This window comes from Balaenoptera musculus, chromosome 3, assembly GCF_009873245.2.
Source record: "Balaenoptera musculus isolate JJ_BM4_2016_0621 chromosome 3, mBalMus1.pri.v3, whole genome shotgun sequence".
Classification (NCBI taxonomy): domain Eukaryota; kingdom Metazoa; phylum Chordata; class Mammalia; order Artiodactyla; family Balaenopteridae; genus Balaenoptera; species Balaenoptera musculus.
The window spans coordinates 102,328,204-102,472,382 of NC_045787.1; the positions used below are offsets into that span (position 1 = coordinate 102,328,204).

The following is a 144,179-nucleotide window of genomic DNA, read 5'->3' on the forward strand; positions in this document are numbered from 1 at the left end:
GAGTACAGAGTTATTTACAGAGAAAGAAGTCAGTACACCATCAAAATCTTATTTATGCATGCAGAATACTATATATAAATTAATGTTAATGGTAATTGTCAGTGGGTTGGGGGATTATAGTGCTTTTATCTCTTACACTTTTCTGTATTGTTGGAATTATTTACAATGAATTTGCATTATTTATTTATTATGAAAACGTAAATGCAATAGATGACATTTTCCATCATTGTTAAAGAAATCTGGGTATTAAATTAATGATGCCTTCAAAATAGGTCACAGCCATCACTTAATATTTTGCTTTGTTCATCCTCTTTTTTCAGTATTCTACCCAGTTCTCTAAGAATAATTGAGGAAAGAAGACCTACTAAAATAAGCATAATGCGATGAGGGGTTCAAGATGGTGGCAGAGGAAGATCTTGAATTCACCTCCTCCCACGGACACAGCAAATCTACAACTACATATGGAATAATTCTCTCTGAAAAAGACCTGAAAACTGGATGAACAGAGTCTCCACAACAAAGGGTAAAAGGACAGAGATGGGTAGGAGAAAGAGAGATATGGCCACACCAAGGAAAAAAATGACATCCCAGGTGTGGCGATCCACAATTGGGAACAATCACAAAGGTGTGGTTAATTTTCCTGAGGAGCAAGGGATTTGAGCTCCACATCAGGCACCCCAACTCATAGATCTTGCACAGGAGAGATGAGTCCCCCAAATACCTGGCTTTGAAAACCAACAGGGAACACATACAGGAAAACTATGGAACCACAGGGAACAAAAAAACCCACTCTTAAAGGGCTCATGTGCAAACTCACCTGACCTGAAAAGCAGCACAAAAACATCATATTGAAAGTGCATGGACCGTAGGTGAAGGGGATCCATTTACTAATCTTGAAACATCTGCTGGAGAGGCAGGAACCAGCAGGGATGCTCCTGGGCTCTGAGACACCAGAGGAAGTCATTTTTGTGATTGTAGGCTACCTTGCTAATACCAGCACTGGTGAGCAACATTTTGGAAATCTCCATCTAACCTATTAGTGCCAGGTGGTGAGCCCTGCTAAGAACCCTGTACATGCCTGCACCTCAGTTAGGCCTCACAACCTGCTGGGTGGTAACTCCACCCACCAGTGCCTGGCAGCCACTAAGGCCAGGTCTCACAGCTATTCTGGGGGCCAGTCCTGCCCATCAGAACCCAGCAGCTACCACACCCTCACCACAGCAGGAGGGCCCACACAGCCCACATAGGGGAGACCCCTTAAGTGCTTGGCTATGGTGGCCAGGTAGGATTGTGCTTTGGAGCCCCACAGGACATCTCTTATATAAGGGCACGTCTTCAAAAATGGGAAAAGTAGCTGATTTACCTAATACACAGAAACAAACACAAAATTAGGCAAGATGAGGAGACAGAGGAACTATGTTTCAATCAAAAGAACATGATAAAACTTCAGAAAAAGGAATAAACAAAACAGAGATAAGCAACCTACCTGATGAAGAGTTAAAAGTAATAGTCATAAAGGTGCTCACTGAACTCAGGAGAAGAATGGACGAACATAGTGAGAACTGTAACAAAGAAAATACCAAACAGAAGTTATAATTGAACTGAAAAACACACCAGAGGGGTTCAACAGCAGATTGGATGAGGAAGAAGAACAAATCAGTGAACTGGAAGACAGGGCAATGAAACTCACCCAGACAGAGCACCAAAAAGAAAAAAAAAAAAAAAAATTAAGAAAAGTGAATATAACTTAAGGGAATTTTGGGACAACATCAAGTGGAAAAACATTCATATCATAGGGATCCCAGAAGGAGAAGAGAGAGAGTAAGGGTCAGAAAAATTATTTGAAGAAATAGTGTCTGAAAACTTCCCTAATCTGAGGTATGAAACAGACAGTTAGGTCCAGGAAGCCCAGACAGAATAAGATGAACTCAAAGAGATACATACAAAGACACATCATAATGAAAATGGTAAAATTTAAGGATAAAGAGAGAATCCTAAAAGCAGCAAGAGAAAAACAACTTGTTACCTACCAGGGAAACCTCAGAAGGCTATCAACAGATTTTTCAGCAGAAAGCTTACAGGTTGGAAGGGAGGGCATGACATATTCAAAGCACTGAATGGAAAAAACTTCCAACCAAGAATTCTCTACCTAGCAAGGTTATCATTCAGAATTGAAGGAGAGATTAAGAGTTTTTCAGAAAAGCAAGAGCTAAAGCAGTTCACCGCCACTAAAGTAGCCCTACAAAGCTTTATCATTTTACTCCCCCATTCTGCATTTTATACTTTAGATGACACATTGTACATCTTTTTGTTTTATGAATCCCTTAACTAACTTATTGTAACTTTAGTTAATTTTACTACTTTTGTCTTTTAACCTTCATACTTGCTTTATAAGTGATTGATCCACTACCTTTATTATATATTTACGTTTTCCAGAAATATTTTTACTTTTGTATGTTTTCTTTTTATTTATCAGTGCCATTTCTTTTCAGCTTAAAGAAGTTCCTTTAACACATCTTTACCTTCTTCTCCTACCAGTTAAGATGTGTGCTTCATGAAGCTGGTTACATTTGTTCCCAAGCCTATTTAAGCAAGTTGTAATGGCTATTGTAATTAAAAAATTTATTTCAAATTTATGTAAACCAATAACATATGAGGTTGAGAAGAAACTTCTTATTTCAATGTAAACTAAGTTGAAAATACTTAACAGAGTTGCTATAGAGGAAATGCAGTGGATTAGGTATGGTAGAGACAACTATGAACATTGTGGGGAGGGGATCCTGATCCTAGGAATCTAGAAGTGATTTGCATGCATATTTCTCCATAAATATGTTTAAGTTTCTCCTACAGAAAAATTAGTGATGCATGTTGCATGTGATTTCAGAAAGAAAGCCAATGTTCAGGTCCCTGATCTCAGCTTTGTATCAGAACAAATGGCAAATGAGTGTTAAAATGTTTGAGATAAGCCTGTACTTTTTTTTTTTTTTTTTGGTGATTTCCTGTTTTTTTTTTTTAATTAATTAATTAATTAATTAATTAATTTTTTGGGCTGTGTTGGGTCTTCGTTTCTGTGCGAGGGCTTTCTCTAGTCATGGCAAGTGGGGGCCACTCTTCATCGCGGTGCGCGGGCCTCTCACTATCGCGGCCTGTCTTGTTGCGGAGCACAGGCTCCAGACACTCAGGCTCAGTAGTTGTGGCTCACGGGCCTAGTTGCTCCGCAGCACGTGGGATCTTCCCAGACCAGGGCTCGAACCCGTGTCCCCTGCATTAGCAGGCAGATTCTCAACCACTGCACCACCAGGGAAGCCAGGTGATTTCCTATTTTAACTGACATACTCAATAACACTGGTTCAACAAACAGTGCATCCAGAGAATAATGTGTTAAGTAAAAGGATTATAATTCATCTGTGACATGTTTTTGTTAATTTTTATCACAAACAATGACATTTTAAGCTTAACAAGTGCCTGACAGCAGCAAAGACTGTGAAGGTGTTGAGTGTAGAATTTGCTGACTCATGCTAAAACAGCTTCACTTCTCTCCTTACAACTTTCTCTCACTGAATTTTGTAAAGGCAGGTGTTTTTCATTTGACCTTATCAAGAAAATGGAAAACAAAAAATTATCATGAAATTTAATGAGAACATGTTTCTTTGTGTGGCTTACAAAGCAGTGGAAGTTGATTTCTCCCTTCTCAGCTCCTACCGTTCCTTGGTGTATCTGGGCTATTTTGCACACTGGGGACTATTTTTCCTAATGGTGTTTTCATTCTTTTGTCCAACTCCTTGTTTCAGTTTTCAGAGTTGGAGGCATCTGTGGTTCCAGATAAATCGTAATGCCACACTGCTGTCAGCTGCTCAGCACACCAAGCTCTCTGCTTTCTCAGGAGTTCCCAAATGTCGTTCCCTCTGCTGTTCCCTATGGCTTTTCCTCATAGCGTTCACCCAGTTAGCTCCCTGTTTTCATGAGTGTGCACATCAGTGGGGAAAAATATAATAATACATAAACCACAGACTTCTGGGGAGGGGAGAGGGGCTGGAAATTAATTTCAATCACCAATGGCCAGTGGTTTAGTCAATCATGCCTATATAATGAAGCCTCCAAACAAACGAACAAAAAACAAAAAAACAAAAAGAAAGTATCTGGAGAGCTTTCATGTTGGTGAACATGTGGCGATGTGGGGAGAGTGGCTGACTCAGAGAGGATGGAAACCCGGCACTCTTTCCCCATAAGTTGCCCTATGTGTCTCTTCCATTTGTTATATCTTTTTATATAAAACTCATAATCTAGTCAGTAAAATGTTTCTCTCCGTTCTATGAGCTGCTCTAGTGAATTAACCAAACCCAAAGGGGGGGGGGTGTTTGGAATCTCCAATCTATAACTGGTTGGTCAGAAGCACAGGTGACAACCTGGACTTGTGATTGGCACCTGAAATGGGGGGGAGGGGGGCAGTCTTGTAGGACTGAGCCCTTAACCTGTGGCATCTGACGCTATCTCCAGGCAGACAGTGTCACAATTGAGTTGAATTGTAGGACACCCAGCTGGTGTTCGAGAATTGCCTGATATGGGGAAAGACCCATACATCAGAACTGGTGACCAGAATGGTTAGCTATTAGCACAGATACCAGGAAAGCTTTCATTTCTGTTGATTTCTTCCCTGATAAGAACAAAATAAAAGGTTGCTCATAGTGCCATTTCCCATCATTGCCTCAGAATGTCCCAAGTTTCTCTTATAGTAAATTTTTTATGTGGGTTAGCTAAAAAATTTGAGAAATGAAACTAAGAACCCCTGCAGCTGCTTCCCGATTGGTCTCATCTGGTGTGCATTGCTGGGTCTGTGTGTGTCGTTACCCACCATCACTGGTTCATCAGCTACGTTTCCCTGAGGGTGGTTCAAGTCATAGCGTTGGTGATGTCACTCCCACCACCACTGCTGAGACTGGCCTGGTCCCAGTCAGTGATGCGTATGGTAGCAATTTGCATCATGCTGTGCTATCCAAAACTTTCTGAATGTGCACTTTCTATAGCGACTCAGTCAGAAAGTCCAGCAGCCCCATGCTTGTTGGCTCAGACCTCTCGCGCTAAAGTCTGATCACGCGGAGAGAAAGATGCGCTCACTGATGCAAAAATTCCTGATTATTATTGGCTCCACCTCTTTATTTGGAAGGGGGTTTGGTACATTGGCTAATAAGAAGGAGGAAAATAAAACTAAAAACCATGACTGTTCACATCCACCACAGACACAAAGCATTACCTGACATCCTGAATATTTATCAGAACTGTAAGGAAAGGGCAATGCAGATCAATTTCAGATTCAGGCCCCTCTCTGTCATTCTTAGTCCGGAAAAATTTCCAAAGGCTTTGACAAAATGGTAACCTTAATGAATTTCAGGAATATGACTTTATATGGCTTTCCCTTTCACAGTCTGAAAGGCTGAACCATGGGCTTACAAACAAACATCTTAGTAGTGTTATAAACTCTGTGGTTTGACTATAAAAATTGATGAAACTATGCTTTCAAAGTTACACGTGAAACCGGCCACATGACTTCATCTGATATATGGCCATGCTTAGTGTGAGTGTGACAGCTATGTTGGTGAAGATGATGGTGAATCCTTTAGGTATGTTGGGCAGGATTCAAATCATTAACTGGAATTGGATGAAATTTCAGAATTTTGAAGACAAAAAGAAGTACTGAGATGGAGGAAATTGAAGGCTCGCTAGAAATATTTGGGAGAAGCAGAATTTGCTGCCTTCCGGTTAATGATTTGAATCCTGCTCTGCATCCCTGAGGTCATCAGCCTCATCTTCATCAGCGTCATTATCATTGAATTTCTCTCAAGCTCACACTGCGAATGGCCGTATAGTAGGTGCTTTGGTGCCTTCTCCTGCCCTACATCCTGGCTTATTTAGAGCTTGTTAACGGTGTCATCTGGTTTTTAATTGGTCAGCTGTCAGAAACTTAGAAAACACTGAGTCATCTCCCTGAGCAAAATTGGTGCTTCTCGGCTTCAAACTTGAGTTTACTGTGAGAATAAGACAGAGGCACGTCCTAGTGGGAAGCAGTGGGGCTGGGACAAGTGAAAGGCCTCCCTCAGCCCACTTACAGCCCTTCATCTCATCAGGGTGATTAGCCTGTCGCTGTCCATATGGTGCCCGAGGCAAAGGGTTCGTGCTGCTGATGGTGACATCCCCTACAGCAGCGGCTGCAGCAATTACCTGGGAGTCACATTATATTTGCAGTTTGTTTGGATGGATGGAAGGGAGAGGCTGCAGGTCAACATCAAGTTTTTCTGGTCAGACTTGTCAAACACAGGAATAAAAATATGACCACAATGGTCATTTAAATACAAGCTATTATAGTCTCATATCTATTCACCCTTGAATATGTCCTTCTGTTTATGTTTCTGAGTTCTTACTCTATAGAACTCCTTCATGGGATTATATTTCACATGAGTCTTACTTTCCTCTAGGTGAAGCAGGTTTTCCTCAAGCATGATCAGAGACAGGGAAAGAGAAGGAAGGAATGATAAAGGGAATACAGTAAAAGGATTTCAGGATGATTTTTTAAAAATGAATTCAAATAATCAGAAAAGTAAAAATGAGAAGAAAAATTGGAAAAGTGTACTGAAAGCAGTGACATGCAAAGAAAATAAAAAGAACAGAATGATAGTAGCAAAACCTGAAGGTCTCAAAATATCATAGAAAGGGAAAGGGAGCAAAAGGCAATTACATGCACTGCATTATACCATATGATCCAGCAATTCCACTCCTTCATATGTGCCCAAGAGAACTGAAAACATGTCCACACAAATGCCTGTACACAACGTTCACCCTAAGCCGGAAATAACCCACATGTCCATTAACTGATGAATGGATAAACAAATGTGGTATATACATACAATGGAATGTTACTTGATGATAAAATGGAATGAAGTGCTGATATATGCAACAACATGCATGGATCTTGAAAACATTATGGTAAGCGAAAGAAGCTAGTCACATAATGTATTTGTTGTATTTTATACATATTGTATTTACATGAAATCAGAATAGGCAAATCAATAGAGACAGAGAATAGATTGGCAGATTAGAACTAGGGGGAGGAGGGAAAGGGGGAAGACTGTTAATGGGTATGGGATTTCTTTGTGGGGTGATAAAAATGTTCCCAAATTGGACAGCGGTGATGATTATACAACTCTGCGAAAATACTAATAACCACTGAATTTTACACTTGGAAATATTACATTTTATGTATGTAAATTATAAATTATATCTCAATAAAGCTGCTATTAAAAAAAAACTCACTGTATTATTTTTCTTCGATTCTCTAGGGTCTTCCATAGGGATGGACCCTAGCAGTATGTCTAAGGAATAGACAGGGGAAGGAAAAGAGGAAAAAAGAAAGAAGGGGGCTTAGAAGGACAAAAAGACACTGGAAGGAGGCAGATATAGAAGAGAAAGCAACAGTAGAGACTTTCAGTTGGGCTTGTTAAACTGCAAGGAACAGAGACCCACTCCAGTTAACTCAACAAAAGGTCCACTGGAAAAGAAACACGTGGAGAGACCTTGAAATGGCAAGCCTTAGGCACAAAGGCAGATCTTGCAAGCAACTCTGTCATCTTCCTCACGGGCTGCATGTTCTCTTTCTCACATGATGTTTCTCTTCTCTCTGTATCTTGTCCACTTTTTTCCCCTTATGTCCGACTTTCTCTGCCGTCTCATAATTTCAGCCAGCATGTTACTTTGACTTAAAGCCTTCTCTCCAAATGTGACTCTACCTTATAGCATTCTTAGTACAATCTTTGCCCTCTGCCTCACTGGGTATATGATTCAGTCTCTGTTTCCTGATTCTCATTTCCTAAGAGAGGAGTCGAACTAGTTTAGCTCATGTTTGTAATCCAAAAGCTGGATGATAGGTTACTGGTCAGTGAGCCAGTCTAGACAGACCCTCTTCAGATCATGGGCCTATCCCAAGAAAAATTAGCATTAGAGGGGAGCAAGGCAGTGGGGTTATCTGGTTCATGAGGGGCACAGTGGGTTGGAGGGAAGAGAGAGGCTGTTTGCCAAAGGACACTGTAGATGGGCAGTGGAAAACATTTCCAGTACTGTAGGAGAGGAGAGGTACACAGGAAACTGGAGATGGAACTCTTGTCAGCTGTCTCTCCCGAATGATAACTATTCTTAAGAAGTATCAAGTTCTTGCTCTGTTTATAACTCAGAGAAAGATATTCATTACCCATGTAAGTCCTTTAGTTGGGACCTCAACTCTATACTATTTGCTAGAAGAAAATTATAAAGAGGATGGATTCCATTTCTTCCCCCATTTTCTGAAGTTTCAAAATCTTCCTGCAAACATTCAAATAATTGAAAGGCAACAATTTAAAAGATCTTGGACTAGAATCAAGGCAACTAATACCCAATATTTGCTAAGTAAAATTTCTATTCTTTTTCTTACCTCACATATCATGGCCTAACTTACACAACTATTACACACAAAAACTGTACACTTTGCAACTCCACTTCTAGGTATACACCCAAAAGAATTGAAAGGTGCGGTTCAAACAGATATTTGCACATCAATGTTCATAGCAGCATTATTTATAATAGCCAATAGGTAGAAACCACCTGAATGTCCATTGACAGATGAATGGATAAAGAAAATGTGATATATACAGGTAATTGAATATTATTCAGCCTTAAAAAAAAGGAGCAAAATTCTGACACATGCTAAAATACAGATAAACCTTGAAAATATTATGCTAAGTGAAATAAACCAGATACACAAAGAACAAATATCATCTGATTCTACTTGCATAAGGTACCTAGAAAGGTAAATTAATAGACAGAAAGCAGAATGGAGGTTACCAGGGGCTGGGGTATATTAATCTGTTCAGACTGCTATAACAAAATACCATAGACTGGGTGGCTTATAAACAATAGAAATTCATTTCTCACAGTTCTGAAAACTGAAAGTTCAAGATTAGGGTGCTGGCGTGTTCAAGTGAGAGCCTCTTCTCTTCTGATCACAAATTTCTGGCTGTACACTCACACAGCAGGATGGGCTGGGGAGCTCTGTGAGGTCTCTTTTATAAGGGCACTAATCCCATTCATGAGGGCCCCTAAGCATCTCCCAAGGCCCCACCTACTAATACTATCACATGGGGCATTAGGATTTCAACATATGGATTTTGAGGGGACACAGACATTCAGAACATAGCACGGGTTGGGGGAATTGTTTAATGGCTATAGAGTTTCTGTTTAAGATAATGAAATAGTTCTGGAGGTGGATGTGGTAATGGTTACACAACATTGTAAATGTACTTAATGCCACTGGATTGTACAAATGGTTAAACTGGTAAATTTTTTTTTTTTTTTTTAGATTCCATATATATGTGTTAGCATACGGTATTTGTTTTTCTCTTTCTGACTTACTTCACTCTGTATGACAGTCTCTAGGTCCTTCCACCTCACTACAAATAACTCAGTTTTGTCCCGTTTTATGGCTGAGTAATATTCCATTGTATATACGTGCCACATCTTCTTTATCCATTCATCTGTTGATGGACACTTAGGTTGCTTCCATGTCCTGGCTATTGTAAAAAGAGCTGCAGTGAACATTGTGGTGCATGACTCTTTTTGAATTATGGTTTTCTCAGGGTATATGCCCAGTAGTGGGATTGCTGGGTCGTATGGTAGTTCTATTTTTATAAACTGGTAAATTTATGTTATGTGTACTTTACTACACGCACATACACACAAATCCAGGAAGAACAACAAAAACTGTATAATTTGTATGAGTGCTTCTTGGTGAAAATCATTTCTGTTTTCATAAAATCACTGGAAAGTTGTAGTCTCCACTAGATCTTCTTGCAGAGGTGTTGTTATAGAAATCAGAGCCGTGGTGCCCCATCCCGACCAGGATTTACTCTGCTGCATACTGAACGTGTGGGGTAAAGTTACACAGAGGCCTTTTTATACACATACAGTAACCCACTTCGGTCTGGTTAAGAGATCCAGCCCTACATGGCATCATGATAATTACATTATTGTTAAAACATCTCAACTGTTATATATAGTAACATGTTTCCTTTAGAAAAAACCATATTGCTTGTTCCACCTTTTCTTGTTTCTTTTGTTTTCCCATGTAATAAAGTTGGCTGGCTTATGTGAAACTGTTCAAGTTACAACTTTTAAGTTATTAAAACAAGGAGCCGTGAGTATCAGGCAGAAGGCAGGGATTTCTGCCCCTCGCCCACATTTTCTGCTATTACTTTCCTTTGAAAAACGAGGTATTCTTGGAACAAAATGAAATGTAACTCTCTTAGAGTTCTTTTTTAAGATATGGTTTCTGGTTTGTAACTAAAGATTTATGTTTATGGCCAAGAAATAGTAGTAGCTTAGAAATTTTAAATGATGGAATGATAGAGGTCGAACCTTTTCTGTACAAGGTTTGTCAACTACCCCTCCCATAAGTGCTGACCCACAGGTGCTTTTATAGTTGAGTACAGGGACATGTACCCTCTTTGAGGATTGTCAGATCAGCAAAAATCTAATGCTTCTGGGAGCAAAAGGCTTAAAGACTTAAAATTTGTTTTTAATTTTAACGGTGGTTATTTTTATTATCTTTGTGCATCCATTTTTGTTTTGCTGTTTTGTTCTTGTGTGAAATGAAGTTTTAGTAATCCAACACCTTTTTATCTTGCTCTTTCTTTCTCTCTGGCTCACTCCTCCTGCTTCCCTTTTCTTTCCATCATGCCCAAAGCCAGATAACACTTTCCTGCTGCGACATTTTTAAAGTCACCACACAGCTCTAGCAAATGAGGGCTGTCATAGTTTTTGGACGAGAAAATCTACTGCAGCTCACGCAGATCTAGGAGTTGATAGCGGTTAATTGACAGCCGGAAGGACCTGGTCTCCTGGCAGAGTTAGAGGGAGGGTGAGCACTGTGGGTTTCATTTGGGTAGAGATAAAACAGGTTTTTATTCAGTACTCACGGAGAGAGCATAATTAACCTTTTAGAAGTTTAAGGATGATCAAATTGTTATTCATTTTGCAAATGAGAAGAGAGAGCTTCCCTTCCTGCCAGCAAAATGCCAGTGCAGATTTCAAGGTCACTAGATGATCTCTTTGAGGAAAAAGAAAGCAGTAAACACACACACACACACACACACACACACACACACACACACACACACACACGCCACCCCTAAACCCACAGACTGAGAAATGTCACCATGAAAACATTCAGGAATGAAAAGGAACAACTGTTCTTTTCTATCAAGCTCCACAATAAAAATCGAAGATAATGTTTGCCGCACATTCACACAGGCCTATTGGATTATAGTGGCACTAACTCTGCCAGAGAAAACAGATATATGGCTCCAGCTGGTAACTCCTATGCTCTGGTATGTTCTGATGTTTTTTAGAGGATGGGGGAAGGGCTTTTTGAGGTCTAAGCATGTTTTAAAGATGGCATGCATAACATTGCTATCACATGAGAACTCTGTGGTGTAAATAATAAACTCTAGTGCTTCAAAAAATTCTAAAAAGGATTTAGCCAAGTCTCTGTGTGAAAAAAAAAGTGGTTTTCACTAGGTATCATGCTTTACAGATGACGATGCTTGTTATGTGAATGACCTTATTTTGCAGCTATGTGCTTTACCATATCACAAAAAACACTTCATTCACTGTTGCTTAGGAGAATATTCTGGCTATTCTCTCTCTTTTTTTTTTTAAAAACTATATTTTGTGATAATTTCAAACACACAGAAAAATTGCAATAATGGTACAAAGAACAAATAATAGTACAATGTGTACCCTTCATCCAGATTCAGGAGTTTTTAATATTTTTACCTCATTTACTTTAATATTCCCTCTCTCTCTCTATATATATATCTCTTTAGGTAGATAGAAAGATAGATATTAACTCTCTCTATATATATGCAGATAGATAGAAAGATATATATTTGCTGCAAAACAAATATGGGTTAAATGACACATAATACATATATATGTATGTAATGATTATATGATTTTTCTGAACCTTTTGAGAGTAAGTTGTAGACACAGTGTCTCTTTATCCCTAAATAGTTCAGTGTGTATTTCCTAAGAAGACGGATACTCATTCACATAATTATGGTACAATGATCAAAATGAGGAAGTTGAACATTGATACAATACCATTATCTAATCTACAGATCTTTATTCAAATTTTGCCAATGGTTCCAGTGATATCCTTTGGAGTAATTTTGTCCCTGGTTCAGAATCCAATTTAGGATCTTGCATTTTGTTTAGTTTTTATGACTTTTATTTTTCTCTAATTTGGTATGTGTCTTTAACCTTTCTTCGTCTTTATGATACTGTTTTGAAGAGTATAGGTCATTTATTTTGCTGAATATCACTCAGTTTGGGTTGATCTGATGTTCCATTACAATTAAATTCAGGATCTAACTATCTATCTATCCATATCTCTCCTTTTTTTAATTTTTAGTTTTTTTTGGTAAGCAATACAAGGTAAGTGATAAGTGGTACTGTATCCTTGTGTCCTTTTTTCATGACGCTGTTAATCTCACTATTGGTGATGTTAAGTTCGGTAGGGTGGCACCGGCCAGAGTTCTCCAGCTGCTATTTTTTCCTTTACAATTTATTAGCAAATTTCGGGGAAAATCTCCTTTTCTTTGTTGGTTTTGCTCTAAGATAAGCATAGTTGAACAAGCAGCTGCTAGAAGCTATTCTCACATATTTTAAGAGAAGGCTAGATAAGATTTCTTAAATAGTTTAGAAAACATGTTGACTAAACATATTTGGATTTTATTTTTCTCTTACTCTGTGGTGTACAGTCTCGCACGGAATCAATCAGTGCCTAAGCCTTAAACTCAAGGCTTATCATTTGTTGACAAAATAATCTAGGAACTCCCTGCCTGCCGTTTCTGTGAGGAAAGGTGACAGGGGTGTAAAGAACTATTAATGGGGAAGAGGCATGAGAGAAGAATGGGGAGAGCACATACATGCTAAAAGCACGATAATGACAGTTTACAAAGTCTTCTCACATAAATTAGATGTGCACAAATCCTCTTTAGCCCTTTCAAGATATACAGGTCCTAAGCCATTTGCTTCTCCCCTCACAGTTACTCCTACTTCCTGCCATTGTTTCCATTGCAGTGGAAACAGTGGCATCTTCCTGCAGGAAATAAGCTCAATTAAGCTGACACAAAGTTTGTTATCGGTTTCCTCAAATTGTCTTAGTCATACTCATTGTTGAGAGCATTCAAAAAAGTAAATATTATTATGTATATGTTGGAAGATGAAAAAGTATAGCCAAAAGAGGACACGCCTGGGTACGTGATTGACGTTGTCTGTAGATCAAACCCAGGGTTGGGGAGAAACAACTCGTCCTGGCACTGAGAGCTAAGAGAAGTTTCTCCAGCAGGCCTTCACAAAGAACGTGCTTTGTAGTGAAGTAAATAATGTCCTTGACAACATCCTTACAGGAAAGCAGCAAATGAGCTACAGGGTTGTTTCTTATGAGGCCTCTCAATGTGGCTGACTGCCTTATGCCGAAGCACAGGGGATAAAAAGAGATCAGTCAGCTGGTGACAATGCTCTGTGTGGTCTGGTTTATTCCAAGGTTAACTTGTAGAGTATCTAAAGCAGTATTTCCAAATGTCCTTTTTTTAAATCTCCCTCAGCCATGTCCTCAGATCTGTCAGATGGGAATTATAAAGCTTCCTCATTGATTGCAGTGAGGGTTGAATGAGGTAAACCAATGGGATCCAAGCAATGCAGAGCCAATGATGGCATGAGAAGAAATTAACAAATGGAAGTTATTAGCAGTTTTGTCTTTCAGGAAGCAAAAAGGAATGAATGGATAATCAAGGCCCCAAACAGGGAATGTCCACAATAACGTAGCTGGAAAATTTTAAAGCAGTTTTACCACTCCATGACGCATGCTGTTAGAAATGATCTTTGTAAGTCATCTAGTGAATGTCTGGTTTTATGTAATTTATCTTTCTAGGAGACAGGAAAAGCAGGATATAAAATATGTCCCTAGGTGGGCTTCCCTGGTGGCGCAGTGGTTGAGAATCTGCCTGCCAGTGCAGGGGACACGGGTTCGAGCCCTGGTCTGGGAAGACCCCACATGCCGCGGAGCAACTGGACCCGTGAGCCACAACTACTGAGCCTGCGCGTCTGGAGCCTGTGTTCCGCAACAAGAGAGGCCGCGACAGTGAGAGGCCCGCGCACCGCGATGAAGAGGGGCCCCCGCTTGCCGCAACTAGAGAAAGCCCTCGCACAGAAACGAAGACCCAACACAGCCAAAAATAAATAAATTAAAAAAAAAAAAATGTCCCTAGGTGACTTTGTAGATTTGCTAGGTGAGGTTGTTAGCTATAACCCAGTTACCTTTCAGCTTGGGTGCTGGAAAAGCACACAATTTCAGTGACTCTCAAAGTGTGGAATTCAAACCTGCAGCATCAGGACCATCTGGGAACTTGTTAGAAATGCAAGTTCTCAGCCTTATCCTAGATCTACTGAATCAGAAACTGCGGGGTGAGACCCAGCAATCTGTGTTTTAACAAGCCCTGAAGGTGACTCTGATGCTGGCTAAAGTTTGAGAATCACTGCTCGTGTGTCATAATTAAATAAGACGGCTAATCATCTATTAAGGCCTTTCCCAGGATATGACTGCCTCCTCAAAAACAAAAATCCCATTTTCATATAGAAGGATGCTTATTTTTCCTTCTCTATTGAGAAGGAGGAAGTAGAACATCCAGTTTATGGTTCAGGTGATATCATATTATGGTATATTACTAAGGTCAAAGTTAATATGAAAGGGGCTCAAACTACATTTGTCTCTAATTTATCCCAACGGAAAAGACTGAATTTGGCCAATACTGTACCTCCTGACTCTAATATTGGCTTAGCCTAAAACTGGTTTCTCTTCACAGAGTTAAAGGCTGTGGGACAATCAATAAATGTTACAAGTGATGCTATGAAAATTAAACCAGTACTACTAACTGGCTTTCTTCTGTTGCATGAGGCAAAGGATGCTGAAATATAGAGTACGTGCTCATAGGAGCAGAGAGGAGTTAGAGGATGAGCTTTGTATACTTTCTGGTGTTTGAGCTGTAACTGGGCTCCTTTCTCTTCTAATAAGAAAAACATACTGAAACGCAGTAACGAGTGTGATATTTTATAGGAAAATTCATAAATGTCATCTCATTTCCGTTTTTATTAATTGTTTGTCTGCAACTTTTGGTCCTTTACAAAGAGCAACAAATTTCCAGGGGCACCCGCATAACCAATACGACTCTTTACAACTATACTAGTGCATTAAACAGTATACAGGCAAAAATGGGTTCTGAGCAGTAATTCCAGACCTTACTCTGAGTGAACCAGGCTTATTAAGTTTTTTTTTAATACGCTGCTCAGTCTTGAACTGCACACTTAGGCTGCAGCTCTGGAGGTGATTTAGAATTCGGATTCCCAAGTAGAGTTAAGGGAGCAAAATGAACATTTTTCTCTCCTGCTCAGTAAATATTTAAAAGGAAGAGAAAGCTAACTAGAGAGAAAAAGAAAAGAAGGGAAAAAAGGGAGTGGGGAGATTTTCAATTTTCGTAATGGCCCCATCATTTGGTCACCCTGGGGAGAAGTGGCCTGGTTTCACCACTACCCTGAAAGCCTCAGCCAGACTGCCTGGTGTCGAGAACAAAAACGCAGATGGCAATGACCACAGAGACCGGGGTGGCTCATCAGGTACATGCTTTAAAGACAGATCTTTAGCCATAATCTCATGCGATATGGGAAAAGAAGTGGGGAACTCTGTAAATATAACTGCTTTTCAGTTTAGTCTAAATGTGCAATAGTAAATTTTAGAAAAAAACAGGTTACCTTTAGTTCTAAAATTGGCTCATTTGGCTAAATGTCATATCCCTGTCAAAAAGGAAGAATGAATGCGTTGATGTCTCCAAACTCATAGCAGGCTTCTAGGTTTTCCATTTTTAAAAACTTATTTAGTTTTTACAATGTGAAATTATAGACAGGGTGACATTTAAACCTTTGCTTTTCATAGCATTTCACACTACACCATTTTAAAAGACAGCTATTAACATTTACAAAATCTTTCAGAAACCAAATGTTCTAACATGCAGAATTCCAATTATACTGTGTAAGAGGGATATCAACCATTCTTCTACAAGAATACTTTGAAGTGTCTGGTATTAAACCAAGAGCTAAAATGTCAGTTGCGCATAGACAATAAATTAGGGTTTATAAAATCTTGTAAGATTTATTTAACATTACAATTTTGACCTTTAGGCTGTCCTCACCATAGCTTACTTAAGTTTCTTTCTCTCTCTCCCCCTGCCCCCCATTCCTGTAATTTTACTTGAATGTTAAACAAAGCTTGTGTGGCAAGCTATATAAAAGTGATATGATCCATTCATGCTCTGGATGAATGCTCCCCAAGCCTCCCCAGACCCTCCTGTTTGGGGTGATGGAATCCATGAGGCACTGCCCATTTCCCTACAGAGAGCACTTGTGGGGTTATCAGTGGAATGCTAACCCTCTTAGCAGCATGCCAACAGAGCACATCCTGTTCTGTTCCTGGAGCAGGAAGGTTGTCTACTTCTTTTAGGACCGACTTTGGAAGACAAGCCTGAAAATGTAAGAACCACTCTCACACCCCTTAACTACTTTGCGAGAGAGGTAAAAGAAGGTGGTATCCACATTTATTATGCTTACAATCTGGGGTGAGATTCGCTGAAATTCCCAGAAAAATGATCAAAAGAAAATCTGATCATTCCCACCGAGCTGAGGAAGAGTCAGGGCATTTCCCTTGAAGAATGGGATTCTGACCAGGTACCATCCCTTGGACATCTCGTGGGAGGCTCCTACAAACAAATCGTTCTCACCATTGGGCACTTTTCCCAGAAATGTGGGAAATGTGGAGGGGAGAGAGGAAATACGAGAATAGAGAAGCGAGTAGTCGATCATCTTGGTCTTCTCCAGCTGTTGGCAACATTGAGGAATGCTCCCTCTCTTCCACATGTTGGAAAGCAGCTAGAACCATTGTAGTTTTTAGGAATGTCTCTCAACCACTAAATAAATCTTAATAATATCAGCCAACTGTTGTACAGCGTTTCTATAGACCAGACTTCATTCTGAGCACTTTACATATTCACAACTCACAGAGACTCTAGGATTTACTGATGAGTAACCAAGACATGGCGAGCTCTAAGTAATTTGCTCAGGGTCAAACAGCTAGGAGATGGTCGAGCCATGATTTGCACCCAGGCAGTTTGGCTTTAAGGATGGCAAGGGTCTTTCTGAGAACCAACCTATTCAGCTGGGTTAAGAAAACTACACCAGCCTATTAATGCTCTTACATTTTTTACCAACAATCTGTGAAGTTACAAATGACCTGAAACAAGGCCGTAGACTTGAGCCTTTATAGGATTCATTTTGTCACCTGCTTTTGAAAGCAGCTTTGCGCTGGAGCCAAAAGCAACAAGCAGAATCTAATCGTGAGGAATTGCTTAAGTAAGTGGCTCTCGTCAGCCAACTACAAAGTCAGAAGCCTGTGAACAACTTGCAGCTGACGCATTAATGACACTTTTCATTGTGGCAGATATGACTTTTTTTCTATATTTTGTTAAACAACATATTGTGACATATTGCGCGAGCACATTTCTGAATGTTAGCTTCTGAGATAGATCTATGTAAAAAATAGATCAGTATTCATGAACCCATAGAAGGGTATCTTGCTCTACTAGACTGCATTTTATGATTGTAGTACAAATCAAATTCCATTCCAATGAAATATATTCAAAGATTTCTTACTTTCAGCCGATGGCCCACTTATTTTAAGTAATATTCCATACAACAAAATTCTAACATAACCATAGAATTGGGTCATTTTCTTGGAGTTCACTGAAAGGGATTTGGCATGCAGCTGTAAGATTGGCACTGTAAACAGCCATCCATTTATACTGATATCTATCTACAGTGGTTTTAACCCCTTATCCACTTCTACTGGATTTCTATGCACTTAGGTCATGGGTAACAAATACTTTACATCTGAATAGGCCAGCTCTGTCAACAAGAAATATTTGCCAATTTCCATTTCTTAAAAAGTAGATATCCATTTTTTTGTGGTAACTCCTGATAAAATGGAAGCAACTGGGATTCTTTTTCACCTGACATGATGTTGCTTTTTCTGCAAGAAGGGTTCTCTGGAAGGCAGAGATTGCACAAGGCCTTTGTTATTTTATTTGTACTTAACTTTCAAAATATTGGCCTTTGCACTTGGCAAGTGGCCCTTTTAAAGTAAATTCTATCATTTACTAGAAATTTACCTCTAGTGTTAAGCACCAACCTAGGATAATAGAAACAGTCATTTACCTACATTTGGAGCTTTGGTTTCAAGATTCCATTTACAAAAAAGAAATGAAGGCTGTTAAAATTGGTAATAAAAAGATTAAATTTTAGTCTTATATAAATAGGAACACAAGTTAAAGATTTTATTTACTTCATTAATGAGGAAACTAGTGAGCTGTTTGAATCAGTTCAAGGGAGAAATTTTTTTTAAGTTTACATTTTTAGATCAGAAATGTTGAAATAAACACGCAAATGGAGGCAAAACTGGCCTCTTCCATGTGGGGAAGAAAGTCAGTTGGACTTCCACTAGGCAGAATTTATACATCTGCAGACGAGAATTATTTTGCATTGCTATCAGTTGTCTACAAATTACAGAGTTGTAAAAGCTCAAAGACAATGAAAGACTAGAATCAGATAACCTGGAAAGGTGTGCTCTAAAGAATGCATTTTCCATTGAGGCACATTTTTTCCTTTACTAAAGTCTCTGTGAAAAACCAGGAAGGGAATCAGAAGCAGACTTATTTCTGTTGGCCTACCATCTGAGCAGTTAACAAATCTCCTAGTTCAGTCCCTCATTACTGCATTACTTCTCACCTGTATAGGTGCAAAGCTTCCTACCTGGCCTCCCCTTCCAGACTTTTCTTTCTCCAGTTTGTGCTACTTGCTGCTGACAGTTTGATCTTCTTAGAGCACTTCTGTGATTGCTACAATCCCCTTAAAACTTGTAAATGGTTCCCTGCTGCCTGCAGATAATATTGGAAAGTTCTAACCCGGTCCCCCAGGATTTAGCTCTCTATCAGTCAGGGTTCCAAGTTGTAAGTTACAGGAACTGACTCTGGTTGATTTAACCAAGAAAGGAATTTCTTAAAAAGGATACTGGGCAGCTCACAGAATTGCTTGGAGGGCTGGAGAACCAGGCTCAGAAGTTTATGCTGCCAGAGCTTATTCTCAAAATCATGCCAAGGAACTGTTCGGATGAAGACATCACTGCTGCCGCTACCAAAAGCTGGAAGAGGCAGTTCCCACCACTCATGTTGTTGCCATGGGCACTGGCTTCTGCTGCAGCCATCACCCTACTGCTGCCCCAAGCACGAAATTCTGCAGCTGTCACCAATGCCACCGTGGATTTTTTTCCTCTCCCTGCTACTTACATTACAAACTCCTATTCAAAAATCGGGGGGTGGGTGGACTTAGTCACAGGCCCATGCCCTAGCTGCAATGCAGGCTGGGAAAGAACAGCTGGCAATTGGCATCTTTAATGGTAGGTGGATCTGCCTCCTTCCTAGATTCAAAAATGGTGGATTCCATAAAGGAAACTGGGAATTCCTCAGAAGAAAAGGAGTGGGGGTTAGATTCCGGGTAAGGCAAATATTCACTACAGGCTCCCTCTGTCTTCCCATCTCATGTCCTGCTACTCACACTCCTATATCCTACACTCCAACAAAACCCAACAGCAAATCAACTAATTACTGTCTCATTTAGCAATATTGATGATACCTATATTCTCAGCACTGTGCTGGGTAATGAAAATAGAGAAATAGTGGTTACTTCAAGGAGATTATAATCTAGGCAGGGGCACATACAGGTAAGCAGGCAATGATAACCCTGTGCTGTGAGACAGGTAAACTCAAGATGCTTTGGGAATGTTCATGGCGGTGGGGGGGGGGGGGAATATTCTGGAGGGAAGAAATCATCACCTAGTGTAGTGGTGATTTCGTCCTTCAGTGTAGACTGAGTCAGAAACAGGTGGTCCTGCTGGTGCCTTTGTGCCTCTTCTGGTCCATCCATGAAACCATGGATGAAACCACCTGACTCTTCTATACCCCACAGCACTATTTAGGTCTGGCTACCAGCATGTTTACTAGGACCCTCAGCTTGTCCATCTTATAAGCTACCTTCAGAATTGCCAAGGGCATGTCCTGCAGAATGGAAGGAACTCAGCCCTATCCCTTTCTTGTCTCTCTGGTGGAGGGTGATCATTTTCCTACTCACAACCCTCTCCACTCTCTGTGCCTCTACTCTTCGACTGCACCTGTTCAGCTCAGTTTATTCAGAGAGAAGCTGCCCATATTCATCAGCCTGGTCGCCAAAGCTCTGCTCAGGCAGCCTGCAGACTGGCATTGGCCCGCCCCTGACCTCTGAAGTCCCTCGTGATGTTTGGTCTTTCTGCCTGCCTCTTGGCATACTTTGGTATTTTTGCCTACCTCTAGATTAGTGGATGACTTTCACTGATCCCAGCTGAGATAGTCTTAACACTTTCTTCGTCCAAGGAGCTGCTGTGATTTTAACTAATTTTTCGGAACATGATAAGAAAGGGGGTATGATATTTCAAGTTCTTGGAGCATGGTTTCAGAACACCTAAACTACATAGAGCGTCATGTGCCAGCTTGGCAGTTGGATGCCGGCCTGGAAAAACTGGTTCCCAGCTGACAGCAATGTCTTACTTCATTTTTTTCACCATTCCTGAACTTTGCTGCCAGTGAGAGATCCAAAAAAATGTCAGTGGGTTGTTTAAACTGAGTTATTGTGAAATTTGCGTTGTATGGCACGTAACACTGCTGCCCTGTGTTAGCCTTTTGAGTCTATCTCCCTTGTAGACCGTTGGTCCCCAGAGGACAGGGCCTCTGACTCGTTTTGGTAAGACTCAAAATCTCCATCAGACTGCCTTGAACTCCAGAAACAGATGTCAAATACATGAATAATTGAATAAATGGTCTTCCTACTAATAAAGAAGTTGGCAGCCTACGTTTCATGGGATGACTTGACCTACTTAATATTTTCAAACAACCTGCAGTGTCTTCAAAACCTGTAATTGGTCTGACTCATGTCCAAGGGCTAGAGTGAATGTCAGTTCTGGGCCCTGGCCCAGGGGTTTGCTGGCTTACTGTTTTTCTGAGCAGCCGAGGAGTGAAATGTGCTGGTGATGAGCAACGAGATTGCAAAGAGTACGTTGTATTCTATTCTTTCCCTTCTTTGCTTCATGACACTAGATGACCTCTTAGGAAATCAAAAAAGGAATGATTTCATAGCTGCTAGTCCTTGAAACTATGTCCTTTTTCTATAGATCTTTATGAAGGTATTGTTTCTCTGTTTGTCGGCCACCTAAATATTAAATATTTAGCGTCTTTCACATATTCAGGGGCCTACAGCAAGCGCATTAGACGCCATTAGCCCTCTGCTTGAACTACTTTGGAGAAAGGTACCAAGTTCTGCTGATTGAGTCTTGTGCTGTTGATTTGGGCACCTGACCCTTCTTTCCCCTCCCACCGCCTCCATCCCAGCTGAGGCTTTATGAGATCTCATCTGGACGTGCAGTATCCTTCCAGCTGTTCACCCTGCCGTTTACGCATTCTGCCATTTATCTACTGCATGAATTGAGATGTCACTAAGTACGTTGTGAGCGGCATAAAGTTCTGTTTATCTGTTCATACACTCCACTGCTCAAAAACCCTTCCATCTTGTTTACAGTATGAATGAAGCCCCTCAGAGATGTGCAGGGCCCCATCTGGGCAACTGTACTGGTGGTTGTGCTAGTCCGACTTTAAAATGGCCCCGGATGATCCCCATTTTCTGATATCCATAGCCCTGTGTAGTCCCACTCATATGGCAGGAGGGTTGGGCTGAGAGACCCATAGAATATGGTGGAAGTGATGGTAGTCGTTTCCAAGATCAGGTTACAAAAGGCACTAGAGCTTCTGATCCGGTCTTCCTCTCTTTCTGCCTATGTCTGTCATTACTTACTCTAGGGGAATCCAGCTCCCATGTGGCGAGGTCCCCACGGAGGCGGACCGAGGCCTCTGGCTGACAGCCATGTGAATTGAGAAGTGGAAACTCCAGCCCCAGACAAGCCTTAGGTGACTGCAGCCCAGACTCATAGACACCGTGATTGCAGCCTCATGAGAGACTCTGAGCCTGAATTACTCAGCTAAGCTGCACCAGGATTCCTGACCTACAGAAACTGTGATGTAACAATTATTTTTTGCCTGAAGCAGCTAAGTTTTGGGTAATTCGTTACGCAACAAAAGAGAACTAATACTAAATAGCCCTGATGCTCTTTTCCATCTGTCTTCTCCTTTCCCTTATATCCTTATATATGTTTTAAGCTCCCATCAAACTGAACAGGTCTTCTTTCCCCAAACAGAACCAGAGGATACAGACTTTTACATCCACACCTTCTCCTCAAGATGCTCTTCTATCCAAACTGCCCTTCCCTGCTGTCTCCACTTGCCAATGTCCTCCTCATGTTCGTTAAGGCCCAGTTCATGTCACATCTCTACCTTAAAGCCTGTCTGATCATGCCTATTGAATGGAGAGTACTCGTTCCTTCTAAGTCACAAAATTACTTTTGTTCCTCTCGTGTCATTTAGCTCTTGGTGTCTTTTATGTGTTCATCTGAATATGTCTTTCTTGCTGTATGAACTGAGTTACACAGAATAGGGATATATAAATATCTGTCAAATGAGAAGATTACTCTTAAAACCTGAGAACCAACCTGGTTTGGCTGGTTTAGTCATTTTCACTGCAATGACGTCTTCTCCCCTGTGCTAAGCATAGGAGACATTTAAGCTTCATGACAATGTCCAGGGAGGCTTTTTCCATCTATTTCAGAGAGACAGGTCTCTGGGAGATGAGGTTTTCAAAGGCAACATTGTTTCCTGGACAATAGTGGTTTCCACTGTTCTATGATTTCCACGGTCACCCTAAATGAGCAGGAGTTCTTGTAACTCTATATGTTTGATCCGCAGACATGCGTTTTCAAAAACACAGAGCTTTGATCCTGAGCTTTAAACTTAGGCTTCAATTTTTCAAACTACTTGAAAATCTAAATAAATGTCCTTATGCAGGCCCTTCTTCCAACCATTTCCTTACATCATTTATTAATAAGTAAGATGCTAATGCCGGAAAATGGTTACGCAAATGAGAAATGAATTTGCTTTGCTGCTGGCTCTAGCACTGCATTCTATGTGAAAACAATCACGTTCAATTCTTTGTCCCCTTCGGTTGTGAAACTAAGGTACATTTTTATTTTATGGCTCTGTGGGAAATAGGAGAACGATTGAAGCAAATGGGAAGCTGGTTCAAGAAAATGAAACAGAGAATAAAGATGGATAATGGTAAAGAGGTTTCCTCTGTGTTTACATCAGATATCCAAGGCTCAAAGGGCAAGATATACGAGGTCTGTTCTTATGTGGGAAATCTAGTTACCCAGACTTTTAGAGAAGTGAGTATAAGATGACTCTAGGCAATTTAAGGAATAAGGTTCAGAGAATGGATGGAGAATGGGAATAGCAAACTCTAATTAATATGTAAGGGAGAAAATGGGATCTTATGGTAGAAATTTAAAATTTTCCAATTGGTTTGTCACTTCAGTGAACCAAATTCCTTAAACTTAAAAAATAAAGAGGCTTAAGAGAATGAGAAGACAAGCCAGAGACTGGGAGAAAATATTTGCAGAAGATATATCTAATAAATGACTGTTATCCTCAAAATTCAAAAAACACTTAAAACTCCAAAATAAGAAAATGAACAACCCAATTAAAAAATGGGCAAAAGACCTGAACAAACACCTCACCAAACAAGATATACAGATGGCAAATAAACATATGAAAAGATGTTCAACATATGTCATCAGGAAATTGCAAATTAAAACAACAATGGGATCCACTACATACCTATTAGAATGGCCAAAATACAAAACACTGACAACAGCAAAGGTTGATGAGAATAGGGAGCAACAGGAACTTTCATTCTTTGCTGGTGGGAAAGCAAAATTGTACAGCTACTTTGAAAGATGGTGTCTTAGTCAATTTGGGCTGCTATAACAAAGTACCATAGACTGGATGGTTTATAAACAACAGAAATTTATTCCTCAGAGTTCTGGAGGCTGGAAGTCCAATATCAGGGCGCCAGCATGATTAGGTTCTGGTGAGAACCCTCTTCTGGGCTGCAAAATGCCGATTCTCATTATATCCTCACATAGCAAAGAGCAGAGAGGGGAAGCAAGCTGTCTCTTATACGGTTCTTATAAGAGCAATAATTCCATTCCTGAGAGTTCCATCTACATGACATCTAATCCTAAATACCTCCCAAAGGCCCTGCCAATGTCATCACATTAGGGAAGGGGGTACGGATAGGGTTTCAATGTATGAATTTTGGGAGGATACATTCAGTCCATAACAGAGTTTGGCAGTTTCTTACAAAACTAAACATACTCTTGCCACACAATCCAGTAATAATTCTGATGGGATTCAGTATATGCTACCTCAAAATACAGCATATTGAATATTTCAAGCAGAAGGAATTTGAGAAATGGCAAGTGTAGGAAGGACTTTCTGATCTTCCCCTGAGACAGGTCATAAAACCCTTCTATGAGAGGTGCCCTCCCTATACTGGGAAAAAAGGAGCATCCTTATCACTGAAGATGGAAGGACACAGAAGAATCTGAAGGAACAGGCCATGTAAATTTCCCCAGTTTACTATGCTTGCCTCATACTCTTTCTACGTACGACTTTCCATTCTTTCTCAAAACTAGCATACAAACACTCAAGTTTAACCATTTCTTTGGGGTCTTCATTTCCTTGTGAAAGTTCCTGTGCCACATACAGTTTTATCTTACATAAATGTGTAAGCTTTTCTCCTGTTAATCTGTCTTATAACACTTAATTTTAGGCCCAGCTAAGGACCCAAAGAGAGTTGAGAAAAACTTTCCTCCCCTAGAGCACTCCTTGGTATTTCCCCAAATGGATTAAAAAATTACGTCTACACAGAAACCTGCACACAGATGTTTAGGGCAGCTTTATTCAAAACTACCAAAGCTTGGAAGCAACCAAGACATCCTCCAGTAGGTGAATGGATAAATAAACCGTGGTACATTCAGACAATAGAATATTACTCACCGTTCAAAAGAAATAAGCTATCAAGCCATGAAAAGACATGGAAGAAACTTAAACGCATATTACTAAGTGAAAGAAGCCAATCTGAGAAGGTTACACACTGTATGAGTCTAACAATATGACATTCTGGAAAAGGCAAAATTATGGAGACAGTAAAAAGATCACTGGTTTCTAGGGATTAGGGGAGAGGGATAGATGAATAAGCAGAGCACAGAGGATTTTTAAGGCAGTGAAACTATTCTTTATGATACTGTAATTGTGGATATGTGTCAATACATTTGTTAAAACCCATGAATATAAAAAACCAAGGAGGAAAAGTAATGTAAACTATGGACTTTGGGTGCTAATAATGCGTCAGTGTAGGTTAACCAATTGTAACAAATGTACCACTTCGGTATGAGCTGTCAATAATGGGAGAGGTTGTGTATGTGGGTGCACAGGCAGTATATGGGAACCCTCTGTACTTTCCACTCAATTTTGCTATTAACCTAGGAGTGCTCCTAAAAACAGTGTGTTAAAAAAAAGAGACCAATAACTCACCAGAAAATGGCATGAAGAACTGAATTTATCATTAAGTTTAAAGTTATCTGAATTAAAAAAAAATTAACTTTATCCCTATAATTTGTATTTAAATTTATGATGTGATCTTGAGCACTGGATTATCTTCTTATATATTTTATATTTTTACATAACCTGATTCTATTAGTTATTTTCCAACAAGTTGTGTGACAATTGAATATTTATAAATACACTCCTGTTTTTCTTACATTTGTGAAACTACAACATTCCAAGCATTTTTATTTGCATTGTAAAATATCCCTTTATATCTCATGTAACAATTGAATATATGGTCATAAAAAGTTCAACAAGAGCAAAACACTAAAGGTGGTTAACCCTGTTGGGGGGAGAGGGAGACTTCAATATTTTGTTTTATAGTTTTCATATTGCTTGAGTTAAAAGAATGCATTACTTTTGTAATTTGTAAAACATGAATTACAAACATTTAAAGAATTTCAATGCTCTAATATGATGGTATTTTTAAGAGTCTTGTAGTCATTGAGTTTTCTTTTGGAATAGAATTTTCTTTGCGTGCTGTGTACTTTTATTGGTTTCCTTTGATTAGTCACTTTGATTATGACATAATTAATGGTCTAGCTGTAATTTTTCATTTCAATTTGATCTTTTCCTTCACTCTTCCACCCCCATCCCAATCAAAGGAAGCATCTCAGTAAATGAGTGCTCCATATTTTGGAGAGTTCAGGGCAAAAAATTTTGGAGTCATGCTTAACTCCTCTTCTTTCCTCTCACATCCAAAATCATGCCAGCCCAATCTTCAAAATCTCTTTCTCTCTTTCTATTTCTCTCTCAAATATCTCTGAACTCTTTTTACCACCTCTACTACTACCACTTTGATCCAAGTCGCCATTATTTTTGCCTTGATTATTGAAATAGCTTCTTAATCGGTCTCACTGTTGCTTCTCTTGCCCACCTATAACCTATTCTTTTTTTTATTTATTTATTTATTTATTTATTTATTTATTTATTTATTTATTTATGGCTGTGTTGGGTCTTCGTTTCTGTGCGAGGGCTTTCTCTAGTTGCGGCAAGTGGGGGCCACTCTTCGTCGCAGTGCGCGGGCCTCTCACTATCGCGGCCTCTCGTGTTGCGGAGCACAGGCTCCAGACGCGCAGGCTCAGTAGTTGTGGCTCACGGGCCCAGTCGCTCCGCGGCATGTGGGATCTTCCCGGACCAGGGCTCGAACCCGTGTCCCCTGCATTGGCAGGCAGATTCTCAACCACTGCGCCACCAGGGAAGCCCTATAACCTATTCTTAACATAGCAGATGGCATGACCCTTTTAAACAGAAATCATGTCCTGTCAGGTTTTTGTTCTGACCCCTCTAATGATTTCCCATCTCATCTAAAATAAAACACAAAGTCCTTATAGTGTTCTACGTACCATACAGAATCCTTCAACTCAGCTCATTAGAAAGGCCTTCAGTGGCCGCCGTTTACAAAATGGTATCTCACCATGACCTTGCCCTATCACTCTGTAACTTCATATTTTTCTTTATAGCACTTATCATCACCTGACATAGAATTACCCCTATTGGAAAGTAAGTACCAAGAAGGCAGGGATTTTATTTGTATAGTTTACTATTTTAAAAAACAGCTTTATTGAGATATAATTCACATGTTATATAATTCACCCACTTAAAGTGCACAATTCAATGGCTTTTAGTATATTCACAGAGCTGTGCACCCATCATTACAAATTTAGAACACTGTCGTTGCCCCTAAAAGAAATCCCATTTATCCTAGCCATCACCCCCATTCTTCCTGTTTCCTCCAGCCCAAGGCAACCACTCAACTGGCTGTATAAATTTGCCTATTCTGGACATTTCTTGTAAATGGAATCATACATGGTTCTTTGTGACTAGCTTCTTTGACTTAACACAGTGGTTTTTTAAAAAACAAATTTATTTATTTATTTATTTTTGGCTGCATTGGGTCTTCGTTGCTGCGCGCGGGCTTTCTGTAGTTGCAGCGAGCGGGAGCTACTCTTCGTTGTGGTGCGCGGGCTGCTCATTGCAGTGGCTTCTCTTTGTTGCAAAGCAGGGGTTCTAGGTGCATGGGTCTTCAGTAGTTGTGGCATGTGGGCTTAGTAGTTGTGGTGCACGGGCTTATTTGCTCCACGGCATGTGGGATCTTCCAGGACCAGGGCTCGAACCCATGTCCCCTGCATTGGCAGGCAGATTCTTAACCACTGCACCACCTGCGAAGTCCCTAACACAGTGTTTTTAAATTTCATCTATGTTACAGCATGTATCAGTACTTCATTTTTTTTTGTGTGTGCCAAATAATATTCCACTGTAAGGATAAACCACACTTTGTTTATTCATCAGTTGATGAACATTTGGGTTGTTTCCACTTTGGTTTTTTTTGCTATTATGAATAGTGCTGCTATGAACATTCATGTACCAGTTTTTGTGTGGACATTTTAAAAAATTCTTGTAGGTATATACCTAGGAGTAGAATTGTTAGATCATATGGCAACTTTATACTTAACCATTTGAGAAACTGCTAGACTGTTTTCCAAAGCAGTGGCAACATTTTACATGCCCAACAGCACTGTATGAGAGTTCTGGTTTCTTCTCATCCTTGCCAACATATTTTAAAAAATTCTCACCATCCTAATGAGTGTGAATGGTATATCATTGTGGTTTTGATTTGCATTTCTCTGATGGATAATCATGTCAAGTATTTTTTTCATGAGCTTATTGACCACTTGAATATCTTTTTTCAGAGAAATATCTATTCAGATCCCTTGCTCCTTTTAATTGGATTATTTGTCTTATTATTGAGCTGTAAGAGTTCCTTATATATTCTAGATATAAGCGCCTTATCAGAAATATGATTTGCAAATATCTTCTTCCATTTGGTGAACTGTCTTTACACTTTCTTAATGTTGTCATTTGAAACAAAATTTTTAATTTTGATGATGTCCAGATTATCTATTTTTTTCTTTTGTTACTTGTGCCTTGTTGTCATATCTAAGAAAATCATCAACTAATCCAAGGTCATGAAGGTTTACATCTATGCTTTCAACCAAGAGTTTCATAGTTTAGCCTTTATATTAGGTCTTTCATCTATTTGGGGTTAATTTCTGTATGTGGTGTGAACTATGAGGTAGGGGTCCAAATTCATTCTTTTGCATGTGGATATCCAGTTGTATTGGCACCATTTTTTGAAAAGACCATTCTTTCCCTAGTGAATTGTCTTGATACCTTGTTGAAAATCAGTTGACTAATTATGAGGGTTTATTTCTATATCTCAAGTCTGTTCCATTGGTCTACATGCTTATCCTTATGCCATTTCCATACTGTCTTGATAGCTGCAGGTTTGTAGTTAAGTTTGACATCAAGAAGTGTGAGTCTTCCAACTTTATTCTTTTTCAAGATTGTTTTGCTATTGTTTAGAGAGTACTGCAGAGCTGTTATTAAAATACCATCTTGGCTTGGTTAAGACCCCAAAATTGTTGCAAACCTTACTTTTGGTTTAGGATACAAATTAAAGGAAAAATAATGATTGAAATAGAGAATCAGTAATATTACCAGTATTACCTCTCAGGTAGAAATTCAATTAGAAGTGAATGAATCAACACTCATCTGCACCAGGAAGCACAGGATTTTAGATTTATGTCTCATCTAATGAGATGTATAATACAAGGAGATTGAAGAAATAGGTAGTGTGAATGTCTTGGCTATTATATATATTGGTCAATCCATTTCAAATTCTTTGGAACTCCTCATTTAACATCCCTTAAGAAGAAAAAATCTCCTTACTTAGCATCCTTAAAGAAAGAGGCAAGAGGTGGTGTAGTATATTGGTTAACAGGATCAACTCTAGGCTAATGTTTCCTGGGTTCAAGTCCTAACTCTGTTGCTTCTTAGCTCTATAAGTTTTGTGGCCCAGTTCATCCCCTTTAAGGATAAGTGATAATACCCATTCCATAGAGTTGTTTGTTTACTATATTTATAAAATGCCTTGAATAGTGCCTATATTTTTGCATGAAATGAGATAAATAAAATTCAATAAAAACTGTAAAGTAAATGCAAGTCATGCCATTACAAAATACTCAGTTTATCTAGTTTCCTTTACCTTTTGCATGATCTCCCTTCAATCTCAAACTGTTATCAATCAATAATCATGGTTTTTCCACTCCTACCCAGAAAAGTCCTATTTAGGTTGTTACGGAAAAATTGCCAGATGAATGGACATGTACTTACTCTGCAGGATACCTACTACGCGCAAGAAAAATGTGCTAACAACCCAGATTTAAGTGTGCTTCAGTTTGGTGCCATCTACTTTAAAAATAAGGGCTCTTTGCTTTTGTTTCAGTTTATAGACTCAGTGGTGAATCAGCTCATTTAATGAGCTATAGATGAGAGCAAGTACTCAGGGAACATCAAGTGCTAAAAGTTCGGAGGATTTGATTTTTTTTCAGTCCAGTAACCAAAAGCATTTGATCTTTTATTGACTGAATATGGTTGCTGTAAAAAAGAAATGAAATGTCCTAAGTATTCAGGGTTGAATAACTACAAACGCTTTCCATTTCCACTGTCCAAACACCCTTAACTTTATGCTGTGTATAATAATATATTAGCATGTTCAGGCTTTATTAAGAAAATAGACTTTTTTTCCTGACCGTATTAAAATGGTCTCTTTAAAATGTAGATTTCAAGGGAATGAAATTCTCTCCAGGCTGTAGTTCTTTGTATTAACAATTATTTTTCCAGATTAGTCTTCTGTTTTACCTAGGTAAAACAAGTCAAGGGAAAGTAACATAGACGGATGCTTCTTATTTGAAAGAGTAGGGAATGCAGTTTTCTTCCGAATTGTGATTTCCTTTGGTAAATGTGCTGTAACTAGATCCTGGGGGCTACTCGAAGTGCACTAAGGAACAACATACAGTTCGTTGGGCAAATCCTCCCAGGAGGCCCTGGAGACAATCCCACTGGGCTAGAATAACAGTTCCATTATTCAGCCCAGCAAGTCTATCACCCTACTTATTAGCATAGTTTGGAGGTTAAACAATGGTATCTCCTCCTACTTATTCATTATCAAATTACTTCACGATGTTTATTTAGACTACTATCACTGAATCAATGGCACCAGTTATAAAAACACGACTTTCTGAGAAGACTTCATTAAAGTGAACACTCCAACAGAAAAGGTCTTTGGGTAGGAACACGGGAAATGTGTTCCTTTGCACTCAATGAAAACAATTCCGATATGTTTCAACTATCTCAAAATTACTATGTGGGACATATCAGTTACTTTAATAAAAAAATAATACTTAGAATAATATCATTTAAATATTAATGTAATTAATGCCACATCACAGTTAATTGAAAATCACTAACACTTGTTAATAATAAATGGAAAAATATGCTTCACAGCCAATGCCAGCAAGCAAAATGCGTATTTTGCACATGGCCGTTTAGAAATACATAAGCAAACCAAGAGGTGTCAGTTTTTAGCGGGTAAGACTGAATTGGTCTCTTTTACATTTATATTTGAAAGCAACACTTATTTAATTTTTATAAAGTCTTTGTGATGAATCAGAGGAGGAAGGATGATCTGTGGGTTAAGTCTGGGGGTTTGGAACAGAGAACTCACTTTTCACTTTCAGTCACTGAAAAACTGATAAACTGGTTAATCTTTTACTAGGAAAATGTCCACTGATTAGGTAACTTGGAAACATGCTCGTATTTCCTAGGAGGAGGGTAGATCTGCCAGGTCAATTTACACGTTAAGTCTGGGAAGTGGAAACTGTTGATCCTGGATGTAGGTCTACCCAAAGCTATTTGGTGTCCAGCCCTCCTTCCTTCGCCCCCAGACATGGTTTCCCTAGAGGAAGCAGCCGTTGGGGCGGGTATGTGAGGGGGCGCCCTGCTCACCAGCACACACGGACAGTCCGCTGTCTCAGCACCATCTAATAATGAAGTGAGCACCTAGGCAAGCCCAGATCCTGAGCAAATTCTGTTTGAAAGGCAAGCAGCTGTGTAATCATTCACCTAGGCTTGGGAGGAAATGGCTTATTTTCCATCATTTTTTCAAAAGCAAACTTGAAGTTCTCGTTGTAATGTGACACCTTGCCTATCCTCAAAGTGGAGTGAGGAAAGGAAAATTTAATATAGGTGTCAGCTTTCCCCCTCTCCCCCTTACTAACAGTATGCTAAAATTTGGGAAGAGCTGAGGTCACCTTTTTTGGGTATTTTCATATTAGTTGGTTGTCAGTGCTAAACTGAATTACATTAAGTTCCATGAAGTTAAGGAAGATAAGAATTGTGTTAACTGCAGAATAAACCCACCAACCATTAGATTGTTTACAGTGAAAAGGACCCTCAGTTTTTTCATAGACCCTTGATATTTACAGCCTTCTAACCATCCACCTTCTCCAATTATAAATGTTAAGGCAATTTCAAAATCGGAAGGACTATAGTCAATCCGTGAATTTAGGAAGAGAAAAATTTCTTTACGTGCTTACTTTGCATTTCAAGTCTTCCAGAAAGAAGGCTCTGGCACATCTGAAAATATCTTGGGAGTTAGTTACACAAAGGTATGCAAGGCATCTCAGATTTATCTTCAGCATCTCTGCCATTTATTTAGAAGCTGCACACAAACAGAATTCCTCCTGTCCTGGGCAGCCCTTGCATCACACTAGGAATACATCAGCGTGCTTCTGTTTCTCATGCAGAAGGGAGCAACAGATATGGTCCAGTTATACTTTTATAGCCTCCAGTTTACATTTGAGCACTATGCCTTTTTAGGGCTGACTAGGAAATAAGATTGGATGAATCTGGGAACACAGCTTCACAATGTGCATAATCCTGACTGCAATGGAGGAAAATCAATGAGGGGAAGGAAGCATTGATCTCCTTGCAGAGTGCAAATGTAGTTGGCTCAGAAACACTCTGCCCAGGGATTTTGTTATTCAAGTCATTCCGTTGCACGTGTTTCAAACCAAGCTCTTATCATGCAGCAGCTCTCTGGATTCAGCTTAGCTCCAGTTATACGTGCATAAAACCCACGGCTTCTAGAAGGGAAGGGAACTCTGCATATCCACAGTTCAGCTTCTGTGTTTGCCCAAGGCTAAACGAAATAGCCTTCACTTCAGTGACATTTCACGATGTCACTCTGTCACTGGGTGGAGAAAACTCCTGCAGGAAGGTGAGAGTATGAATCACTTCAAGAAAATATTATCTTCAGCTATGATGAATTTGATGTGCGTCTGGGCTGCTTGGCCAATTTGTTTTCCTTTTTTTATTAAAGAAGTAAATGTGACCAAGAAATTACCTGGAGGGCCTACTAGAGATATGCATATGTGTGCAAATACACACAAAAATGAAACATATTATATAGCCACATGCAGTATGCATAAAAATATATATTGCAATATTTCATACTTGTTAGTGAAAATATTTTTACAACATAGTGCCTCCCAAGTGCAGGAAATAAATCAAGCCTCTTAAAAGTGATTGTAGTTGATTCATTTAGTGCTATCATAATATAGCATTTTCTTTAATGAAAATTTATATCATTTTTTTCCTGGACTCAGTGGAATAAATTTATACTGAAAGATGGAAGGGATTGATGTATTCACTATTAAACACACCCAATTCCTGACAATAAACAGGAGCTTGATCAAGTGAGGTACAGATGGACATAGCTTAAATGCACCTTTTCTGCTCTGAGCTTTTCCACATGAAAATTGTCATATAAACGTAGTAGAAACCAGTGGCTTTTGGCAATGAGACACAGCACTTTCAGATCAACCTTGTGCTGGTATCACAGTGAACTACCAACAGACTGATTCAGATTCAGATAATAAACTTATGTTTAAAGCAATTTGCAGTTGTGAACATCTGCAGTAAGAAAGAAAGGAAGTTAGCAGCTCTAGCTTAAGAGCATTTAAAAATGCAGACAGATGTAAAAAATAGTACTAGAGAAGGATGACCAATATAAAATCAGCAGGAAAAGAGAGCAGCTGAAAGACTCATATACATGCATGCCTTGTTTTACTGTGCATATTGCTTTTTTTTTTTTTTTAAACAAATTGAAGGTTTGTGGCAACCCTGCGTGGAGCAAGTCTATTGGTGCCATTTTTTCTAGTAGCATTCGCTCACTTTGTGTCTCTGTGTCACATATTGGTAATTCTATGTACATTGTTTTTTTTTTAGACATATTGCTATTGCACACTTAATAGACTACAGTGTAGTGTAAACATAATCTTCATATGCATTGGGAAAGCAAAAAATTTGTGTGACTTACTTCATTGTGATATTTGCTTTATTATTGTGGTCTGGAACCAAACCTACAATATCTCTGAGGTATGCCTGTGTGTATGTATGTATATATATATATATATAAATATATATATATATATAATTTTATAGTCGTAGAATATGAAGCAAGGACTCATGATAAACAAAGAGTGGGGGCCATAAATTAGGATTGAAGAGAAAAAAAATCCTTCCTGGTGTAGTCAAGGTAATCACAGAAAAGAATGTAGTTCAGGAGATAACAATCTTTTCAAGTTTTAATGATGAAATAAAAGGCTCTCCTGCCTAGGGGCGGGGGCAGGGATGGGGGAGGTTTGAAGTCGGGCTGGGTGGGAAGTGGGAGAAATGGGGTGAACCATCAGGACTGGGGTTTCATCTCAGTGTTTTGGAACATCAGCTTCATAAACACTGAGCTGTGGTCCACCATGGACGACCAACCGTGTGCTGCAGAGTACAGAAAACAAGCCAGGCAAGGAACCCGTGGTCCTGTGCTAATATTCTCCAGGACTACCAGTGTGAGAGGGAGGGTGACTTTTTATTGCCCTTGAAGTAAAAAGTGATGTTAAAATTGGATTCTTGCTCTTATGATAATCTAACTTGGAACATCAAACAAAACCTTAAGTACTGTATCAGTCAGGGTCCAATCAGGAGAGAGAATCCACCAAGAATCTCAACAGGGAAAGTTTAATATAAAAACTATTAATTTGGGGCTTCCCTGGTGGCGCAGTGGTTGAGAGTCTGCCTGCCAATGCAGGGGACACGGGTTTGGACCCTGGTCTGGGAAGATCCCACATGCCACAGAGCAACTGGGTCCGTGAGCCACAATTACTGAGCCTGCGCGTCTGGAGCTTGTGCTCCGCAACAGGAGAGGCCGCGATAGTGAGAGGCCCGCGCACCGCGATGAAGAGTGGCCCCCGCTCGCCGCAACTAGAGAAAGCCCTCGCACAGAGACGAAGACCCAACACAGCCAAAAATAAATAAATAAATAAATAAAATTAAAAAAACAAAACAAAACAAAAAAACTATTAATTTAAGAGGGGATTGGAGTAATGAAGTATTGGCTAGTAGGAAATAAAGAGAACTCTAAAGACTGTAGGAATGGCAGATAGAATAGCATGTAGTAATATATGATATGATATAATATAAAATATATAACAGAATATAATATAATATGTTACTACCCCTATGGCTGAGAGAGAAGAACCAAGGAAGAGGCCCCCAGAGCTCAGATCTATAACTTGTTGGAGAGGGCGTAGCCATGGCTCACTCACTGGATGGAAGAAAAGGTTGCTAGTGGAATTTTCTGGAAATCCACCCTCTCAGGGGCCAGGGAAAGCTGTTCATAGGAAAGTGTCTCACTGGAGTCACTCTAGTGCAGAACCACCTGAGGCAGGTGTCGGAGGAGGTTGTAAGGACCGTGCACTGGAGAATCCGTGGGCACGTCAGGAGTCAGGTGCTGGAAAAGCCAGCCGTGCTGCAGGAGCTGGGCACTGAGGGGGCAGTGTGCCCTGCAGGCACCGGACCTGAAGAATCCACCTGTGCTGCAGTTGCCAGATGCTGAGAAAACATCTGGAGAAAATGTCCACGCTCAGGAGCGTGAGGAGCAAAGACACCTGAACGAGGAGGAAAACCCTCCTCCTCCTGCAATGCCTCTCCAGTGCTCGCTACTGACCAAGCTTAATATCACGCCTGTCAGCAAAGGGAACCTAGTTAAAGGGCCCAGATCCATTTTCAAAGAGCAGGCAAAAAGGTTTAATTTGGAGCTGAGCAGCAACACATCACAACTGGCACAAGCATACATGTAGAATCATCATAATCTTTTAAGTTGAAAATTTGAACACGTTGAGAGTCTTTGTACAGTGAGACGATTCTTATACTGTGAGTTGTTTTTTGTTCTCTTTTACATCTTCATGAGATGACCACTCAGAGGAACAGCACAAAGGGTAGCTGTGTAGGCAGCACAAATCACCCAACTTACAAAAGTCTACATCAGTCCTCCTATATCATTAACATCGTATTTTGATTGCAGACAATAAAGAAATAGAGCATGATCGATGCTTCTTTTTAAAATTCTTGTATACTGCAGAGCTAAATACATAAATAAGTGACCTGGGCTCAAGCCAATTCTTTTTTCTTTTCATAACATTGCTGTTAAATGAATGTTCTTCATCTCTTTTCTGTTAGCCTCGTAGGATGGCGTATTAGTTTGCTAGGGCTGCCGTAACAAATACCAGAGATTTCTTTTCTTATAGTTCTGGAAGTTCTCAAGAAGTCTGAGATCAAGGCATCAGCAGGACTGGTTTCTTCTGAGGCTTTTCTCCTTGGCTTGTAGATGGTTGTCAGCTCCCTGTATCTTCACATGGTCTTCCCTCTGTGTGTTTCTGTGTCCAAATTTCTTCTTTTTATAGGGATACCAGTCATATTGGATTAAGGCCCACCCAATTCCCTCATTTTAACATAATCACCTCTTTAAAGACCCTATCTCCCAATACAGTTAGATTCTGAAATACTGGGGGTTAGAGGCTCAACATATGAGGTTTGGGAGGAACAGAATTCAGTCCATAACAGGTGGTTAACTGCGGGGGTCGTTAACTTCGAAAGCCTGGGTTCAAACTCCAGATCAGCCAGTTTGATACGTCAGTTGTGTAACATGGGGCAACTTATTCACCCACCTTGAATCTCAGTTTTCTCATCTACTTTGTAAAGCTGTTGTGAGAATTCAATTAAGTAATATAGGCAAAGTATTTAGAATAGATTCTGGAGTATACTATGAGCAAAAGATGTTAACTATTGGTAATGGCGATATTATTTTTATCTTCACTTATTTACTTGATTATAAACACACAATGGCTACTTCCCAGATGACATAATACCTTTGCTGGTAATATGATAAGGAGGCACACAAACTAATAATTACCAAGTTAAATCTGTGCTTTCCTCAGGACCTTTGCACTTGCTGTTCCTGGTGCCTGGGCCTCTGCTTTGCTGGCTTCTTCCAGCCTCTGCCCAGATGGTACCCACCCAGAGAGGCCTTCGTGGACACTCTGTGTAAAGTAAATGCTCACTCCTGCTCTGTGTCCATCCTATCGCCTTCTCTTCTTTTTATCATCGCCCTCTCTTTTTTTATCATCGCCCTGAGTGCAATCTCAGATTCTCATTTATTTTCCTATTTGTCCCCTGTCTCTCCCACCATAGTGTAAACCGTCTTAGACACTGCTACATCTCAACTTCCTAGTGTACTAAACCTGGCACACAGAGCCATTCAAAAATGTTGTTTACATGAATAAAATACAAAAAACTGTGTAACACCCTATTTTGAGGTAAGTATATGGTGAAAAAAAACACACGACCATGGGCTCAAGATCATAAATAAAAGATCTCAAAAAGGAGAAAGGGATATATTAAACACATTTTGAATACTTCTATTTTCCTAGTTCAGTGATACAATATTAATTGTTTTTATTGCTGGAAAACCTTTTGTTCCTTTCCAGGACACTAGCATTCGTGTTACTCTAACAATAAGTTGGTATCTTAAAATGTTAACTTTTAAATCTATGAATCGAGAGCTAGAAGTCTTTCAACAATCCTTGTCATCCACTGAAAATGATCTAAAAATGGGAGCACTTAATGAGCTGTCTTCTCCTTTCCTTCCCAACCCACTCCAGTGCATTTGTTCTGATCTTAGGGTTACCCTAGACTTCAAAGGGGGCTACGGTCAGCTCTGCAGGAAGGAGAAGAAAAGTCCCAATAAACACAAAGGCCATCAAGTCTGAATACACATTTCTTTGACTGAGTCCACAGTGCATGAGTATTGCGACAATGATTGGTTCTGGCTGAGGATTGTTTTGTCAGGCCTATATGGTTAGGTAGGCCATTTAAATAGTCATATTGTATTCTGGTAGCACAAAAGAGTTATAATCAACTCAAATATATTTTGCGTACGCACAAATGAGCCTCTGTATATCTTTTTGCATGAAAATTTGAATGCAATCCTTATTCAAAATTCTAGCTAAATTATTAGATGATTTGGATTAGGAAATATTACACTTACGGACCTTTGTCTGCCATGACCCTCTTGTCTGTTGTAGTTTTATTATCAATACTTTAACGACACTGATGGAAGTTTAAGCCTGTCTGAATTTGATGCCACATCTTCGTGGTGCTTTTCAAATATAAACTGAGATAATCTGAGTTTGTTAATATAGTTAGTGAAAACTTTGACTTTTAAAAATTAACTTTAAAGTGAATAAGGAAAAGACAAATTCTCTGCAGTCAGTATGCCAGTCCTGGTACAACGAAGTCTACAGTCTAGCATGAATCACTGCTGGGCATGGGTCAGAATGGGACCCAGAGGGATCAGGGGGCAGCCAACAAACAAGCTTATTTTCCCCTAAACAATAGGTGGCTAAGGATTTCACCATTTTACAAGTGAAATACTGACATTAACGCTAAAACCACGTACCATAGACTAAGATAAAAGTTGAGTCAACTACGTTTAGTTTATTTCACATTATGAAATTAATTCTTCCTAGCTCCTAAGTTTTGCTGCCCTTTAAAAGATATTTGTAAGGAACAACTTCATAGGCATATTAAGGGGACTTTATCTGAGTGAGTCGGACTCAGATGATTACTGCAATCATGATTCTGATGTCCAGAAACATCAGGTCAGTTCATTAGCTCCTGAATACTCAGCTTGGCAAAAAGTAGAGCCTTTGCGGCTGGTTACTCAGAAAGTATGGCGATTATTGATGTGGGTAGGGGGTAGCAGAACTAAAATGAGAACACTTGCTTTGCCTGTCTTAGAGAATAATGTCTAAATGTGAGGTGCCATACAGAAGCTTTTCTGCTATTATGCAATACACGTGTTCCTGAAAGACTTTCTTGTTCTGAAAAATTATGCATTGAAAATAATAGGGTTCTCTGGCTAAATAGGGTTGGGTCAGATCATTCAAACATATGCAACTTCGTAACCAGAGCACCAAGAACACAACAATAATCTTAAAATACTAACACAGTTAAAAAGATATTTCAAATTCCTACTAAATAAATATCTTAGCAAACACAGGATTTTATCTTTTGTTAAAAAAAGTAGACTACGTAAGAAAGAGGGTACAAAGAAGAGCCAAGGTTGCTAAATTACAGAGACAAGGAAAAATATACAAAGACTGAGGAAGAATCAAGCCCAAAGCACCTACATGAAGTTCAGAGTAAAGTGAGCCAAGAGGAAGACCATGCAGCAGGTGTGCACCACTGGGAGAGCCCTGCTTCTTGGTGGTTTGCCGCATTCAGTGCCTAATGCTTGGTGACATAAAACAGTCAGGTGAGGAACGGTTCTTCTGTGTGCCAAATCGACTGGGCTAAGGCGTGCCCAGATAGCTGGTAAAACATCATTTCTGGGTGTGTCTGTGAGGGTGTTTCTGGAAGAGACTAGCATCTGAATCAGTAGAGGAGAAGACAAGATGGCCCTCACCCATGTGGGTGGGCTCCGGACAATCAACTGAGGGCCTGGATAGAACACAATATCAGAGGAAGGGTGGATTCATTCTCTGCTTGAACTATCTATCTTCTCCTGCCCTCTGACATCCACACTCCTAGTTCACAGGGTTTTGAACTTGGACTGAATTACACCAGGGGCTTTCCTGGGTCTCCAGCTTGTACACGGCAAACTATGGGACTTCTCACCCTACATAATGACATGAGCCAATTCCTATAATAAATCTCTTCCTACAAAATATAAGTATAAATTAAACAGATATTTCCTATTGGTTCTGTTTCTCTAGAGAACCCTGACGAACACAATGCAGTGGGAAAAACTCACGTAAAAACTAATAGGACATCCTAGTTATGTTAGCATTGCTTTCTTACTTACAATTGCATATGAACTTGTGTCCTTCAGAGAGGCATGTGTGGTACCAGAATAGACTGTATTTCACTTTGAAGTGTGTGTACTTATTTCTATCATCATTTACTGATTTGGATCACTGCCTTTCAAACAAATTTTACTAAATTTAGTTAAAAACTCTGTATTTGTTTATTGGATATTGAGATCACTGTTATCCTGGTTTCCCTTCTTTTCTTGACTATGGTTTTCTTCTCAACTTCTCTGGTTTGTTCCAGGTGGGGTTTTCAGGTAAATTTTTTCTTCTTCCTTTCTTTTTTTGTTATTGCCCTTTTGTCTTATTCTTTGTTAATCATCCTTGTTCTTAAAGTACCTGTGTTTCGATGGTAAGATACCTCATATACATATTTGAAGCAAACAGTGCATAAACAAGCAGTAACACATATTTAAAGAAGTTGATACTACAGACACACCTCATGCAACATATCACCAATCCACTTTTCCACCAGCTTGTTCTCTCCTCTCTCACACAAGCATAATGCTCTCAGTCAAGCATATTACTGTCCCAGGACTGCTTCGACACATTACCACAACATGAGTGACAGTTTTATACTCTCACAGCTCAGGATCCCAGAAGTCCAAACTCAAGGTGTTCAGAGTGGGTTCCTTCTGGGGGCTTTGAGGGAGAATCCATTTCATTCCTCTCTCTTAGCTTCTGGTGGCTACCGGCAACCTTTGGCACTCCTTGGCCTGTAGACACATCACTGCAACCTCTGTCTCAGTCTTCAAGCTGACTTCTTTGTGCAAGTCTGTCTTCTCCCTTCCTCTCATAAGGATACCCGTCATTGGTTTTAGGAACCACACTAATCCAGGATAACCTCATCTTGAGATACTTAGCTAAAGTACATCTTCAAATAAGGCCACATTCACAGGTATCAGAGGACAAAACTTTTCAAGGGGCACCACTCAAACCACTACAGGCATAATCAGAGCTATTGTGGGTTCAGTTCCAGACCACAACGAAGTGAATATCAAAATAAAGCAAGTCACATGAATTTTTTTGTTTCCCAGTGCATATAAAAGTTATGTTTACACTATACTATAGTCTATTAAGTGTGCAGTAGCATTGTGTTGGAAAAAAAAACAATGTACGTACCTTAATTTAAAAATACTTTATTGCTAAAAATTGCTAACCATCATCTGAACTTTCAGTGAGTGGTGATTTTTTTTTGCTGGTGGAGGGTGTTGCCTTGAAGTTGCTGGCTGCTGACAAATCAGGGTGGTGGTTCCTGAAGGTTGGGGTGTGTGGCAATTTCTTAGAATAAGACAACAATGAAGTTTGCCACATTGATGAACTCCTCCTTTCATGAGTGATTTCTCTGCAGTATGCCATGGTCTTTGATAGTATTTTATCCGTGGTGGAACTTCTTTCAGAACTGGTGCCAATCCCCTCAAACCCTGCTGCTGCTTTATCAACTAAATTTATGTCATATTCTAAATCCTTTGTTGTTATTTCAACAATCTTCATAGTATCTTCACTGGAGTAGATTTCTCTCAAGAAACCACTTTCTTTGCTCATCCATAAGAAACAACTGCTCATCCATTAAAGTTTTCTCATGACATTGAAGCAATTCAGTCACATCTTCAGGCTCCACTTCTAATTCTAGTTCTCTTCCTATCTCCACCACATCTGCAGTGACTTCCTCCACTGAATTCTTTAACCCCTCAATGTCATCCACGAGGGTTGGAACCAACTTCTTCCAAACTCCTGCTAAGGTGGATATTTGGACCTCTTCCCATGAATCATGAATGTTCTTAATGGCATCCAGAATGGTAAATCTTTTCCATAAGGTTTTCAATTTACTTTGCCAGATTCATCAGAGGAATCACCATCTATGGCAGCTATAGACTTATGAAGCGTGTTTCTTAAAGAATAAGACTTGAAAGTGGAAATGACTCCTTGATCCACGGCCTGCAGAATGGATGCTGTGTCAGCAGGCATGGAAACAGCATGAATCTCGTACCTCTCCATGAGAGCTCCTTGGTGACCAGGTGTGTCATCAGTGAGCAGTAATAATTTGAAAGCCATCTTTTTCTGAGCAGTAGGTCTCAACAAGGGGCTTAAAATATCCAGTAAACCAACAGATGTACCGCCATCCAGGCTTTGTTGTCCCATTGAGAGAGCACAGGCTGAGAAGTTTTAGCTTAATTCTTAAGGGCCCTAGGATTTTCAGAGTGGTAAAGGAGCATTGGCTTGAACTTAAAGTCAACAACTGTGTTAGCCCCTAACAAGAGGGTCAGCCTGTCTTTTGAAGCTTTGAAGCCAGGCATCGACTTCTTCTCTCTAGCTATGAAAGTCCTAGATGACATCTTCTTCCCAGATAAGGCTATTTTGTCTACATTGAAACCCTGTTGTGTAGTGAAGGCACCTTCATCCATCATCTTAGCTAGATCTTCTGGATAACTTATTACAGCTTCTACATCAGCACTTGCTGCTTCACCTTGCATTTTGATGTTTTGGAGACAACTTCTTTCCTAAAACCTCATGAATCAACCTCTGCTAGCTTCCAACTTTTGTTCTACAGCTTCTCCTCCTCTCTCGGCCTTCACAGAATTGAAGAGAGTTAGGGTCTTGCTCTGGATTAGGTTTGACTTAAGGGAATGTTATGGCTGGTTTGATCTTCTATCCAGACGACTAAAAGTTTCTCCACCTCGGCAATAAAGCAATTTTGCTTTCTTAGCATTCATATATTCACTGGAGGAGCACTTTTAATTTCCTTCAAGAACTTATCCTTTGCAATCACAACTTGGTTAACTGGCTCAAGAGGCCTACCTTTCGGCCTATCTTGGCTTTCCACATGCCTTCCTCACTAAGCTTAATCATTTCTAGCTTTTGATTTAAAGTGAGAGACGTGCAACTCTTCCCCTCACTTGAGCACCTAGAGCTGATTGTAGTGTTATTAATTGGCCTAATTATAATATTGTTGTGTCTCAGGGAATAGGGAGGCCCAAGGAGAGGGAGAGAGACGGGAACAGCCGACAGTGGAGCAGTCAGAACACACGCAATGTTTATGGATTACATGAGCCGTCTTATACGGGCATGGTACATGGTGCCCCCAAACAATTACAAACGTAACATTTAAAATCACTGATCACAGATCATCATAGCAAACTTAGTAATAATGAAAAAGTTTGAAATATTGTGAAAATTACCAAAATGTGACAGAGACACAAAGTGAGCAAATGCTGTTGGAAAAATGGCCCCGACAGACTTGCTGTACGTGGGGTCGTCACAAACTTTCAATTTATAAGAAACACAGTATCTGTGAAGTGCAATAAAGTGAAGCACAAGAAAACAAGGTATGTCTGGATAGTACGGTTTAAGCAATTTTTGTTGTCTGTCATGGAATGATGATGATAGATTTTACTGAACTGTTGATAATCTCGTGTTAAATAATTGGCTTGGTTAGGACTGTGGACAGTGGCTGCGGGAGTTTTGCTCTGCTTGAAATTAACTTATTTTTATTGAATCTGTGACCTTGGCTGTGTTAGTTGAATACCCCATGAGAAAGTGCTTTGATTAGACAGGCAAGTTCAGGAAAAAATGACTCTAAAGGCCCAACAGTATTAATGTTGGCTCTCCCTCACAGGCAGTATAACTCTTAACAAGTCAATTGCTTTACAGCAACCAGAGTGTGAGATCATTCATAAATTATACAAATTCTCACCGTGGCAAAGTGAAATTTACCTGTAGGGAAAAATACAAATGTAAAAACGTTTCCTGTAGTCTAATTCTGTTTGTAGCAAGATAGAATGACTGCCCTCACCTTCTACCACTATTATACAACCCCACACCAACACACACACACGCAATACTTTGACTAAATACCCAAAGTGATTTCAAGCAACTCACAGAGTATAGACTCAGTAAGCAGTAATTAAGAGCAATGAATTTATTTCCTTTATTTCTTCCTTTTAGTACATTCTAGACTCTGTTTTTAACCTTTCGATATCGCTCACTTAATTAAGAAAAACGACCCCACACCACTCCTCAGCAAATATAAGGGGATCTTGGCATACAAGGCTATTGTTTTCCTTTTCACTGATCTTCCTCTCTAGAACCAAGGAACATGAATCGCAATTATTTTATCCACTGAGAAAGGAAAATTTAAATCAGTGCCTTTATGTATAGGGCTACATGAGGCTTTTAGATCACTAGATGAAACTAAATGCCTGACTTAAAAAATAAATGAGTTTACAGATACTACCAGAATTTTACTAGCGTTTCTGTTTATCTGTGGTTGAAAAAAAAATAATGCCAGGGCTTCTGGTGAAATATAGATGACCCTTCGTAGACCTGAGTCAATGTCAAATATCTTATTTTCTCTGGAGCTTCTTGTGTGGTCAACTGTAATTGCTATTCATAGACCCACAGGGCAGGCTTCCAGGTCCAAAATGTACACATTCTACAGTTTGACCCTTCAAGGTGCTGTAAAAACATAAAATACATTTCTTTGGAGAAAACTCTCTGCTACAGCATGGTCCCTTGAACTGTCCAATTTGATCTGCGATTCCTGCTGAGATATGCATTACATCATGGTCTATTTTCGGCTTGTTACATTAATCAAAACCTATGCCATTTATTAAACAGCTTCCTGCAGCTCAGGCATTTGAAATGCAGAGTGCCAGCAAGCAGCTGCCAAACACCATGAAGGAGAGAGGTGGGCTGGATTTAAGTAATGTACAAATTGAATTTCAAGTGACTGAGCAGCCTCTTTATCTCTTGGTGACACAACCAGGGACTGTAGCAGCGTTCTTAAGGAAATGAAACCCAGAGCCATGGTTCAATCATGGGGTGGTTACCAAGCCTCTGCCCAGCAGTCTTTCCGGAACTGCTGATGAATGTGACCTTTGCAAAAATGCACAAAGCCTTGATTTCTGCACGGTTAACCTTTACAAGCTGGAACCCCTCTGTGAAACCTACCCACAGCAGAGGGAAGCTTCAGAATCAAAACAGACACATACACATTTCATGAAAGAGCGACTACAAACACGCACATGCTCACACGTATTCTCAGAGGATGAAGACATTGAACCATTTTCAATTATTCTCTCAACTGTGTGTTTCCAAGCATTTACATTCCTCTTCCTTATGAGCAGGAAAGTACCAGGACTCGATGCAGTGTCAACTCTGTACTTAAATGCATTCGCTCCATTTTAGAACTGCCTTGACCGGAATTGGTGGTGGGAATGGAAATTATATGTGTTCAGGTTTGCCAAGAGTCACTGAGACCCTTTGTTCACCATTAAATAATGATCACGTGCACATGTTGAGGAGAAGGGGGTGGGTATTAAATGGACAGCCTCGATTTCCACTGTTGGTCTACCTAGGAAAACCATTTTGCTGTGATAGCATCTCACCATGTTGTTTATTCCAAACGTATTGGATATTCATTGTGAGGATGAGGAGCACAGAGCATTATGAGAGTGACTACGGCAATATTCTTAACCTGTTACAGAAATGAATCAGACTTCCTTTCTTTGGCTTCTTCCTGATTTTAATAGAACTTTGTTTTTAAACAAATCTATTTTTTCTCATTATTAATAAGTTGATTCAGATGACATTAATCATTAAGGAAAAGTAAGTTACACTAGCTTATCTAATCCTCTTTTAATGTCTAGTTCTAGTGGTAATATTTTTTATATCATACTTTTCTCTCAACTAAGCTCTTTACTACCTTATCATGTGATTTGCCTAGCAAGCCTATGAAGTAATTAGAATAGGGTAAGCTGTTATTATTGATGAGAAAACTAAAGTCCAAAGAGGTTAAAGAGCATGCCAAAGGTCAGCATGGCAAATCACTAGTAATCCTGGAACCTTAACCTCTCCTTTCTGTGATTTCTACGAACCATGAGGGCTATGGCAATAAGGATATGGGGAAACCAGTGACTTCAAAAGACACCTTGATTCATCTTTATAGGGTCTCAACCTGCAGCTTCCTGCCCACCGTATTCACTTTAGAATCCTTGTCAAAGTGCAGGAAACCCCTGATCCGCAAACACCCAGCTTAGAAATGACCCAGCCATGCAAACACCCGCTTTCTGGCTGGCTTTTTACTGTCAACTGATCAACCGTGGGGAAATAGTGGGGAGGGTGTAGGGCCAACTTCTAGAGACGTCGTTTAGAAGTGAAAAAAAAAAAAAAGTGGGAGGGAGGATACACTGTAAAAGAATAAAGAAAGAGCAGGTGACCTCCAAAGTCATTCATTCATTCACTCAGCCACCATGGGTCAGGCAGGAAAAATGCAAGTTAGTGAAATTCATGAACCCTTTTTAGTCCTTGTGCATTGCACTAAGTATAGAGAACACAGATCCAAGATCTGCCTACAAGTAACTCTAAGCAAAGAATGAGTGAGAAGAATGGTATTTGAAAAGTACAAAGCAAATTCGAACACAGAGGTTGGAAGGTTTATTTCTGGCTGAGGTAACCAGGGAAGGCTTTGTGTCCAATGATGGGGCTGTGATGGATGAGCTGGACTCAGTAAAACCCCAGTTCTCGGAAGTCACGCTAAGGTGTTATTACTCCCTTGAGTCCAATTTTCAACCCAAAAGGTTTTGTGGGGATTCTAGTTACTTTCATAAAATGTAAAATACATAAAGCAATGGACATTGTATAAGGCAAAGTCATACCAGTATGTGTTAGGCCCCTCTGTATACCAGGTGTATATTATCACTCATCTTTACAACTGTTTCCCAAGGTAGATATTCTAATATCATTTTACAGATGGAGAAACTGAGGCTCAGAAAGGCTAAGTCTCTTGCCATCACCAGTAAGTGGGAAATGAATGCAGTTATTTTCGAGCAAAGTGTCAAACACACAAATGGTCTTATAGTCCTAACGTGTGCAGATAACCTAGCCCTACTGGTTACTTATCTGGCTACAGTGTGCTGAATCTTCCACAAAAATATTTTGAGATGGTGAGCTACCGTCAGTGTACTTGACCCCTTTAAAGCTTTCACGTATAACGCAAACCTTTCCAAAATACATGTTCTTTTCTGTAAGACAATGTCCCTTTTATTTTGGCTAAGTATGGTTTCCCTCCTTCCCTGTTCAATACGGGGGCAACTGTCTCAAAGACATGATTTAGCTGAAGTTAAAAATAAGGGGGGAAAGGGTATAAGTAAATGTGAAGGCTGATCCTACTTGAACGAGAGGTGATTGTCCCAGGGAAAAGTAGGCGATTCTTTTTTTATTTTACGCTGTCAACTCTGGCCTATGTCTTTAGAGGCACCTAAGGCCTTAGTGTATTAACTGTTCAGACTTTTGATTTCAAAAGATTACTTCTTCCTAAAGGCTGACCCAGGGCTTGGCTGTGCTGCTTTAAATTCGGGTCTCTAAGAACTGAGCAACTTTCTTTGAGCCTTCAAAGTAAAGTCAAATGCTCCATCCTCAGCGGGAAAGTGACTTTAATTAATTCTGGACGACCTTTCCGTTGAAAAGCGAAACACTGCCCCGAGGCTTTTTAGAAAGGTTAGGTTGTACCTTTTCCCTCTTATTGTGATGAGTTTTGAGAAACACATGTGTGTTTCTCACACAAGTCTCCGCTTCCTGCATTCTTGTGGATGAACATGTTCTTTAATAAAGGAAAAACAAAATAAAACAAACAAACGAGCCCAAAAGGCCTGTTTGTAGCCAATTAACTTCTCAATTCTAGCTAGAACTAAACCACAGTATAAAATCTTCAGTAACAATAAAATATGACTAAAGACCTCATCAATTCTCATTTAGCAAACGCTTCGTACTGGACCATCTTTTTCTAATACTTAGGAATTCCATTATTTCTTATTTCAGTGAACACGTTAGGAAAAAAGATTAAGTGAAATGGGATTAGGTTTGCCATTTGTCATTTACTCAGAGCAGAATTCTGGTCTGACATGTGGGCAACTCATACCCAGAGCTTAATGCTTTTAGTAATTATAAGGATCATGTAGAGTATGTTGATTGGTGGGGGGGGGGCGAGAAATCTTTATTAACTGCTCAGAAATAGTTAATTCTTCATTAGTCAGAGCACTGCACTACAGGCTGCTGCCTGTGAACCATGGATTAGAGTTTATGATAGTAATAACCTCCCTGAAAAAACATTTGTTACTATACTTAATGACCAGATTTTAGTGCATTAACCTTCCTTGGGAGGTCAACTAACAAAATGGATGTTAACTGCTGGTAACAACCAATTCCTCTGAAATTAATATTTAGATGCCTTTTGTGTCAAAAAACCTTCCTTCCATATCAGGGCATTAAAAACACTTCTAAATTATTAATAGCGGGCAGGATTCAACGCCTCAAAGATTTCCATGCCAATGTTCTTTATCCTCAGCCTCTTTCTATTTTCTCAAACAGAGTTCTCTTCTGCAGGAACAAGGAAGGCATTCAGGGAAATTAGGTCTCAGAAATGCATGTGGGTCAACAATGCACTGCAGTTTGGAAAAGGTCACTCTTTAAGTTCAACAGAAATAAACATAACAGGAGTGTGAAAGGCGATGTTGAGAGCACTGGGAACCCGACGGGGACAAACTCCCCACCAGGCCTGGGCTCCGGAGCCACGGCCCTCTCACCACCTGTCAGGAACTCCCTGCCGACACATTTTTTGCATCCCTTCTGTGACTGACCTCCTGGCTCATCTCTCCAGCCCCTCCCCCTGTCCTCAAATTGGAAACAAACCACACTTATGTCAAAACAACTTCTGAACTATTTCCTTCCCAAGCAACCCCAGAATATAAAACATGTTCTGAAAAGCTGCACCATTCCCTGGAGAAATTTTATGATTTGGTTACTGCAGCGTGTGCTGCTCGTTGGCCGGGGTAGCCTTGAGTCCTTGCCAAACAATGAAGCATTGCTATTATTAGCCTTGCTATTCAATGGCCACAAAACAGTCCCTGTTGCTATTTTCAGACTGTGTTCTTCTGGTGCAATAGGGCCAACGTTGCACCAGGAGGGCAGAGTAGCTGTCTATTGCCAAAACCTGCACAGTGGCATGAACGTGAAAATGTTTTCATGGGGTTACTTTTTAGGCAGAGGTGAAATACAGATAGAGAGCCAAAGCCCAGCCTGCTGAAAGCTCTGCTAGTGTCAACAGAGACATACCTACTGGCGTTGGGAGAGCGCCCCTGGGACCTCAGTGATGAAGCTGCTGTGTTTAATAATTTCCTCAAATCCCATGAAGGCAGTGACAGTCCTGACTCAGTCATTTACGTCAGCCCAGGTACAGGCACAAAATGATAAACCAATATCATACAGAGCTGCGAGGGGGATGATAAGGGTGACCATGTAAACTGCATGTACATTATAAAAGGGCCTTTTCCTCATGGCATGGTCAGTTACAAACCCAGCAGCAGTGTTTCCAGAGGAGCCAGGCAACTTGTGGGCGTTACTCTTCTAAAAAATGAGCTGTAATTGATATACCATTGTATCAGTGTCAGGTGTACAACGTAATCATTCAATATATATTTGTGAAATGATTACCACAGTAAGTCTAGTTAATATCCATCCCCGTACAGGGTTACAATTCTTTTTCCCTTGTGATAAGAACTTTTAAGATTTATTCTCTTAGCATCCCACTTCACCCATTTTGCTTACCCCCAACCCTGCCTCTGACAACCACTAATCTGTTCTCTGTATCTATGAGTTCTTCTTTTTTTTTTTTAAAGACGCCACATATCAGTGTGATCATACAGTATTTGTCTTTCTCTGCCTGACTTATTTCACTTAGCATAATTCTCTCAAGGTCCATCCATGTTTTCACAAATGGCACTATTTTATTCTTTTTTATGGCTGAATTACATATATATATATATATATATATATATATATATACACACATACATATGTCTGTCTGTCTGTCTGTCTATCTGTCATCTATCTCACATTTCCTTTATCCATTCACCCATCAGTGGATACTTAGGCTGTTTTCCATGTCTTGCCTATTGTAAATAATGCTGTAGTTAACATGGGGGTGCATATATCTTTCCAAGTTAGTGTTTTCATTTATCTTTGGCTAAATACCCAGAAGTGGAATTGCTGGATCATATGGTAGTTCTATTTTTAGTTTTTTGAGGCACCTCCATACTGTTTTCCAGAGTGTTTGAAACAATTTTCACTCCCAGTAACAGTGTACGAGGGTTCCCTTTCCTCCACATCCTTGCCAACATTTGTTATTTCTTGTCTTTTTGATAATAGCCATTCAAACAGGTATGAGAGGATATCTCATTGTGGTTTTGATTTGCATTTCCTTGATGATTAGTGAGGCTGAGCATCTTTTCATGTATCTGTTGGCCATCTGTGTATCTTCTTTGGAAAAACATCTCTTCAGATCCTCTGCCTACATTTTAATTGGGTTAGGTTTGTTCTTGTTGCTGTTGAGTTGTATGAGTTCTTTATATAATTTGGATATTAGCCTCTTATTCAATATGATTTACAAATATTTTCTCCCATTCCGTAGGTTGAGTTTTCACTTTGTTGATGACTTCCTGGACTGTACAGAAGTTTTTCAGTTTTGATGTCTTCCCACTTGTTTGTTTTTGCTTTTGCTGCCTTTGCTTTTGGAGTCAGATCCAAAAAATCATCCCCAAGACTGATGTCAAGGAGCTTACCACCCATGTTTTCTTCTAGGAGTTTATGGTTTCAGGTCTTATGTTCAAGTCTTGAATCCATTTTGAGTTAGTTACTGTGCATGGTATAAAATAGTGGTCCAGTTCCATGCTTTTGTGTGTGGCTGTCCAGTTTTCCCAACACAATTTATTGAAGAGACTGTCCTTTCCTCATTATATATTCTTGGCTCTTTTGTTATAGATTAATTGACTGTATAAACATAGGTTTATTTCTGGGTTCTCTGTTCTGTTCCATTGATTGAGGTATCTGTTTTTGTGCCAAAACAATACTGTTTTGATTACTATAGCTTTGTAATATAACTTGAAATCAGTGAATGTGATGCTTCCAGCCATCTTTCTTTCTGTTTGTTTGTTTGTTTGTTTATACTGCAGGTTCTTATTAGTCATCAATTTTATACACATCAGTGTATACACATCAGTCCCAATCGCCCAATTCAGCACACCACCATCCCCACCCCACCGTGGTTTCCCCCCTTGGTGTCCATACGTTTGTTTTCTACATCTGTGTCTCAACTTCTGCCCTGCAAACCAGTTCATCTGTACCATTTTTCTAGGTTCCACATACATGCATTAATATATGATATTTGTTTTTCTCTTTCTGACTTACTTCACTCTGTATGACAGTCTCTAGATCCATCCACGTCTCAACAAATGACTCAATTTCATTCTTTTTTATGGCTGAGTAATATTCCATTGTATATATGTACCACAACTTCTGTATCCATTCATCTGTCGATGGGCATTTAGGTTGCTTCCATGACCTGGCTATTGTAAATAGTCCAGCAATCCTTCTTAAGATTGCTTTGGCTATATGGGGTCATTTGTGGTTCCATACACATTTTAGGATTGTTTGTTCTATTTCTGTGAAGAATGCCATTGAAATTTTGATAGGGATGGCACTGAATCTGCGGATTGCTTTGCATAGCATGGATGGGTCATTCTTGTTTCTTTCTGATGGATACTTTTGTACTATTGGAAATTTAGTACAGACAGGGGTCCATTAAAATTTTGGGCCTGTTTTCATTTGAAAACACAATTTGCTATCTGACCACTCAGCTAGGACAAGTAAATCAAGCAATTTAAATTTAATAGCTAGATTCTTCATTACTTTGGGAATAATTTCTAATCGAAAGGCTGCCATGCCATTGCATATATATTATTCCTCCTTTCAATTGTTGCTGCTTTTCGCTTTTTTTATATTGTCTTAGGAAAGAAGTATTTGCAAACAGTAAATAAGCAATTCTTTCTTTTAAACCATGACAGATTTTGCAGATTCAGTTGCTAAAATTTCAGATGATGGTATCTCTCTCTTAAGGTTTGGTGTTTTACTTTTTCATTTAAAAATACAAATTACAAATTAAACAATTAAACTTTTTATAAATTCAGTGAAAAAGACAGGATGTTATTTTGGTTTTTGAAATAGTTTTTGCTAGACGTTTTTTCTTAACAGAGGCATTTAGAAAAAGATCTCTTTCCAAATATAAAACTGAAATATGAACTGTTGACATTCTCCCCTGACACCCTTTTTCCCACGGAAATATCAGTTATATTCTGCTGGTAGCCAGCTTTCAGACATAGTGTTCTGAACGGTAGGAATGATCAAAATACAGTTATTGTCTTGGTCTGCTTTATCTCTAAACTGATAAGGTTTCTGAAAGCTATTTAATTGTCCTGTGAATCATTAACTTCATTATGTTTACAGAGAATATGTTATCTCCCCTGATTCTTGGGAACTGTGGATCCTTCATCAGTGACCTGGAATGGTTGCTATGTGCAATGCAGCTAATGTACCTGTGCAATTTATTAGTGCCAGGTAGAGTTTTAAATCAGCATGTTGATTGTAGTGTTGTTCACTTAATGAACTTCCATGCACTGCTTCCTGAAAACCCTTTTATGGTTTCTGTTGGCTCCATATGGCATTCTGATGAGCTTACACTTCTCCTTAAGTGCTTCTATATCAGAAAACAAGAGCAAAGCTAAAACAAAGTGAGTCATCTGGTTTTGTCTTTGCTTTCACTGCATGAGATAATGTGGAGGTGTTAATTACAAGACTTCACTGAGTCTTGACTAATAACAGTGTGCAAACAAATGTATGTCAGGCTCAGCCACAGAAATGCTTCTACTAATAAGGTAAAACTAGCAATTAGAGCTGACAATGAAGTAATACTTTCCGCTGAATATTCATTAATGAAGTTCTTGTTTGGGAGAAGGGAGGCTTCTGATTGTCCAGATGGATACCTAGAATAGGAACCCTGGTCATTCCTTTTAAATGAATTAACCACCATTTGGTGAGCCAGCACACTGGATTAATTCCCTTTTGTACTAACGCACTGACCCTTTGCTTCAAAGGCAGAGCCCTGATGACCACTGAGATCCCTCAATCTGTGACCTTGGCATAATAGGGACAAATTGAATTCCCAGAAGGAGAAAAATGATAGTGACCACAGAACATCACAAACAGCGGGCTGGAGACACAGCATGTTTTATTTAAATTCTTCGCTACATCTCCTAGGGTTTCAGGGAGAAAAAGTGTGATTAGCTTACCTAACCCAGTCATGTCACTTCATCTGATGTTTTCCTTTTTTTCCCTTTTCCCTTTCCCTTTCCTCCCCTCCTCTTGTCTCTCTCATTCAGAGAGCAGTTCTGACATACTTCTTTAAGCACACAAGATGCACTGTTTTCATGCCAAAAAAGACACCTCCCAGGAAAGAGAGCTTTGGGCATTGACGGCTCTTTCATACTCTGCACCGTTATTTCTTTTTCATTTCTTTTTTTTTTTTTAGTTACTTTTTATTGGAGTACAGTTGATTTACAATGTTGTGTTAGTTTCAGGTATACAGCAAAGTGAATCAGTTACACATATACATATATCTGTTTTTTTTTTTTTAGATTCTTTTCCCATATAGGCCATTACAGAGTATTGAGTAGAGTTCCCTGTGCTATACAATAGGTCCTTATTAGTTATCAGTTTTATATATAGTAGTGTGTATATGTCAATCCCAATCTCCCAATTTATTCCTCCCCCCTGCACTGTTATTTCTGACGCCAGATCACGAGCTGTACTACCTGGGTGATATATGCCTTTTTGGCATTTCTTAGTAAAGATGCCCAAATGAGAGACTCTACTGATGAAAGCGTTTCCTTTAGGGGACCCTTTAAAAGCTCTCTATAGATCTACAGAAATACAAAGGGGGATGTATATTTTTTGGATTGGGAGAATACAAAAATCTTCCATTGCAATAAACCATCAACGTATCAAATTTTTAGAATGGATCATGACCTGGGTAAAATAAAACAACCTTCCGTTTTGACTTTCTTGACAGCCCAAATCCTAATTTGGTGGAAGTGGCTCTGTGCCCTGATTAGAAAGCCACAGTCCCAGCCTTCTTTGCAGTTAGAGGTGGTCACAGAACATACATCTGGCCAATGGTGTATAAGAGGAAGTTACTCAAAGCTACTGAAAATAGGACAGAAGCTGCTGAGAGGCACACATTTTGTTCTGTGTGTTCTCCTGTAGTAGCCGGAACCAACTAGCCGGTCTGCACTAGACCATGAGAAAAAACTGAAGAGAATCATAGACCCGACAATAACAGTGCTCTGTACTTCTCCTGATGTGAGCCATCCCTCCCTCCTCCTCCACATGATGCCAGTAATTTTCAGTTCTCTGATTTGCACAGCCAAATGTAATTCCTAATTGAAATAGACTATGGTATCAGAACCGTTGGGGGGTGTGGGCAGGAAAGGATGCTTCAAGTAATAGAACCTAAAATGTTTAATTTGCTTAATGGAAGAGGTGGGATGATGAGGGCACTATTGCGGGGGGTAAAGCTGGATGACCCATATTAAACAGGGCAAAACGTTTTTTCAGACTCTAGGAATGCTGTCTACTGACTCCTAAGTAATCCAGAATGTTGGCATGTGTTGGACCCTTCTTGCTGCTTTTAGCAAAGCCCTAAGGGACTGATGAACTAATTCAGGACACACACAGTCTACAAACAGATGCAGAAGAAAAGACAGCGCTGCTAAGAGAAGTGCTTTTCTCAAGACTTACAATCTAAGTTGTTTGAGAATCTCAAAAGCTGGAGCCTTTTCATAGCTAGGATCAATGTTTGACGGCTGGAAAAGAAACTCAAAATATAATGGAAAAGAAAAACAGAAGCTAAGTTCTCTCTCCTGTAATAGTCTGAGCATAAGGAGGAAAGCCATGAAGTGCGTGGCTCCACGGTGCCTTTCTACCTTACTGCTTCTGCATCTCCTTGTCACAGGGATCCAAGATGACTCTCAACCACATGGGCATTTCAGCAGGCAGGAGGGGAAAGAGGGAAAGAGAGGGTACCCTCTTCCCTTTAAAGGCATACTCTGGAAGTTGCACACATTATTTCTGCACATAACTTATTTGACAGAATTTAGTTGTATGTCCACTCCCAAGCACGAGGTCTTTAACCTGGGCCACATGTGCTCAGCTAAAAGCCATGGGTTCCATGACTACGGAAGTGGGGGAAGAACTGACACTGCCTCCCTTGTAGGGTTGAATATCCAGCTTCTCCTCTACCTCAAGTGGAAACCATTCTAAGCTGAAGACCCTACTCTGTTTTCCTCCTCTGATCTCCTTCTGAAAATCCAGCTTTCAAAAGCCGCCTACACCAATCTTAAATTTTTCATGCTCCACATTAAAAAAAAAAAGCAATGTAGCTTTAATAAGATAGCAATACTTTGTATTTATATTTCACTCTTCCATTGGGCCTAAGGGTTATAGTGTTGGAATGTTCTTTGGCAATTCCAATCAGGAAAAACAAAATCTAAAAAATCTTTTGAAGATATCTAGGATAGTGGAAATGTCTCAAGATTTAGTTCTAATTAGCCTCTGAAATAATGTTCCTGGCAACTCTATTGCATTGACTGAGTTCAGATCAGGCATCCTGGAACATTTCCTTCTGTTTTGAATGAGGTACATTGCTAATTCTCTAATCAATGAATGAACACTCCATTTGTCAAACAGCATAATTGCCATTCAATGAATATAATTCATAGCTAATTGTTAAATAGGAATAATTTGCTGTGACTTGACTAGGTTGTATTCCTTGACTTATGGGACCATCTAATTAAATAGTGGAAAAATCTTTTTTAAACCTATATTTTGGAGAAAAACTTGGCAATATGTTTTTGAAATCACACATGGGATGGATTCATTGATTCAAACATTATGTGAACAAGTAAGCTGCTACAAGGATGTTCATTGAAGCATTATCTACAATACCGAAAAATTTCAAGCAACTTACCTATCCATCTACAGGGGATTAGTTAAATAAAATATAGTATATCTATGCGAAAAAACAAAAAAGTTATGCAACCCTTAAAATAAGGAGATAGGTCCATGGGGAAAGGTATTCAAGATACAATATTAAGATTTAAAAAATTATAAAACAATATGTATAGTTCAAGTTCTTTTGTGTAATACAGAACAAATCAGGAAACATACACATATAATTGTATATGCATGGAGGTTTCCGGAAGCATATACGAGCAGCAATTAATAATGTTTACAACTAAATAGTAGACTGGTTGTCCTGGGATGAGGAATGAAAGACTCTTACCTTTTACATTATAAACCTTCTGTATTTGTTGAACTTTTTACCTTAAATGTGCATTTGTTTTAAATTTTAAACAATTATTAAAACCTCTAAAAATAATTTTGTTCCAGTGTATATGGTCTTTAAACATTTCATGGAGTATATAGCATAAGGAAATATTGAACGAGTGTCTAAAGTGAATTCTGCTTCCCTTTGTTTTATATTGATTAAGATCCTGCTTCCAGACAATCTACTGTATTTGTTTAGATAACATAAAACCTGATACTGATTTGTTTCATTTGTACTCTTGCCCCAGAAGCAAAGCCACTGTAAAGGCACACCATGAGATCTTTCAGTCATGGATTTAATATCTTGCAAATTATTTTCTTTTTTTCTAAAGTTTACTTTCACAAAGGGTTTCAAACTTAGTGACGTTTGTCTTATTCAGTGGTTTTGGAATTCACTGGAGAAAAATGAGAAATGTTCTTTGTCTCAAACTAAGTTTAATCCCTTTCCTTATAACTACGAAGCCCTGGCCAGAACCTGCCAAGGAAGAAATCGTCAGTAATTTCCTACCTTATCTGCAAGGTGAAAAACAGATGAAAGGAGCTGATGCTCACTTTGACAACTCACAAATTTATTTAAAAAATTTCCCCATTTATTAAAATGAAAAGTGCTCAATCAACTGGACCTCAAATTTCAAACAAGTATGTGGTAAGTACAATTTCTGCTCATTTTAAGAAAGAGTGCATTCCTCTTAGGGGAACACAAGGCTGAAGTCTGCAGGAGCATGAATTTGAATTTGATTGTTGTATGAAATTGTATGAAATCAATAAGAAGGCCCGACTTCTCTAGCCTCAGGGGGTCACAGGTCACAGCAGAGAAATGTTTATTTCGTAGGAGCTCACGTAACAATCACACTTATCATTATGGTACAAAAAAACCAATGATTGAGGCTATGTCCTATAAGCTACTGTGTCCTAGGCCCTCTGCCTGCAAAGGGAGAAGACAAACTCTGTCATCTGAGACTTTATCACCTAGTTGGAGGAGACCAGATTTTGCTATGGAAATTCTTCATAACGAAAAAGTTTTATGTTGCTATACCACAGTATTCATTTCTGAACTTCAGAAATTGAGAGCTTAGCTATGCTATAGAAAGACTCCTCCACATGAATGTGATAAATGCTTTTTAAATCTAATTTGCAAACAGGGAAGGGTAAGAATGGCTGAACAATAATAGCACTTATCACGATAGGCACCTACTCTGAGTTCCACCCTTCACAGACATTCTCTCTAAACTTCACATGGATCCCACAAAAACTGATACTATTCGTTTCATTTTCCAGAGGAAGAAACTGAGGTTATGCACCAGTTAGCGACTGAGTCAGGAATCAAACCCCAAGCACAGGTTCTTTGAACCTCTGAGCTCTAATGCTTTGTACTCCTAATGAAGGGAAGTGGAGATGGGGAGGGGGTAGGGAAAACCTTTACATTCTTTTTTTCCTCCTGAAACCCTTTAAAAAGACAGACAGGACAAAAGAAGAATGCGTATTCTATATGCACGATTCTTTGCCGCCCTCTGACGAAGTACCTCAAAAGCTAAGCTTCTATCAATCCTGGAGAGATAGGATCGGTGGAGCATTAGTGATGGAATGAATGGTTGAAAAGAACGGCGGCGACCAAAGAAGTTTTTATGCAGAGAAAACCCCAAATCTGGAGCAAAGCCCTCCTGTTCATTTTATCTCACAAAAGGCAGGTAGTGCTGCCTGTTAAGGTAATGCGTTACTACACTATTTGGAAAAACTACAGTTCTAATTAGACGAGCAAATAAATGTTCATTTCAATTTATTAATATAGCTGTAGGCCTTGTTACACTTTATCTCTTGGTTCTGAGACCAATCCATCTCGAGCTGGGAATCATTGTGGGGAAGTAACGGGTTTTAATAATGGATACAGGCAGTGAATTATTCAGGCAGATGGGAGCAAGCCTTGATGCCTTCACTCACTTCTTTAATTAACTGTGAGATGCTGACGAGTCTGGGCTGACTCGAGGCTTTCTAAGTTCATCTCCATCAGAACTGTGAATTTTTCTTGAGCCATGGATATGTTGTGTTCTGGCTCATCCGTATCTGAGAAAAAGGAACGCCCGTTCTCCTGTCACCATTTTGTCTTATGGTCTGAATTTCTTTGTCTGCTTCAATATTATTTTCATGCAACATTTTTAGCAATGAACATTTTTCTTGATAAAACCCACGCCTTCGTTTGACTGCACCTCTGGATACGACTTTAGCAAAAGAAAATCCAAAATATTTCAATCCTGATTTAAGTCTGGGAACTAACCCATAAACAAAACAAAATCCGGTTCTGGTCACTGAAGCCCATTTGCTTGGCTTAAAGCCACTTGTTTTAATGGCTTAGAAAGAAATGAACTGCTAGAAAAGAATTTTTACAGCCTTCATTCGACAGAGCATCAAACAAACAAAACTAAAACTCTTATGAGATGCAGACTGCATAATTTGCATGGGACAGGGTATACTAGTTATGGAGCTTTGCAATGTGCCCTAGTGGTTCCTGTAAATAAAAGTTCTAAATGATGGAACATGGCCTTGTCCAGTGAATTTTCTCCTTTGCTTAACACAGATTTTCTGAGTGGGAAATATAGCTTGTAGACTTTGCCCCAGTGTGAATCAATGGATTTGCTCTGAACATGTTAATAACATGCTTAGATAACCAATTGCTCTTATTTGGGCAATCTACTTTGCCATTACCTGTTACTATGAAAATTTTGTTTCAGAAGTGCTCATAAGCTGCTATACAACCATTTACTAATGCTGTGACAAGAGAGTTCCTCTTTCAGTTTTGTCACAGCAGAGAGAAAGTAAGGATCTGGGGGAGGTCTGAGCTCACCACTTCTTGGTAGAAATTGAATCACGATTTCTATAAATCAAAAGTCATGTTAAAAGCGCTGTGAAGTAAACAATGATGTATACGAATTAGCAGCATGACTGTAGTCAATACAAATCAAAGTGGCTTTATGAACGTATTGATGTTTTCGGCTCTTCTAAGGTTGAATACATTTAAGTGTTTATCCCCCAGGGCATTGTTGGTTTAAATGAATCTATTTACTCTGAGACCAGACCACAGTTGCAGCTGGAGACACAGACTATCCACACTGACCCAAAGGTGGTTCTGACCCAAACCCAGTGACCCCATCTGTGGCCAGATGCTCATGGTAAACTGAAATTAAATGAACGACGCTCGGGACAAAGACACTTGTATAAAAAAGTGGCTACGCTTGTGTTCGGTTTCCTTCTATATTAATTTCAAAGTATGGAGTCTCTTGGAATGCAACACAAAAATTTTTTCTAAGGATTTGGCCCAATAGCACGCGTCTGGATGTGAATCCTGTATCAGGATTTAACTTAAACTATGCTTTTAAGAGACTGATTCTGTATCTTCAAGTTGCATCAATACATCCTGTTACGGGATATTGACTAACTAAGTAGGTGCCATAGACATATCTTGCTTGTCTGAAAGGAAAGTTTATTTTTATATCCAAATGCCATATTTTAAAAATCAGATAATGCAGGCATCCTGTTAGGATTTACTAGATTAGCTAAAGAACACAAAACATCAGATTGTAATTAGATGACTACAGAGAAAAAACATAGGATGCATATTTCCACAAAATATCTGGCATCCTTCAGCATATTCAAAGTAAAGATAAGTCATCTATTTTGGCCTCTCTGTGATTTAGAAAAGGGTTCTTTGCACAATGGCTACACACTGGAATTCATCTTGCTTTTCTGAGAATATTACAGCATCTCACTATGCCTCCAAAAGGACCAGCCTCAAAATTATCAAGGGCACTTACATAGAGACCAGCAGTTAGAAAGAACACAGAAATGAAACACAGACTGATAAGTGGGTGGAAGTCATTCATCTTTTAAAGCCCATAAAAAAAAGAGAATTTTAAATTAAAACGTCTACAATAGGTTCAACACCTCTCTCTCAGCCCCTCCCCTCCCTTTGTCATGGAACAGCATTCAAGTGTGGGAATGTTTCTCTTAAACATGTGTAAATCACACATTTAGTCATGCTCCAGGCAGGAGCCCCTACCAAGGGGTCCAAGGGGAGGGAGGCAAAGGATATTAAATACTAGTCCAGCAGTGTGTTAATGAAACATTTACACAAGCATTTTGTGTGGTTATAATAAAAAGGGGGGCCTCTTTCATGGCACCCTTTCATTACTTAGCACAATCTTTAAGAGGATTAATGTTGGGGGAGGTAGGGGTAAGAATGTGCTTATCAGTTGAGTCTCAGGATCAGTAATGCCAGTTCTTAATAGATTGCCTCTGGATTTGGGACTACTGCCGTGCAAATTCTTCCAGGCTTTCAATAGAATAGAGAGCAGTTTGTTTTCTCCCCTTCGATGTGGAGAGCTATTGACTTCGTGATGAAATGACCTGGGACTCAGTTTATTCATATTCCTCCTTTCTCCTCTGTCACTTCAAACAGAGAGACTTATTTATTTATTTAGGCTCCTGGTGGCTGATGCATCAATATATGCATTCATGCCACTGTTACTCTGATTAAGAAGCAGCTAAGGAAGCAAGTTTAATAGCAACCAACTGACTTTTATGACATTCCTATCAAGCATCATATCAAGAAAAGGAAGTTACTGAGAAGACAGCTCTACATTTTAGAAGTTGTTTGTTCTCTGCGTCTCATTTTCTGAAAGGTTTCCAAACAGCTCAGTTAAGCTACATATTTTGGAGGACACTGAAGCTAGTAAGTGGCCCTTTTATTTTTCTGGGGAGTTAGAGGCAGCTTTTGTTGGCAGTCTCCTGAAAGAGTACAGCACTGATGGATTATGCTGCCTGAGGTCCCGTGGCTTCTCACTATTTTTAGCACAAGGAAGATGTTAGTTGAAACAGTGTACAATGGACTAATCAGCCATAATAGAACTCACACTGTTTTTTACTTCACATTGCACTTATTATGTGCCTTGAATGTAAACAGCTCTTTGCTCTGACAAAGATGGCAGCTTGCCATGGTGGGATTCAGTCTTCTCTAAAGCTCAGTAAACATTGAATAGAAACAAGCCTGAGGACTCTGAAAAAGCAATTGTTTGAATGTATGTCACTCGCAGCCTTAGACAAAATTATTTTTGTTCCTTCCATCCTTTACTCTCCACCTCCTTCCTCAAATTAGCAAGCATTCACATACACCAGTTATCTGTGTATGAAAAATTATTTCGATCATTTCTCCACCCACATTTAAAGAAGCAAAAAATCACATTTTACATAAAGCCTTGAATGATGACACCCTGTACAATTTACACTCATTGTGAAACATGTGCAACTTAATGTAATAATATAAAGCTTGATCACGTAAGTAAATTGAAGTCTCTTTAAAGTATGATAAGAGAGATTCCGATTCTATTTAAAATTACACCCAACACCAAAAGGAAGGTTATTTTTTTGTACCATCTGTATCTGCCATTAGCAGATTCAATAGTTTGCTCTCAAAACAGATTTAGAGCAATTTACTATAAAGTAAATTGTTGTTGGCTAGCCTTCCTACATTGTTATCATCCCATGATTTTCCAGCCATGTTGGCTTATTTAAAAGTATTTTGAATTATGATCACAGTAATACATGCCTATGACATAAACAATCAAATAGCAGAAGAGGGTTTATAAAGAAAACTATCCTTTTCCCACATAGCCCTTTCCATGCTCAGGCCCATTTCCAGCAGCAATTTTTAAACTTTTTGGTTTTTTAGCTCTTCTGGGAATTACCTTCTAAACTCTAAATAAATAATAGGCTTACAATGGTTTTTCTTGACTCATTCAACGAATGATTCAACAAATATTCATTGTGGGGTGGGAATGTAAATTGGTGCAGCCACTGTGGTAAACAGTATGGAGGTTTCTCAAAAAACTGAAACTAGAACCACCGTATAACCCAGCAATTCCACTCCTGGGTATATGTCCGAAAAAAACAAAAACACTAATTTGAAGAGATATTTGCACCCCATGTTAGTAGCTGCATTAGTTACAATTGCCAAGATACGGAAGCAGCCTCAGTGTCCATCAATAAATGAATGGATAAAGAAGATGTGGTACATATGTACAATGGAATGCTACTCAGCCATAAAAACAAATGAAATTTGCCATTTGCAGCAACATGGATGGACCTGGAGAGCATTAATCTAAGTGAAATAAGTCAGATAGAGAAAGACAAATACCGTATGATATCACTTATATGTGGAATCTAAAAAATACAACAAACTAGTGAATATAACAAAAAAGAAGCAGAGGAACAGATATAGAGAACAAACTAGTGGTGACCAGTGGGGAGAAGGAAAGGGGGAGGGGCAATATATGAGTAGGAGATTAAGAAGTACAAACTACTATGTATAAAATAAGTTAAATACAAGGATATATTGTACAACATGGTGAATATAGCCAATATTTTATAATAACTATAAATGGAGCATAACCTTTAAAAACTGTGAATCACTACATTGTCCACCTGTAACTTATATAAAATTGTACAGTAACTATACTTTAATTAAAAAAACCCAAGTATTCATTGTGTGCCCACTATCTGTCAAACTCTCTTCTAAGACTGAGATACAAGAGTAAACAAAACAGACAAAAGTTCTTGTTCTCATGGAGCTTACATTCTGTTAGGGTGGTGATGAGGAGAGTTAAGTAATAAACAACATCCATGAACAACTTCTATAGTATATTCAAAAGTGAAAACTGCTGCTGAATAAAAGAAATGGGAAAGGTGGGCAAAGGGAGCACTGAGGAGGAGAGGTGGTTTGCAGTTTAAAATAAGGTGGTCAGTGATGACCTAGCTGAGAATGTGATATTTGAGCAAAGACATGACGGAGGCAATTCAGTAATCCATGAGAATATCTCAAAGGAGAGTGGTCTAGGCAGAAGGAACGGCAAGTGCAAAGGCCCTGAGGCAGGAACATGCCCCCCCAAATGATACAAATGAACTTATTTACAAAACAGAAATAAAGCCACAGATGTAGAAAACAAACTTATGGTTACCAAGGTGGAATGGGCGGGGGAGAGGGATAAATTAAGAGCTTGAGATTAACACTGTTACTGTTAATCTGTTATATACTGTTATATACTGTTATACTGTTATATATAAAATAGATAACCAACAAGGACCTACTGTACAGCACAGAGAACTCTACTCAATACTCTGTAATGACCTACATGGAAAAAGAATCTGGAAAAGAGTGGATATATGTGTATGTATAACTGATTCACTTTGTTGTTCACCTGAAACTAACACAACATTATAAATCAACTATAGTAAGTCCCCTACATACAAATGAGTTTCATTCTGAGAGCACGTTTATAAGACCAGTTCATTCCTAAGTCCAACAAAGTTAGCATAGGTACCCAACTAGTACAATCGGCTATATATACTGTACTGTAATAGGTTTATAATACTTTTCACACAAATAATACTAAAACAACAAACCCAAAAAATAAACAGTTTTAATCTTACAGTACAGTACCTTGAAAAGTACAGTAGTACAGTACAACAGCTGGCATACAGGGGCTGAACAGGCAAGAAGAGTTACTGATTGGAGGAGGGAGAGAAGGTGGGAGATGGTAGAGCTGAAGGATCGTCAGCAATAGGAGACAGAGGGCAAGATGCAATTTCACTCATGCCTGACGATGATGGAACTTTGCAAGTTCACATCTTTGAAAGTTCGCAACTTGAAGGTTCATATGTAGGGGGCTTACTGTATATGCCAATAAAAATTATTAAAAGAAAAAGAAGAAACAGCAAGGAGACCAGCTTGGCTGAAGTGGAGTGAACAAAGAAGACCATGAGATGGGGCCTGTGAAGGAAAGCGATTGGGAGGTCAATCATGTAAGCACCCCATTGAATTTTACCCAGCAAGAGATGGAAGTTACGGGAAGAATTTGAGTGGAGAATTGATTAAATAGTATCTAAGTTTTTGCTCTATTGAGGAAAGGATATATGCAGACAAGAATGGAAGCAGGAAATTGTTTTGGAATATCTATGGTGATCCAAATAAAAAGAGAAAACTCAGAATGGGCTAATGGCAGGGGAATGGGTAAAGTGGTCAGATTCTGGGTGTACATTGAAGTGTACATGATTTTCTGACAAATTGGATTTTATAGAATGTAAGAGAAAGAAAGACTTTGCCTGAGTACTGTAAGGAAGGAGTGGCCCTTAACAGAGATAAGAGAGACTGAGGTAGAGTGGGTTTTGGGAGGAAGATGTGGTTATGGACATGTTCCGTGTGAGATGCCTTTTAGACTTTGAAGTGACGATAACAAATAGACAAGCAGAAATAAGAAGCTGGAGTTCTGGGGTGAGATCTATAGTGCACATTTGCATTTTTGGCCACTAGCATATATATAGTATTTAAGGTCATATGACTGGATGAACTCACTAAGGGAATGAGACTAAAAAGCAAAGTCCCAAGACTGAGCCCTGGAACACTCCCGCAATAAAAGGTTAGATAATGAGGAGAAACCTGCAAAGAAAATGGAAAGAAGTGAGGTGGAAAGAAGTGAGGCAGGAAGAAAACCAGCAGAATACTGGGAGAAAGGAAAGTAGAAAAGTAGACTAATAAATACATAACAGGCTCACATGATTCACAGTAATATACCCATGTTAGAGAAAGAATTATGAAGAGAATGGAGATCTTGCAACCAAATAAAAGGTAGCACTAAAAATATTATATGAATAGTTTTTAGTCAGTGATAAATAATCATATGAATAATGTTTCATTAAACATTAGAAGCATTCCCTTTAGAGCAGGGGTCCTCAACCCCCAGGCCATAGACTAGTACAGGTCCATGGCCTGTTAGGAACCAGGACACAGCAGGAGGTGAGCAGTGGGTGAGCGAGCGAAGCTTCATCTGTATTTACAGCTGCTCCCCATCACTCGCATTACCGCCTGAGCTCCTCCTCCTGTCAGATCAGCGGCAGCATTAGATTCTCATAGGAGCGCGAACCCTACTGTGAAGTGTACACGCGAGGGTGCTCCGTAAGAGAATCTAATGCCTGATGATCTGAGATGGAGCTGAGGCAGTGACGCTAGTGCTGGGGAGTGGCTGCAAATACAGATTACCATTAGCAGAGAGGTTTGACTGCACAGAGACCATAATAAATCAATTGCTTGCAGACCCATATCAAAACCTTATCAGTGTGTGGCAAGTGAAAACAAGCTCAGGGCTCCCACTGATTCTGCATTATGGTGAATTGTACAATTATTTCATTATATATTACAGTGTAATAATAATAGAAATAAAGTGCACAATAAATGTAATGTGCTTGAATCATCCCAAAACCATCCCCCCACCCTGGTCCGTGGAAAAATTGTCTTCCACGAAAACGGTCCCTGGTGCCACAAAGGCTGGGGACTGCTGCTTTAGAGTTTAGAATCAGTATTCTAAAACTGTCTGGAATAAAAGAAAATATACGTAAGATAACATTGCTACGAACTAGTAATAATCACTTTTAAGTATTATGAAACTCAACATCAACAGAGACTATATATACCAAAGAGTAGCTTTAACAAAGAATGTGAAAGATGAGAATGGATAATATCACAATACTGTTTTGAGAGGTATAAAAGTTAAAGAGATTTAGTAGAGATACACGTTTATTTGATTATGAACTGTACGACTGGATATTGGAAAAATGTCGATTTCCCCTAAATGTGTGGGTTTATTATAATTCAAAACAGAATTTTGATGGGCAAATTTTGGGTACAATAATGATCAAAAGAGCACTATTTGTAATAGCCAACAAACTATAAACAATCCAAATGTCCATAAATAAGTAAATAAATAAATAGTATGTCCATTTAATAGAATAATATATAGCAATGAGAATGAATGAACTCTATTATAGACAATGATGGTGATGAATCTCAGTAATATAATAATGAGCAAAATAAGGCAGACACTAAAGAGTATGTACTTTATGATTCCCTTTATATAAAGTTCTGAAACAGATAAAAGTAATGTTAAGATTCCCAGAAGTGGGCTTCCCTGGTGGTGCAGTGGTTGAGAATCTGCCAGCCAATGCAGGGGACACAGGTTCGAGCCCTGGTCTGGGAATATCCCACATGCCGCGGAGCAACTTGACCCGTGAGCCACAACTACTGAGCCTGCGCATCTGGAGCCTGTGCTCCGCAACAGGAGAGGCCGCGATAGTGAGAGGCCCGCGCACCGCGACGAAGAGTGGCCCCCGCTCGCTGCAACTAGAGAAAGCCCTCGCGCAGAAACGAAGACCCGACACAGCCAAAAATAAATAAATTAATTAATTAATTAAAAAAAAAAAAAAAAAGATTCCCAGAAGTTTTGGAAGGGAGTCTTTAGTTCTGGTGATGTTTCATTTCTTGATTTTTTGGCTGCTGGTTACATATTGTGTCCATTTTGTAAAAATTCGTTGAAATTACATTTGTAATTTGTGTACTTTTTATATGAATATTTGACTTTGATAAAACTTTAAAAATACCGGGCTTCCCTGGTGGCGCAGTGGTTGAGCATCTGCCTACCAATGCAGGGGACCCGGGTTCGAGCCCTGGTCTGGGAAGATCCCACATGCCGTGGAGCAACTGGGCCCGTGAGCCACAATTACTGAGCCTGCGCGTCTGGAGCCTGTGCTCCGCAACAAGAGAGGCCGCGATAGTGAGAGGCCCGCGCACCGCGATGAAGAGTGGCCCCCGCTTGCCACAACTAGAGAAAGCCCTCGCACAGAAACGAAGACCCAACACAGCCATAAATAAATAAATAAACAAATACTTAAAAAAAAAAAAATGCCAATAGTTTTTAAAAATTGGACATACTGATTTAACCATTTGCTTGTAATTGCAGACAATAAAAAAGTAGCTTCTAGTTTGTTCAGAAAGGAAAGTAATAATGAAAAACTGTATAAAATGTATAAAAAATCAGAAATGAGTGGAATATTCTGGCAACAGCTAAGGATCAATGGACAGAATACAACATTTGGTTGAGATGAAAAATAATTCAGTAGGGGAAAGGAATGATCAATAAATGATGCTGCATTTTCAAACCTCCCTATGCAACTGGGTACAGCCATGTGATCAAATTTTAGCTAATGGGATATAAGTGAAATTGAAAAATACCACTTCCAAGTCTTGCTGCTCAAAGGGTTGGGCTTCTGGTCCTTCTCTCCTGTCCTTCTAATTTAGAGAAGGTGAGATTTAAACAATTGCCTGAGACGCAGCTGTTTAAATGGGAGCCACTGGTCAAGAATAGCAGAATCACCTTCCTAGGCTTGGCCTGTTAACTGTACAAGAAGTAAACGTCTAGCTTGTTAAGCAAATAAGCAAACAAACAAGAAAACAAAGAAAGCTGCAAGTGCTGGCTGTTCCTTTAGGAATATATCAGTTATCTATTGCTGTATAACCAATTACACCTAAATGTAATAGCTGAAATCTACAAACATATATCATAATTTCTTTGAATAAGGAATCTGGGGAGCAACTTAACTGGGTACATTTCACTCAATCAAGATCCCTCATGAGGTTGCAGTTGAGCTGTCGGATGGAGCTGCAGTTATGATCCAGACTCAACTGGGCCTGAAGGACCTGCTTCCAAGCTCAGCCACTTGGTGGTTGGCAGGCTTCACCTCCTCACAGGCTGTTGGCTAGACAGTCTGAGCTCCTCTTGCTCTATTGGTTTGAGGGCCTGAACTCCTCGCCACCTCACGGGGTTCTCCCATAGGGCTGCTTGCAATAGGGCTGCTTCCTCCCCGTCAGTGTAAGTGAGCCAAGAGAAAGGGAGAGAGGGAGCTCAAGACAGGACCTGCAGTTTTTTATAGTCTAATATTGAGCTACTGAGTCCAGCCCACAATCAAGGGGAGGGGATGACACAAAGGCGTAAAAGACAAGAGGCAGAGATATTCAATGCCACCTACCACAGGAAGAAAAATCAGGTTAGATCCTCACTTAACACCACACCAAAATAATTTGCAGATGAATACAAAATGGAAATATAAGAAGTCAAGTCCTTCTTAAAAATAGAACCAAGTCTATGTGAATGTTTCTCTAGTATCAGGATGGGAAGAACAGCTAAGCTTAAAACCATGGTAGCTCCTGTCACAGGCTGGGTTTTCTAGGAAGCAGACACTGAAATGGGTTAGAACGTGAAAGCCTTACCGGTAGGCAACACTGTGAAAGGTAGAGAGGAGGAAGCAGGATCGGGCAGGGAATGTGGATCTGAAAGAAGTCGGTTAGCCCCAAGGGGAGCTCCGGAGCCAAGATTTCCCATTAGAGCAGTCCCAGTTCGGGTAGACCAGCTAGGCCCTTGAACAAGTTTCTTGTTCTATATGTGGTTAGGGCTGCCTTGAGAACAAGAGCAATCACGGCGTGAAAGCTGAGGAGGATCAAGAAGGAACTTATGGGCTTCCCCGGTGGCTCAGTGGTTGAGAATCCGCCTGCCAATGCAGGGGACACGGGTTCGATCCCTGGTCCGGGAAGATCCCACATGCCGCGGAGCAACTAAGCTTGTGTGCCACAACTACTGAGCCTGTGCTCTAGAGCCTGTGAGCCACAACTACTGAGCCCGCGTGCCGCAACTACTGAAGCCTGCGCGCCTAGAGCCCGTGCTCCACAATGAGAGAAGCCACTGCAATGAGAAGCCCGTGCACCACAATGAAGAGTAGCCCCCACTCACCGCAACTAGAGGAAGCCCGCGTGCAGCAACGAAGACCCAACACAGCCAAAAAAATAAAAAATAAAAAATAAAATAAATTAAAAAAAAAAAAGAAGGAACTTATAGCTGGAGGTTGTCCACCAGCTGTGCCATTTAACTGGGCAACAAGTCCAGTTTTGGAGATCTGAGCTGAGCGTCGAGGTCTCTGCCACAGTCCGCCCCTTGCGGCATTTACACACAGTGCTTCAAACACTTGTGCAAAGCGGCGCCTCAGGGATGTAATGGGCTGCTTTTCCTGAGGAGAAACTGCCCTCAGGCTCCTGCTCTAGGCAAAAAATACCCATTAGAGGGATCCTGCACTGGGCAGAAATGGCCAAGCTTCAGTGCCTCTTTACTGGCTGAAGATCATCCTGAAAATAGTGGGCCCTCAGCTCAAAAGCTGAGGCAAAACCTAAAAGGACTAAGAGCTAGAGGCTGAAGCTAAGCCCACGCCTGGTCACTGGGCAGGGAGTCCTTTCTAGGAGGGCAGTCTGAGCAACACACAATCACAAACGAATATATCAAAACAATTTTTTTACTTCACAGAAACATAATCCTCAACATGCAAATATATAAAACATAATAGGAAAAAACCCATGACATGTTAATATCGTAATTTCATAAAAGGCTAATGCCCTATCAGAACATCAGTCTTTAGTAAAATCCACAGTGTATGTACTGTATATGATAAATTTAACATATTGTTAAACACTTAAGACATAAGTGAATACTTAGAACAAAGCCCTCAAACCCAAATAAGTATAATTAACTAATAGATATGAAAAAATATTCAGCTGGCCTCACAAGTAGTCCAATGAATGCAATAAAATTTTATTAAAGCAATAAAATCAGTTTTGGCAGCCTATCGAATTTCCAATTTTTTTAGTAAATGATTTAGTTTTGGCAAATGAGCTTTAAGTTAGACATTTGCACATGCCTGGCAGGAGTGTCAATTCATATTTCTGTAAATCAATTTGGCATCAGGTTTTAGGAGTTGTAAAAACAAATCCTTTCACTCAGTAATTCTACTTCAAGAGTTTATCATCTCTGCTGTGTCTCAGAGGCAAGCAACTGCTTCAAGACAAAGCTGAACATCTCTTTCCCAACCACGGGCTGCCAGAAACTCACTGAAGTGGACAGCAAAGGCAAATTCTGGAGCTTCTATGAGAAGCGTTTAGCCACAGAAGCTGCAGCAGATGCTCTGGGTGAAGAAGGGAAGGGCTACGTGGCTGGAATCAGTAGTGGGGATGCCAAACCAGGTTTCCCCACAAAGCAGGGTAGACTAGGAGGACTAGAGAAAGAAAGCACAGATCTGTTCAGGGGATGCACTGTGGATGCCAATCTGAGTGTTCTCAACTCGGTTATTATTTTAACCAATAATAACCATTGGAAAAAGATATTCTTGCACTCACTGATACTACTGTGCGTCATCGCCTGGGGCCCAAAAGAGCTAGCTGAACCCACAAACTTTCCAATCTCTCTAAAGAAGATGATGTCTGCAGTATGCTGTGGAAAGCTCCTGAACAGAGAAGGTAAGAAACCTCGGTGCCCAAGACTCAGTGTTAACGTTATTCCCTGTGTCCTGCAACGCCAAAGTCGGCTTGTTGCTCTGAAGAAACAGGGTACTAAGAAAAATTAGGAAGAGGCCACAGAATATGCTAACCATTGGCCCAGAGGATGAAGGACACCAAAGAAAAACTCCAGGAACAGACTGCCAAGAGATGGAGGCTGTCCTGTCTGACAGCTTCTACCTCTGAGTCCGGTCAAAAATAAGGTTTTCTAAGAGTAAGAAATAAATAAGGTCAGACTTAAAAAAAAAAAAAAGTTATCTTAAGGAAATAATCAGAAATGTGAACAAAGGTTTATACATAAAGATATTCATCTTAGCATTATTTGTTATATCAAAAGCCAGAAGCAACCCAAGGGCTCAAACTTAGGCAAAGTGTTAGATAAACTACATCGTATCTGTAGGATAGTGTGTTGTGCAACCATTAAAATGAAAATGGGTGATGAAACTTTAATGTCAAAAGATAATGCTTATGATGGACGTGTTAAATGAAAATAAAAAGAATTGCATAGATAGCATTACCCCAAGTATGTAAAAATCCATAAAAAGATGCGTGGAAGAAGATATGCCAAAACTATAAACATGGATTTGATTATCTTTGGTTGGGTGATTTTATTTTCTTCTTTTTACTTTCAATTTTTACAAGATAAACATCCTTGGAGTCGTCTCAAGAGACAATTGTTAGAAGCTTTCCTTGCCCTTAGAGAAAGGGCTGGGTCACGTGCTTCTCCCTGTGTGCCTCCTGCCTTTCTCAGTGCACACCCCTCTCTTAGCATTTCCTCGTGGTGCTCAAGTTTTCTGTGCATATATCTGCCAAGCAGTCCTGACATTAACTATGTGGAGTTGGGTCAGATTTCAGATTTCACAGGTCGAGAGCACAGAGCTCTACAACATACCCCTCACTTCAGACACCAGCTGCAAGCTCTAGAGTTCTCAGGCCACTCACACTTCTGACCAACCGGCTACAAATCTGGAGCTTCCCACTACCTCTCCAGGTTCTATAAGTTGCTAGAATGACTCCAAGAATTCAGGAAAGCATTATACTTAGGATTATAATTTTATCATAGAGCACACAAATTAGAACCAGCCAAATGAAGAGACACACAGGGTGAGGTCTGAGAGGATCCCAAACAAAAATGTTCCCTGTCCTCAGGATGTATGACCCTCCTGGCACACTGATAAGTATCACTAACCTGGAAGCTCACCAGAGCTTCCGATATACAGAGTTTTTATTGGGGTTTCATGACATAGGTTTGATTGATTGAATCCTTGGCCATGTGATTAAACTCAATCTTGAGCCCCCGTCCCCTTCTCAGAACTTGGACTTATAAATGCGTGGCTCAAAACCTTAACCCTCTAATCATGCAGTATGGTCTCTCCAGCACGGAAGCTCCATCCTGAAATTATCTAGGGGCTCACCAGGAGTCACCTCATTGGCATAAATTCCAGTGTGGTCCAAGGGACCCACAATGAATAACAAAGACACTCCTTTCATTTTGGAAATTCCAAGGATTTACAGGCTCCCTCCGAGGAAGTGGGGCAAAGATCAGCCGAATTCTTTCTTATACAACAGTATCTGTCTCACCCATTGGCTATGGCCTCCAATATGGAGGGACCATGCCTATGCCTGGGACTGGCACCCAGCAGATTTTTTTTTAGTAAATCTGGCAGCTTAGGAAAGTTAGCCTAAGGCCCATTAGTAAATTAGAGAAGCCCCTTTCTGTCTGTGAGTCCCAGGTTGACACTTTCTCTGTTACCTTCCACCACAGTATCCTCAGAAGGTCATTTTTCCAGGAATTAGTAATGAACTGATATTTTGGTCCTTTGATAATTTAATCCATCACTGAGAACAGTAATACGACAGCAATGACCATGAAACAGTTTTTTCTTTCACCATCTTTTTTCCCCCCTCCTGGGTGATATCTATCTATAGAAACACGTTAGCTAGTCTTGAATTAACTAGGAAATTAATAGAGAATGTATTAGCTTTGTACGAGGAAAGGCAACAAATAGAAGCACAGGATTGACAATTTCATGGCTGTGTTTATGAGTGGTTAAGACTGTCAATATTTAGTAAGTTATAGAAGTAAGTGCTGGTATTTCCATTTTTGTTCTTAATCTAAAGATGGCCTGGGGATGGGCTTTTAGAACATCAATATGGTGTTTGGTGAATTTAACAACTTAGTTGATTGTATTTATGTTTGCTCGTTTATTCCAAAAGTTATTTACTTCTGGTAGGTTATATAGTCAATGCTGAGTATTGAATATTTAACTTAGTTCTCCAAGTCTTTCATAATTTCTATTTCACAATTTACTAGATTAAAACTAGGAATACTGCCTAGAGATTTTTTGTTTTACTTCATAAGACTATGTACTCAAAATTAAGTCACTTAAAATTAAGTCAGCTTTTTATTGAGGCAAAATAATACATATCCTAATTTTAAATGTTTTACACAAAGACAACGGCAGAAGTTTCTGGGCATCACAATTCACTAAGTTTTTCCTCTAAGCTCATGGAGACGCCTTGCTGGCGTCCTAGGACAGTGGCCCTGGGTGTTGCTTCACTTTCTCCAGGCCCCTGACTGGTCTGAACTCTTATTTTTTCTCTTCCTATCTGAGCAGACTTGATTCCAAGCTTGTGCGAGAAGACAGGACTTTTTGTAAATTAGGATGAACAGAGAGCCTTCTGTGTTTATTGGATTTTTTATAGTCTCCTGTTCTTGACTGAGGGTAGGGGTCTCCTGTGACTATATTCACAGTAATTCCTAGGTATCATCCAATACCTGGTCCATATTTAAATTTTCCTATTAAAATCAAGGGTTGATTTTACTTTATTTAAAACTGGGGAGAATAACAGCATGTTTGTATGTAACAGGATGATGCAGCCAAGAAGGGAAAACTGATGATGCAGGATTGAGTAGAGACCTTTGCAGGGGTGATACCCTTAACCAGAGCCGTGCACCTCACTCAGCTCCAAGCGAGACTGTCATGTGGCCTTCTCTGTGCATGGTTGTCCCAAGAGGGTGCATCAAGGGGGCCTGTCTGTGCAGGCTACAGGGGATGGGACTGAAGGAATTAGCAGCCCACCAAAGTGGTCTGAAGATTATTTTAAACTGAAAACATCTGAACAGACAGTAGCCACAGAAAGACATTATCTCAAAAAGAAAAACCTCCCGAAAATACAGCTGCCAATGACTGCCCCCATCTACCCCCCCTCCCACCCCCCAGGGAGTTTCCTGTTTGAAAGAAGACAGACCTTGAGCCCTGAGAAATATGAATTCATCTGCTATGCTCCCTACCCCCCACCAGGAGGAAATTTCCACCCAGGAAGGAAATAGTCTGCCCATTTCCATTAGCATCTAAACACTCAATAAGGGCTTCCCTGGTGGCACAGTCATTGAGAATCTGCCTGCCAATGCAGGGGACACGGGTTCGAGCCCTGGTCCGGGAAGATCCTACATGCCGCGGAGCAACTAAGCCCATGCGCCACAACTACTGAGCCTACGCTGTAGAGCCCGCGAGCCATAACTACTGAAGCCGGCGTGCCTAGAGCCCGTGCTCCACAACAAGAGAAGCCACCGCAATGAGAGGCCCGCGCACCGCAATGAAGAGTAGCCCCTGCTCAACGCAACTAGAGAAAGCCCATGTGCAGCAACAAAGACCCAATGCAGCCAAAAAGAAATAAATAAAATAAATAAATTTAAAAACCACCCAATAAAAGCTTCCACACGTTCCCACTGAAACCTTAAGCCCTGCTCTTTGTTAAGCTGGTATATAAAACTTTATCTCTATCCATTCCCTGAGTTACTTATCACTGAGCAACTCCTGCGTGCTCCTGTTAAAGAGATCTTGTCTTTTCTCTAGCTAATCTGTTTATTTTCGGTTAATTTTCAGACCTCTGACTATTTGGACCTAAGCTGGTAGAAAAAAACTTTTTCCTTCCCACAAGATCATAGGTACATGTGGAGAGTTGGCTTTAGTTAAGAGCATGGACCCTTAATCTATAGTAACAGGAGAGAAGGCAGAAGGATTTATGTATATTCAGACTCTCTCTCATTTGCAAACACACTAGAAGTGTCATCTCTTCTCACTGACTCATGTCCTCACTTCCCATTCACTACTCTACCTATTCCAATAAGGCTGCCAGGCTTAACACATATTCATTCAATTATCCATTCATCAAATGTTTCTGGAATCCTACTAGATAGTCTAGGCCCTGAAGATATAGCATTGAACAAAATCCAAAAATCCTTGCCCTTATGGAGCTAGATCTCCGGTGGGGGAAAACAGATGTGAAACAAACTACATAGTACTTTCAGTGGTAATAAGTGTGATGGATAAAAATATACACATACACACACACACACACACACACACACACACACACACACGAAAGGCAGGAAAGAGAGTGATGGAGTGTTGGCTGCCTCACCAAGAAGGAAGCACTTGAATAAAGACCTGACGAGGTAACGAGCAAGCACTATGGATACAGTGGGAAGTCTTTTCCAGGAAGAGGGAGCGGATAAGCAGTGGGAGTGTGCCTGGTATATACAAGGAAGAGCAAAGAGATAAGTAGGGAATAAACAAGGGTAGGAGGCACAGCAGGAGATAAAACCAGTGAGGTCATATGGGGTCAGATTGTGTGGGAGCTTGTAATCATTGCAAGTGCTTCGGCTTTACTCTGACTCAGCTGAGGACCCAGTGGAGGGATGTGCGCAGACAAAATGGACTGTGGGGAGCGAGGATGGAAGCAATGACAGCAGTAACAATGTTGATGAGATAATTCCACCAAGAAATAATGGACACTGCTTTGGAAAGCAATCTGGCAGCTCCTTAAAAGGTAAAACATAGAGTTACCCTGTGATCCAGCGATCCAGCAATTGCACTCCTAGGTACACACCCAAGAGAAAGGAAAACAAATGTTTAAACAAAACATGAATATGTATAGCATCATTATTTCTAAGAGCCAAAAGGTGGAAATAACCGAAATGTCCATCAACTGACGAATGGATAAACAAAGTGTGCTATATCCATACAATGGGATATTATTCAGTCATAAAATGAATGAAGTACTGATATATCCTACAACATGGATAAACCTTGAAAACATTATACTATATGAAAGAAGCCATTCACAAAAGACCTCATCGTGTACAATACCATTTATATGAAAAGTCCGGAATAGACAACTCCATACGGATACAAAGTAGATTAGTGACTGCCAGGGACTAGGGGAAAGAGGGAATGGGGAATGACTGTTAAATTTTTTTTTTCTTTTTAAATATATCTTTATTTCTCAAACTCAAAGCTTTATTTCATCAAGTTCTAACACATTTTGCATTGACAAGTGATTTCACCTGCATCCCATAAGAAGGTCAGTGGCCATTACACCAAAGAGGAAACCTCACATATCCTAGGAAATTAATATTTGAAAGGCTATGCAAGTATAGAATAACAAAAAAGCTTCCAATTTAGTCTAATTTGTATCTTTTCATCTATAGAAATTTGGAAATTAATGGCTAAAAACTTAATTTTCCTAAAGCAGTGATTTTTTTAAAAATTCATGAAAAAAAAAGACCAGATTGCTTGAGTTTTAAAACACCCACAGATCCATATTATTTAACGACTTCCTCTTTAGCGGATGGTCTTCTCACCTTCCTATGCAAACATAGGAAATTTTGGAACTAAATGTTCCAAAATTAACTGTGGTGATGGATGTACAACTATGCAAATACAATAAAAACCACTGAGTTGGGCACTTTAAATGGATAAACGACATGGTACATGAATTATATTTCAATAAAGCTATTATTAAAAATAAGAAGAAACAATGGAGTTTAGCATAGGGAGGTGGTGACATGTGGTTAGGGGTCGGAATACTTTGAAGGTAGAGTTAATAGAATTTGGTGAAGACTGGATGAGTTGTAGGAAAGTAAACTAAGAGTCAAGGATGTGGCACTGACACTAAGTGAGATGAGGGAGAATGCAGGGGAACAAATTTGGGGAAGAAAATCAGGAACTTTCTTTTGAATGCGTTAAGCTTGTGATGCCAAGTAGACATTCAGTATGCAACTGGAGATATGAGTCTGGGGTTCAGGAAAGAGATGGACTGGAATTTTACATTTGGGGGTTATCAGCATGTGAATGGTACTTAACTGGTTAGAGTCATCAGTTACCTCGAGGGAGCCAAATCTTCACCTTGAATTCTCAATAGCACTGGACATTATTGACCACTGTCTTCATGTAAAATTGTCTCTTCCCTTACTTTTACTAGAGAAATTTTTGCTGTTTTCTTCCTTCCTTTCTTGTCTCTCCCAATCTGTTTCATTTGCAGGCTCATCGTCCTCTACCTAATCTCCAGTTCAGAGTTGTTCAAATTTTGCTCCTGTATCGTTTCCTTCATGGTACTGTATATTCTCTGAGAGATTGTATCCACATCCTAATTTCAACTATTTCTTATACATAAACTTGTAAGTGAGCTTCAGATCCTTCACATAACCACTATCGAAACATATATATATCGAAAACATCTCTAATTCAACCTGTGCAATATTGAATTCATCATTTCTACCTCCACTCCCAATCCAAAACCAGTTCTCTTCCAACATCCCTCGTTTCAATGAATGAGTTATGTATTTACGTAAACCACAAGCCAGAAGCCATGCTTGTATCTCTCACCCCAGCATATCTAATCCATCATCAAATTCTGAGACTTTCATCTCCTAAAATATTCTCTAAATATCTCTACTTTTCTTTATTTTTACTGGTGAGCAATGCAAATACATTTCTACTCTATAATTTTTCACACAACAACCCCTACTGATAACAAGCATTTCTACCATTCTTATGCCCTGGAGGCAGACTAATTACAAAATATTGTGGATTTAAAAAAGGGGACGATGGGGGCATGGGTTCCCTTTACATGTTGAGGATTTCTCCTCCTCAATGTTCTCTACAACTTTCCTTTTCGATTTTCCTACTTCTTGTCTCTTTTAAATCCAAATCATTCCACCAGTTATCACCAGACTAATTCTCGTAACATGTAGTTCCATTAATTTCCCAGCTAAAAATTCAAAACTGCATTTTGCCTAGGAATTTAAGAGTGAACTCCTAATACTAGCATTATAGTTCCATCATAACAAAGTCTAAATACTCTTCTTCTCTATGTCCCAGTGTTGCGGGTTGAATAGTGTCCCCCAATTCATGTCCTTCCTAGAACCTCAGAATGTGACCTTATTTGAAAATAGAGTCTTTGCAGATATAATCAAGTTGAGATGAAGTCACCAGGGTGGGCTCTAATCCAAATGACTGGTGTCCTAATAAGAAGAGAGAGATTTGGAAACTGACCCACAGAGAGAACACCATGTGACAACAGAGGCAGAGACGGGAAGGATGCATCTCTAAGCCAAGAAATGCCAAAGATTGATGGCTTCCACTAGAAGTTAGGGAAAGGTAAGGTAAAGTTCTCCCCTACAAGCTACGGAGGGAGCATGGCTTTTCAATGTCTTAATTTTGGACCTCTATCTTCCAGAACTATGAGACAGTAAATTTCTGTTATTTCAAGCCACTCAGTTTGTGGTATTTTGTAATGGTAGCCCTAGGAAACTAATACATGCAGTTACTTTGGAAAATTCAGTGTTCTCCTAAACCTGCACTCTGTGTTTTAAAAAATTCAGGTATAATTCATGCACTATAACATTTATCCCTTTTAAGTATACAATTCAGTGATTTTTAAAATATTTTCGCAAGGTTGTATAACCAACACCACTATCTAATTTTAGGACATTTTCCTCAGCCTTAAAATACATCCCATTCTGTTAGAAATATAGTTCCCCAATCCCCCCTCCTCCCAGCCCCTGGCAACCATACATCTTTCTCTATGGACTTGCCTGTTCTAGACTGCACTAATTTTATTTGTTTCCATGCCTTTTTCTCATGTCCTCTCTCCATTACTCCTATTTGTGTCTTATAATTATTATGTCATTCACTCACTCACTAAACTGGTTCTACCTGAGGACAGGGGATGTGTATCCCTGTTCCTAGTACATATTAAGCATTATAACATGCTTCCTGAGTGAAAATACGAATCAATGAATGCCCATCTCAAAGGCCATCCTCTTTCTATCATCTATCTTTTCTCATTTGGTTCAAATCTATGTTTCTAACTCATGTGGTTCTCCTTGGAATCAGATTGGTTTTGATGTATGAAATATAAACACATAGCAACGTGTGCTACAATATTCAGTGGACAAAATTCATTGAATAAAATGCTCTGCAAGTAGCATTGAACAAGACTCTCTACTGGGCAAAATAATGATGATCATGAAATAGACATAAATGAATGGTTGAGTTTCTTGTTTTTTAAGGCCATCTGCACCCTTTACTTTAAAGATATTACAGTCTGAATGGGGCTGTCCGAGACTAGAAATGCTATGAAATACAAGAGATCAGCACGTGGAATCTTGGTCTAAGTATGAATTGCTGATAGAAGACAAATGATGTTGCTTGAAATTGTGACTTGAAAAGCAAGTACCATGAATCATCCCCATGTATAAGGTTGTAATCAGAACAATGGAGAACTGATACGTGAATAGCTGTTATTTACTATGTTGTTGGCAAAACACTGGCCAATTCATGGCTATGCATGTAGCTTAAATGTTGCAACACGAATACACTTCATATTATCTGGAACAGCAGACACTTCTGTTTCCAATTATTATTATTTTTTTTTTTTACCGTATGTTTAGAAAATAGAAGATATCTTAAATTAGTTAAAGCTAGGACAGCACGTTGTGCTTTTCTGTTTTTTTTTAATAATTAATTTATTTTTATTATTTATTTTTTTATTTTTGGCTGTGTTGGGTCTTTGTTGCTGTGTGCGGGCTTTCTCTAGTTGAGGCGAGCTGGGGCTACTCTTCGTTGTGGTGTGTGGGCTTCTCATTGCGGTGGCTTCTCTTGTTGCAGAGCATGGGCTCTAGGCACGCAGGCTTCAGTAGTTATGGCTCGCGGGCTCTAGAGCGCAGGCTCAGTAGTTGTGGCGCATGGGCTTAGTTATTCCGCGGCATGTGGGATCTTCCCAGACCAGAGCTCGAACCCATGTCCCCTGCATTGGCAGGCGGATTCTTAACCATTGGACCACCAGGGAAGTCCCTGGGCTTCTCCGTTGAGGGACACCATATTAAAAGAATAGGACTAAGTATGAATAGTACTGCATAGCACTTTAAGATATTCACAATATTTAAAACACTCTTGTGACTTAAGCATTATTATTGTCCCACATTTACAAATGAGGAAATGTCCTTGGTAAAATGAGATGATTAGCTTATGAATCTATCAAGGTAGTACATGGTAGGGAGGCAGGACACAAACCCACATCTTCACCTTCAAACTTCAAATTCACTATGTCCACAATCCAAATGTTAAGCATGCACTAATAGGCAAAGTTGCTCTATTTAATCATGATGATGATGACGATGTAATAAAAATACCAATAGTAAATCTATTGATTTATTTGTCTCCATTAGAATGTGAGTGCTATGAAGAGAGAGATTTAGTCTTGTTCACTGCTGTATCCCAGTGCCTAGAACAGTCCCTGGCACATAAACCATCTAATAAAACTTCTTTGTAAATCAAAATAATACATCACATTTTCAAAGACATTTCACAAATATTACTTCATTGTTGTCATAGCAATTTCTAAGATTTCTGACTCTGCTCCAATATTCTTCTTATTACTCCCCATTGTATAAAAGAGGACTTAAAATATCAGCACTGAGATATTACGAATAGGATATATTAGTCATCAAGACCAGTACCATAATAGGATCCCAGCTGATCTTACCTCAAGGATGACAAGTACTGACTTGAATAGGTTGGCTTCTCTATGGATGGAAGGTGTTGAAAGGCACGTAGAGAAATTCATCAGTGAGGAACACACACATCTGTCAAGATTAAAAAACAAAAAATTCTGTTAAAGTTCTGAAATGTGGGAGAAGGTTGGCTTCCCTTCATAAGGAAGGTAGTGTTCAAGATCATTGCCTGTTAGAGCTACTAAAATGACTTTCTCTACTATTATCCTGGTTTTTCACATTCATTATGGAGAATCAAAATGTGAGTAATTGAGTTTAGAAATGAGTATTCTGTTTTCGAATAGAAAGGTAGTAAGACCCTGGGCTCTGAGTAGTCTCCTCTTAAGGGGCCCAATTGTTTTGACAGGAGGAGATGCCGAGTAAGTGGGATGTAGCTCTGCTTCACTTTCTTTAACACAGGAAGTGGGAAAAGGGATTCTGCTGTCAAAGCAAGTTTGAAAACCACTTTTATTTAAAGTATAATGCCATCTGTATCCAGAAAAGATGATTACTCTAATTGGAAAAGATACATGCACCCCAATGTTCATAGCAGCATTATTTACAATAGCCAAGACATGGAAGCACCTAAGTGTGCATCGACAGAGGTATGGATAAAGAACATGTGGTACATATATACAATGGAATAGTACTCAGCCATAAAAAAGAATGAAATAATGCCATTTGCAGCAACATGGATGGACCTAGAGATTATCATACTAAGCAAAGTAAGTCAGACAGAGAAAGACAAATATCACATATCTCTTAAATGTGGAATCTAAAAAAATGATACAAATGAACTTATTTGCAAAGCAGAAATAGACTCACAGACATAGAAAACAAATTTATGGTTACCAAAGGGGAAAGGGGGTGGGGGAGGGATAAATTAGGAGTTTGGGATTAACAGATACACACTACTATATATACACTAGATAAACAACAAGGACCTACTGTACAGCACAGGGAACTATATTCAATATCTTGTAATAACCTATAATGGAAAAGAATCTGAAAAAGAATATATATATCTTAATCACTGTACACCTGAAACTAACACGACATTGCAAATCAACTATACTTAATTTAAAAAAACCCCAATGTGGAAATCAATGTGCAAATCAGAAAAAAAATAAGGATTTAAAAAAAAAAAAGGTATAATGCCATCAATACCATTTTGTATGGTCTCATTTATGTTTTACTCTCCATCCAAAAGCAATATCCAATCAAAGGTAGGGCAAGGTATTTTGAATGTAAACATTGCTTATCCAGCTCTCTCAGAAAACTGGAGCTCAGTTAAGAAGCTGAAAGGTCATGAAGAACCTAGGGGCAGGACGGGAATAAAGACGCAGACCTACTAGAGAATGGACTCGAGGACATGGGGAGGGGGAGGGGTAAGTGGGGACAAAGTGAGAGAGTGGTAGTGTATATATGGACATATATACACTACCAAATGTAAAATAGATAGCTAGTGGGAAGCAGCCGCATAGCACAGGGAGATCAGCTCAGGGCTTTGTGACCACCTAGAGGGGTGGGATAGGGAGGGTGGGAGGGAGGGAGAGCAAGAGGGAAGAGATATGGGGATATATGTATATGTAAAGCTGATTCACTTTGTTATAAAGCACAAACTAACACACCACTGTAAAGCAATTATACTCCAATAAAAATGTTAAAAAAAAAAAAAAAAAGGAAGGCTCACAATAAGCATAGGCCTCCCTGACACCACAACACCATCCTCAAAACTATTAAGCTGTTTACTCACAGGCAAGTCTTCAGTCTTCATCAGGACCCGCTCCCCGGAATGCTAAGAGCCTCAGCTCTCTGGTTTCTCAACCCCTAACAGGAATACAACACCCAAGGAAGGACGAGAGGCACCAGGAGGGTGATGGGGCTCTTAGAAGTAAGTTCTACTCGCCGCAAAACGGAAGTGGGAGAGATTGGTTAGGAGGACAGAGCCCCTCCTCCACACCCCCTCCGATTTTGTAGAGGAGACAGGTGTGCATTGTGAGGGACTCTTGAGACTAAATAACTTTATAAGCCTCAGCTGACTCACAGGACCCGCAGATAGAGAGGTGGAGTCAGTAATGTTTATAACAGTGATGTATTTTTAAAATATTTAAAACACTCTTGCAAATTAAGTGTTATCAGTATCCCACGTTTACAAAGGGGGGGTTAATTTACATTTAAAAGATTAAATTATGTTTAATACTGCTCTTAAAAACAAAGAGAGACCTATGTGGTACAATTTTAAGGAAATATTTGAAAAATCTTGGTAGGTTAAAGGGAAAAGCCTCAGTTACCTGGAAAAAATCCCAGTGTTTGCAACAGTGAATCCCTAAGGGATTTCCAATAAAGGAAGTGTTACTTTACTTAGATGTAACCATATGTTCAATTACAGGAAGGCATATTTGTGGAAAATCAACAAAATATCCACAGATAGTTTTATTTCACAAAGCATAGATGATAATGTGGGTTTCTGTAATTGTTTCCTTGATATCTAAATTATTTTGAATAAATGTTTTTAAAATTAGTTTGTGGAAAGTAAGTCTGTTCTTTAAGTTTGGTGTTTTGTAAATAAATACATTATTTTAAAAAATGCATTCCTACCGGAAAAATGAATGGTACTGTCTACTGTTTTGCAAAGAAATATGTATAAAGATAATTGCTCTGCTTTTAAAAACTAAACAGATAGTGTTTAGGCTTTTTAGTCACCTATTATATTAAAGTGCTTTATTGTCATTAAAATTACTTGTGCCCTTAATTCACCTAAAAATTTGTGGTCTCAATTCACCAGAGAAATCATTCAGCCAATAACATGAGTGAAGAGAACTGATCAGGTACACACACACACACACACACACACACACACATACACACACACACATCTTGTGACACCACCCAAAACCCACAGCAATGGTGTCAGCCCAGAAATACAACAGCTATTGAGAAACAAATATTCTTTTGAAGAAATATTTCCTTTGTGTCTATCCTACTTTTCTTTTTTAAAAAATCACTTATTTCATTGTGAAAAATGAAATCAAATGAGGTATGCTTGAAAAATGAAAGCTCTGTACACTCCATATGCAGGAACTAAATCAGGACATGTGAAAAAGTGTAGATGTGCTATGATATAATGCACTTGGAAAAAGAATTAGTTTTTTCTCTGCTTTCTGATGGAGAACTCCATGAAAGAGTGTGCCAGCAAGGACAAGTTCCTCTAAGTGACATTTCATTTCTTAGCAGCTAGATAGATTAATGCTTGCTTCTCTGCAGCTCATGCATTACTAGCCCTAGTACTTCAGAAATGAAAAATCATGTACTCAATTTATTCTTTATTGCATAAATGTTATACAAAGAGAATGGAAATTTGCATTTGGGTCTTCATTCCTGATAAAATATTGTGGTCTTGATAATAGGTTAAGAAATACTATAGTACCACTGTCCTTTCATATTTAGCCTCTATAAAACAGCCTAATGGATTATATGTCTAAGATGAGGAGAGATGAAAGTAGAATTATGTTAAATTGTGTAGCCTCTAAATAGATTACAAACAATTTTATCACCTTTTCAGGGCATGGCTAAAGAGACCCACCTGTAAATCTTCTGAAGAGCCGAGTCACAGAGAACCAGAGACATTTTCAAATTATCAGCAACAAAACTCAACCGAAGGGCAACTGAACTACAAAATTCAAAAGGAATGTCTAAAGGAATACACAGTGAAGGACTGACAGACTCCTGAACAAAATGCTTGAAAGCAGGTCTAAGAGTCTGATCTCTTCTCCTCCAGACAAGAGAAAGCAATTTTCAGTCAAGCAAGTCCAAGGAGCAAACTTGGACTTTCATTTGTGGTGCCCACACTATTCTGCCTTTATAAGAGTCCCTGAGCCACGAGGTTTAGTACTTTGGTTAAGCTTGAGCTTTTGTTCTTCAGATCTCTATTTTTTGCCTTAGTTAGAACCTGAGTGTTTGAGTTGGGATGGGATGGGGGTGGAGGAGGACTGGGGTGAGGAAAGATCTTAAATTTTTGCTGCTTCTCTCCAATGGTGAGTTTATCCAAGTAATCTTCAGTGCTTTGGAAAAATATTGTTTGAAAAAATTAAGTAGAATTAAAACAATTATGGCTGGTAGACTTGTATACATGACAGATCATTAAGTCTGTTATAAATATATTTGGAAGGTGAAATAAATTCTGGGCAAGTGCAGATGTTTCCAACTTAATGAATCAGCATGAGAATCTTCAATTCTGAATCGTTTCTTTAACATATATGATCTGATCAATGTTTTAACCTTGAATAAATTTTTGGATAATAATTCTACACAGCTGCCTAAAATTCCTTTCCAGCCACGCAAAACTTTGGAAAACAGCACTTCTCTTCCCCCCCAGAACCTTCAGGACGCACCCTCAACCCCTTCTCTATCCACAAACACTCTGGCCTCCAGTGTGTTCCTACACTCAGCTGAACATGGGAGCTGTGTTGAACATATAAACGACAGATCCTAGCAGCATCTTTCAAGGTCAAAGTTTGAATTTCTGCTCCCTGTGGTCTTGTGGACTGCTTCTAGAAACTTGCTGAGTTAAACTTGAGTCTAACACTCAGAGGAAGGCATTGTTTGTGGTGCTAAAGGAAGAGAAAGGGAAACACTTGGGGGTTTAATTTAAAGTAATTATGGCATTGGACTACTGCCAATGGAAATTTTTCAGAAAGCCCTTCTTTTGTGAGAAAGTCAACTCCCTGAATAGTTGCAGGAATAAAACCATTTTTCTGAGGAAAAAAACACCCTAAGAACCAAGTAATTATTTAAAGCAGTTTTTTCCCCCCACGGGGAAGATCTTTGTACTTTCCAAAACTTTCCTAAAACACAATGTAGAGGAAATATAAAATACAGAGAAATGCAATAAAACTGAATATTAAGTCTTTATCTTAGGAGAGTCATAGCCATTTACGTAGTTCCATGGGCCCTGGGCTTCAAGAAAATCATAACAATGCAGCGTAAGCCTGAGGGAAATGAAATGTGGCCTTCACATCCTTTCTGCTCTGTTTCTGTCTACTTCAGGAATTCAGGTAGCCAGACAGAGAAACTGAACATTGCGGATATCCAAGTGTTCCTGTTTTTTGATTCAGTGGGGGGAGCAGTAAAACAAAGTTGGGATGTGTTGAATTACTCATGTGTTGGTCAAAGGAGTGAGGGGGAGCTTAAAATGAATTTAGAAACTATTTGTTTAAAAAAAAAAAGTAAAAGCCTCTTGCATGTCTGGGGTATAAAGGTGCCCAGAGGCAAAATAATTTCTGATGACTTTTCCTAAATGCATTTTGAGAAAGAATTTTCATGTTTAGAGACCAATGGGCAGACAGGGTAGGTTCGGTTGGCACAGAGAATATTATTGTTAATAGTGTCAGTGTGGGCTTCCCTGGTGGCGCAGTGGTTGAGAATCTGCCTGCCAATGCAGGGGACACGGGTTCGAGCCCTGGTCTGGGAAGATCCCACATGCCACGGAGCAACTAGGCCCGTGAGCCACAACTACTGAGCCTGCGCGTCTGGAGCCTGTGCTCCGCAACAAGAGAGGCCGCAATAGTGAGAGGCCCGCGCACCTCGATGAAGAGTGGCCCCCGCTTGCCACAACTAGAGAAAGCCCTCGCACAGAAACGAAGACCCAACACAGCCAAAAATAAATTAAAAAAAAAAAAATAGTGTCAGTGTGATTGTGTAGCTGCTTTGTTTTTGAATGTCTTTAGGCAGGTTCTGCATTGCCCAGCTGACTGCTCCCCATCATCTTCTACATAATTGTTTTCATATGTTTATCCTCATTAGCCTTTAAGTTAGCAATTATAGAAGAAGACTGGTGTTAGATAATAATAATAAAAGCTATCCTTTTAATGAATGCCTACAATATGTCAGACACTTAACATTCACCATTAACCTTTACAGCAGTCCCAAAAGATAGATATTATTATCCCACTTTAAGACTAGGAGCCTCATAAGTGGTAAAGCTGAAATTTGAACACAGGTAAGTTAGGCTCCTACACACCTCTTTCCATTAAGCCTCAACTTTGTTGTGATACAGAATTAATGTTGTGCGCCAATTTTGAGGCTATGCCACTTCAGATAATACACAGGATAAATGACACCTATATCCTGTTAAGTTCCAATATAAAAGAGTGCAAGAGCATTTGGACCTCAACTGAGATTCATAACAGAAAGAATGATGCATTTGTTCTGCATAAGATCAGACCAGAAAGAACAGATTTTTCTCTTTTTCCTTTCGGTAATACGGCCCCAGGGCTCAAAGTGGTCAACCATTGTCATAATTCATTTGGCAGTCCTGTCAAAGATAGCTCAGTCATTTAGTCTAACAAAATATTTTTTAACAGTCAGGGTACATATTTGATTTGGATCCAGGGACAAATTGCTCTCCAAAGGCTTCCTGGCAGGTTGATGATGCGATGCATCAACCGGATGTATCAGGACTTAATAGCACTGAACCATGGAGTACATTTTAAAAGCTCACATACATTCTCAAATATTACAGTATATAACAAATTTCATTGCCTTTGACTCAATGATATTTAGCATATGTGATATATCAGTCTTTCTGCTCTGGGATTTAGTCATATTCCAAGGTTGTTGTCTTCTGTTCAAATGTAAAAAGCTTAACTTGAAATATAGGTCATTTATCTTGGGCTTGGTTTGAAATGGCATATATTCAATCATGTTGTAATGTATAATAGCTTATAATTTAACCAAGGAGGAAGTTACAGTCACACATCATTTATCCAGAATCACTAAGAATGGAGATGTTACACATAAGGACATTTTCCTGAATACCTTAAGAGTATTTTCAAAACCACAAAATCTGTACTTATTTTTATCCATTCAGACTTGATTTAAACAGGGTCATCATCACAATTTGACTTCTTGATAACTTAGAGTTTTTATATTACTAGCTTTTTTATTAAAAAAAAAAGAGAGAGAGCACTAAAGAAAAACTCATGAATCTATGTCTGGACCCACATTAAACCTTCAGCACTGCAGAGATGAAGGTGCTGTTTTTGCTTTGCTTTCTTGCCAGTTATCATGCTTTCTTCATCCTCTTCTTCTCCATCTTCCTCTTCCTCCTTTTCTAATTCCTTTTGTTCTTCTTCAGCCCATTTCTAATCAAATTGTTTTCTTATTGTTGAGTTTTAAGAGTTCTTTGTATATTTTGGATAACAGTCTTTTATCTGATATGTCTTCTGCAAATATTTTTTCCCAATCTGTGGCTTGTCTTCTTTTTCTCTTGACATTGTCTTTTGCAGAGCAGAAGTTTTAAATTATAATAAGTTTTGATGTCAGGAAGTGTCAGTCCTCCAACTTTGTTCTCCTCCAATATTGTGTTGAATATTCCAGGTCTTTTGTCTCCATAAAACTTTAGAATCAGTTTCTTTATATCCATAAAATAACATGCTGAGATTTTGATCAGGATTGTATTGAATCTATAGATCAAGTTGGGAAGAACTGACATCTTGACAATATTGAGTGTCCCATCCATGAACATGGAATATCTCTCCATTTATCTAATCTTTCTTTGATTTTGTTCATCAGAGTTTTATAGTTTTTCTCATATAGATCTTATACATATTTTGTTCGATTTATACCAAGTAGTTCGTTTAGGGGGGTGCTAATGTAAATAGTATGGCGTTTTAAATTTCAAATTGTACTTTTTCATTACTAATAGGAAAGGAATTGACTTTTGTATATTAAACTTGTGTCCTGCAACCTTGCTATAATTGCTTATTAGTTCCAGGAGTGTTTTTTGTCAATTCTTTTGGATTTTCTATGTAGTTTATCATGTTTCCTGTAAACGCACAGTGTTTTATGTGTTCTTTCCTTGTTAGATTAATTGAAGAGACTCCCATTAGCCAATTTGGGCATAAATAAGAATATAACTGGAATGGATTAAAACATATAAAATATGGTTAAATTTAGAAGTGTATACTGATCTTAAAAAAACAAAACAAAATCTCACTGCTTTCCTTCAGAAGATGCCAGAGAAACAACTCATTATTTTTTAAACTTGTAAATATAGGGAAACGTTCAAGCATTTATTCTGCCTTTCTTATATATCTATACTGCAGGATAAACAAAAGGGTTTGCAAGGGGAAGTTACTGTTTATAGAAGTACTCCAGCTGGTAAATGTAGAAGCCATGCTAGAATTATCATATCACCATTTTGCAACACTTTATGAAATAATGGATCTACACAATGACTATCAAAGAGTCCTAGCAACTCAAAAGGAGAAACAACTTGACATTATATACTTCATGATGGAAGTACACAATACCACCTAATAAGCATTACTACAAAAAATTAGCACTTGAAATTACCAAGCTTCTAGAATTACAGGAAATATACGGGGCAGAGGAATATATTAAATATTAGTATTACAAGGATACAATTAGTGAAGTCCAGACTGAGAAACTCTACAGGACAAATGATCTAGTTTTTTTCCCCCTAAATAAGTTGTAGGACAGAGAGAGAGAGACAGAGAGAGGGAGAGGATGAGAATATAGTTTAAAGTAGATTTAAGAAACATTTCAACAATTAAATTTTATGAACCTCATTTGGATCCTTTAAAAAAGAGCATTTTGAAAAATTTGACAATCAGGACAATTTGAACACTGTCTGGATTTTTAAAAATATTGCTAAATTATTATCGTTTTTAGTGTCTAATATTGTTATCGAACCAAACTTGGGTCTGCTTGCTCGTGAGTGGTAAAGTCAATCTACTGACACCTGTTTAGGGTGAAGGAAAGTGCAGTGTTTATTGTAAGGCATCCCAGGGATTCTGGGACAGCTAATGCTCAAAAAGCCCGAACTCTCCAATGGGTTTCAGCAAAGCATTTTTAAAGGCCAGGTGACGGAGGGGAGTCTCAGGATAAGTGATCAGCTTGTGAATAATTCTCTGATTGGTTGATGGTGAGGTAACAGGGAGGTGTCATAGGGGTTAAAATTATCAATCCTTAGGCTCCAGTAGGCCTGGGGGCCTGGGGGTCATCAAGTAGTTAACGTCTTCCATTTGATGGGCGTTTTTTAGAATCCATAAAACAACACAGAAAATGTGCATCAGATACTGTTCTCTAGGTTCTTCAGAGTGGAGCTGAAGTCAAGGGTATGGGGGAGGGGTCTGTCCTGGGAAGGCCCCATAGGGTCCTGCTGGGTTATAATGTTAGTGTGATTTTTTTGTTGGTGTGATTTTTTAAAAAGTTATTTTAACAGATCTTTATTGGAGTATAAAATTGCTTCACAATACTGTGTTAGCTTCTGTTGTACACCAAAACTGAATCAGCCATATCCCACCCCTCTAGGTGATCGCAAAGCACCGAGCTGATCTCCCTGTGCTACGCGGCTGCTTCCCACTAGCCATCTATTTTACATTTGGGCGGAAGACCTAAGTAGACATTTCACCAAGGAAGACATACAGATGGCCAAGAGGCACATGAAAAGATGCTCAATATCACTAATTATTAGAGAAATGCAAATCGAAACTACCATGAGGTATCACCTCACACCAGTCAGAATGGGCATCATCAGAAAATCTGGAAACAATAAATGCTGGAAAGGGTGTGGTGAAAAGGGAACCCTCCTGCACTATTGATGGAATTGTTAGTGTGATTTTTAAAAACAAAATAGTTCCTAATCTTTTGGAGATACACTCTGAAATAGTTATGGATATAATATGAGGTCTGGGGTTTGTTTTACAATAATCTAGTAGGTAAGGCAGGGTATAGACAAATCAAAATGAGTAATTGTTGAAGTAGAGGATAGGTATGTGGGACTCATTATATTATTCTTTCTGCTTTTGTATATGTTTGAATTTCCCATAATAAAATGTTAACAACAACAACAAAATGAAAAAACACCTAAAGCTCTGATACATTAAGTTATTTGCCCAATGCCATATAGGTAATTAGGGATAGTTCAAACCTGAAACTGGACTCTTGGCTTCCCATCAGATACTCTCTCCCTTATAACAAGCTATTCTGCAGAGAAGCCAAACTTATGGGGTACCAGATATCTGCCCAAAGCTTGACAAGCCAATGGGTGAACTAGGGAATACACTCTGGGGCTATCAGACACTGGTACAAGCAGCCCATCAGTAAGCAGCCAAGTGGCAAATTGGGATTGACTGGGAGTGCAGAGCAGCTGTTGACTTTTGAAGTACTGCCCAGAGTTCTTGGCATCCCCCCATTTGGTCTTTAATGGAGCCATTTCAAAATCAGACCAGCCTTAAAAATGCCCAGACAAACAGAGTTGAAAAGCTGCTTAGTCTGTATCTAGACTTTTAATTGCACCACAAGAATACGTTTTTGCTGAAAACTATATAGTCAGACCAACATGGAGCTGTGAGGTGACAGCTGAGGTTACAGTGCCTGGGCACCAAGGATTAGAGAACAGTTAGATTGGAGTGTCATTTCCACATTGATGAAGATTGCTGTTTTATGAGACACTAAAACTCAGTGGCCATTGCTTTAGGTTTGGCATGATTGAGACACTGGGCTCGTGAATAGATCTGTGCGTAGATGGAGAAATTACGAAAATCAGATGGAAAATCAGAAAGGGGATACAGTGGTGGTGGCAGCAGTACAAAACCAGGAAAGGGCATTCAAATCCTCCAAAGGAGGCCAATACTGACCCAATGTTACCAACCAGACCCAACAGCAAGGTGCAGCAAGGCTAATCTACTGATACCTGGTTGTGGTGAAGGAAAGCACAGCGTTTATTGCAGGGTGCCAAGCAGGGAAGTGGGAGATAGGCCTCAGATCCACCTTTACTTGGTTTTTGAGTTCAGGGTTTTTTTAAAGGGGAAAACAAAGAGGCTAGAATTAATCATTGTCTTTTGACATTTCTGTGACATTTCTTAATCCTAGTTTTGGGAGTCAGGAAGCCTCTGGTTTATGATTGTCTCGCCAGGTGGTCCATGGCTTGGAGGTCTGTTAGCTCATCTTGCCCTGGAGAAACAACCTGAGTTTGTACATTAATAATGATATCTATAGTAGCAATTTTAGTACATTAACAATGTTTCCGACAACAACAATTTTAGTCATCTGATCTGGTTGATTAGTGTTCAGTTAGCACAGGATTGAAGTCAGAGGGAACAAGACAGGGAATAAAGTTTTGGATAGAGAGATTAATCATAAACTTGGTAAGGGAACGTGTTTTTAAGGGGACTCGGTTTCACCAATATTTAAATGCAGCTAGCTAGGCAGACATTCCCTGCCATTACACAGCGCCCTTATTTCTGGATTTTATTACTATGTATTAAGAGATTGAGGATCTCCTTGGAGGTCATTTTTGGGAAAGAAAGGCAGCAAGAACTTTTTCTGTTGCCACTGCTTATACTCTCACCTCTCACCTTTCCCTAATCAACACTCAACACAGGTATATTTCAGGCAGCTGCTCCTAGTAGATATCTGTTGCGTTTTCCTGTCCAGTGTTCATTCTCATTTTTCTAATAGCATGCATGCTTTCCTTGAAAACCTATTACTTCCTCATCATGTGTGGTCTTAGTGGACTTGTTAATCAAATGGGCACCTGACCCAAGTTTTGCTAACCTGATCCTTTTTAGTTTAAGTTTGGATATTGAGGCTGTTATTTATCCCAATAGTGGTTTCCTAAAAAGAGTGGCTATTGGGTTATGCTCTCTAGAACCCTAAAACTTACTCTGCATCTTGTCCTTCCAAAGATCAGGAACTTGTGTTTAATTCTGTGACTTTTCTCTTTTCATCTAACAGTCCCTTTTTGCTTAAGTCAGAATTGGTTTATATTGCCACAACCCAGTCTAAATGCCACATTGTCCACATATGATAGGCAGCCACTAAAACAGAACAAATCAAGGCTACTGAATATTCATTTAGCACGTGGCGGGGCAGTATTTTTGAGCCACATCACTCAGGTTATTGGCAAACACGGAAATCAAATCTTCTATGCTCCTTGACTTGTTCTTAGAGAAAGATGAATTGTGTACTGAAATTTTGTTGTATTTTTGGTTTTCTGTTTCTTTGGAAAAAAAATATTTAAAGTTATGGTATTTTTATCCACACATAATGCAATACACTGACATCACATTCATATTTTTATTCCTCTGCCTTCTGAAGAATTAGATGCAATAGATAGCAATAGCATGACACTGAGATAAAACACACCTTCTTAAAGTGGAAGAACATTCATGATGGTCAGAATTCACACCCTGTTTAAAATGTTTTCATCATCGTAGGTGAAGTGACAAATACTTCTTTTGGTTAAATACCCACTAGACTAGGGGGTGAATCAAGACCGTTTCTTGGAAACTCTGAGAAGGGGAATAATGGGTTTTTACTTCCTGCAACAGGACTTTCTCATCTACAGGTCATATACAAACCCTTGAAGATGGACGATCATCTTTAGCTCCCAGGTAGGAACAAGGCAGAACTCATAATCTTTTCCATTTCTTAGGTTTATTCATGCAAAGTCCATCCTGGTTCTTTGTTATGGACTGAATTCTGTCTCCCCACATTCACATGTTGCAGCCCTAATCCCCAGTGTGACTATATTTAAAGACAGGGTCCTTAAAGAGGTGATTAAGGTTAAATGAGGTCGTAAAGGTGGGGTTCCTCAGGAAAGTAAGTCTTTGTCCTAATGTTATGAACTGTGTCTCCCCAAAAATCATATGCTGAAGTCCTAATGCCCAGTAACTTAGTAGGTGATTGTACTTGGAGATAGAGCTTTAAAGAAGTAATTAAGTGAACATGAGATCATTAGGGAGACCCCTAATCCCATAGGACTCATGTTCTTATAAGAAGAAGAGACATCAGAGCTCACCCCCTCTCTCTGTGAACACAGAGGAAAGGCCATGTGAAGGTACCAAGAAGGCAGCCATCTGCAGGCCAGGAAGAGAGTCCAAACAAGACATCATTGATGGCCCTGTGATCTTGGACTTCCAGCCACAAAAATGAGAAAATAAATTTCTGTTGTGTAAGCCACCCAGTCTGTGGTATTTTGTTATGGCAACCCTAGCAGACTAATACACTCCCTGTCTGTTCTCCAGAATACACCGTATGTCCATATAAAAACCTCCCTTAGGCCTTAATAACCTGTGATTCTTAGGTAAAGTCAACTTAACATTTTGATCAATAACTCCAACTTGACTGAATCTTAACTCCCTCCCTTTCTTTATATCACTACCGTTATGACACTACCAGCCCCCTGCCATTCCTAGGCTCCGTTGCTGCTCAGATCGACCCCAGCAGTGCTTCTGGCACTGTCCCAGCCCATTACCACTGCTGTGTTCAGGCCACCCAAATCATGGTGCTTATCAGCTTTTAACCTCCAAAACTTTAGGCATCCTGGTCTCTGTGCTTGACCCTGAGTTCCTTGACATTCTTGTATACTTTTGGACCAAAAACACATCTACCTCTTCTCCTTTTCTTATCCCACAACCACATATGGCTTTCTTTTCCCCAGCATATCCAGGGGATCTCTGAGGATTAGGTCAGGATGGAGTCAAGGTCAGTTTCACTCCGTACCTGAGTCCACTGTTCCCCGGTTGTTAGACCTGTTTTTGCATCTGGTCCACAATGTAGAACTTCTTTCTCATTATGGTTTTTCTTCTAAGGGATGCCATTGTTTCTTCTGCAGTCCAACCCCTCTTGCCCTCACTTACACCCCATCAATGTATGTCTGAACACACACTGCAGAGTTCAAGATCTTTCCCTTGAATCTGCTGAGACTCATGCAAATCACTACTAGATAGGGAGTGAAGGGTTGCCTCAGCTTATAAGCTATCATATCCAAGCCTCACCAAGCCAAGCCAAATCCCTGTGGCAGTTTCACCAGTTGGAGTTTTTATGTTTCATTCCATTTTAGCTCAGTTCTTAGGACAGAATCTATGATACAGAGATGAGCAATTTATTCAAATGAATGAGGGAAACAGCAGTGTCACAGCCCAGAGGATCCTCCACAGTGTCTCCTCCCCCCTCACGCTTTCCGTGGATTCCTGCTGCCACCCAGCCTGCAGTGTCTTTCCCTGACACCACCTAAGCATCTTTAGGGTCCTTACCACTCCAGTACCACCCCAACTTACTTCTACTGTTGGATGTTTTGACAAGTGCTTTTCCTCTGTTTGCCTCCAATATAAAGAGGATATGTTCATACGATCTCTTATTCTCCTTCCCTGTTCTCTCTCTTCATTTTTTCTGAACATTCTAGAAAGCTGCTGGGAACAGAGACAGCCCGCATCCCTCCATCCCTTGCTTTCCTTCATCAGACCAAACAACACTGCAGAGTAGACTCTTGATCACTCTTCGGTTTGTTCAGACCTCACCAGACCCAGGCCAGAATGTATCCCTTCTACAGGGAACTGGTTGGTTTTCCAAAAGGAAAAATGCTGTGTACAATTGCATACCTCACATAGGTGTCTTGCTTTTTTTAGGTTAAAACCTAAAGGAGATGGTTACTTAAAAACCTTCATTCATTATCTGACATTTCTTCTCTTTTCAGAGAACAGATATATCACTGAAAAGAGTCAGCAGATAAACCAGAGATTACTTAAAATGACTCTCCTAGCTTATGCTGGCTAAGTCTTTAGAATCAGATACGGAGGTTATCAACCAAGAAAGTGAGCAGTCAATCAATAGCTTCCAAAGAAGTTCAAACAACAAAAAAATAATAGCCTGGGTGTCCCGTAAATAAACAGGGGATTCCCATTTGGCTAATTTGTTACAAATTCCCTAAAGTGAGAAATTTCAATGCACAAAACAAATATATATAAGTGGTTTCTCCTCATCACCTTATTATGCCAGTTACTACAGGAAGCGGCACATCTTACTGTTAATTTGTTGATGTTAAATTAGCACTTACATGCCTTTTTCTTTGTAAACTGCAACAGAAATGATTATTACAGGGGATTTTAGGTCATTGTTATTTGAACTGTATGTTTAAACTCAGGAATGTTTTGCCTTAAACTCTACTCCTACTAAGTGTTCTACTCTTGTCCATAGGTTTTCTCCTAATTTGTATTGCTTGGCTGTTGTGTTTTGACCACATAAGGAACTTGCATAAATTAAATAAATTTGTATAGTCAAAAGAGTGTTTTCCAAAGTCAATTCTAGATTTTTTCCATATTAATATTTATATAACTTTTTTTTTAAGTCAGTTTTTTTTTTTTTAATTTTTATTTATTTATGGCTGTGTTGGGTCTTCGTTTCTGTGCGAGGGCTTTCTCTAGTTGTGGCAAGCGGGGGCCACTCTTCATCGCGGTGCGCGGGCCTCTCACTATCGTGGCCTCTCTTGTTGCGGAGCACAGGCTCCAGACGCGCAGGCTCAGTAATTGCGGCTCACGGGCCCAGTTGCTCCGCGGCATGTGGGATCTTCCCAGACCAGGGCTCGAACCCGTGTCCCCTGCATTGGCAGGCAGATTCTCAACCACTGTGCCACCAGGGAAGCCCTTATATAACTTTTGAAATTTCAGTCTTCAAAGTGTTGATCCACGAATGTAAATTGGTACAGCCACTGTGGAAAACAGTGTGGAGGTTCCTCAAAAAAACTAAAAATAGAGCTACCATATGATCCAGCAATCCTGAGGCAAGAGACAGATGGGCCCTGGGGCAAACGGTCGGAGTTCATTCCCTGCGGACCGATACTCCCTACTCCCGAGATGAGACGGGAATAACAGGACAATTAAGAGAGGAGGCTGTGCCCCACCCAGATAGAAGATAAGAGACCACATATTCCTCATTCTCAAAGTCAGGAGACCTCCCCGACAACACATGCGCAGAAAGTCTCCTTGGAAGTCAAAAGGGGAGTGATGCTAGGTGGCCAAACCTACCCATAGGCCTCTCTGGTAGAATCCATCTTGGCTAAGAGATGCACGCACACACGGGAAAACCCTGAGATAGACCAAATATGGACTCTGAACCAGGTAAATCAAAATGATTGGTCAAAGGAAACATGGAAGAAATGCCCACGTAAGTGATTTAAACTGCCACAAGGGCACGACTCTGAGTCCACACATACCGTACTCTTTTTTCTCCTAATAAGTACTTTACTTGTTTCACTACTTTCCGTCTTTGTGGGAATTCTTTTTCTGCAAAGCTGTAGGGCCAGGGCCTTGTCACTGACCACTGGTCTAGTGGCTAGGATTCGGTGCTCTCACTGCTGTGAACCAACCTCAAACTCTGGCTGGGAACTGAAACCCTGGTTTGGGCCGCTGCAGGCCAAGGCCATCTGAGATCAATCCCACTGCTGGGCATATACCCAGACAAAACTGTAATTCAAAAAGATACATGCACCCCTATGTCTATAGCAGCACTATTTACAATAGTCAGGACATGGAAACAATCTAAGTGTCCATCAACAGATGAATGGATAAAGAAGATGTGGTACAGATATACAATGGAATATAACTCAGCCATAAAAAAGAATGAAATAATGCCATTTGCAGCAACATGGATGGACCTAGAGATTATCATATTAAGTGAAGTAAGTCAGAAAGAGAAAGACAAATACCATATGATACCACTTATATGTGGAATCTAAAATACGACACAAATGAACATACCTACAAAACAAAAACAGACTCACAGACCATAAAGAACAGACTTGTGGTTCCCAAGGGGGAGGCGGGGGGAGGGAAGTACTGGGAGTTTTGATTAGCAGATGCAAACTAGTATATGTAGGATGGATAAACAACAAGGTCCTACTGTACAGCACAGGGAACTATATTCAATATCCTGTGATAAACCATAATGGAAAAGAATATGAAAAAGAATATTTATATGTATAACTGAATCACTTTGCTGTACAGAAATTAACACAATATTGTAAGTCAACTATACTTCAATAAAATTTTAAAAAAGTATTGATCCATGAGAGAATCCCAGGGGTTTCTTCTGAGAGATGCCACATCAAGACCTGTCTCCTCATCAAGTTATCCACTTAACAGTTAGCCCACAATAACATGCTGTGTGAAATCAGCAGGATTATTTTTACTCCAGGTCTCAAGATAAATGTATATTTTGTGGACATGGAGACAGTTAATTTCCTTTCCATCTGTTCCTCAAACTTAACATGCACCCCCTGCCTCCCAATACCTATGCTTGATTTTCAAGAGTCATTACTACAAATGCTTAATTTTGTGGGGAAAATTTTCACAGACAGTGATGGCACAAAAAAATAACATATGAATTACCATAAAGCAGTCCTCCTTTTTTTTGTTTTAACATCTTTATTGGAGTATAATTGCTTTATAATGGTGTGTTAGTTTCTGCTTCATAACGAAGTGAATCAGCTATACATATACATATATCCCCATATCTCCTCCCTCTTGTGTCTCCCTCCCACCCTCCCTATCCCACCCCTCTAGGTGGTCACAAAGCACCGAGCTGATCTTCCTGTGCTATGTGGCTGCTTCCCACTAGCTATCTATTTTACATCTGGTAGCGTATATATGTCCATGCCACTCTCTCACTTCGTCCCAGCTTACCCTTCCCCCTCCCTGTGTCCTCAAGTCCATTCTCTACGTCTGCATCTTTATTCCTGTCCTGCCCCTAGGTTCTTCAGAACCATTTTTTTTTTTTTTTTTTTAGATTCCGTATATATGTGTTAGCATACTGTATTTGTTTTTCTCTTTCTGACTTACTTCACTCTGTATGACAGACTCTAGGTCCATCCACCTCACTACAAATAACTCAATTTCGTTTCTTTTTATGGCTGAGTAATATTCCATTGTATATATGTGCCACATGTTCTTTATCCATTCCTCTGTCGATGGACACTTAGGTTGCTTCCATGTCCTGGCTATTGTAAATAGAGCTGCAATGAACATTGCGGTACATGACTCTTTTTGAATTATGGTTTTCTCAGGGTATATGCCCAGTAGTGGGATTAAAGCAGTCCTCCTTAACTCTGCTTGGGTTAACAACTGGTTAGTCTTCCCAAAGAGGTTAAATCCCACTGGTACCTCTCAACCTTGGAGAGGTGGGCCAAATCAACACTCGTGTGTGTGTGTGTGTGTGTGTGTGTGTGTGTGTGTGAAGAAAGTACCATATCAGTGTATTTTAAAATTCCAGTTTGTTTAATGTCTGCAGAGGATGTGGGGTCTTTCTCAGAAACTGAAGCAATAACAAACAAATTTAAAAATACCCAAATATGAGTGGCTTTCATTATTTTCTATGATTTTCAGTATTTTCTCATTTTGATCAGGTGAACACATATGATTCTCACGATAGCAATCATTAAGAAAAATATTTAATAATGTACGTAAAAACAATAGCAACAATCTACTGAGAACAACTGTAATTCAGTCCTCAATGCTCCCTCTAATCCCATTTTTCTTTCTTTATGATCCCCGCCCCCACAGAAGGAAGGATTTATTACTTGCAGCAAGTAAGGAGAACATTTCTTTCCCAAAGCAGTGTCTCCTCGTTTCACATGATTTTCAAAAGTTGTTAGGATTAGTAGTAAATAATTTTTCTGGAAGATGAGTAATTTTTTTTTTTTTTTAAAGAAACTAAGAGTATGGGATGGAGAGGGTTCACAGGACAGGCTGAGCCGGGGCGAGTCAGGTGCGAGTTCAGACCCCAAACAAGACTTGAAGGCGAGTGGGGGCAGGGGAAGGAGAATTCAGGGCAGAACTCTCAGAGTGCCTAGAATGTTTGTTTAGAAAGCAGCAGGGATTATCTGATACACTGAGTAAGCTTGTCATTTTTATAATGTAAATGAAACCAGTAGTAAAACGAAAAGCTGACATCCTCTCACAGGACAGATAAAGCCAAATGATTATTTTTAGAATCATACAGAAGAAAGCAAACATTTTTTTCCTCGTTTCCAACACTCACCACCTCCTCTTTAGCCTCTTGGAATGTTTATTGGGGCTGAATGAATGAAAAGTGGAGGAAAGGCAGAGGGAGGGGTGGGTAGGGTGGATGAAATCCTCAGTTTTGCCTTCAGGCTTGGGATGAAGTGTACCAAGCATTTGAAATTGGCAACACAATGAGGATTTACAAAGAAGTAAGACTTGGTTGGTTCTCTCTAGGCCATAGAGACTTCCGCATCTCACAATTATTATCCCAAAAAGATTTTGCCTTCCATTTCCCCACAAGGACCTGACCCAAAAGTTATTTCATTTTTAAATGGGCATACAAATCATTCAAAACAAAACAAGCTTTTAACAACAACAACAACAAAACCCCCTTATTTAAAATCCCTGGAAGGCTTTTAGTGAGAGCAGCGTGTGACTGACGTGGTAAATTAGGTCTGCTGGAGAAAAACCAAGACAAAATATGGATTCATTGTTTTTCTGAAAGGCAGCCATCTTTCCAAGAGAATGTGTACACCACGTTTTATTAAGAAATTACATCTTTCCCCATGTTTTCCATCTCTTTCACATGCTGGCAATGGCAAGCAGGTGGAACAGATGTGATGAAAGAATTAATACCAGTCTTGGGAACATGTAAACGAAATATTTCTTTTGAAACACCTACCTTTAAATTCCATTAGTTCAATCAGACACTGGAAAAGCCTGGATTAGGGGAATGATTTACACAGCACAGGCTGTTTGTCCAGACTCAGAACCCCTTTGTAATATGAAAAACGTGAAGATGAATTTAATAGTTCTCCAATGAATTGGCACGGAGTTTAAAATCCTGCTCTGACTGAGATAACTGCGTTTGTTTCAGTGCTAATAAATTCACCTCGGTAAGAATTTTTCTTTCTTTTTTTCCCTAGATTCATTCATAGCTGCTACACATTTGTCTCTGTGTAAAACCAACTCTCCCCTCTGAAAAAGCAGCATAACCAGTCAAAGAACAAGTATATAGGATTAGCGCATTATGAAGAAAAAAGAGAAGCTTTCAGCTCTCTGTCATGGATGATATTTATCACATTTTTCACGACCGGCTCTAATAACAGTGCAGAGATAAAATAGGCTTGATGCATCTCTCCTGTACAGAGAATTTTACAACAGCAACTCGAAGAAATCCAGGAGATGAAACATGCCCTTTTCCCCTCTTGCAGTTTTTATTAGTTGAAAAATGGGAGGTGTCGGGTTGGGGGGGTATGATTTCTACCAAAGTGGGCTTGAATTTTCTGTCTGTTATGCTAATGTATTCATAGAAAAAGCTGGTGCTGAGGGCGGTTCTCCAATTAAGACAAATGAGGCACATTGAATTTCTCCCCCAGGGCACAGCAGGGGTGCTGGCAAAATCTACTTTATTCTCTTCTGTCAGGGCTGAACTGGAAACAAAAGCATGAAAATTCAACACATCCACTTACAGAATAATAAAGGCTGTTGTTTAAAGCGTGAAGAGTTTTGGCACCCTTCTGGGGCCTTATGCAAATCACTCTCCCTCTTCACTGTTACCACACCATCGGTCTTGGAAATTAAAGATGTACTTGGTCGGTTAACAGCTGAAAGGAGAAGAGCAGGCTGAAACTCAATTAGATTTGTATTAAGCAAATAAATCAGGACTGACTGATATTGGCTAAACTAAAATGCATTATGGGCTGACAGTAATTCTAATTTGATTGACAAATATATGTGGTATGTTACTAACCTAAATGAAAGATAAGAATTTTTTTTAAGAGTTTTATTCTAGTAAACAGTCCTCTCCCCCCTCTAAACTTACACAAAACCGTAAACAGAGACCACCGGCTGGGTGCTCAAGACCACAGGAAATCTATTTCCTGGTACATGTTAAGAGTTGAAGACAAAATTATTTTGCAGAAAGACATTTGTTTTCATTATTTGGTGTAATGCAACAGCTAAACACATTACTTATTTGTTGGAATGAAGCACACTCAACACACTATTTTTATTATGGTGAGTAACAAAAGATTAGACCTGTATACGCATCGTTATTTTTTTCCGGAACTCTGCAGTATGTGATGTTTTTCTATGGGTATATATGAAGGAGCTTCAAAGTCATAAATGAAGATTTCAATCAAATCTTCCAAGGTTCTAGGAAAAAAAATCTTAAGTAGCATAAATGTGTTGGTATGTGTGGTTATGAGTGAGGTTTTCCCTTGTGAGAAGATTTTGGGAGTTCCTTTTTAACTCATTTCCTTGTCTGTGCTGCTTATATTTTTAGAACACATAGAGATGTAAGTCATTACATTTAACATACTCTAAGTTCATCATTGCATAGTAATTTCATGCTTTTGCTTTGGTTGTCAGCATCTTCTACTTCCCCCACCTTTTCCTTTCATCCGAAGGGACACCTTTTCCTTCTGGCAACCAGATTAAAGATTCATTCTTATCTTTCAATAATCTTTCCTTCTCTCTTTTCCTACCAGGCTCTTCTTGCCAAGTCCTGCTGTGTTCTGCGCTGCATCAGTGCCAGAAATGGTTTCTTCCTCCCCTTAGAAACCTACCCAAACCTTTGCTCCGCGTGGGCTGCCCCCTGCTGTAGCTCTTGCCAACGTCTGGTTTTCACTCTTCCCGTCCTCCTCTCTCCTCCCATGAGCACATCAAAGATACGCCGCAGCCTAAACACTTTTCTTTGGCACCCGATCCCCAATTTTCCTCCGCATCACCATCCATAATACCCCTCGTTGATACTGAGAGCAAAGTTAGAAAACATCACAGGATGAGACATCGCCAGTTGCGGGCAGGTTTCACACACACTTTCTTCCATCTCAGGTTAAATTCTCTATTTTTAGCTTTTCAGGTACTTGCCATCTCAGACCATTCAATCGCTACTCTCACTTATCTCTTCTTATTCCCCTGCAGAGCTGGTCATCTGATGGGCTTCTTCTTGTCTCTCCTATTTTGTCTAGTTTTTGCTCTCTTTCCTGACACCTCTTCTGAAATTTACCCAAGAAATCAGTTTTAAAACTTCAGTATCCATCCCAACACTCACACACAATCTGCTAATGACAATCCCTACCACTTATTGTGGGCTTAGAATAACTTTCTGCCATAATATTTATTTAACCTTTTTGGGGGGTTTCAAACTCTAGCTAACATTCTTTATTATTTGATGATTGGTAAATGTGGGATTAAATATCATTTTCTTGAAGGGCTTTGTTTATGCCTATTAGATTATCCATTTTGGTTTTTTTCCATTTAAGAGCATTGACATCACAGAACTTTGACATTTGCCAGGAACCCATTCTATGGACCTCCATGAATCCTGGGATTTATCTTTTTCACCTTTTTTTTTATTGTGGTAAAATATGCGTAACATAAAATTTACCATATTAACCATTTTTAGGTGTACAGTTCAGTAGCATTAAATACGTTCACAATGTTATGCAATCATCACCACTATCCATTTCCAGAGTTTTTCCATCATCCAGAACTGAAACTCTGGACCCATTTAACAATAACTCCCCATTCCTCCCGGTCCCCACTATTCTGCTTTCTCTCTATGACTTTGACTACCGTAGGTACCTCATGTGAGTGGAATCATACAATATTGGTCTTTCTGTGACTGGCTTATTTCATTTGCCATGACTATGACATCTTTAAGGCTCATCCCTGTTTTTAACATCAGAATTTCACTCCTTTTAAAGTAGTATTCCATTGTATGTATATACTGTATTTCGTTTATCCATTCATCTGCTGATGGACATTTGGGTTGCTTCCATGTTTTGGCTATTATGAATAATGGTGCTGTGAACACGAGTGTGCAAATATTAGAGTCTCTGCTCTCAATTCTTTTAGGTATTGAATTTTGAGATTTGACAACACAAATGCAGCATACGATTTTCCTCATAAAACTTTTATCTTGCTTCTTAGACCCTTTCATGTCTCCCTCCTTGCTGTAACGCTCACAGCAGCTCATTTCTCTTTCGGGTGATTTTCTGTCAAGAAATACAGCTTCATATACACTTATAAGACAAAGACTAAGTCAAAACCAGCAAGATGATATTGACACTCCTTTCCTACCCCTCTTCAAATATGCACTGAGTCTGGGAAAAGGAAAATTGAAGACTCCCAGATCTGTGATCAACTGCCCAATTTAAACTATATTTTATCCTAGAGGATATAATTTTCACACCTCAAATTCATAGTCAAAGTATTTTTCTGCTTCTTACATGCCAGGGAAGGAGTGAAAGCAACACAGGAAGCCAGACTTGAGAGGGAGAGATTTTCACCTGGGTAATCAGAAGGCTTTGTTCCCTAAAGCCCAGTCAAATAGTGTTGAGCTATCACTCAGTATTAACAGAAACAGTTTTCTCTTGCATTGCTCTAAAACCAACTACTAAATAATGTTAGGATATCTTTGAGGCAATAATGTGTAATCACTCACAGTTCTTTTGAAGGGAATGTAGTTAAGATTTTTAAAAAAGCCCAAAGGCAGAGAGCTTTTAACTAGTAGCCAGAGAGCTCTTAACTACTAGCCATTTGGCAATATTACTTTCACTCTCCTTCCAGCCCTACTTCCCTCCCACATAACCCTTAGTGCAAATTTTCTTTCTGTATTTAGAGTTGGAGAGAGAGAGACCCTGCCTTCACTTGAAGAAAAGTTCTTATTGTTTTTTCATTTGTTCTGTTGACTTCACTATATTTTAAAATATAAGTGTTGTGAGAGCAGACTGAATTCTGAATTGCTAGGTTGCATATCCACTTGCTGTAGAAGAGGATTTCAATCCACCAGTCAGAAAGCTCAAATTTTCTCCATAGCAGGTGGTCTAGAGCTGTAAGGCAGGTAAAGATCAGATGGGGTTAGGGGGAGAATGAGAGAGACAGATGAGAGAGAGATGAGAGAGAGAGAGGTGTGTGATTTCTCTAGGAGATAATACTACTCATATCTCCTAGCTTATCTTGCAGGTATAGAGAAGGGAGGGAGGCAGTGATAGTCTTCAGGGGATGTACAGGGAGTCACAGTGTTATCCCACATGATTGGCAGGCCTGGTCCAAGCCAGTATGGATAATCTCTAAAGTATCCTTGAGTGGAAGTTTCCAAAGAGCAGTTTTCATCTGGGGTGGTCTAGTCAAAGCTTTTCTTTATTCGATTAAGTATAGCCCTGATTTCAGATACTAATAGCCTGGAGATTGGTCTAAAAATCCAGGTCTCAGTGCTGTGTCTTTCCTTCAGATGGGGGTCCTGTCTCTCCACACAGCTCATGTGGCAGTTCTGCCAGCATCTCTGGGTTCCAAGGCCTCTGAATTGAAAGTGTTCTTTCTTAGTTCTTAGCATCACATTCCTTTATTTCACATCAAGATATACTCCAAATATAGACATTTAAAAAAGCTAATGCCCTCTGTGTTTCTTAAGGGATTTACAGAGGTATGCTTATATTCTTAGTTCATTCAAAATAGATCAAGTTTATCTATCTATCTATCTATCTACCTACCTACCTATCTATATCTATCACCTATCTCAACTTTTTTATAAGGGAGCTAGAACACACTTGGGACCAGCCCTAACAGTTGATCAGTTAATCAAAAAGTTACCAAGAGAGGAGAAATGACTGATACCACAGATATTTTTTTAAAAATCATAAGAAAATTTCTTTCATAAGAAAATATTGTGAACACTTATATACTAACAAATTGGTTAACCCAAAAGAAATGGACAAGTTTCTAGAAACATACAGCCTGCCAAAACTGAATCAAGAAGAAACATAGGGCTTCCCTGGTGGCGCAGTGGTTAAGAATCTGCCTGCCAATGCAGGGGACACGGGTTCGAGCCCTGGTCTGGGAAGATCCCACATGCCGCGGAGTAACTAGGCCTGTGAGCCACAACTACTGAGCCTGCACGTCTGGAGCCTGTGCTCCGCAACAAGAGAGGCTGCGATAGTGAGAGGCCCGCGCACCGCGATGAAGAGTGACCCCCTCTTGCCACAACTAGAGAAAGCCCTCGCACAGAAACAAAGACACAACACAGCCAAAAAAAAATTAATAAAAAAAAGAAACTCTCCCAGAAAAATCTTAAAAAAAAAAAAAAAAAAGAAACATAATTTGAACAGACCAATCACTAGAAGTGAAACAGAATCTGTAATAAAAAAAATTCCTTGCAAACAAAAGTCCAGGACTGGATGGCTTCACTGGGGAATTCTACCAAACATACAAAGAAGAACTTACACCTTTTCTTCTCAAACTGTTCCCAAAGATTGAAGAGGGGGGACCACTCCCAAAGTCATTCTATAAAGCCACCATCACCTTGGTACCAAAACCAGAAAAAGACACTATCAAAAAAGAAAATTACAGGCCAATATCTTTGATGAATATAGATGCAAAAATTCTCAACAAATTATTAGCAAACCGAATCCAACAACACATAATAAAGATCATACACCACCATCAAATTGGATTTATCCCAGGGTCACAAGGATGGTTCAACATACACAAATCAATCAATGTGATATATCATAACAACAAAAGAAAAGACAAAACCACATGATCATCTCAATAGATGCAGGAAAAGCATTTGATAAAATTCAACATCCATTCATGATAAAAACTCTTACCAAAGTGGGTACAGAGAGAACATATCTCAACATAATAAAAGGTATTTATGACAAACCCACAGCCAACATTATACTCAACAGTGAAAAGGTGAAAGCCTTCCTGCTAAAATCTGGAACAAGACAAGGATGCCCGCTCTCACCACTTCTATTCAACACAGTATTGGAAGTCCTGGCCACAGCAATCAGAAAAGAAAAAGAAATAAAAGGTATCCAGATAGAAGGGAAGAGGTAAAATTGTCATTATAGGCAGATGACATATACTCTATATAGAAAACCCTAAAGACTTCACAGAAAAGCCATTAGAACTGACAAATGAATTCAGCAAGGTAGAAGGATACAAGATTAATTTACAGAAATCTGTTGCATTTCTTTACACTAACAATGAAATATCAGGAAGAGAAAGTAAAGAAACAATCCTGTTTAAAATTACATTAAAAAAACCCCAAGAAAACCCCCAAAACCAAAAACCTAGGAAGAAACCTAACCAAGGAGGTAAAAGACTTATATGCTGAGAACTATAAAACACTGATAAAGGAAATTAAAGATGATTCAAAGAAACTGAAAGATATCCCATGCTCTTAGATTAGAAGAATTAATATTGTTAAAATGGCCATACTACCCAAAGCAAACTATGAATTTAATGTAATCCTTATCAAATTACCCATGACATTTTTTACAGAACTAGAACAAATAATCCTAAAATTTATATGGACAACAGAAGACCCAGAATTGCCAAACTAATCCTGAAAAAGAACAAAGCTGTAGGCATAACCTTTCCAGACTTCAGAAAATACTACAAAGCTACAGTAATCAAAACAGCATGATATTGGCACAAAAACAGACATATAGATCAACGGCACCAAATAGAGAGCCCAGAAATAAACCCACACATCTATGGTCAATTAATCTTTGACAAAGAAGGCAAGAGTATACAATGGAGAAAAGACAGTCTCTTCAACAAATGGTGTTGGGAAAGCCGGATAGCCTCATGTAAACTAACGAAGTTAGAACACTCCCTCACACCATACACAAAAATAAACTCAAAATGGCTTAAAGACTTAAATATAAGACATGACACCATAAAACTCCTAGGAGAGAACATAGGCAAAACATTCACTGACATAAATCTTAGCAATATTTTCTTAGATCTGTCTCCCAAGGCAATAGAAATAAAAGCAAAAATAAACAAATGGGACCTAATCAAACTGAGAAGTTTTGCACAGCAAAGGAAACCATAAACAAAACCAAAAGACAACATATACACTGGGAGAAAATATTTGCAGACAAATAGTCGTGACAGATAAGGGCTTAATTTCCAAAATATACAGACAGCTCATATGACTCAATATCAAAAAAACCCAAACAACCCAATGAAAAAATGGGCAGAAGACCTAAACAGACATTTCTCCAAAGAAGACATACAGATGGCCAAAAGGCACATGAAAAGGTTCTCAACATTGCTAATTATTAGTGAACTGCAAACCAAAACTACAGTGAGGTATCACCTTGCACCAATCAAAATGGCCATCCTCAAAAAGTCTACAAATAATAAATGTTGGAAAGGGTGTGGAGAAAAGGGAACCCTCCTACATTGTTGGTGGGAATGTAAATTGGTGCAGCCACTATGAAAAACAGTATGGAGTTTCCTTAAAAAACTAAAAATAGGTTACCATATGATCTGGCAATCCCACTCCTGGGCATATATCTGGAAAAGATGAAAACTCTAATTTGAAAAGATACATGCACCCCAATGTTCATAGCAGCACTATTTACAACAGGCAAGACATAGAGGAAACCTAAGTGTCCATCAACAGATGATTGGATAAAGAAGATGTGGTTTATACACACACACACACACACACACACACACACACACACACACACACACACACAATGGAATATTACTCAGCCATAAAAAAGAATGAAAATTTGCCATTTGCAGCAACATGGGTGTATCTAGAGATTATCATACTAAGTCAGACAAAGACAAATGTCACATGATATCACTTATATGTGAAATATAAAAAAATGATATAAATGAACTTATTTATAAAATAGAAACAGACTCACATATATAGGAAACAAACTTATGGTTACCAAAGGGAAAGGTGGGAGGATAAATTAGGAGTTTGGGATTAACAGATACACACTACCATACATAAAATAAACTACAAGGATTTATGGTATAGCACAGGGAACTATATTCAATATCTTGTAATAACTTATAATGGAAAATAACCTGAAAAAGGATATATATATATATTACTTTGCTGTACACCTGAATCTAATACAATATTATAAATCAATTATACTTCAAAAAAAAAAGTTGCCAAGGTAGGAATACATGAAAAATGAAACACACATGCTTTAGACATCTATCTAGCAATCTTTTTATGAAGGGATAGGATGTTTCCACTTATTGGGAAAATCTGTATTTTTTTTCTTGCATGTACTCACAGTGTATGGTCTACAGTTTCCAGTTTTTGCTTCTTTCAAGTGAAGTAAGAGTTTATAGTCAATTGAGAAGCAATGTGTAAGTAGAATCACTCCAGATGAGTGATTCTCAAATGTTGGCATCTGAATCACTTGGAGGGCTTGTCAAAACACAGATTGCTGAGCCCCATCTGCAGAGTTTTGGATTCGGTAGATATGGGGTGGGATCTGGTAACTGATATTTCTAACAAATTTCCAGGTGATGCTTATGTTGCTGGTCAAGGGATCACTCTTTGAGAACTGCTGCTGTAAATTTTCATCATACTTTACAGAAAGTGTCATATTTTATTTAGAGAAGGAAGAATGTTGATTAGTAGCAGAGTTGGTTAATAGAATGTAGGTTGAGGGTGAATATAAATAAATACCTATTTTATATAACTGATAAACAGCAATCTATATTTACATACATTTTTTCCAGAGCACTACTAAATCTGACATAGGATGTTAATAACATGCTGTGAATAGGTGAGTTTACAAGAGATAGGAGGGAGTCTTGGAAATAGGAATGTCCTTTAAAACAGTTCCTTTTCCCAACTGAGCAAGCTAAGTTCTCAGCGCTTCTTTACCAGTAAATTGGGCATGATTGCAAATACATCACAGGGCTCTCCTGAAGACAAGGCGATACTATAGTTTTTCTCAATATTTTCATCATTATCTTTCATAATAGGTAGGGGAAATATTCGGAAAACCCACAAGTACATATTAGAGAAAAACTTTATTGAGTTCTCTTCATGTCTTAGAAATGAATACATATTTTGTCTTTTTTGTCTAAAATAGATCTGTTTGCTTTAATATAAAAATATTTTACCCAATCTGGCATTATCCATGTTTATCTTTGATTTCTGCTATGAAGAACAAGTACCTCAGTTTGAAAAACTTAGGAAAATGCTTTGTAAATAGTAGTGTATTGCATATGATTTTCTTATTAGATTTTGTTCTATTTTGGCAAGGATATGAGACATTCATTAGCATATCCACTGACTTTGATGTCTCATTTACAGATTCCTTATGCTGATATTTGGGTTTTAAATGATCAGACATATGATGAGATCTTTTCCCCGCCAGATGTTGTCTAAAATCTTAAAATTTTACTTCTAAATTGAGACTCAGAGATGCACCAAGGTCAAAGCCATTTTAAGAGCACAATTGATGACACATGGATTTATTTTTCTCTTAATAAAGTAATAAATTAGGGGACAGTGAATGAATATAACAGCTAATGGTTTCTGTGTTACATCATTATACAATCTCTAGCATAATCAAAAAATTTAAATGTGCATCTTAAATTTACACAAAAGTACTGTTTAAAGGTCATTTCCAACAACCTGAAAAAAAATTCCAAAGTATGTATGATCAATTTAATTATTATTACTTGAACATCTCCTATGCTAATACTGAGCTAGTCTCCATGAATGATACAGAGATAAATAAGACACAATCCTTCCCTGATTCTTGAGAATCTCAAGAATTTTCCATTCTAGCAATTGACCAGAGACCTGCTGAACTTTTCCACTTATAGATAACAACCCACTTATAACTAATAATCTTTAACAGCATGGCTAAAATAACTACTTGGAGTCAGACAAAGGTTGATGTGAATCAAAGCTCAGCCACTCCCTAGGTATATGATGGTGGGAAGATTACTTAAATCTTTCTACTCATAAGTTTTCAACCTGCAAAATGAAGCTAATTATATTTGCCACGCAGGGTCTTGTGAAGAGTGGATGTAGTATATTTAAAACACGAAAAGCAGGGACCAGCACTTAGATCTCCCATCTCTGCTTCTTCCTAGTTGCTTATCTACTAGCTTGAGTTTGTGAGCTGGTCTGACATAGAGCCTGGGGGACCTGTGAATAGAGCTGCCTTGGTTTAGCCTCAGATCACGGTTCTGGGAGCTAAAAGCAAGCAGATCACAAATTACATTTCTCAGTCAGCCTTCTATCTTGTTCCTTGGTATATAAAATCATTCCTTCCTCCTTCTCTCTCCTATCCACTTGCCTGGACATTTGACTGTTTGACTCAGATGCAATTCCTGTTCCAAGATCTCTTTAATAAAATATATGGGATTGGCTGTTTTATGAACCTGATTATACTATGCAGGATATAAACAAACTGTTTATCATTAATAAATGTGAAATTTATGGCCCCTCCCTTTTTCCTAAAAAGTTTGTCATCAAGGTCTTGGTGGGAATATAACATTAAATAATCCTTATGAAAAAATCATTTGATTTACAAAATTTTTTCTCTAAGAACATAATTTACCAATCTACTTTTTTTTAAACTGAAGTATAATTGATTTACAATGTTGTGCCAATCTCTGCTGTACAGCACAGTCTACCAGTCTACTTTTAGTTAAGAATTGCCTGTGTTAGCTGATAATGAATGCATTTCTGTTACTTACAATCAAATAGTATTCGAATGTAGACCTAAAAAAAAAAAAAAAGTAAATTTTTTTCATGACAATCTGAAATCTGTAGGCAAAGTACTAAAGTTGATTATTTACAAATAAAGAGAAACTCCTTGTCAAATTTACAGTTTTTCATGCAAGAAATTAATATACATACCCCAAAGTGGGTCTTCATATTGATTCTGGCATAAAATTTGCTGGCATAGAATTGGAACTTAAATGTGAATATACATCAATAATACATCATTAACTAAATATCTATCAAAAGATGAATGGATAAAGAAGATGGGATATATATATATGTGTGTGTACACACACACACACACACACACACACGATGGAATATTACTCAGCCATAAAAAAGAATGAAATAATGCCATTTGCAGCAACATGGATGGCCCTCAAGATTATCATATTAAGTGAAGTAAGTCAGAAAGAGAAAGATAAATATCATATGATATCACTTATTTGTAGAATCTAAAAAAAATGATAGAAATGAACAAATTTACAAAACAGAAATAGATTCACAGACATAGAAAACAAACTTATGGTTACCAAAGAGGATTGGGGGGGCTGGGGGTGAAGAAATAAATTAGGAGTTTGGGATTAACAGATACACACCACTATATATAAAATAGATAAACAACAAGGACCTACTGTATAGCACAGGAAACTATACTCAATATCTTATAATAACCTAAAATGGAAAAGAATCTGAAAAAGAACTGAATCACTTTGATGTACACTTGAAACTAGCCTAACATTGTAAATTAACTGTACCTCAATAAAAACTAGAAAAAAATCATTATACATGTAATAAATATTTCTCCATTTTGTCATTTACCTTTCACTTTATGGTGGGATTTTTGTTTTGCGTAGTGTTTTGCCAATCAGGAAAACAATTAAATTTTATATGGTCAAATATTAAAAAAAAAAGATTGTTAAAATCTAAGTTAAAAACAAAACCCGAGAACACTCTTTCTATAAGTGAACATTTCTTCGTCCTTTCCTTTTTTAGCAAGATAAGTGTTTTTGACAAGTTTTCTAGAAGCAGCATGTTGTTCACATTGGACAAAAAAAAAGCAAGCTGCTCTGGCCTGGGGTGGTACTGCTAGATTTTCGTCAAATGTAAAACTCACTCAATCCTCCCCAAAATGAAGTACCAGTGTAGCTGGTTCTTTAGTCTTAGGCAGGAAAAAAAAAAAAATAGAGTGAACACTCACATAAAAACAAATGCATTGAAACAAATAAATAGCTTGTCATGAATTACATGATAAGGAATGACTAAATCCCAGAAGCTATTTCTAAGGTTTAAATATAGGGCCCACACAAATAATAGTGGTCAAAGTTTTTCAAATAGAATACTTATTCTGAATTACTGATGCCTGCTCAGATTTAGTTTAAAATGCTCCCATACCATCAGAAAAAGAAGTGTTTACACAAAGATGGAAATTCCTATTTTTTTTTCCACACAGAACTGAAATTGTTCACAGGTCACAGCTAAAAGAGAGGGGAATGTCCAGACTGACTGTCCTTTTTTATTTTCTCAGCTGGGCATTGTGCATGTCAATGGAATGTATCTGTACAAACAGCATACTTTACATTCGGGAAGTGATATTTCAGAACAAGCTTTTATAAAACAATACTCCATTTTCTGTGGTTTGGGGGTAAAGCCAAGGCAAAATTTAGATTCCTTCTATTTCATAAATGAACTCCATAATAAACAAAACAAAGTCTATAAAGTAGATTTATAATATGGCCATTGTATGCGATTCAACAGGACTGCAAAATATCACATTTGACAAAATTAATGCTGCTGAAAATACTTGCTGCCAGCAGCTCTTATAATTACAAGGAAAGGCAACTGGTAATGAATTCTTTTAACTCGGGATTTCAAATCTCGGGACTGAATGTTGCCCATTATTGGAGTTCAAAGGCAACTATCTCTAGAATTGTTCTTTTAATGCTTGTTGGATGGCTTTAGTTGTTCTTTTCTTGTAGGCACACAATTGTCGTCTTGATCTTTGTGATAAAAAGAGCTTCGCTGGATCTTTGTAGTGAACTCAGTTGGCTTGGTAACAGGCCTGTAGTCAGAATTCCAAAGTGGGGAAACAAAGGCTTAGAAATTAGAGGCTGAGAACTGTTTGTTCAGGACTGTGGGAATCTTACCCCAGCTTGGGGAACCAATGGACTCTCTTCATTAGATCCACATTCATCCATAAACTCCCCAATTCCTTGCCCTTTGTCTTTTCCCAAACTAGAGCTTTAACCACAATAAAAACAAATGTGGCAACTTCTTTTGTAAATCAATTCATACCAACATTCCCAGCATGCTCTAATTCTTCCCCTCCATGTCATAATTCCAAAAGAATGACATTAACTTATTCAAGGTTACATTTATTTCCATAATAAGGATGTGTCAAGGGGCAAGACTTTACTTAAAGGCAAAAAAGAAATAAAAATAAAGGCTGTGTCTAGGCCTATTTGAATGGTGACGAATTGCCTTTCTCCCTGTCCAGATATGGTCCTTTTTCCCAAGTTAATTTAATGACCAAATATAGTTCAGTATGACTTTTTAAACTGCTTAGTTTAAAAAATTCAGTCAAATTGAAGTATAATCTGGTAAAATAAATTTCACTGAAAAATACCAAATAGAAAGAAAACAGCAATTTTACTTTTTTTTTTCTTTTTTTTTTTTTACTGGGCGTAAAGGTATTCTTAAACCAACTGACACTATGTCATCTGATTACACAACTGTGACTTGGAAATGCCAAGATTTTCCTTTGTGTGTCTAAATAATGCAAGTTGAATTCAGCAGTGTTCATATAAATACGTTAATTACACTGAAGCTTTATTAGCAGGGAGTCATGGGAAGTACGTGAAACACTGGATAAATGTTTTTAAAAGCAAGAACCATTCAAGGTACACAAAAGACAGGACAGTCATAACAACAGCAGGAACCACAACCACAACAAATGAGGGACATTGGTAGCTCAATAATTTTTAGGAGGCTAGGACTGAATTGTTTCTTTTCCTTTTATTTCCCACCATTGTTCTGAGTAAAATACTTAAAAAATGGGAAAGATGAAGCCTGAGACACTGAAAGGACTGATGAATTCTAAAAAAATTTTAAATACACTTTTTAAGCCATGTCCGGTGCAAGGCAGACATTTTGTGGTTACTGGGTACTTTTTAGGCTGTAGTTGCCTCATCTGTTTGTTTGCTGTTTGACGAGATAATCTTTGCGCACCAACGTTCTGTGACTCAATAAAATGAGTAGCTCCCAATAAGCAAACAAACCTTTATTCTCAGATTCTCTTTTTGAGCAGGTGAATAAAACACATTTTCAGGTGGAGGCTGTGCCTTAACTCATGGGTCCCCATACTGGCTGAGTGTCAAAATCCTTATAAGGTTGTAAAGTATAGATTTCTAGGTATCAGCTCAAATGTATTGAATCAGAACATTTTGCATTGTGCTCTGGAAATTTTTGTTTTTTAAAAAAATGTGAACAAAAATTCCCCAGAGAAATCTGATGAATGGCTGAAATGATCCAACTAGATTCCCCCAGAATAATAAAGAGAAAATTCTCTTTTAAACCAGAGGCACAGAGCTCACATTTTCTCTAATTGCATGTTGATCACAGTTATTTTTTTTTTTTAACTTTGGGTTTATTTTATTATTTATTTATTTATTTACTTATGGCTGTGTTGGGTCTTCGTTTCTGTGCGAGGGCTTTCTCTAGTTGCGGCAAGCGGGGGCCCCTCTTCATCGCGGTGCGCGGGCCTCTCACTGTCGCGGCCTGTCTTGTTGCGGAGCACAGGCTCCACACGCGCAGGCTCAGTAGTTGTGGCTCACGGGCCTAGTTGCTCCGCGGCATGTGGGATCTTCCCAGACCAGGGCTCGAACCCATGTCCCCTGCATTGGCAGGCGGACTCTCAACCACTGCACCACCAGGGAAGCCCGATCACAGTTATTTTTTAAAAATGTATCACTCCTGGCATAAGCATAATTCTCATTTGACACATAACTGTATATGCATACTTCTAATTATTATGTTCTGTATTCATTTAGTTATTTTTCTTCATTTTTCATGATTTATGTACTAAAAAAATACTTATTCTCATGTTCATCTCCCACCAAAAAAATCTAGGAAACTTTTTTTTCCCAGTCAGCTTAAAAGACCTGGTTCTAACTCTTCCATTAGCTAATGGTATTCTTTCAATTTTCCCCTTTCCTGCTTCACTCAGTCAAAGTAAATTTCTCTAGTTTGCAAACAAACACCCATTACAGGCTCAGTGACAGAAAGGAACAAACAGCAGGTTGTCTTTCTATACACTTCACAGGACAAGAAAAAAATAATTTTCTGGGAATATTTTTTGTGTTTTGACAATCTTGTGTCTTTGAATTAGGAAAAGTTTTTCAAGAGTGAAAAATGGACTGTGTGAGTTTTGCCAAGTTATTTCCTGTTCTTTCTGGGTTGAGCAGAAATTCTCTGGTGGTCTCACTTGTAAAATATTCAGCAAAAAAGAGCACTCTTCCTGTTTCCACAACTACTACTCTACTCCAAGCCATCATAATCCTTCAGTAGACTGCCAGAACTTTCCTGATTGATCTCCAATAAATCCTGGCCCCATCTCACACAGCAGCCAATATCAAATCTATATTGCATCATTCCACTCCTAAGCTCAAAACCTTTGTAAAGGAAGAAAAAGCTCTTCCTTTACCCATCTTAGGTTCTCCTGCTGGGGCCCTATAAATCAGACTGGCCAAAGACAGATTAATAAGAGGAAAAACAAACAAGTTTATTAACATGTGCATCACACATGCACACATGGGAGCGCTCAGTGCTGAGTAACTCAAAGGGGTGGTTAGAGCTTGGGCTTTTATACCATCTTAGGCTGAACAAGGAAAAGGGCAGATGGGAACAGTTGCGAATCAGGGAAGGGAGGGGATGCAGAGACAAGGGAGGAACAGTCAAGAAACAATAGTGCAGCCTTGGGGCAGGTCCTTGTTCCACCTCAAAGGACACACATAACATATCTTTGAGCTCTTTTATAGAACTGAAACCCCTAACAAATGGAAGATGTTAGCATTCTTCATTCCAGAGAAGGTCACAGTTTGATAATCATGAGAAGCTCATCAGGAGACCACCTGAGGCCAGATTAAAGGAGTGCAGGCCCTGTACACACCCTGACCCTTATCAGCAACCCCACCCTTGAACCACTGCTATAAAACGCCTCACCAAATCCTCCTGGGTTGGGACACACAGTTCTGAGAGGCATGAGCCCGATGTGTCCCCCTTTTCCTGGCAAAGCAATAAAGCTAATCTTTTCTACTTCACCCAAAACTCTGTCTCCGAGATGCCATATGGCACTGGTGCAAAGAGGCTGAGTTTTCGGCATCAATAGTATGAAACATCATCTGACATATATACTAATAATTTGCTTGTTTACTTACTCATTTTATTTCTTTCTCCATTAGAATAGAAGACAGAAGTGTTTCTTTTTTGTTAACTGCATTATCTTCAGCACCCAAAACATAGAAATATAGGTACGATAGGTATGAAATAATATTTGTTGAATGAATGAGTAATTAATCATAAGTACCGTCGGAAGTCTAATCAAGTATATTCATTCATTCATTTGTTGAATCAAGAAGATTCAACAAACCTGTAAAGAACAATGTAAAACTTTAGAATATGCAAAATAAATTACTGGATTTCTTTTCTATGGAATGTTGGAGGCTCCAGGGATTACTTCATCCTGTATAGGTTATGCAACTTTCTACAACTTTGTAAAGTAGAAAATAACTTGTAGAAAACTGATAGTCATGCAAATAATTCTTATCTACAGACAAGCAAATCAATTCTGTTTTGTGGAGTTTCAACTTGGCTCCCCTATTGTAGAAGAAGCCACTTTTGCATACATTTGCAAGTTCATTTCAATATTCCTAATTTATTTATGTGTCTATTTTTTGGATTCTCCTTTGAACCAGTTGTAACATCTTGCCATTTTCCTCCTTCAATTTATGAATTAAAACACATCTTTGACATGTGTTCATTTTATATTTATATGAGAGTCATAATTTTACCTCCTTTTGAAATTTGTCCCTTAACAATTTGGAAATATACCTTATATGATTTTTTTTTTCTTTTTTGCGTATCTTTGATGTAATCATTTTAGAGCTGGCCACTTAATGTCACTGAGTTTGTTTGCTCATCTGTGATGACTAAGTGCACTATTATCTGGGACATAAAATGCATGCTGGTAAAGGAGACATGGAAGAAATAGATTGAAAGGCCAAGATGAGTAAAACTATGGGAAGATACTGGGTGTTAAATGGTAGAAAACTGAAGGAAGATAGGAAGATATTGCCTTAGAAGAGAACATTCATTTGTTAATTAAGAACCAGTTACCTTTTTAAGAGTCATTTTAGTTTTCATAGGCAGAGGCCAGTAGGTCTGATGCTGAATCAGGACTCTCAAAGAAAATCTTTATATTTAGGAACACTTAGATAATTCAGCTACTGGAACAAGTCAAAGAAATATAGAATCGCATATCAAGAAAGTCAAATACAGGCATACCTTGGAGATATTGTGGGTTTGGTTCCAGACCACCACAATAAAGCTAATGTAATAAAGCAAGTCACGCAATGTTTTTGGTTTCCCAGTGCATATAATAGTTATGTTTATACTCTATTGTAGTCTATTAAGTGTGCAGTAGCATTGTCTGAAAAAAAAAAAAGTAAATACCTTAATTAAAAAATACTTCATTGCTATAAATGCTAACCATCATTTGAGACTTCAGTGAGTCGCAATCTTTTTGTAATAGTAACGTCAAAGATCACTGATTGCAAATCACCACAACAAATATAATAATAATGAAAAAGTTTGAAATACTGTGACAATTACTAAAATGTGACAGAGAGACATGAAGTGAGCAAACGCTGTTGGAAAAAGGGTGCTGGTGGACTTGCTTGACACAGGGTTGTCAACAACCTTTAATCTGTAAAAAACACAATAGTTGTGAAGTGCAATAAAGCGAAGTGCAATAAAACAATACATGCCTGTATAAAAGTAAAACAAAAATGGGCAAAGAAAATATTTTGTAGGGCAAACAATTTTGAAGGTCACCTGAGTGATGAAAAGCAGATAGATACTGTTTTATGTATTATGCACTAAAGCTAATGGGAGGGGTTGTGGGTGAACCTATTTGTAAGAATAATGTGGACATCATCCAAGGAGGCCCCCCACTTTTTTAAGGATTTCACTCTCTGAGATCTGACATCACAAATGCCTTAATGTGGCTGGAATTCATGAGAAGGCATGCAACTACTGGGGAAATATTAAGAACCCAGAATATTTAAGAATATTCAAGACAGAGGAGATTAGGCCAAAGCTCCTTGACACTCACCAGAGCAGCCACTGGTGCTAAATAGAGTTACCCACCACCAACAACCATGAAGGACAGATAGAGCCAATAGTACCAAGGAAAGAGCACAACCCCATAGACTGGTGGCCACCGCAGGGCATTAAACTGACAATAGATCCATAAAGGCCCTTTGCCTTTTTATTCATTTTGGCTGTAGGTATTTTTTGTTCCCCTTTGGTGAGAAGGAACTGGCTAACATGGGACTCTGGAGCGGGAACAGATTCTTTCCTCGTTGCTTTGAGAACGTGCTGCTGGTGCAGCTGTTATTTTTAGGAAAACGTTCAGTTAATCAAAGAATCAAGGGGCCAAATAAAATAATTTAAGTATAATTGGCAACCAGATTCTTATAGCCTGAAAAAAGGGAAAAATGTTCTGCTAATGAAAAAATAGATCACAGTCTTTTGCAGGAACATATGGTCCATTTTCTCAGTATATTTCTTGACAGAGCCCTTTAGTCTGTAGAATTGTGAGGCTTAAGTTACAAATTCAAGGGTTATATAGACCCAAGCTTGGTGTTAAGAAATATTCTATTTGAATAACAAATCGGTTTCCACATTACTATGAGAAGTTTTACTTGCCTGATAGAGGCCATACAAACCAAGGACTAAGGTAAGTGCTTAGTCCAAGGGCCTGGAGTGGAGAAGATGGGGAGAAGCAGGGTTAGAAATATAGGGTTTGAATGGATCTGGGTAAATTAGTTATAGCATAGAATTGCTCTTTATCCCATAAATGAGTATTCAGGAATAAATCTTATAGTAGTTAATTGTTTAAGGCCACATCAGTTTGGGTGTTTGAGATTTACTTACATAATATGCATATATGCACATAGCATAGTTTATTATGTAATCTTTTGGACAGAATCTCTTAAATCATGCCAGGGTTTAGGTTTGTGTGGTCTATTAATTTCCAGTTTAGTCCTAGGTTATAACTCTACCTTCTCCTCTGTTAGATGGTTTACAAAATGTTAATAGGTATAAGTATGACCAAGATCATGAACCAAGTATCACACTGGGAAAGAAATAAAAAGCAAATAAAAAGGCACCACGCTAAATGCTCTCAAGAGAGTCACCTTTCCAATCCAGCTACCGTTACCAGAAAATACCTACATCAAAGGTTAATTTGTTTATGACTATGGTCCACTGCTTATCTGCACAATTTATTAGTCACATAAAATATTTTGTAATTTTGTACTACAATGGATTTGATAGATTTGTCCACATATCTTACATAATGCTTTGACGGGCTCTATTTAAATTTAAATCTGCATATATTATTTGCAAAGTTTCTAGGTTGGGTATACATACTGTACACATGCACTGTATGCATAGATAGTTAAACCTAACTTAAACCTAACCATCACATTTCTAGGAAATGTGTTGTTTTTCCCATATTTTCTTTGAGTAATCAGAAAAAATTGCATTGGTACTTATATTTAGGCACCAATCAAGCTCCATCTTTTACTTTCAGTGTAGATGAATCTTTCTTTTATATAAATGCAGATATTTCTACACAGAAATCCCTCAGCTAATTCATGACACTTGACATTAATCACATACACAGATCAACAAAGACTTTGCTTTCATATAGAAACTAATTTAGAACATATTTCTAAATTACTGCTTGTTATTGCAGTCAATTTAATTAGATAGCTAATGACAATATCTGTTCATAATCAAAGTAGTCAAAAATACCAAGTTTAGTAATTAGACCATATAATTCCTTAACAACTCAATTTGATAATGGCAAAGTACAATGCTTTTAGTCAATTTTCTTCAAAAACTCCTCTATATTCAAAATTAGGAATTCCACAGTGTATTCTTGTGACATTGAAAGCTCAAGATGGAGTGGTTAGGTTAGAAAGCACAGCTCCTTCCCGGGTTCCATGTGAAATTGCTTGTAAGTCTCACTGCATTCTAAAGCCATTTCCCCTCAAACCATTCTGAGGGTATAACATTTACTCTTTGTCACTAATGTTCTTTTCTGTAAGATACACAATTATGAATTGTAACACAATGAAACAATTAATCTTTGGGGGCAGTTTTAATGATTTTATAATTATACAAAACTATAGAAAATCATGTTTTCCTCTTTATCAACCCAGATACTCAGGGACATTCCAATTCTAAGACAAAAACAAAAGGGGGGATATTCTCTATATTTCTAAGAATATTGTATTAACAGAAATCTATAAACCAAACATAGAGAGTGTCACAAATGCAAACTGACACGTGGCATAACGGGTGGTGATGCAAAAATCCAGCCGGAAAAGCACTAGAATAGGCTAATTTCATTTCTCCCAGCTGCCTGCCTTTCAATGCTTTATCTTGGCTATTGGGTTTGAATAAATTTCATCTCCCACACCACAAGTAATGAGCAGGCAATGACTTATGAAGCACAGAGACCGAGTTAAGACAGAATTAGAATACAATTTTAATGAGACGGAGCTGAGAAAGTGAAAATGCTCCTCATTTGACAGATTTGGCAAAATATCCAATATTATTTCAAATGTTCTTTTCTTTCTACAAAGAAACTGTCAAATATTAAAATAAAAATGAAAAAAAAATAGGGCTCCGAAGAATTCATTAGGGGTAGATTTTTAATGTGATGAGAAGCTAAAAAATAGAGAAGTCATTTAAGAAGTCAAGCAAATGTGACTTAAAATGTAAACGTGTTAAGTATAAATACTCCTGTGAAAACAAACAACATGCTTTGGTTTCTCTGGAAGAAAGAAAAGCACATTACCATTCCGACGACACGCATCTCTTTGAAATGAGGTCCAGAAATTGTTGGGGAGATGGAGAAGAGACAAATATTTTCTTTGTTACCACTTACTTAGAAGTCTATAAAATAATGTTATTATATGGCCTTGAAATACACTGTAAATAAGCTGATATGGAAACAAGATAAACTCAGGCATGAAGTTCTTTTTTTGAGGCCCAATGGTCAATGTTCAGGACAGGAGAAAGAACCTAATTGAGGTGGTGGGGACAGTCCCCAGGGAAGTGTAAAGGGTAGTGGTCCCTGGATAATAAGAAAGGTTTGTACCAAAGTGAAACCATTTCTTTTCATTTTAAAAAAATTATAGGGTACTTGTTCTATGAAACACTTAGATGCCACAAAATAAAGAGAACTGAAAAAGTTAAGAACTCCAACCCACCAAAGACAATGCAAAGGAATTTTCAAGTGTGTTTTCCCACTCAGCTTATGTAAAGGGTGCCCCATCTTCCTTACAAGGCCTGTACCTTCTCAGCTGGGCTGAGATGGAGCCTGGGTCAAACTGAGCCACACAGCAAGGCTACTCACATTCTGCATTTTAAATCTATTCCCCCAAACATCCCCTCAAAGGTAAAGGAGTCTTTTTTTCTCCCCCTGCTCCTATCTATTCCACACTGTTTCTGTCTTTTTTTTAGTGATTACTTCCTGTCGGTTTTTCTAGTGCATAAAACATCTGTGATTTGTTGCAGACATTCAGTATTTATACGGAGAGCCTCACAGCAGGTGCCACTTGCACAAAAAAGGCCCCTGCCAACGTGAGCACACCATTGTTATCCCATGACCCCGGGGGTCACGCTGCTGGTACTGCACAATGTTTAGCAAAGGAAGGCTTCTTCCATCAACAACTGATAAAACAGTGTTTTGTCTGGTAGGCTAAACTTTTTATGAAATGATAAACTAGTATCTAGACATCTTTGAAAATGAATATGTGGGCTTTCAAAATTATGGGCAGATATATCTGATTCTGATTTGCAACCTGTAGTATAAAAAGGAAGAAAGAAAGAAAGAGAGAGAGAGAGAAAGAAAGAAAAAAATTTTCTAATGCTGATGAACAGTCTCCTTTGGTGTCCCCAGGCACCCATGCCCCAAATCTACTTCCTTGTCTTTGAAGTCTGGGTCCTCTAAAGCTGTGAAATTTCCTGGATAACAAACAATGCTGAGGAAATTGTGTTGTGAGCAAATAAATTTGATAGCCATGGGACCTGTAAATGTAGTTTAACACCCAAAAACAATGACCAAAAAAGGGGTGTGCAACATTTTCTCATAAAGGTCCCCATTCTTTAAACAGCGTGTTAGAAATTCAGTTAAAGGCATTTAATGGAGCTAATTATAGTTTGTGAATCTCACCGGCTTTCTCCTTGTTGTCGTTTTCCTGCATCCTCCACTAAAATACCTTATGGAGTTTGCTTTAGCCTAGCTCTCTACAGCGATATTCCACATTCAACATGCCCTCCTCCAGTGTTTCTATTGTAATGGATTGTGAACATCAAATCCAAGAAATCCAAAGAAAGTCCAAGGCAATACCAGGAGTTTAAAAACTGCTTTCCCAAGTATAGCCAACAAATCGTGTGTTTGGCGTGTTACGGGTAATCCTTTTGGGTGACCTAATTAAATTGGTAGAAAAATTATGTAATATATAAGGTATAATATATGATGTTATATATAAAATAATACAGAATTGGAAGAGGAATTTCCAATTCATGAAAGAAGATGAAGTTTTAATTGTCTAGCATGCTGTGCATTTACTATATGTACGGGGAGAGGTAACACTGTCAGTTTATGCCCACTCAAGATTCTTAAAGAAATTTTGATTTTCACAAATAGCAGAGTCTTATTTCACAATCCCTTTCTTACTTTCCCTTCCCCCCACTTCCACACACACATCTGGTTCCTAATTAAGGACTATAGTTAGGCCTCAATAATAGGATATAAAATATTCTTGATCTGTCACTTTGTCAGTTGCGTTTAATGATAAGGCAAAAATTAATATACTAGGTACTGCTTAACTCTCCTAAAACTTTAGGAATCTTGTACAGAAAAGGCAGAGGTGGACCTTAGGCGGAGCCTTGGGCCTGGGGAATGGAGAAGCACACCCTTCTCATTCTCACTGCCCTGGGTTGTAGATACTATATCCCATCCATTCCTTCTCCACTAACTTCTTCCTCCATTTCGCTTTTTAATTTATTTCCCGCATGGAACCATGTGTGCACCTCCACTGTGGCAGGTACTTAGCATACTTATTACATGTCAGCGTTTCCCACTAGTTTCTTTTTTTTTTTTTTTTTTTTTTATTAATTTATTTATTTTTGGCTGTGTTGGGTCTTCGTTTCTGAGCAAGGGCTTTCTCTAGTTGCGGCAAGCGGGGTCCACTCTTCATCGCGGTGCGCGGGCCTCTCACCATCCTGGCCTCTCTTGTTGCGGAGCACAAGCTCCAGACGCGCAGGCTCAGTAGTTGTGGCTCACGGGCCCAGTTGCTCCGCGGCATGTGGGATCCTCCCAGACCAGGGCTCGAACCCGTGTCCCCTGCATTAGCAGGCAGACTCCCAACCACTGCGCCACCAGGGAAGCCCCCCACTAGTTTCTTGAAGGCAGGGGCGTGATCATGTTCATATCTTTGTGTCTAAGGATTACTGTATTGATGGTCAGTCATCATAAGGATGGATACTGAAATAATGGCTAATGAAGGACAGTGAGGGGTCCATGGTCACTCCAGAAGGCGGCCTTCGATTCCCAGGAACCAGGGACCATAAACAGACATAGTGTATGGAATCATCCAGAGTATGAGAGCTGAGAGGACACACTAGGTATGCCTCTGTCCCTCAGTTTCACTCCTGACTTTCCAAAATGGTGTCACAGAGAAATTAGGATTGGACTGTATCAGATTCTCTGAATTGGTGCAACCCTTCTACTGATATCAGTACTATTTGGACAAAATAGGGCAAATTCCTTAACCTCTCAGATGCAATTTCTCCCATTAGAAATATGGGATAATAGTACCTACCTCACAGGATCAAATGAAATATCACATGTAAAGCACTGTGCAAGCTCAACAAATTTTATTTCCCTCTCCTTTACTTTCATCCAAGGAATTTCTTTTCCCTCTTGTATAACTGACATTTAGAAACTTGGCCTTGTTGTCAATGTCTAAGCAGTGATCATGTCACGGACCAATAAGCATTATTTAGGAATAGTGTTTTTCACAGTTTCCCCAGCCACACTTTTCATGGTGAAAGGTTTTTCTGAGAGGTGATTTCAGTTATTCTGCAGGAATCAAGATTATTCAAGGAGACAAAGGCATTGATCATCTTCTCTTTGTTTCTTGTTTTCCTTGACCCCTGTGGTAGCTTTACCAACATTCTCTATAACTGCTTCATGTAACTTAAAGCTGGCTTTTGGCAAGAAGATAATGAATCCCACCTAGCCCATTTTCCTTGATCCAAAGGAGAATATTTCTCCTGATTGTGTTTAAAAAATTTTTAATTGTGGTAAAAAAACCATAAAATTTATCATCGTAACTATTTTAAGTGTATGGTTCAGTAGCATTAAGTATATTCACATTGTTGTATAACAGAAATCTAGAACTTTTTCATCTTGTAAGACTGAAACCTGCTAGTGGGAAGCAGCCGCATAGCACAGGGAGATCAGCTCAGTGCTTTGTGACCACCTAGAGGGGTGGGATAGGGAGGGTGGGAGGGAGACGCAAGAGGAAGGGGATATGGGGATATATGTATATGTGTAGCTGATTCACTTTGTTATAAAGCAGAAACTAACACAACAATGTAAAGCAATTATACTCCAATAAAGATGTAAAAAAAAAAAAATATATATATATATACAGGTAAAAGCTCATTGTGATAAATTCCCCAAGAATTGCAAACAAAACCCAAAAAACTGAAACTCTATGCCCATTAAACAATAACTTCCCATTTTCCCCTCCCCTAGCACTTCTGATTATATTTTTAATTGTTGATTTTGGTCTAGTTTCAGATATGGTGATACAGAAACATGTATTTGGTAATAATTAGAATATCTTTAAAAAATAGTCATCTTTCATTTGAAAAACACCTATGTTCACAAAAGTGGTATATAAAATACTCATTTTCTGCTACACATAACATTAATAATAGAAGTAATTACCCAAGAAATATGGATAAATATGGACCTCACCCGTAAGATGCCGGGTGAATGTTTGTAACCCTGAGCTCTGATTTAATTGAGAATGGAAGACAGTGGAATGTGAAAGGTTGGTTTTCCTAGAAGATGGTGATTTTGTTGGAGGCGACCAGATTACACGCTGCTTAGCCACGTAAAGTGATTCTTGAAATCGTATCTGGATAATTGAGGTCAAAGTAATTTTGGGGCATCTAATCTACCACTTCTCTGCCTCATTTGGCATATTTAGATTCAGCCTGTATTAATATTTGAAGAAGGCTTATTTTCTTTGAATAAGTTACAACTTAGAACACTAATTGTTAAACGTGTACTACAGTGAAACCACAAAATTTGAAAAAAGAAGTTAGCAGCAAAGAAGGAGAATTTTACTTCAAATTCTTAGTTATTATGTATGACCATATTCCGCTTCCATCTTCAGATTTATCTGCTAACTTTCCACGTTGATTTCAGCTAGAAATATAAATCCTAATATCACATTTGCCTAGCATTGCCAATACGTTTTCTTCCTAAAGGGCCACTAAATGTTTTCTTTCATCTTCATTCTCCATATATAAACAAAATAGTTTTTAAACATTAAAAACATTATCTTAAAGAGGTACCATTATACTCTATCCCTGAAAATGATAAAAAACAAAGAAATACCATGCCACAAGTTGGGAAAGAATACAAATTCCATTATATAAGCATATTTCTTAAAAAAATCCCTCAACTTATATATTCTTACTGACACATTTTGTCATGATAGACATAGTTAAGATGGCCTTAATTTTATTACTACACCAGATTTTAAAACCACAATAGAAAACAGGATTTACTGTTGCATTTCTTAAAGTCAAATCATTCTGACAAGCTAAGGTCACTTCAGTTTAAACCCCAAAATGTTCCCATCCCTTAGGAGGCTGGGATGTTATTAATATTTTTGTCAAGAAAGAGTAGTGAATGATGCAGTCTTTCTCAGTGAGAAAATGAAAGGTGTATTCCATCGTGGCTGGGAAAGAGATGATGTATCTTCCACAGACTCGGTGGAGGGTTCACTGCCAGCTTCTTCACGGTGTGAACTCCTGATTGAAGCACCAGCTGTGATCCTGGGTTTCAAAGAGACCTTGGAAATGGCAAAGCAAGACCCTGTGTTCAGAACTGACAAAACCCAGTTGACAAGAGAAGCAGTAGCTACTCTTTCGGAATGCTCATCATGGGGAATGTCATTGACAAAAAGAAAAGAGTGGGGGAAGGAGGGGAAAAGGAGGCCTTTGCGTGATATGACTTGACAGAACTGAAATCAAATTCTAATGCCACAGAAATAGGAATTTTCTTCCTTATCCATTGCACGTAAGACAAATAACTTGGTCATTATAGACAAAATAAGTAGTTGGAAGAATATTTCTTTCTGAAGTTAGCCTCCTCAATATAATTGGATATTCTCTGGCTCATAGTATTAATAGAACAACCTGTGAGTAAGTCTTGGCCTGATAGGTTTAAGGAGATTCCAGTGTGTCCTAAATTATACCCACATTGTCACACCTGTAGCTCCAAGGTAGAGTTAAAAGGCCTCTGCAAATTACCCAGGAATGAAAGGCAGTCATTTCTCCCCTAGGAGAATGGCTTGTTTCTTTATTATTCGTAGCTTCCAAACACTTTTAAATAATTGTTTCCTCTCTTTTGCTAACCGCAGCCACGGAGAAAAACGTGTATAAGGAAGTTATTGTTTTGCAGCAAAACTGTTGATATGTCCATTGGTGCCCCTTGGAGACTTCCGCTCTCGGACGTGGAGGCCGTCATCATGCACAGGTCTGAGGTGACCTCCCTGATGGTGTCTGAGTTGCATCCTCGGAAATCAGAGATGCCCCAATGGCAGACCATGAGACAGCAGTCTGCCCATGCCCAAGCTCGCTGTGCCCAGAGGCACAAGAACAGCATGATCAAGAGTGTGTCCTGCAGTGCCAGGCCATCACGGAACAGCAGTGATCCACCTCTGCCAGAGGACCTCGCGTAGGGCAGCACATTATCCTCAGCCATTAAGCTCCGTCACAAAGAGATGGTCTCCAAAGCGCTCCAGGACAAGTCGGGGAAGCCTTTTCTGAAATGCAGACCCAGCTGCATTCGAAAATGTCTTGCTAAATTCAGTGTACTCGGGACCTTCCTTTTAACCTCAGAATTACCTCCCTAGATACTGGTCAGTCAGTTAGACAGTATTTATTTAGTGACCCAAGGCTGAGAAGATGAATTTCCGAATACTTAATTGTTTAAATAAAGATAAGTAGCAAAACTTGTGATGTTATAATCAGGTTCTTGTCTACAAGACAGTTTTGAATGAGGCAGGGTATTAAAAACAATCTGTTTACACTAGCTTACAACTGTTTTTGAACATTGGTAAGTCTCTAGAATGAATGGATTAACTCATATCTTTTGCTGACCTACACGGTAGAACTTTTAGTGGCTTCGTTTCTTATGCCACAAACCTTACAGAAAGCTGGGAGATGATCACGTGCATCCCCTGCCTCTGAGCCTCTGATGAATCTAGTCATCTGAGAAGGATAGGGCTCTTGCCCTCTTCTTCTGATTTGCTGGCAATAGACCTTCAGCTAACAGTATATCTGCTCAGCCGAAGATGGAGTGCTAATCTAGAGGGACTTGAAATGGCTCTGTCATTTTCTAGATGACAGCTCCTATTTTCCACTGGCTTCTGGCACATGTGCTATCATCCGTCTATGTCAGGAAGACACTTGCTTATCTGGTCGCTAGAAATGCTTTTGTTAAAAACACGTAACTGCAGTTCATCAGTCTTGTGAGCAAGTTGTTGATTTTGCTAAACTAAGTTTGAACTCTGCTGTGGTTTTGTGATATGACATCTATTTTTATTAGATATTGTCATGATTATTTATAGTGTCTTGGAAGTATACTAGAGTTTACAAAAAGGCAAGTTAATCAGCCAGTTGAGTAGTGCAAAACAAAAGTTTCAGGACTACGGTGTACACATATTAACTTCATTCTTCATATTTTGGCACCTCTTAATTAAGAAATTACTTACTAAAGAAGAGATAGAAGTTGAATCAGGACCATAAAAAAACAAAATTCAATACAAATAATGTATGTTTTATAACAAATGCTGGCAAGTATTTAAAAAAATTTATTATATAAAACCAGTCATCTAATTATTACTCATGAAGTACTATCAAATATCAAAGAATATCACAGAAAATATCCTTAATTAATTTGTAGAAATCACATTTTTATTTCAACTGGAAAATACTTATTTTGCTGACACTCTTTCGGTTTTTACCAGCCTGCTCATGTCCTCCTGGTTCAATCAAGACTTGACCACTCAAGACTTGGGCAAACTCTGTCTAACTGGTTCAAGCTAGCCCTAACCTTTCAGGAAGCTTCTGAAGAGTTCATATGCACCACAACCAGCTGAAACTCGTTCAAACCCCTTTGGCATATATTAACTCACAGCCAGTAGGGTTGTTAACAGTGCCCAAAGCAAGGACATGCCACATAATCTTTCAAGAGTGGTATCTGGATGTCAAAATCAAGTGCTGTTGCCAGCTGGCCTTCCTCACACTTGCCAGTCTGGGCCACACCCTCTCTTTCTCTTCTCTCCCTTCCCTTCACGCAAACACAGACTCATCACCCTCCTGCCAGCTGCTGGGAGTCTGCCAGGAGTCCTGATTATTGGGCATGGATGGAGGAGCCAGGGAGAGTCAAGGGATGTTGACTCAGTCAAGCAGCTGCCTACTTTTTTTCAGTCTTTTAAAACTGAGTGGTATCATAGTCACCAGAGGAATTTCTGGTAAGAGCTGTTTTAAGGTTTGCTGCCTACCAGGAGCCTCGGCCTTGTAGGTGACAGATGAAGCCAAGGGCTGAAGCCAGTACCACAAGGCTTTCCTGAGAGGGTCTAATTGTGGGTGGGAGGTTATAAAGTGGCTCCTGAGTTTGCAAACAGTCCTGAAACTCTTTCCTTGTGTCCATTTCAAACTGATGAAACGGATTCTGAAGAAAGGATAGGGACCTGAATATTATAATATCAGGAAGATAGTTGAGTACCATTTGATGTGTAAATAAAATCAGAAAAGTGATTGCAATGACTAAAGAGACAAAATGACTAGGCATCTCTCATAAACAGAGGCACTATATTATATTTCTTGAAAGGAAAAAGAATACAAAAAAGTGAAAAAAGAGAAAATGGAAAATCTTGGATTTATTTTCCGTGTAGTAAAATGGAAGCGTGTTGGAAACAGATTTGTCTTTGCCTGAAGGGGCGATGATATCAATTTTATGACAAGGAGTTACATTTCTAAAAAATAAAAAGAAATAAAGTTTGATAAGCTTCCAATTAGTTAGGTTTGACACTAAAATAAGTTATTTATTCTTTTAAAACTCTCGCAGATGTGCTTATTTTTTGAAAACCAAATTTTATGTTATTTTGCAACTTATGAGACACATACACAAAAATATTTTTAAAAAATTCAAGTGCCTCCTTTTCTCCCTGGATCTCTGTCTGACTCTTTTAAAAATGGATGAAATAACTTACATAAAGCAGAACAAAACCAAATAAAATGTATATGAACTTTAGCCGCATTGATTTGACTGAGACTTTTAAACAACGAGCGCTTTGGAATTTTATACTAATCCCATTTGACTATTTTTTTTCATGTCATTTCTTCAGCTATATCAATAAAATTAACTGCCTATGAAATTTTGACAGTTATGCCTGCGATTTTCAGAGTGATATAGGTCAATACTTTCAATTAAAAAAATCTTCTTGCAATATACATCTTTACAAAGGAACAAAAGCAATGTTAAACCTCCACAACTGTAACATATCTGTTAAAGAAAGAACGTTACTATCTTCACATGAGGACTAGTACCTAGAATATGTCCAAAATGTTAGCAGTAGTATTACAACTGTATTCTGAGAACAGAGTCAGAAGAAATGAGATTAATCTGAGGGGAAAAGATTTGGGGAAATGAACAATTTCCCCAACAGTGAGTTAAAAAACACTGCTTACTAAGGCATGTTTCTTTTAAGCACCAACATGGGATCTTCTTTAGAGGCCAGCTTTTACACAGGCTTCACATGCAGCTGCACGTTTCCCTACAAGTATGGAAGTGAGCAGATCACGTGTCTCCCCAGGGTGCGTGGATGGGAAGACCCAGAGCTGGAAGGGAGATTTCAGAGACTAAGGTTTAGACAACAGAGAAAGAAACCAATGTCACTCTAGCATCTTGCGTAAATGTGGTGAGAACTTCAGTGTGGTGCTGAGTCTGTGCTCGATCTCCTCACTCCTAGCCACATCCATAGCAAGAAGACCTGTCATTATTTAAGAGAACTTTCTTCCTTCTTCCCTCCCTCTCTCCCTCCCTCCCTCCCTCCCTCTCCCTCACTCCCTCCTTCATTCCTTCCCTCCTTCCTTCCTTCTTTAAAATAGTATGCCTTACAAAGTCTAATAGTTCATACATAGAATATGCAATAATATTTGAAATATCTAGAAATATCAAATAATGAAAAAGAAGTAAGAAAATGTTTTGATCGTGACCTTCATGTAAAATACAAGTTGAAACCATCCTACCTAGAAATGTATTAAGGCCCAGGGAAAATGAATAAATAAAACCCAGGTAAATATGCGATGGGTGTAGGGACAAATCTTATTTGTCTTCCTTATTTTGAGTTCTACTGTATCAAATAAGATGCAGTCGATACAGCAAACTAGCAAAGTACCATGGAATGTCAGTGTCATTTCCTAGCAATGTGTCTAATTAGTGCTCCAAAGTCCAATTTTCCTGTCTGTAAACTGGAGCCACACTGACCCTGCCAGGGCTGTCGTGATGATTCCACACCAGGCGCCTTGGCACAGTGCCTGCCCTCCAGGCAGCATCTCCCAGCTTCAGAGGCTTTGCGGCTGGACTTGAGTCCATCACAGCCACCGGTGGCATACAGGAAAACGAATCACAGGGCACCGATCACTTTAGGAAAATCCCATGTTCATCTTATTTTATCATTGCAGAAGTCAGTGGGACTCCAGATAACCTCAATATTAAAAAGCTATATCAAATATACTCCTTGAGCTCATCTACCCTGAGATTTTATTTGCTTGAGTTCCCATTCCTTTCCCTTTAGATAGAAGATGTCCTTACTGGGATGTGACGTTTTCCATTTCATCTTGTATCGTCTCTTCTTTCCTTATCTCGTAGGCACCAAACGCCTATCACGGAGTTAAGAATTTACCACCCCTCTTCCCAGATAATATAAGTCAGGACTGTTGAAAGTAACGGAGAGGGATACACAGTCAGCTGGGATTGTTTTGTGGGGCTGAGCATGTCAGATTTTAAAGTTTCTGGGGTTTTAAGAATACATTCTTTAGTGTAAGTTTCAGCCATAGTTGCTTTTTTCCCTAGCCAACATCAGGTACTTAGTTACCTTTGGGTACAGGGTAGCTAGTATTTTAATTATTATTACTTTTATTAGCAAGGCTTTTATTCCCATTTGATTGAAGTCTGTCTGGGGGAGCTGGTCCCCGAGTTCCTCCAAGGAAAATTCTGATCCCACTAACTCTGCTAGATGCTGCCAATACTCTGTTCCTCCCACACATACGAGATTCTGCCCCCAGCAGGTCTCTCCTGGCCACCACGGACTACCCATTCTCCTCTGTGTAATTCTTTGCACATATTTACTTCGTATAGTATTTTTCTCTCATTTGTATATTCCCGAGATATATGTTCCTGGGTAAAGAAAGCTTTCTCAGTGTACATATTCAACCGTCATTCTCACACTGGCTGATGATGAAGCATCCTTCCCAAGCAGTGTGGTTATAATCTAGTGTTTTGAATCAACATCAGGCCTGGTGTGAGTTGCATACTTCATTATTACGCCTGATTTGATGTCATCAAATGCCCAATTTACCAAATTCACTAATTTACAAAAAGCTGCTACTTCTTATGTCTACTTACTAAGTTTTACGCCATTCCCATGGAAAAGAATGGTTTTAATGGTTGTTGAAGATTTCTGTGAAATTATATTTGACTGTTGTTAAGTTCTAGTGTTGTTTAGTTTTATTTTGGCAGCAAACATTTTACTGTGGCCAGGAAAACCTTATTAATGTCTGGATTTTTCTGTACTTTTGGTCTATGGCTTTTGGAAATGCACATTGTTACTGTGTTTTGAATTACAGCTATGATGCATATCTTGATGTCAAGTATTTTATAAACAATTGAGTGGATTTCATTAAAACATACACAAGAGAGTCCATTGTCTTTTGGACCTCTCAGAATTCACAGATATTTATACAAAGCTCAATTCAAAGAATATCTTGTGTATGTTTCAAAAATTTGAGAAGTCTCAGCGTTTGAAATGTGAATCAGACACAGAAATGACATCCAATGTTGAGGGACTAACAAATCTATTGCATAATCAATTGGATGAAATGGCTACAGTTAAACATAAGCTTAAACTAAATCTAAAACTAAATATAAACTAAAACTTCAAAACAAAGCCTTAAAGACTGTTGAAATTTTCCAAATAACTTTGCTATAAACTTTAAGCAGATAACAGAAAACAAGTATTTGGGAAATCTTTAATTTGGCTAGTTTTTCTTTTGGCTAACAGGCTTTCAGCAAACTGGTCTTGAGTGAGTTGATTTTGGGTGAACTGGTTTCTGAAAATAAGCTTTTGGTAAATGATTGAACTTGAAAAATTTGGTAAGTTGGTCATTTGGTCACTTGGCTTTCAGAAAATTGATTTTTAGGGAATTAGGTTCTTCCACAATTTCCCAGAAATAAATGATGAATGGAACATGAACAAGTTAGTAGATAGTAATACCAATTAGGAGTACAATAGGACATCAAGTGTGTTTTTTTTTTTTTCCTTGAGTCCAGAAGTCGTGACTAGGGACTGAATTTGAGGACAAAAGCATTAAGTACCTCATCTTATAAGTTTAAAGAACTACCAGCAATTGGGCTTATTAGAGAGCATAACCAACTCAGAACTGGCCCTACCATCTACCGCCAACATCCCCTCTCTTACCCTCCACTTGCCCAAACTGATAGGATGCAGTCTCGATGCTTTTTGGAGAAGTGCAGTGTTCTTGGGGGAAGGTTTTCCTTCCCCAAATCCAAGGTAAGGGGGAGGAGACTCCAAAAGAATTGTTCCTAAATATTGGGGGTATACACAGAAGGGAAGACTGATGTATATTCCCCCTTGGGATGTCTTGTCGGCCACTGAACTTACTGAAACAATCTTGTGCCACTTGGTCTAAAGAAAAGAGATTTGAAGAAAGACGGTGTGGTAGGGAACTGCCAGGAGGACAGATGTTAGGATGGGCCTGCAGGTTCTCAGCTCCTGAGTTAGGAGTAATGATGGGACCTGCATATGTCAGCACATGCAAGATTTGTCTGTGTTATAAAGATGAGACAGAGGCATCATCTTGATGGGATTGCTGACATGAAGGGAGCAAAGACATAAGAGAGATTTAGTAAGCACAACTCTGCCTGGGGCCCACTGGAGGGCCAGGCTGCATCTCACAGAGGACCATGACTGCCCAGTGTTGGCCTCACCATCCATTCTCATCGAGCCCATAGGAAACAGCAGTTGCAGCTACTCAAGAAGAAGCCTGTACTCTTGCCCATCTTAGTAAGGAGAGGTTTGTGACTTTCCCTTTTCCTTCTTCTATCTTCCAGACACTGGATGAGCTTGTGACTGAAAGGAAGGATGTGAGTGAAGACAGGATGCCTTCACATTCACCACCCTTTCTCTAAGCTGTTGGAAACACAGGTTCTGTGTAACAATGAAGGTGGAGACATGACGAACTGCGTGGAGTCTGAGATTAGAGCTTTCAGAATGAATAGACAATGACGCTATTCTTTGTAACTAAAATTCAAGAAAGTTATAGAAACCTGGTCTAAAAAAGAGACCTCTACTAAAGTACAGCTGAGGGCAGGTACTGGAAAAAATACCCTTTCAGGTTTAAACTTCAATGAATTGGACTCCCCAATAATCAAATTATGAGAGTCCATGGAATGAATCAGCTCTAAACTGGTAGAACCAGAATTAAAGTGTTTTCAAAGGGGATGGAGAAGAGGAACTGGGTTCAAGAGAAATTTAAGGGAAAGGATTTGCAAGATTTGGCAGCAGAGCGGATATGAAAAGGAAGAGCACAGGATGACTTGTGGGTTTCTGGTTTGCATGTCTTGGGTTGAAGTTAACTCAAAGACTGAAAATACAGGTGGAGAAGAAAATAAGATATTTAGGGTTGGTGTTTGTAGTGACTGTGGAGAATCCTGAAGGAGATGGCAAGAAGAGAAAGTAAATGAATAATTTTTTTCCCTTTCTACACTTAAGAAATAAAAGATACAGTTAGTAAAAATAGAACTACCATACAACCCAGCAATCCCACTACTGGGCATATACCCTGAGAAAACCATGATTCAAAAAGAGTCATGTACCACAATGTTCATTGCAGCACTATTTACAATAGCCAGGACATGGAAGCAACCTAGGTGTCCATTGACAGATGAATGGATAAAGAAGATGTGGCACATATATACAATGGAATACTACTTAGCCATAAAAAAATGAAACTGAGTTATTTGTAGTGAGGTGGATGGACCTAGAGTCTGTCATAGAGAGTGAAGTAAGTCAGAAAGAGAAAAACAAATACCGTATGCAAACACATATATATGGAATCTAAAAAAAAAAAAAAAAAGGTTCTGAAGAACCTAGGGGCAGGAGAGGAATAAAGATGCAGACATAGAGAATGGACCTGAGGACACGGGGAGGGGGAAGGGTAAGCTGGGATGAAGTGAGAGAGTGGCATGGACATATATACACTAACAAATGTAAAATAGATAGCTAGTGGGAAGCAACTGCATAGCACAGGGAGATCAGCTGTGTGCTTTGTGTCCACATAGGGGGGTGGGATAGGGAGGGTGGGAGGGAGGGAGACGCAAGAGGGAGGGGATATGCGGATATATGTATATGTATAGCTGATTCACTTTGTTATACAGCAGAAACTAGCACACCATTGTAAAGCAGTTATACTCCAATAAAGGTGTTAAAAAAAAAAGATACAGTTAGGAATTCTAACTGTATATATTATGTATATAATGTATAGCTAGAAATATATGTATAATATATATACATATACTTACACCAGTATATGTATATCTAACATATATATGTATATATGTATATACACATATATATATAAAACAACATGAATATTAAATCATAAGGCACAAAATGGATATGTAGGTGTTAACAAACAGAAATGACTGTCTAGAGTGGAATGTCCCTAATCAGGAGAGATTTTGTAAAAGATATTTCAGTTTTGAACATATTTGTCTACTTTGTTGAAAGTCTCTCTTTCATTATCACTTTCCCCCTCAACTTAGAGACCAGAATTTTATATTGTTTTGTTTTAAAAAAGCCACAGTTTCCATTTAGAAGAATAATATCTACTCATAGTAGAAAGTGTGGAAAATATAGACGAGAATAAAGATGTTGCTTCCCATTGTATAGACATTTTATTGTGCCTGTTTGAGTAAAAACCTCACTTTGTATGCAGATTATAAGTTTGAAAACAGGTTGAAATGAGTGAGGGAAATTGCTGATTTTTGTAGAACATTCCAAGTATAGAAGATATGAATTTGTGAGTCTGCAATATGCATGTCCATGTGTTGGAGGTGGCAGTTATATCAAGTTAACAATGACAGTTTTTGTGCCGTTAATATGAAAATAGAAAGTGTGAGTGTGTCCCAGATACACGACAGCATATTATTTTTGTTCAGTGGAAATAGATTTATGAAGAAACTGAATCAGAAGTAATCCTGATGGAAATAGTTTCACTATGTTATATACCGTGTAAAGATGCAAATTACTTTTCTCTTTTTAGCTGTAACTTCAACTCCTCTGGGGAAACAGGAATGTAATATATGCATATATTTTAAAGCAATAAATAACATAAAGCAAAGAAAGTAAATTTTAAAGATAAAAATCTGGTGTCCTAGATGCTTCCAGTACAAGCAATCTTATTCTAGCCAAGTTGTCTCCCTTTTCTTTCATTCAATGTCTGGAACAGAAAAACAAAGGTAAAATCAGAAGTCAAGAGTCAACTAAAGTGACAGTAGAATCTGAAGTTATGAAATTGACTGTGGGGCTTCCCTGGTGGCGCAGTGGTTGAGAATCTGCCTGCTAATGCAGGGGACACGGGTTCGAGCCCTGGTCTGGGAAGATCCCACATGCCACGGAGCGGCTGGGCCCGTGAGCCACAACTACTGAGCCTGCGCGTCTGGAGCCTGTGCCCCGCAACGGGAGGGGCCGCGATAGTGAAAGGCCCGCGCACCGCGATGAAGAGCGGTCCCCGCACCGCGACGAAGAGTGGCCCCCACTTGCCGCAACTAGAGAAAGCCCTCGCACGAACCGAAGACCCAGCACAGCCAAAAATAATAGATAAATAAATAAAAAAAATTAAAAAAAAAAAAAAAAAAAAAAAAAAAAAAAAAGAAATTGACTGTGTCTTTTCCTTCTTTCTGATACCCTTGATAAAATTTCCAGGGGAGTTGCCATTTTCATCTTTCTCATTTAGGGATATGCAGACAAATGTGAGATCTACCTATACTTTTTTCTCACTCATCATTAAGTCATTAATTTTTCAAGTTTTCAAGTCTTAAATCCCTATGCTTAGGATTTCAAATGTAGTTCAAATCAATTCAATAAGGTATCAATCATGATTCAGTCAGAGAAGCAGGACCACTAAGATGAATGGATAAATGCATATGGATTTCCTCTTTCCCTTCCTCCTTTTTCTTTTCTTTTTTCTTTCTCTCTCTCTTTCCCCTTCCTCCCTTCCTTCCTTCCTCTTTCTTTCTTTCTTGTTCTCTTTCTTTCTTCCCTTTCTTCCTTTCTTTTTCTTTCTTCCCTTTCTTCCTTTCTTTTTTCTTTCTTTCTTTCTTTCTTTCTTTCTTTCTTTCTTTCTTTCTTTCTTTCTTTCTTTCTGTCCTTTCTTTCTTTCTTTCTTTCTTTCTTTCTCTTTCTCTCTTTCTCATCTTTTTATCTATCTATGTATGTATCATCATCTACTTAATGTTTTTGGTTTTATTGTTGTTGTTTAGATATTTAATTCACTTGCAGTACGTTTTGGTGTTAGAAGTGGTTGGGGGGAGTGGATCCAGATTTAAAATACTATGTTTTTAAATATTAAGATTTCCATTCCCTCTTTCCCTATTATTGGAGTCAACAGTTTAGAGGGTATCCTGCACATTGTTTTCTAAATCAAAACTTTGGGGCTCTATAATGGGTGCAGTCCCATTCTTCATTTCTTTTTCTATGAAAAAGCTCATGTTATTTATCTTCTCTTAATGTCTTTTCCTTTTCATCTTTATTAGATTAGATTCCTGGTCACAGAGTCTGGGGTGGAAAATTGCCTGCAGAAGGTTCATTGGGGAGAGCCTTTAGGGGCTCCACACACAGTGAAGTGAGTTAGGAAGCACTGGGCACTGGGAAAGTGGCTGCAGTTGAGGTCTCAGGTGTTCCTGCAGGGAGCCTTGGAGCTGGAATAACCCTTCCGAATTATCCCCAATCGAGGCCAGGGGACTGGGACTTTGTAGCCTCACATCAGCCAGTCACTTTTCCTTGGGAGAGAAACCTTGAGCGAAGCAGCTCCCTGTGGTGACAGTATGCAGCAAGGCTCTCAGCTGTGGTCCATCAGCAGATGGTATTCCCAGCAACTGGGGGGTGTATGGTTAGCCCTAAAGTGGGACTCTGGGTGGGCTGTCACAGTACCCACTGGGTGCCAGAGAGAAGGCAGCTGTCCATGAATTTTATTGTCATTCTTACGCTCTGCCCTGATGTGGTTGCGAAACTTCTACTCTGGTTGGATTCTAAGATTACAATAGGTATTTAGGTAGCTACTTGGTTATTTTTGGCTGTGTTAAGGTTTTCTGTCAGTTTCAAAGCTGTTTCTTCATTTCTGTTTATCTATGTATGAAGAAAACTTTCAAGTTTGAATATTTTATTTCTTCTGTAGAATCGTTTTCATAGATTAGTGGATCTCAAAGCAATGATTCTGGTACAGAGATCAGGAGCCAAATGCAAGGTCAATTTACTGAAATTTGTCAGATACTGACGTAAGATCATTTATGAGCATATTGAGTACCTTCTGGAGGAAGTCAGGTGCTTGATAAAGTGGTATAAGGTATAAAACAAGAACATTCTCCCTAAAGAACCTGAAATTTAGAAAATTAGAAAGTATAATTGAACCTGGTCAGCTGCAAAACAAAATCATTTGGGCGGTGTGGTGGTTATTTCTTTGTGTAAGAGTGACTGGGCCAAGGAGTGCCTAGGCTAAACATTATTTCTGGGTGTGTCAGTGAGGGTGTTTCTGGATGAGGTTGGCACTTGAATCAGCAGACTCGGTGATGTAGATTGCCCTCCCCAGTGTGGGTGGGCATCAGCCAATCCATTGAGGACCTGAATAGAACAATAAGGCTGAGGGAGAAGGAAATCTCCCTTGTTGCTTCTTGCCTGCCTGCTTGAGCTAGTACCTATTCTTTTCCCACCTTTGGACTGGGATTTACACCCTCAGCTCCCCTTCTCAGGCCTTTGGATGCAGACTGGAATCACACCACTGGCTTTCCTGGGTCTCCAGCTTGCAGACTGCAGATCCTGGGACTTCTCAACCCCCATCATCATGTGAGCTCATTCCTCATAATAAATCTCTTCATATATATTTATTAGTAAGTCCCCTACATACAAACAAGTTCCATTCTGAGAGCCCGTTCGTAAGTCCAATTTGTTCGTAAGTCGAACAAAGTCAGCCTAGGTACCCAACTGACACAATCGGCTATATAGTATTGTACTGTAATAGGTTTATAATACTTTTCACACAAATAATACATAAAAAACAAGCAAAGACAACAAATAAAGAAAACATTTTTAACCTTACAGTACAGTACCTTGAAAAGTACAGTGGTACAGTACAACAGCTGGCATACAGGGGCTGGCATCGAGTGAACAGGCAAGAAGAGTTACTGACTGGAGGAGGGAGAGGAGATGGGAGATGGTAGAGCTGAAGGATAGTCAGCAATATGAGACGGAGGGCAAGCTGCAATTTCACTCATGTCTGATGCTGATGGAACACATGTTTGCATCTTTGAAAATTTGCAACTTGAAGGTTTGTATGTAGGGGATTTTCTCCCTCCCTCCCTCTCTCTCTCTCTCTTTCTCTCCATATATATATATAAATCTCCTATTGGTTCTGTTTCTCTGGAGAACACTGACTAATACATTTAAACAAAATGGAAATTTATTGGCTAATGTAACTGGAAACTCTGTGGATGGCTGGAGCCAGGGATTCAAATGATGTCACCTGGATCTTGTCTCTCTCCATCTTTCTGCTTGGCTCTTATCTGAGTCAGCTCCAACCTCAGACAAGCCCCAATGATGACTGGGGTTTCTGCCAGCAGCCCCAGTCTTATTTCCTCTTCATGAAAAGCGCAAGATATAGGGTTCCTTTTCACGAACAACTTCCAGAACACATCTGGGTCTGAATCTCATTGGCTAAAGGATAGAATACAATGATTAATTGGCTTAGGACCTGTGTTCACCATTGAAGCATGGGATGTACCTACATGGTCCGAGAGTCAGAAAAGTGGGATTTTATCGAGGGAATTTGGGGTGTGATTAGCAAAAAAGAGGAAAAGGATGCCAGGTAACAAAAAGAACAAGTGACTTCTAAAATGAGCCAGGCTATATAATTCTATTTTCATTTAATGGATATTTTTTTGAATTCCTTCTATATCCTGGAACCTGTATTAGATGCTGGAACACAGAGGAGAACAAGATAAAGTCCCTACTTTCAAAGAGCTTGTATTCTAGTGGGGGAGGAAATGGAAAATAAACAAGTAAGCAACCTGTTGTGCCAGTTATCAATTTATCATCTCTCCAAATCTTCCCTTCTTTGCCCTGCTTTGTAATACTAAAGCTGAACTCTGTGCATATTTCTCCTTTCCAGCTGGCAGAATGTCAAATTTCATTAATACAAGTCACAGGGCAATGTGATAACGGCAGGATGATATTTCCTTTCAGGGTTCCCATCCTCCATTATTATTATTCTGTGAGGAAGCCCGGCAGTTCCTACAGATGAGTTCTAACCGCACCCTTAGGCCACTTCCCATGGGTTCTGTTCTGCCCATAACCTCCCGCGATGGCAGGCAGCAGAGGTCTGGCCATACCCTCTGGCAAGAGCAGACTTCTTCTAAAGACCAGTAATAGCCCATAGCCTTTGGTAAGTTTTCTTGGCCACAGCCAGACTGCATGCTCCTGTGGTAGTCATGCCCTTTCTGAGAAGGTCTGAATCTCAGCCCTGGGGAGGGGGCTGTCTTAGCCCTTAGCTCCCTTAGTGTTTCAGCCTAGAAGCAGCCACTACCTTTTTCCCTTGGCTACATCTAGCCTCCTCAGGGTCCTCTTCTATCCCTTTTATTAGTTAACTGCCTCCTACTAGTTTAAAAATTCTTTATATTAAAATTCCTTTCTTTAAATATTTGGTGTGGTTTCTGTCTCCTGACTGGGCAGTGACTAACACACAGGTCACACAGTGATAAGCGTTAGAAAGGAAAATGAGTTCTGAAGGAAGAGAGGAATTGTTCTGGATAGGGTCATCAGGGGAGGATTTTGAGGCCTGAATAGAGCAGGGGTATGAACATTGTAGAACAAAGTGTTCTAGATGGGACACCCAGCATGTGCAAAGACCCCGAGGTAGAATGAGCTTGGCATGTTCAGTGAAGAGCAGAATCCTGATGTGACTGCTGGAGAGTGAGTGAGGGGGAAAATGGTAGGAAATGAAGTCAGAAGGGCAGTCAGGAGCCAGATCATGGAGGGCCTATAGCGTCATGGTGAAGAGTTTGGATTCTAGTCTGCAAGCAAAGTGAAGCCACCGGAGTGTTTTGAGCAGAGGAGTAACTTGACCTGACTTATGTTTTTAAGAATCCTCTCTGGCTTCTGTGCAAAAGAATCAACTGTAGGAGGTAATGAGGCTATTAAAATAATTCATGCAAAATGATGGCGGTTTGGACTAGGTGAAGACATAGAGGTGGTGGGAAGTGGTTACTTTCTGGACATATTTGAAGGTAGAGCTAATTGTCCTGGTGGACTGAGGAATGAAGTTGCCATTAACTGAGATGGGGAACACGAGAAGGAGCATGTTTGGGATTTCTCTGGTCGATTATTTAGTTTGGGAGAGTTTTAATATACATTAAATTTGAGAAGTCTGCTAGAATTCTAAATGGAGCTATTGAGTTGGAAATTTGGCATACAGCTGGGAATTCAAAGGAGAGTTAGAGACCAGAGATGTACACTTGGTTATCATTAGCATATAGACAGTAATTTTACAGGATGAAATTCCTAATGCAGTGAGGATAAATAGGTAAGATAAGTCTGAGAATAGAGCCCTGGACCAAGGAATATTTAGAGGTTGGCAATATGAAGAAGAACCAGCAAAGAAATGGATGGAAGTGCCCGAAGAGCAAGGAGGAGAATCAAAAGAAAGTGAGAAGTGAGGCAATTGTTGGATAGGTGTGTTTGATCAAGAGAGACTGTGCAAGTATACTCTCACAGTAAGGGTCCACTCAGAGGGAAAATTGAAGATGCAGGAGACAGAGAGAATAAATGCTAGCTAGACCAATATCCTTGCATAGACGAGAGGGGTAAATCCTGTGCACAACTGGTATGCGTGACCCTTGATAGGAGCACAGACAGTTCATCTGCAGAAATGGCAGATTACAGACAACAATAAGAATACATTTAGCAGTGGGAACAAGTGGATGCTCTTCTGATAACTTTTATTTCCTTAGAAAAATAAGAGCAAGGCTTTTGGTTGAGATTGAGGAGTGGGGAATAGTGGTTTGAGGTTTGTGGAGAGAATATTATGTGAAAAAATATTGTCTGGGAAAACTGGGAGAATGAATTGACTAGAGAAATATGTAGAATGTAGGGCCATGAGTGTGTGCAAATAAGACAGCACATTTTTAGTAAGTAAAATCAAATCCAGGGAAGCTAGAAATACTCTTTCCCCTATGCTGCCTATTTCATCCCTAAAATATGCACATCACAAAACCCATCTCACAACAAAAGGCCCAAACCATAGCCATTCCTCCATTTAAAGTTCTGCCTGTCATTTACCTATGGGAAGAGAGAACTGGGACAAAGGCAGATAGCTGACACAGGTACTCTAGATGGACTAGAAAAAGAGGTGGCCCCAAAAGCCCATAAAAAGTTTTTTTTCAGCATTTGATGTTTCGGTTCCTTGGGCAAATAGAATCATAAATATCTGAAACTCAGATGGCTTATGTTTCTAAGCCCAAAAGAATCTCTGTTTGAGACTGGCTTTTCAGACTTAGCAATTTGTAAACTTATCCTTAAGTCTTAAGGATAGGTAGTCTTAAGTCTTCCAAGTGGATGGAACCCAGTTTATACAAGCCACTTCTGTTCCCCATGTAGGTTAGTGTTTGAAGTAGCAGAAGAAACTAGTATTTGTTGAAATACTTTTTTTTCTGTGTTGGAATAGACTTTTTTTTTTTTTTTTTTAACAAATATTAACTCATTGAATCCTTAAATCAGCTTAACCAGTTAGGTATTTGTGGCAGAAATCTTTTGTCTTCTCATCATACTTTTTCTACTGGGAGCTGCCCATCACCCATCGTTTGTGATTTTGATGGAACTCTGTCTGCTAGCATGAACGTGTGGTCCAGCTGATTTCTCAGCATTACCCTTTCTCTGTGAATGGTCCAATAGAGTCTTCTCTAGGAGTTGATATGTGGGTACTGGGAGAGACAAGGTCTGTATTTATTCATTAATTAGCTCAATAACTACTAGGCATATATCCTGAGAAAACCATAATTCAAAAAGAGGCATGTACCACAATGTTCATTGCAGCACTATTTACAATAGCCAGGACATGGAAGCAACCTAGGTGTCCACTGACAGATGAATGGATAAAGAAGATATGGCACATATATACAATGGAATATTACTCAGCCATAAAAAGAAATGAAATTGAGTTATTTGTAGTGAGGTGGATGGACCTAGAGTCTGTCATACAGAGTGAAGTAAATCAGAAAGAGAAAAACAAATACCATATGCTAACACATATATATGGAATCTAAAAAAAAAAAAATTGTTCTGATGAACTTAGGGGCAGGACAGGAATAAAGGTGCAGACATAGAGAATAGAGTTGAGGACACGGGGAGGGGGAAGGGTAAGCTGGGATGAAGTGAGAGAGTAGCATTTACATATATATACTACCAAATGTAAAATAGATAGCTAGTGGGAAGCAGCTACATAGCACAGGGAGATCAGCTCGGTGCTTTGTGACCACCTAGAGGGGTGGGATAGGGAGGGTGGGAGGGAGACGCAAGAGGGAGGGGATATGGGGATATATGTGTATGTATAGCTGATTCACTTTGTTATACAGCAGAAACTTAACACAACATTGTAAAGCAATTATACTCCAATAAAGATGTTAAAAAAAACCCAACTATTAATTTCAGATACTGTTCTAGGTTTTGGGGATAAAAAATGGGCAAATCAGTCTCTCTTCCCAGGCAACTTTCCTTCCTCTGAGAACAGTAAGGATCATATTATTCAGGAGGTACCACTTGCTATGTTTTTTTTTCCTGCCCAACCTGCCTGAGGGTGAAACTAACGTAGAGGAAAACTGAACCAAGAAACTGAAAAACATAAAATAGTAATGTGTCAATCTTGCATACTTGGTTTCAGCCATACCTTACATTAAATGTAGTCCTCAACCTTTAGGTTGCCTTTATTTTTTCTATTTATCCTTAAGCCAGTTTGAGTTGGATTTCTATTTATACTATAAAAAATATTTAATGAGTGCCTGTGAGTAGCCTAAAACCCTATGAGGTGTGGCGGTTGTAGTGGAGAAGAAAAGACATAAGGTCTTGTCTTTATGGAATCTTATAATGGGGAAGGCAGGTAGTAAATACATGATTAATAAAATTTCAGATAGTAATATGTGCTTTGAAAAAATTTAGAAAGGTTAATGGAATAGAAAATATATGTGTGCTTGTAGAAGAGTGTGGAGACAATTTTATTCAAAATGTCAAAGAAAGTCT

General features: G+C 39.0%; 1 pseudogene; it reads left to right on the forward strand.

Annotated features, from left to right (window-relative positions):
- Positions 1-15,617: 15,617 nt before the first annotated feature.
- Positions 15,618-70,710, forward strand: LOC118892522 (annotated as a pseudogene).
- Positions 70,711-144,179: the final 73,469 nt, after the last annotated feature.